This window comes from Natrix helvetica (genome assembly GCF_964273705.1).
Source record: "Natrix helvetica genome assembly, chromosome: 2".
Classification (NCBI taxonomy): Eukaryota; Metazoa; Chordata; class Lepidosauria; order Squamata; family Natricidae; genus Natrix; species Natrix helvetica.
The window spans coordinates 298,765,416-298,878,604 of record NC_138552.1 but is presented as its reverse complement, the minus strand read 5'-3'; the positions used below and the strand labels follow the sequence as shown (position 1 = coordinate 298,878,604).

Sequence of the window (113,189 nt, the reverse complement as noted above, 5' to 3'; positions counted from 1 at the left end):
TTTTGTGCGGTGGTTTTTACTATTAAGGATAAGGTCCCTAATTATCCATTAAACGTAGTTAAATATTTCATTGCGCGTTGTGTGTTCAAATTACCGTTAGTATTCTTTCTTTTGTAACAACCCCCTTGTTTCTTTACATCCATAATTATATACTAGGTAACTGTAACTCTTTATAAAATTATATCACCGTTCTCTAAAACAGTGTTTTTCAACCACTGTTCCGCGGCACATTAGTGTGCCGCGAGATGTTGCCTGGTGTGCCGTGGGAAAAATTGAAAAATTCAAAAGATTAAAAAAAAAAAAAACCAGGAGGACCGGAGCAGGAGGAGACGGAGTAAATATAAAAGTAATAATAAAAGTAAGGGCTTGCCTCTTGCACACGGGCGTTCCGATCAGATCCGCCTGGCGGGAACGAGAAACGAGGAGGCAGAAAAATAAACGGAGGCTAAGGAGCTTCCCCCCCCCCCGCCTCCTCCCAGCAAAAATCTAACCGGGGAGCCGGGCGGGCAGTAGCAAATTAGCCGATCACGCCGCGTGATCAGGTAATTTGCTACTGCCCGCCGACTCCCTGATAAGATTTTTTTTTGGGGGGGGGGAGAAGCTCCTTGCCTCCGTCTCTTTTTCTCCCTCCTCGCTTCTTGGGGCTCCACCAATGGGGGAGCAAGGCCCGCCCAGCGCCAGGCTTTGGGCTAACACACAGGTCTGCAAAGGTGGCTGTTTTAAGACTGGTAGACTTCAACTCTCAAAATTCTGGGAGTTGAAGTCCACCACTCTTAAGAGCCAATTTTGCAGATCCCTGCCTGGGCTAATATGATTGACGCCCTAGACGTCTCAGAATTCTGGGAGTTGAAGTCCACCAGTCTTAAGAGCCAATTTTGCAAATCCCTGCCTGGGCTAACATGATTGATGCCCTTGGTGGACTTCAACTCTCAGAATTCTGGGAGTTGAAGTCCACCAGTCTTAAGAGCCAATTTTGCAGATCCCTGCCTGGGCTAACATGATTGATGCCCTTGGTGGACTTCAACTCTCAGAATTCTGGGAGTTGAAGTCCACCAGTCTTAAGAGCCAATTTTGCAGATCCCTGCCTGGGCTAATATGATTGATGCCCTTGGTGGACTATAAAAACAAAATACAGAGAAAGACTGAGAGCTATTGACGAAGAGCTACGTGTGTGTCTTTCTTCGATTCCAGCCAGAATATCAGCTTTGTGTTCAGCCAAACAGGCCCGGGTTGCGCACTGAATAAAGTATTTTATAATTTTTCATATTTCTCTTTACTTACTATTTCGTAATAAAGTAATTATAAAATACTTTCTTTGTGTTTATTTGATTCCTATTCAAGAGAATTACTTTATATATAGTCAATATAGGCACAGAGTTAAATTTTTTAACATTTTCTAATGGTGGTGTGCCTCGTGATTTTTTTCATGAAACAAGTGTGCCTTTGCCCAAAAAAGGTTGAAAAACACTGCTCTAAAATATAAGAATAAGGATTGAGTCAAAGAAAAAACAACTCATTAATTCATAAAAGACTTTTCTACTTTCCGTTAGCCATACAATTTCCAATCGTCCTCGACTCCGAATATAATTTTCCATTATTATTTGTCAATCCGTGTAGTCGTTAACTATTTCAGTCTATATTTATATCCCTTATTCGTTACGTCGTCCTTATTCCATTTTATATTATAAGATAGTTACCGACTACAATCGTACCGAACGATTTAAATCAACTCGCTCTTATATGTTAAATGCCTTATTATTCTTATATCGTATAAGTAGATAGTCTGTTTCGTAGTTAAAGCTTAACACGTATAAAAAGAGAAGAGAGAAGGTCCGCCGCATGTGGTAGAATGTGCACACCCCTGTCCTTAGGAATAAACCTCTTCCGTTGCGTTGTGCCTGGGTTGCCACAAAGAAGAGGGAGTCAAGCTATTCTCCAAGGCACCTGAGGACAGAACAAGAAGCAATGGGTGGAAACTAATCAAGGAGAGAAGCAACTTAGAACTGAGGAGAAACTTCCTGACAGTTAGAACAATTAATCAGTGGAACGGCTTGCCTCCAGAAGTTGTGAATGCCCCGACGCTGGAAGTCTTTAAGAAGATATTGGATAGCCATTTGTCTGGAACGGTATAGGGTTTCCTGCCTAGGCAGGGGATTGGACTAGAAGACCTCCAAAGTCCCTTCCAACTCTACTATTGTATTGTATTGAATTTTCTTGTTCTGTTAGCAAAAATCGTAGGGATGTGTTGCGTTTTCTAGTTCTTGCTCTTCTTAAAAATCAAGCTTCTGGGGGCTTTAGAGATCGACGTTTTTTGCGCTCAAAATTGAAAAACCCGTGAGAGGAATTCGTTTGCGGTGAAATGGCATGCTTCGAAATGGTATTTCTTAGTGTTTTTTAAAAATCAACCCTTTTGCGCCCGGAGGAGAGGAGGAAAATTCCTGACCCTGCGGTCGGAAAAATGGGTGCTTTGGAGGCAGAACTTTTTCAGGGTCAAATTGAAAAACCTGTGATGGGACGGTAACCGTCCTGCCGCGCCTTAGGAATTATTTCGATCGTGGCGCCTAAATAAGGTGACCGAGTTTTTTACAATGAAAAGGAGGATAAATTGGAAAAAAATATATCGTAAATAAAAGAAATATTTTATTCGTTGCAACGATAATACACTAAAATATGATATATGCGTAATACATTTGTAACGTTTTATATTGTAATTATGCTTACGTGCCTGTTAATTATTATTTAAATGAGTACTTTTCCGTTGAATTAATATTTTTTGTCTATTCTGGTGGGGCAGGGCCGCAGGGGCTCATCAGCATCTTCAGCGGCAGCCCTGCCCCCTGTGAAAAAAACCAAAGATGGAGCAGATCCGTGCAGATGACGTTGCCGAAACATGACTGGAGGAGGAATTCTGGGAGTTGAAGTCCACAAGTCTTCAAGCTGTCAAGTTTGAAGACCCTGGGGTTTTTTTTTCTAAAGGGTTAGTGGTGTCAGGATCTTGCAACTTGACAGCTTTAAGATTTACGTGCTTCAATGCCAGAGTTCCTGAGCCAACAGGACTGGAGGAGGAATTCTAAGAGTTGAAGTCCACAAGTCTTCAAGCTGTCGGGTTTGAAGACCCTGGTTTTTTTTCCTCTAAACGGTTAGTGGTGCCAGGATCTTGCAACTTGACAGCTTTAAGACTTACGTGCTTCAAATGACAGAGTTTCTGACCCAACATTTTGGTTGCTAAGCAGGAGCGTTGTTAAGTGATACTATATAACACTTTTAATTAAGCGGGTACCTTGAATAAACATAACCTTTGAGTTTCAAATAATACAGATTTCGTTGTTTTCTTACATGACACCTGTGAAAAAAATTCAGGTGCTGCTCAGGCATGAAAATGTGCCGCTCAAACACTATACTTTTCTGCTCACACTGAAAAAAAATTAGAGGGAACATTGCTGCCCGTTGGTGCAAAACACCCAGTCCGCTTGTTCTTGCGTTGTCCCGTGTGTCAACGCTCCGATTAATGCACCCGTGGAAAGCGGAATTCCGAGATGGGTAGATCCTTCGAAAGGTTTATTGGATACGTAAAATTGGTACGAGTGGTGAAAACCGGCTCTGAAAGTTCCTGCCGTTTTCAGCTAATGTCGAGTGAAACTTCCCCGCTTTTCCCCCATGGTCCCATCGAAGTGCCGGGTGTCTGCTTGCTTGCTCCGCTCTGCTTTTTTACTCCACTTTTGACTATAAAAACCCAGCTATGTATTTGCCACCCCTCCCCGCCCGTTTTTCTGCCCTGTAGCCACCCTGAAGCCTGCGAGGTGGTCTCCGCCAGAATTGCTTCGGGGTTGACGCCGAGCAAATCCGGGGTAGCCTGCCCCCTGCCTGGCTTCCCGGCCTCCCGGGGACTGCCTGCTGGTCCGATGGATGCGTCCTACCGTACCTGAAGCTGGTGCTTCTAACCCTCGCAAGCAGGGGGGGTGGAATTTGACAGGTTCGAACCGTGACCTGCCCCTCCCCTCCGCCTACCTGTATTTTCTCAGCTGAGTCCCGCGGCACGGTGGATTGCCGTGCGTCAGCTATTTTCCTTCCCAAGCGGCGTTCCGAAAGGTAAGTATTCTCTGAATTGTGCGAGCGGTGAGCTGGTTGTTAAACCGATCCCACCCCTGCTCGGCTATTCTTCCGTGGGAGGCCCTCGGCTCCGGGAAGGTTATGCGCAAATACAATACAATCCTATACCCGTAGAAGGAGTCTCTGGCCGGCCAGGCCTCTGCGCTCTTTCCGCGCCCTTTTTCTCTGTCATGAGTGAGCAAAAGGGTCTCTTGTTTCCCTTGTCCAACTACGTTGCTATGCTTTGGAATAAATTTTATATCTGTGAAAAAAACAGGGGGAGGGGGGAAGCATTTCCAATTGGACAATACGGCTTTCTGGTCAAAAATGGAATAAATCTTTCATATGAATTCTTTTCTCTTTTTCTTGGTCATCCGATCCCGGATGTCGTCTCCGCCGTCCGTTTCTCTCAGGCTTGGTCGGCGTTTGCGGATCAAAATATCCCAGCTATCCTTCCGACGCGGAGCCTGCGACTCGGATTTCGAGAGTGCCGGTTCTCCGTAGGTGAGTGAGCGGAAGGTGTGGTACGTCAGGTAGACGGAAGACGTCCGGGCCGCTACCAAAGCGCTGTGCGTGCTCTTGTAAAGCCTGGATCTGTCCGACAGAGAGACAAGCGTAAAAAAAGGAGGATGAGACTCTACAAATGGCAAGGATGGCATCAACAGAGGATTGAAAGGAACGAGATCTTATTTACCAAGTAAAATCAGGACTGCAGCACCCAGGGCGAAGAAATGGGTGAAATGCAACTCGACCAGGATTTGGTATGCCAAGGGGATGCTTAAGCCACCGGCTGTGGCTGGTAGCAGCCACAAAGCCCAGATTGGCACATTGGAGCTGTATTCTAGGATAGAATCGCGGAAAATCAGTACCAACCGAAAATGCAGGCGTAGCAATAGCACTTAGCCTTATATACCGCTCCACGGTGCTTAACAACCCTCTCTAACCAGTTTACAGAGTCAGAATTTTGCCCCCAACGATCTGGTCCTCGTTTTACCGAGCTCGGAAGGATGGAAGGCAGAGTCAGCCTTGAGCCTGGTGAGATTCGATCTGCCAAATTGCAGGCAGATGACAGCCAGCAGAAGTAGACTGCAGTACCGCGCTCTGACCGTTTCGCCTTTAGCATTATAAAGGTAAAGATTCCCCTCACGTATATGTGCTGGTTGTTCCCACCTCTAGGGGGCGATGCTTATCTCCGTTCCAAAGCCAAAGAGCCGGCGCTGTCCGAAGACGTCTCTGTGGTCATGTGGCGGCATGACTCAACACCAAAGGCGCATGGAACCTTCCCACCAAAGGTGATTCCTATTTTTCAACTTGCATTTCTTCAGGTGCTTTCGAACTGCTAGGTTGGCAGAAGCTGGGAGCAGGGACAAGTCACGGGAGCTCACTCTGTTACGTGGCACTAGGGATTTGAGCCGCCAAACTGCCAACATTTATGATCAACGAGTTCAGCATCTTTGCCGCTGAGCCACCGGGTCCCTAGCGTTATAGTTTCCTTTATTTCCCCCCCCCCTCTAGTTTGAAAACAGTTTAGCTGGAGGGTGAATCATAAACCGCTTTACCTGCTCCTATCCTGTTCCACGGAAAATTTCCATGAAATCCCCCTAAATAACCTGAAAAAGAAAGAGAAAAATAAATTTTCCATGGTCAAAACTTAAATTAAAGATCTGACTGCATCCGTATTTTTTTTCAGCGATACATCGATTCCCGCCCCTCCCCCTTCTCCATTTAGATACTACACACATCTTGTAAACTTTGACAAACGCAGTGATCGGTTAAAATATTTTATTATTTGAATTGACATATAGCCGCGATGTTCCACTGCCGTGGATTTTGGGTGGTGCGCAACAAAAATAAAAATACGTAGAAAATAGATAATACGTAAAACTGCACAAACGCTTCATAATAAAAATGTTTGAACCAAGGGTCCTAAAATATTAGAATACCTTAAATTCCTGCCCGGGAACAAAGCTGGATGCATAAATTATGAAATTCAGGTATTATGACTATCAAAAAAGGGGAAGAGGAAGATATCCCCGAAGGAAACAATGGGAGTTCCATTATATAAAACCCTTAATAAGGGCAGGAATGTCATGGCCTCGGGGCTCAAGTTTTGACTGCCGTATTTTTCGGAGTATAAGACGCACCTTTCTCCCTCAAAAAAGAGGCTGAAAATCTGACGGGACAGTACGCAAGATATGAAGGAGGGATGGGCCGTGGCTCTGCCAGAAGACAGCGGGGAGGAAGTAATATTGAAAAGACTCAGGTCACAAAAATAAGTATATTTCAAACATTATTGCAATTGTTGATATAATGTAATTGTTGGAAGTGACATATGAGATGATTGAATATATGGTTGATACAATGTAAAACAAAATGCTGCCAATGTTGATCTCTTACTTTTTGGTTTTTTCTTCTGTAAAAGTTGTGAGATTTGGGGGGATTTCTACCTTTCGCACGATGTAACTGTCAAAAAGTTTTGTATACCTATTTACCCCTTCCCGTAAATGTTTGTAAGAACTAATAAAATTCTTTTAAAAAAAAGAAAAAAGAGGCTGAAAATACGGGTGTGTCTTATACACACCGAATACAGCGTTTTTGGCCTCCTGAAACCCAGCCCCCTTCGCCAAAATGGCCGGGCGTAGGTTGTAGGTGGCCTAATATTACTCCAATTCCCGACAGTAGAGAGTAGGGAGAAGTGCCTTTATTTGTTATTGCGGGATGAATTATTTGAAAATTCCCATACCTCCGAGAGCGAAAAGCATGTGGCTGAATGGCGGTCCGCTATCATCTATGAAAAATATCCGCTTCGTGTACAAGGAGAGGAACTGGCCGTAGTAAACTTCATCAAAACTGGAATAATGCAATAAAATAAAAATTTTAAAAAGAGATATATATTTCTCATCAAACCCTTCAAACAATTGGATGTGTCACCCCAACAGATAAAACTCACCGGATTTCAATTCCAAAACAAGAAGCGTTGTATTTACAGAGAGTTATTGATGTACGGCCACAATTGAGTATGTTGCCAAGTGAGAAATTTGCTAAGTGAGCTTTGCCCCCTTTTACGACTCTTCTTGCCACGGCCGTTAAGTGAATCGCTGCAGTTTTTAAATTGGGAACTCGGGTTGTTAACTGAATCTGGTTTTCCCAATGGACTTTGCTTGTCGTAATGTCATAAAAGGGGAATATGTGATCACGGGAGCCACTGCGACCGTCATAAATTTGAGTCAGCGACCAATCCTCTGGATTTTGATCACGACCGGGTGGGAGTGCTGCAACGGTCATTTACTGTGAAAAATGGTGGTAATTGAATTACTGCTGTTGTTAAATTAGTAACGTGGTTTATTAAGTGATTTTCAATTAACCTCTGAGATTCCTGCAAAGGAAGTCGCTGGTGTGCTGCGGAACGACGGGGATCGGAAGAATTTGAAAAGTGACAGCCGGCAGGTAATGGTAAAGGAAGAGGTTCTTCTCCATCAAGAAGAAAGGCGGGTAGTTCGTGGCCCATCCGCCCACGCGGATCCCTCCGGCCGGGAGCCGCTGCTGCCGAGTCTCTGCAGAGGAGCGGGATGGGGAAATAGGCAAGTCGGTTTCTCAGCCTGACAAAATGCCAGGACGGGCAGAAAGGAGAACAAGAAATGAACTTAGGGGCGTTTCGCCACCTTTCAGGCAGGATGGGTGCAGTGAATGCGAGAGAGTTCATCGAAGCCTGGCACTCCACAAGAGTCAGTGTGTCCATCGAAAGACGCACTGATCTATCACCAGGCGTGGAATTCTACCGGTTCAGACTGGTTCAGGTGAACCGGTAGCTTCAACTATCAGCTCAGCTGGGAGCAAACCGCTTTGTTCTGACTTTCAGCTGGGCGCACGCAAAGCAAACCGGTTGCTACGCCGATAGGATCACAGCCCTGCCTACAACCGGCCTGCGCACCACCCCGTCTCGGAACCCAAATCAACCACACAGCCAACTGGACACGGCGCCCACCCTCAACCAACTCATGCAATTGTCCATGCGCGCGCACACACACACACACACACACACGCACATACACACACACAGCAGTTCACCTCCCAATGGGCCTGACCTGAGATAATCTGAAATAAATTAGTAGAGCTTCTCCTGCCTGAGCAGGGGGCTGGACTAGAAGACTTCCCGGGTGTCACGATGTTAAAAAGTTTGCTAGGCCTGAACTGAATGAATTGACACTCAAGAGTTAAACTAAGAAAGAGTTATTGCGCAGGTCATAAAAGTTCTTATCTGAAAGTGATTTATTGCGCATGCGTTACACATTCCAAAATTCCTTTCTTCTTTGTCCGGCTGCCAAGCAGAGCTGGCAGACGGAGCTTTCATTATCAAAATGTAACAATTAGTTTATTTTACTTTTATTTACTTTTATTAAAGTTTGTTTATTAATTAGAATACTTCTTAAAGACTTTTATTTTTCTTAATATCTCAAAAGATATGCGGAAGGGAATCAGCCCGGTCCATTGATCTCAGATTTCCACAGGGCGTTTTTTTTTTTCCCTGACACCGGGTCCGTTCCAGGATTAAAGCCAATTTTTTGTCAGCAAAAACAGACCTCAAAGGCTTCAATCCTCTGCAACAGGTCTAGGCCGACCCGATTAAGGGGTCTTGGATAGAAGATCGAGATGGGGTTGGAGGTCCCAGACCTTCAGGGATATCCCGGATATTTCACCGCCGCCGGAGCAGGTACCCCAAGAACAAAACCACATGGACGATGGTGGCTACGTTGGCTGATGTCCAGCTGACGAGGTTTTCCCAGAAGGTGAATTTGAGCCTGGCCGAGAAAGATTGAGAAGATGCTTTGAGTTGTGTTTTGCGACCTTCTGACGAGCCAAATCCATGGTTCGCTTTAACGACTGTGTTACTAACTCAACGACTGCAGTGATTTGCGTAGCGGTCTCAAAATGAGGTAAAGCTCGTTTCGCAAATGCCTCGCTTAGCAGCAGAAATTTTGGGCTCGGTTATGGTTGTTAATCGGGGACTTGCCTGTACGCCTAAAAAGGCGGCAGGATATGGACTGCTAAAATTCTCTCAGGGACAAAGGAGGAGATTGCCCGCATGTATTCCACAAAACGTGATTTCTAAAGTCCGCATAAAAATCCAGTAAAATGACCCCTGAGCTGGAATGGAACCGGTAAGCGATGTTGGTGTCCGGGGTGATCCGATCTAAGGGAGATGAGCTGTATTTATGTTCCGTGTCCTCATTTTTCAGAGTAGGGATCTTCCGCTAGAACAAAACACAAGAATTGGGAATTCCGGATATCGATGCAAGCTACGAGTGATGCCGCCCCTAATACAAAATGTCGCTGGAAGTCTACGACCCACAAGTTGTGAAACCGGCTGGCAGCGTTTACTCGACACGCTTAACGTTCTGGTGTGTTTTAGGGGCTGTAGCTTGGGGGGGGCGCTTTGCCTGGTTCAGCTTGGTGAAGGGCTGGAAGGGAGGGAAAGGATGGAAGGGCGATAAAGCTGTGTGTGTACGTGATGGGAAATTGGAAGTATTTATTTATTTATTTATTTATTTGATTTGATTTCTAGACCGCCCCCTCTCCCCAAAGGGACTCGGGGCGGTGTACAGGTACCAAATTAAAAACCATACAAGTAATCATAAATATAGTTAAAATCGAATTAAACTTTAAACCCCTGTACAAATTTATAAAAATTAAAAACTTAGCCTAAGACCAACCCGTGAAATTTTAAAATACAGACTGAGGTGGGAGAGCTGGAATTAGGCCAAGCCGGCTAGATTAAACAGGTGGGTTTTGAGCTTCTTACGGAAGGAGCGGAGGTCCGTGGTTGTTCTAATATCAGGGGGAAGGTCATTCCAGAGGGTCGGGCCCATCACAGAGAAGGCCCTTCCCCTGGGCGCCGCCCGCTGGCACAGCCTAGTGGACGGCACCCGGAGGAGTCCCTCTCTGTGTGAGCGAATCGGCCGAAGGGATGTGTGGGGCAGGATACGATCCCGCAAATAACTAGGCCCTGTGCCATGGAGCGCTTTGAAGATGATAATCAGCACCTTGAAACGCACGGTAGGTAGCCAGTGCAGCCCGCGCAGGAGAGGTGTTACGTGGGAGTATCTAACGACTCCCGAGACTGCCCGCGCGGCCGCATTCTGAACCAACTGCAGTCTTCGGGTGCATCTCAAGGGGAGCCCCATGTAGAGAGCGTTACAGTAGTCTAGCCGGGATGTCACAAGCGCATGGGTGACTGTGCGGAGGGCGTTCCGGTCCAATAGGGGACGCAATTGGCGCACCAGGCGAACCTGGTGAAACGCCCCCCTTGCCACGGCTGTCACATGGTCGTCCATTGACAGCCGGGCATCTAGGAGGACGCCCAAATTGCCTACCCGATCCACGGGGACCAGATGTTCGCCCCCAATGGCCAGTGATGGAATCAGCTGGTTGAACCGGGGTGCCGGTAGCCACAGCCACTCCGTCTTGGACGGGTTGAGCTTGAGTCTGTTACTTCCCATCCAGATCCGTACGGCTTCCAGACACCGGGACATCACTTTGACGGCATCGTTGGGGTGGTTCGGGGTAGAGATGTACAGCTGGGTGTCGTCCGCGTACAGATGGTAATCTACCCTGAACCCACGAATGATCTCGCCCAGCGGCTTCATATATGCATTGAACAGAAGAGGCGAGAGGACCGACCCCTGTGGCACCCCACAAGTGAGCGGCCTCGAGGTCGACCTCTGCCCCCTGCCAATACAAATTGCGCTCGGCCAGAGAGGTAGGAGCAGAACCACTGCAGAACGGTGCCCCTCACCCCCAGCCCCTCCAGTCGATGCAATAGGATACCGTGGTCGATGGTATCGAAAGCCGCCGAGAGGTCTAGTAGGACCAGGATGGAGGAGCAACCCCCATCTCTGGCCCTCCAGAGATCATCCACCAACGCGACCAATGTCGTCTCCGTGCTGTGGCCGGGCCGGAAACCGGACTGGCGCGGGTCCAGATAATCAGTTTCCTCCAGGTGGCGTGGAAACTGTTGTGCCACCTCACTCTCTACAACCTTCGCCAGAAAGCAAAGGTTGGAGACGGGACGGTAGTTGGCTAACACAGCTGGGTCCAGGGAAGGCTTCTTGAGGAGGGGCCTCACCACCGCCTCGTTCAGGACGGACGGCAAGAACCCCTCACTCAAAGAAGCGTTAACTAACTCCTGGAGCCAGCCTCGTGTGACCTCCCAGGATGCCACTACAAGCCAGGAGGGACACGGGTCCAGTAAACATGTGGTGCCTCGCAGTCGCCTACGCAACCTGTCCATATCGTTGGAAGTAACAGAGTCAAACTCCTCCCATAGTGGAGCCTCAAGACCCGCCTCCGACGTCCCCTCTAGACCACTAGTGGGGACCAACTCGCTTCGAATCTGAGCGATTTTGTCCTGCAGATACTCCCCAAATTCCTCTGCTCTACCCTGCAAAGGGGCTTCCCGCAGCCTCTGTTGAAGGAGGGAGCGGGTTACCCCAAACAGGGCGGCAGGGCAGTTATCTGTGGACGCAATAAGGGTGACACAATACTGACGCTTGGCCACTCTTAACACCACAAGGTAAGTCCGTAAATGGGCTCTCACCTGTGATCGGTCAGATTCAGAGCATGACGATCTCCATCTGCTCTCTAGGCGTCTCTTGTGGTGCTTCATCACCCTCAGCTCCTCGTTAAACCAAGGGGCCTGGGTGGTTCGCTGCTGCGAGAGAGGCCGCAAAGGCGCAACCCGGTCCAAGGCCCCGGTGGCCGCACTGTTCCATGCGGCCACTAGGTCCTCCATCCGGGTGCGGGTCAGGGCTACAGGAAATGGCTCGAGCTCCATCTGGAACTTGGTTCCATCAGGCGTCTGGGGCGGATCCATCTTGGACATTCCGGTTCCACCTCCCCGCGATGGGGAGTAGCGGCTGGGACGTCGAGCCGGAGAAGTGAGTGGTCTGACCATGACAGGGGTGTAATAACTAAATCCCCTACTCCCAGATCACTCCTCCACTGGCCAGAGACAAAGATAAGATCCAGTGTGTGACCTCCCTCGTGTATGGGGACCTGAATTACCTGGGTCAGGTCCATGGCTGTCATGGAAGCCATGACCTCCTGGGCTACCTCGGATGTCTCCCCTACCGATGGCAAGTTAAAGTCCCCCATGACCAACAGCCTGGGGGTCTCAACTGCCATCTCGGCGATCACCTCGAGAAGCTCGGGCAGGGCTGCTGATGCATAGCGAGGACCCAGGTATACAATCAGCAAGCCCTGGGCCCCATTTCACGCATAGGGACTCACAACCGGTTATCTGTGGCACAGTGGTCTCTCTCGGCTCAAGGCCTTCCCTCACAATGACCGCTACCCCACCACCCCTGCCTAGTGCCCATGACTGATGAAATGCGCGGTAACCTGGCGGGCACATTTCCACGAGGGGGAGACCTCCCTCGTGGCCCAGCCAGGTCTCCGTGATTCCTGCCAGGTCCGGCTCCCCCTCCGACACCAAGTCGTTAATGAGGGGGGCTTTGTTGACAACGGACCTGGCATTGGATAGCATCAGTCTCAGGCCCTGGCTCTGTAGGGCCTGACCACTTAGATTGCGGGGGTTGGGACATATGACCGGCCGTACCCAACGACCACGGCCCTGGTCTCCCAACCGGCGATGAGATCTCTGGCTACCCTCGCACCTGCGCCTCCCCACGACCGTTGGAAAGGAAAAGACCCTCTTCTGGAATATCACTACTCCCCCCCCTTAATGGCTCCGCTCACTTCCTTATTAACTCCACCCGCCGGCTTGGCATTGGTCCCTCCCTCAGTCTGACTAGCCCCTCCCCCCACCCTGGAACCCCCTAAAAAACAAATCAGACATTTAACTAAAAAACCCCTAAGGTTGCACCTCGCCCACCTCTCTGGATTAATGTATCCCTCATCGAGGTGGGCCCTCTTAAGGGCGGAGGGCCAAACCTGCGAGAGGGGGGACTCCCGCAGTAAAATCAGGTCTGCCCTAGAATATAAACAGTTCTCAGTCCCTGCAGCAGCCGGTCGTTCTCCAGCTCCATCACGCGCACCCGCTCGATGTAGAGGGCCAGGCAGTCACTGAGGTGCCGCAGCTCTCTCCTCTCCTGTAGGCACGAGAGCCGCGCGAGCTGGAGGGGCGTCGCTGGGGCAGCGGCGGCGGTGGACATGGTGCGAGCGGGGGGCTCCCAGGCGGGCGCCGGGCGGGCGCCAGTCATTCAATCCCACAAAATGGGGCCAGTCATTCAATCCCACAAAATGGGGTACCTCGGGAAACGGCGCATGTCCAGTCAGAGGGGGACTTTTACATGCTGGGTTTTTTTTTATTTTTATGGTTGACTCTCCAAAGAACTTTTATTGGGCCTCCAACACTGCTGTCTTAGCTCATCCCTTCTTCACCCACTGCAAACAGCAGCCAGAGCAGGGTGGGGAGGAAAAAATGATATATCACAATCCTTCCGTTGGAGAGAGAAAAAGGAGAAAGGACTTCACGGGAGAAGCAAAGCAGGAAGGCCCCTCGATTAATTTCTTCTTTTCTAACCCAGCTAGAGGGACCTCAGCAGGATGTTGGCTTGTGGTGCGGATGGCTGGCTGTTTTTTTCTTTCCCTCTCTTCTTCTCTCCCTTATTCTTCCAGCATGCAATAATCCACCGGTCTGTTGTTCGCTGAGCCACCAAGCCGAAGAAGAACCTGGAAAACCGAGGAGCCGTGAGTGGTGGTGGTGATGCTGCTGCCGCCTGCGAGGCCACTCCCATCCACCGGCTCGGGACTTTGCTTGCTGCGTGTGTGGCGAAGTGGCGGTTTCGGCCCCTCCCGCGAGGTGAGGAGCAGCGGCAGCTCCTTTGCTTCCTTGGCCTCTCTTAGTGGGGTAGTGGAGCAAGTCTTGTGAGAAAGCAGGCAAAAACAGCAGATTACAGGAAGCTTGCTAATCGATTATTATACTTTGCTCCACGAGGGTCCGCGGGCTGCTCTCCGTCCTCATCTTGGGGTGCTCCGATCGCAGCGGGGCTACGGCCGCCTCGGGTCGCATAGCTCGCTCGCCCCCCCCCCCTTTTCTTCCCTTTTGTTAGTGGCGAGGGATTGACAAAAATCAATAAATGGAACTTCAATTCCCAGAATCCCCTGGACAAGTACACCTGCTGCTGAGAATTCTGGGAAATGAAGTCCACCTTGTGACTTTATCCTAGGCTGACTTTCTGGACCTTTCTCTCACCTGCAGTTCGGTGAACTTGGCAACAAAGGTGAGATTATGGCTGATGTTGATCTGAGTGGGCAGATGCAATTCCACCTCTCTTTCTTTCTGCTCGTGGCCTGCAAAGGATTAAAACGAGAGAGATCTGAAAAAACAGGTTAGTTGGGGCAAAACCTTTCTCCCACAATCCCTTGGGGGGGGAATCTCTAAACCCACCTGGGGTAGGTAGGGTGGACCATTGCTCTCAGAGGACCATTTGGGTCAAACCCTTGACTTACAAGAGTTCATTTTATGACCATTTGAACTTACAACAGCACTGAAAAAAGCGACTTATGACCGTTTTTCATACTTATGACCGTTGCTGCCTCCCCATGCAAATTCAGACACTTGGCAACTGGCATGTATCTATGACAGTTGTGGTTTCACGGGGGCCACGTGATCCCCTTTTGCAACCTTCTGATGAGCAAAAGCAACAGGGAAATCAGATTCACTCAAGGACCAGGTTACTAACTTATCCGCTGGAGTGATTCACTTAACAACCGTGACAGGAAATGTCGCAAAATGGGGGAAAACTCACTTAACAGTCTCATTTGGCAACGGGAATTTTTTTAGTTAAGTCGAGGTCAATTTGTTTTCTGGTTCTAAGAACCACGCCATGGCCAAGGTTACGCCAGGCAAGAAAACTCTAAAATCTACTCACAGCCAACAGCCTGCCTAGCCTTAAAATGGGCCGTTGAGCTGTTTTCTGGTTCTAAGAACCATGGACAACATTAAACCTAGGATGAAATGTAGAAAGATATATGTGATAAGACCAACTAGCAATCCAAATAACTCATGAAATCTCCCTACTTTCACAAGATATTGACAGACTTAAGCATAGTTTCAATCTGGAAACGCACAGCCTCATATACACCATGCCAAGTTGTTAGGAAAATTCTAAAAGTCCAGCAACTCTTTCAAAGTAGCCATCACGCAACACATAGACATAAACAATGTCCATAGTCTTTCCACAAGACACAATCAACAAGTCCAAAAGCAAAGAAATTGATCCAAAAGTAACATCAGATCAACACGCAATAAATTAATAGCTCAACCAAAGAACCTCCAAGGCTACTTCCACCGACACTGAAACAACAAGCCACTAAAACGTAAGTTGAGAGCAAACTCTTTCCCTCCTAAGACTTTGCTTGTTTTTAATGAAACATCTGCAAGAAAACCAAGCTGAAAGCACCACAGACAACTCATTTCAAACCTGAGCCACAAATCCTGTCCTCTATTGTATACGGTATCGCATTAAAATGCATCGCTAGGTTTACTTTCAGCGCTAAGAAGTCTGGCTGGTATTGGCATTCTTTGTAAGGGAGTGAAGGTGATCCAAAAGGATTCCCTTCCAGTCGGAGTACTGAGCGGGTCCTCAGGGACTGGAGCAGGCTTTGCAGTTGAGCGCTCTTGACTCCGCCAGGCTGATTCGCCCTCACTGCTCGCTCAGTGACTTGGAAGGGTCACCCGGTGGAACCCCAGAAAGGCCATTCGGTGTGAGTCTCCCAGTGTCTGTGTTCAGGGGTTTGAATGAGATAGACAGCGGACGACTACCAGGCTCGTTCATCTGAGCGTCAGACACTGGAATCTCATGGACTGAATGACCTCCACAAGTAGAGAGGTCAGTTAGAAATGTATGTTTTAGATACATATCCAATTTGTGCCTGTTTTTATACATATATGGTTTTTGTCATAATAAACCTCATGTTGCCAATAGTACCCGTCAGGCTTCTTGGCTAAATGTGGTGCTGGATAATTAATGAAACCAATGACTTACCTTTGATGTCTTCAGTTTTGACTGATTTTACTCGGTGAATGCCTCTGAAATAAATAAAAAATTAACATCACCAAATGTCCACCTGGTGTTCAAAGACTAGAAAACTAATTCGACAATTTGACAAAGGAGCTTTTATGTGCTTTATCCTATCGGTGAAAAAAGCAAGATACAATGAATTGGAATGTTGTGCCCTTGAGAATACCTCAGACCACATTTTTCTACTGTTCCCAAAGATATGGCCTCCAGCCCCTGGAGTTTCTCTTACCCTCCAAGAACAGGAAGACATCCTTAACGTTGCCTCAGACCTTGGGAGTTTACCATCCAGCAAGAAACTTAGGTCAGTTCCTGGACCTGAAGCAATCTTAATTAACTTTTGCCTTTAGTTTATTGAAGATGCTAGTCTCCTACATGTTTTGCTTTTTTTAACTCCTAAGCATAGTTTTACTCTTAAGAAAAAAAAATTAAGAATTAAAATTACCACAGATGCTATCCTTACTACCCTAGAATAGGCCATTTATTAGTGCCACATTCCACACAACATCTAAGTCTCCGCTAGAATTACCTTAGGACAGAAGAGGCTACGGCACCGTCCAGGCACAAAGTCTTCGAATGAGGAAGCGCAGATGGGAGAGGTGGGGGTGGGTGGGTTGCGCCCTTGCAGTGGCATCTCTTTCAAATGCTCAGCATCTCCGGAGAGTCTCAGTTACCCAGGTCAGGGTTGTGTCCCATGCCATGGCCAAAGTTAAGCCAGGCAAATAAACTCTAAAATCTACTAAAAGCCAACAGCCACGCCTAGCCTTAAAATGGGCCGTTGAGCTGTTTTCTGGTTCTAAGAACCATGCCATGGCCAAAGTTACGCCAGGCTAGTAAATTCTAAAATCTAATAACAGCGAACAGCCACGCCTAGCCTTAAAATGGGCCGTTGTGATGGGCTGGCTGCTAAAGCAAGGTCATGGCACACACTTGAAAGTAAATTCAGGAAGACTGTAATTGGGGGGGCGGGGTGTCTGTCTGGCAAGAACAAAGAATACTTATCAACAGGAAATATGCATGTGTAAAGCTTGTAGCAATTATGGGTAGTTAGAAAGTTGATAAAAATAACAAGGATTAGACAACTTGCAGACCTCAACCAAAAGTTAGCAATGGAGATGGTCTGCAGCAAATGAAATGTCTATTAGATAACTCCTGGAGCATTCATTAGCCCAGGCTTAGGAATGGGACAGCTATAGACAAATAGAACCTGTTAAGTAATTAAGCTCTCCATTAGAAGAGCGAGTATGCAGAGAAGCGTAATGAATGCAACAGATGCCTGATACCTATCAAGTGGCTGCATTACACAGGTTGACCTTCTGGGTAATTCAGGGCTTATAGGTGGACAATCCTGAACGTTCTCCTGCTTTATCACTTCATCCTGACTTTTCACTTCTTCCTCCTGAGTAGACTCCTTCCCTTCATCATACATTTCTGGTATTCCTGATTCATTCTTTTGGTCTACTCGGGTTTCAATTACTACCTCATCATTATTTATTTCCAGTTTATCCCAACCAACATGCTCTAAAAACTTTGCATTAGCACTGTGATATATCTTAATTGTCCCACATTCCCAGAACCTATAAGATCTATGATTTGAGTCATAACCTACAAATATTAACTGCCTTGCACGAGTTTGTCCCTTTAACCTAATCTGTGCAGGAATATGCTTCCATGCAGGAACTCCAAACGTGTGCAAGTAGCTCAAATCAGGTTTCCTACCATGCCAACAGTAAAAGTGACTTCCGGAAGTGCTCGGAGGGTTGTTTTAAGCACTCCAAATGCGTCAGGGAAGCCTCTGGATGGTCCCTGAAGCTTCCGGGGGGGGGGCGGGGGAAGCTCTTTTCGCCCTCCCCAGGCTCCTATAAAGCCTCTGGAGCCTGGGGAGGGTGAAAAAACATGTAAAAATGGGGGAGTCGCACCTGTTGTGTGCGCATGCGCATTGGGGGTCGCGCATTGCATTATGGGTGCGGCACGCCCACACACAACCCCCCTGCGCTCCCCCCACTTGTGGCACGCGAGCCAAAAAAGGTTCGCCATCGCTGTTCTAGTCATAGTTTGTAACGTTTGCCCTCTTCGTTCTACAAACGAATTATGTTGAGGTCTATAAGGAGCAGGACGTTTATGGTCAATACCAGCCGTTTTAAACATTATTTGGAACTTATAATTTGTAAACTCTGTCCCATTATCAGTAACTACAGTAATAACCTTGGCTTTTATTTTTCTTTCCACAAATCTCAGCCAGTTAAAAAAATTGTTGAAAAGTTTCCGTCTTGTCTTTCATTAAGTAACAAAACCCATACCTGGAATAGTGGTCCACAATACTCAACACATAACGTCCACCCCCGATACTTGGTTTCATGGGACCTATCAAATCTACAAATACTACTTCTAGAGGTTTCTCAGTCTTAAAGCCGTCTAGCCTGTTTGCAGAATTAGCCTTACTCTTTTGTTTACTGCAATTTACTACAATTCAAATACTTAGTACAAAGTTTTAATTTCACTCCCTCTGACAACTTTACAGTTTGTTGCAGCGTCTTGAAATTAATGTGCCCCATACGACTATGTAACAGATGTATACACTCATCATACAAATGGTTAGCATTTGTATACACAGAATTAACTACACTTTCATCAGACATTACATACAAACCATTTTTTAAATTAGCAGTAATAATAATAATAATAATAATAATAATAATAATAATAATAATAATAATAATAATAATAATAATAAAAAATTTGAATTTATTAGCCGCTCCCTTTCCAGGCAGGACTCGGGGCGGCGTACACTAGGACATATATAAACATACCTATATACAAAGACATACATGCACGGAGGAGGTAATAGATTACAACATTTAGACAATTAAAACCATTAACATACCCCGTTTAATAAAAACCCAATATACAATAAAAATTTAAAATTTAAAAAAGACAGTCAGGAGGAATATGAAAAAATTACGGTTGAGCCAGGCCAGATAATTGAAAGAGGTGGGTCTTCAACTGTACACGGAAGGAGCGGAGATCGGAAATAATCCTGATGTCACGGGGGAGGTCGTTCCACAGGGCTGGGCCCATCACAGAGAAGGCTCTGCTCCTGGGTGTTGCCCCCCGACACTGTTTGGCGGACGGCACCCGGAGAAGTCCCTCTCTGTGTGAGCGAATTGGTCGAAGGGATGTGTGGGGCAGGATGCGATCCTGCATGTAACTAGGTCCTATGCCATGAAGCGCTTTAAAGATCATAATCAAAACCTTGAAATGCACTCGGTAGACCACAGGAAGCCAGTGCAGCTCGCGCAGGAGAGGTGTTACAGGGGAGTATCTAGTCCTCCCCATAATCACCCGCGCGGCCGCGTTCTGGACCAACTGTAGTCTCCGAGTGCATCTCAAGGGAAGCCCCATGTAGAGAGCATTGCAGTAGTCCAGGCGAGACGTCACCAGCGCATGAGTGACTGTGCGTAGGGCATCCTGGTCCAATAAGGGGCGCAATTGGCGCATCAGGCGGACCTGATGGAACGCCCCCCTTGCCACGGCTGTTACATGGTCATCCATGGACAGCTGGGCATCTAGGAGGACGCCCAAATTGCGCACCTGTTCCATGGGGGCTAGTTGCACGCCCCCAATGGCCAGAGATGGAAGCACCTGGTTGAACCGGGGGGCCGGAAGCCACAGCCACTCCGTCTTGGAAGGGTTGAGTTTTAGTCGGTTGCCATCCATCCAGACCCGTACGGCCTCCAAACACCGGGACATCATTTCGACGGCCTCATTGGGGTGGTTCGGGGTGGAAATGTATAGCTGAGTATCATCAGCATACAGATGATATCCCACCCCAAAACCACGGATGATCTCGCCCAGCGGTTTCATGTATGTGTTGAACAGGAGAGGCGAGAGCACCGATCCCTGTGGCACTCCACATGTGAGTGACCTCCAGGTCGAACTCTGCTCCCCTGCCAACACACGTTGCGTCCGGTCAGAGAGGTAGGAGCCAAACCACCGTAAGACGGTGCCCCTGACTCCCAGCCCCTCTAGCCGGTGCAACAGGATACCATGGTCGATGGTATCGAACGCCGCCGAGAGATCTAATAGGACCAGGATAGAGGAACAACCCCTATCTCTGGCCCTCCAGAGATCATCAACCAATGCGACCAAGGCCGTCTCCGTGCTGTGCCCGGGTCGGAAGCCGGACTGGCGCGGGTCTAGATAAACATTTTCCTCCAGGTGACGTGGGAACTGCTGTACCACCACACTCTCTACAACCTTCGCTAAAAAAGGAAGGTTGGAGACAGGACGATAATTGACTAGGTCCGTTGGGTCCAGGGAAGGCTTCTTGAGCAGGGGCCTCACCACCGCCTCTTTCAAGGCGGCCGGTAGAGACCCCTCACCCAACGAGGCGTTCACTAGGCCCAGGAGCCAGTCGCGCGTAACCTCCCAGGATGCCAGTAACCATTTTACCTGCTTTCTCTATGAAACATTTATCTCCCCTAAAGGTTACTACATAGCCAATCTTAACTAGAGCTCTTACTGATAATAAATTAAATTTCAGTTTAGGTATATACAACATGGATAAATGCTCATTTACAAATGAACACCTTGCCATACCTTCACCAGATGCTTTCACCCTCCATCCATTTGCCAAAAATACATGTTGCTTGCTGACAGACATTTTTATAAAACAATTCTTATTTCTAGTAATGCACTGTGATGCTCCACTATCAACAACCCATGAATTATGGCTTATTGGTGCATTTCTAGTCAAATTAGTCATACCTAAGTTGACATTATCATGTTTCTTAATCTTTCTAGTATTCTGTTGTTTTGCATGTTTACAGAATCTAGCTATATGCCCCTTAGCCCCACAAGAAAAACATTTTCTAACAGTATAGGCAGTTGAAGGTGACTTTTCATGTTGTGGTGGTTTCTCTCTCAGTTGCTCTCTTTCCAAACTTCTTCTGGACTCTTCCAACAGGCGTGCAGTCAATGTTAGTTCATTTTGGGTTAGGACCTCAAGGGACAATACAAAATCATCATAACTCTCATCCAGTGATGACAGAATGGTGTAAATTTGATGTAACTCTGAGAAAATAAGTTCCTTTTCATGTAGCTCTTGGAAAACTCCTTTCACAAAGTTTAAATGAGCTAACATATCTCCACCCTTCAGAAGACGTGCCCTAAACAGTTTGCGGGTAAGATGTATATGTGCACCTACAGTGTCTCATACATGTATCTTCTTCAAATTCTCCCAACATCTTGCTGCACAATTCTCCCCACGAATATGAACTAACTCAAATCAAAATCAAATCAAATCAAATTTTATTTGATTAGCCGCACCCTCTCCAGAAGGACTCGGGGCGGCGTACAATTAAAACACATAAAAATATACAAATATAAACAATACATAAACATATACATATGCATGTGCATGGAGGAGGTAAACAAATGAATAAAATAGCATTAAAATTTCAATTTAAAATCCCTCAATTACAATACAAAATACACAATTAAAAAACCCGTCAGGAGCGATATGATAAAACTATGGTTGAGCCAGGCCAGCTACTTGGAAGAGGTAGGTCTTGAGCTTTACGCGGAAGGAGCGGAGGTCAGAGGTGGTCCTGATATCAGGGGGGAGGTCATTCCACAGGGCTGGGCCCATCACAGAGAAGGCTCTGCTCCTAGGCGTCGCCCCCCGACACTGTCTGGTGGACGGCACCTAGAGAAGTCCCTCTCTGTGTGAGCGAATTGGTCGCAGGGATGTATGGGGCAGGATACGATCCCGCAAGTAACTAGGTCCTGAGCCATGGAGCGCTTTGAAGATCGTTATCAAAACCTTGAAACGCACCCGATAGACCACAGGAAGCCAGTGCAGCTCGCGCAGGAGAGGTGTCACATGGGAGTACCTTGTACTCCCCATAATCACCCGCGCGGCCGCATTCTGGACCAACTGAAGTCTCCAAGTGCATCTCAAGGGAAGCCCCATGTAGAGAGCATTGCAGTAGTCGAGGCGAGACGTCACCAGCGCATGAGTGACTGTGCGTAAGGCATCCCGGTCCAATAGGGGGCACAATTGGCGCACCAGGCGAACCTGGTGGAACGCCCCCTTTGCCACGGCTGTCACATGGTCATCCATGGAGGACGCCCAAATTGCGCACCTGTTCGGGGTAGAAATGTACAGCTGAGTATCATCAGCGTACAGATGATATCCCACCCCAAAACCACGAATGATCTCACCCAACGGCTTCATATATGTGTTGAACAGGAGCGGCGAGAGGACCGACCCCTGTGGCACCCCACAGATGAGGGGGCTTAGGGTCGACCTCTGCTCCCCTGCCAACACACGTTGCGTCCGGCCGGAAAGGTAGGAGCCGAACCACCGCAAAACGGTGCCCCGAACCTCCAACCCCTCCAGTCGGTGCAACAGGATACCATGGTCGATGGTATCAAAAGAGCGGCCAAATGATCTGGTTGTTACCCTTTCACATCCTTTGAAATCAATTCGCCGATGATCTGATTGTTACCCTTTCACATCCTTTGAAATCAATAATCCAGATGAAAAATATCATAATAGAATTTGCCATGGTGTCTGGGTTTAGACTAAATCAAAACAAAACGAAAATGATGGTTAAAAACATGACAGAGACTCAAAGAAAGAGACTTGTAAGTTTAGCAGGTTTTGAAATAGTTTCTAAAGTTAAATATTTAGGAATACAAATTTCAGAATCAAACACAAAACTTTTCTCAAATAACTATGAAGTGTTGTGGCAAAAGATACAGAAAGATCTTGAAGTGTGGAAAAAGTTACAATTGTCTTTGCTTGGAAGGATCTCAGCAATTAAAATGAACATTCTACCTAGATTTATCTTTCTATTCCAGATGATTCCGGTGCTTAAGTCAGATAAAACCTTGTTAAATTGGCAAACAACATTAAATAAATTTGTTTGGAAGGAGAAAAAACCGAGAGTAAAGATGAAGATTATGCAAGATACACGTGAAAGAGGCGGCCTCAGACTCCCAAACCTTCGATTATATTATGAAGCTGCGGTATTAACGCATGTAGCAGATTGGTTTGGGAAAACAAAAATGGAATTGCTGAATATAGAAGGCCATGATCTTGTTCTGGGATGGCATGCATATCTTTTTTATGAAGACAGGGTGGATAAAGTGTTTAACAACCATGTTCTCCGAAGTGCCTTGATGAGAATATGGAAGAAGCACCGGCCCAATTGGGATTATAAAATACCGCTTTGGTTGGATCTTGCAGACACTATGGGGATTATGAATATTAAGTCACTCGGGGGTTGTTTATATAAAGATGTGCTTATTGCTGATGGGGGCGAATGGAAGTTAAAAACTTTGGAACAGCTGTTGGAAGAAGGAATTACTTTAAATTTACATACAGCTTCGGAAGAGATGGGAAGAAGATCGCAGGGTCGGTTTTATGGATAAAGAAGTGGAACTGATTAAGCAGATAAAAGAGACTGGTCCAAAACAAGTTAAAAGAATATATAATGTATTGTTAGAAAGAGACTCAGAAAGTGAATTGGTTAAGGATTGTATGATTAAATGGGCTCAGAATTTTGGTGAAGTGGTTATGTTGGAAACGTGGGAAAAAATATGGGTTCAGAATGTTAAATTTACACAGTCACAGAATTTAAGGGAGAATTTTTATAAAATGTTTTACAGATGGTATTTAGATCCTAAAAAATTATCATGCATGTACCCAAATGTTCAACCAAAATGTTGGAGATGCGGGTGTCTAGATGCTACCTTTTTTCATGTATGGTGGACTTGTAACAAGGTTAAAGCTTTTTGGATAAAAATATGGTGGGTTATGCAGAATGTATTTAAGAAAAGAATACAATTCACTCCGCAAATGTTTTTATTGGGTATAGCTAAGGATTTTACCAAAGGGGAAACAAAATTGGCCTTGTATATGGTCACAGCAGCTAGGTTGTTGATTGCGCAACATTGGAAAAAAGATTTTTTACCGACAATTGATCAATGGATTCAGAAGGTGGCGGGGTTCGCTGAAATGGCAAAAATTTCAGCTTTCTTAAAAGCTCAGAAACAGGAGGATTACACACAGGAATGGGCAAAATGGATTGATTATATACAGAATAAATACCAGACTAGGAGTTATTATGTAGCCTTTAGGTAAGAATGTTTAGACCGATAGATGATCAGAGTAAATAGTATATGGGATGTTTGGAATTGTTAGAGTGGTATACAGCGGAAGTCAGGGGGGTGGGTTTGTGTGGGAGGTGGGGGAGGGTTAGGGTGGAGGGTGGGGTAATATATATGTATGAATAAATTAGAAGATGGGATTAATGAAACATTGTTATGCTAGGAGAAATTTATATTAAGAGTGATAGATGTTAAATTAGCGTAGAAAATGGGATCAATGTGTTATTATTAATCTAAGAGAAATTTATATTGTGTTTGTTGGGAGGAGAGGGGTTATGAGTAATCTATTTTAAGATGGGGGGAGAGGAGGGGGCAAAGTATTTGGTATAATATTTGAAAGTGAATTTTTGTGGGGGGGTTGGGGGGGTATAGCATTTGTATGAGATTTATATTGTATGGCGGGGGGGGTGAAAAAGGGGAAAATTGTTTGTACAAAACTCTTTTAATAAAAAAAAAAAAAAGCCGCCGAGAGGTCTAATAGGACCAGGATAGAGGAACAACCCCTATCTCTGGCCCTCCAGAGATCATCCACCAACGCGACCAAGGCCGTCTCCGTGCTGTGTCCGGGGCGGAAACCAGACTGGCGCGGGTCTAGATAATAATTTTCCTCCAGATGTCGTGGAAACTGATAAGCTACCACACTCTCTACAACCCCATACATCCCTACGACCAATCCGCTCACACAGGGAGGGTCTCCTCCGGGTACCCTCCGCTAGACAATGCGGGCGGGCAGTGCCCAGGAGTAGGGCCTTCTCTGTGATGGGCCCAACCCTCTGGAACGAACTCCCCCCTGACATTAGAACTACTGTTGATCTCCGCTCCTTCCGTAAGAAACTCAAGACCCACCTGTTCCGGCTAGCAGGCCTAGCCTAATCGGAATCTTAAGTACAATCTATTACTGCCCTTCCTGGATGGCTTTTTAATATTGTAAATTTTGGGGTTTTAATTTGGTTTTAGACTGTTTTTAACTTGAAATGAGTTTGGGTATGTCACAGACTGTATGTTTATGTCGGGTGTCTAATGTATTGTTGTTCTTGCTTTGTGGTTTTATTTGTACTGTCTGTACACCGTCCCGAGTCCCTGCGGGGAGAGGGGGCGGTATATAAATTTAATAAAACTCAAACTCAAACGCAAAGGATCATCCACAACTACATTACATTTTCCACACTCATATTTGTGATTCCTTATAACTTCTTTAAACTAAACATTTTTAGTACAAATCAACGCATTGACATATATGTCACTAATGCAGTTTCCTATCTCTTCTATTGACATAATTAACACCTTATGTATTGAATACAAGTATATCAAGTATAGGTTAAACATGAATTGAATAACATCTAATTCAAATGTATAAGCTGTAAATTTATTATATAATCACAGGCAAACATTGCACTTATGCCTAAGTCCTCTACCCACGCACATTATAGGACAGATAAAACTATCTTAGCTGGCTGTTGTAAATATTACTCTGCTAATTCAACAAGAAATGCTACTGCATGAATTCTTAATGCAGAACACAACTAAAAGTGATTTTAGCAATTTTCTTTCCAAGTTAATTCAAAATGTATATCCAAATGTTCCTCTTATTTTTTCCCCAAGCACTAGGGAGGATTATATTCAAAACCAGACACTTTTGCTGTGTGTGTGTGGGGGGGGGGCTATGCTAGCCCTGCTCTCACTGATTGGCTGGCTCACCAATTGTCCCACCCACCTCTAAGAGCCCTATCTATAGAAAGCCAAGCAGACAAAAAGTTAACTGGATTTAGATAGGGCTCTTAGAGGCGGGCGGGGTGATTGGTGAGCCAGCCAATCAGTGAGTGGGCAGGGCTAGCATAGTGCAGGTGGGCGGGGGAAGCAAGCAATCGAGCAACTTCTGGATGGGCGGGGGTGAGTGAGCAAACTTGTTCTGAATAGCTCGCTAGAGGAGGCCACCTCCAGCACTCCTTTGCCGCCCCCCTGGCCTCTTACCGCCCCCCTAAGCCAGTGGTCGGCAAGCCGCGGCTCGCGAGCCACATGCGGCTCTTTACACACTTTAATGTGGCTCTTCTGTGTGCCGGGCACCCGCTCCCCTCCCTCCTCTCGGGCACTTCAAAACAAGCGCCTCTTTCCCTTTTTTCTTTTCGACCCACAATGATTAGGGAGGATCCTGAAGTCAGGCGGGGATGAGAAGCGAGGAGGCAGAAAAAGAAACGGAGGCTAAGGAGCTTCCCCCCCGCCTCCTCCCAGCAAAAATCTAACCGGGGAGCCGGGCGGGCAGTAGCAAATTAGCCGATCACGCGACGTGATCAGCTAATTTGCTACTGCCCGCCGGCTCCCTGATAAGATTTTTGCGGGGGGGGGGGGAGAAGCTCCTTGGCCTCCGTCTCTTTTTCTCCCTCCTCGCTTCCTGGGGCTCCACCAATGGGGGAGCAAGGCCCGCCCAGCGCCAGGCTTTCGGCTAACACAGAGGTCTGCAAAATTGGCTGTTTTAAGACTGGTGGACTTCAATTCTCAGAATTCTGGGAGTTGAAGTCCACCAGTCTTAAGAGCCAATTTTGCAGATCTCTGGGCTAATATGATTGATGCCTTTGGTGGACTTCAATTCTCAGAATTCTGGGAGTTGAAGTCCACAAGTCTTCAAGCTGTCAGGTTTGAAGACCCCTTGGGGTATTTTTTCTAAAGGGTTAGGGATGCAAGGATCTTGTAACTTGACAGCTTTAAGACTTGCGTGCTTCAAATGCCAGAGTTTATTGAAACTAAAAACAGTGTACCATCCTATGTATTTTCGGTTTTAAAAATGTGGCTCTCAAAATAAATTTCAATCGTGGTTTTGGCGAGATTTGGCTCAGTTGAAAAAAAAGGTTGCCCACCACTGCCCTAAGCCATCTCACCGCCCCCTAGGGGGCGGTAGCGCCCACTTTGGGAACCACTGGTCTAAATGAACGTCAGCCTCAGTAAGATCCTTGGTGACTTCTTAATTCAAAGGCTAAAACCCTGAAGAAAGCAAAGAGCAGGAACCGGTGATGAAACAGAAAGAGGCAAAATGTGGAGGGAAGGTAAGGACTGGACAGGAGACGTCTCAGGGGATAAGGGGTATCCGCTTGAGATCCAGCCCAAGGTAAAAGGCAAACAAAGGCAAGGACTGGACAGGAGACATCCCAGGGGATTTCAGGAATCCATCTGAAATCCGGCTTTGAAATGGGAAACTGGTAGCAAAAAGGCATCCAGTCCAGGAGCGACAGAGTTGCCAAAAGGGAAGCTGCCCCAAAATTTGCCCGTGGGTTGTATATTGCCTCAATCTGAGATATTAGGAGGATTAGATATAAGGGATCAAAGACAGCCTTTTTCTCATTATTGTATGTCTGTCTGGCCTCAACTTCCCTTGGACAATCCAGGTGATTTTTGGCCATTTCAGGGACCTCATAATATGGGACTTATTGAGCAACTAAAAACAATATTGCAGAAACAAGAGTCAGAGAGAGATCGAATATTTGAGTTTATTCATGAAAATTTTTAATAGTCCATTTCTGTTAGAGGAGTATGGAGGTAGTGTATATGTGTTTCTATGTTGTATCATTTCCAAGACTTGGGAGAGGAGTAAGACCTTATTATTATTTATTATTTTACTTTAAAAAAAGGATTTTGGGGGAAATGGAGCTCATTGGCTTGTGAAAGCTCACTAAAATAATGATAATAATGATTGGTTTGCCTGGAGAAAGTATGAAAGGAAATATTTGTATGTGGATTTTTATGCAAGCAATTTGAATGGGGGATAAATCTGTAAGTACGCCGATGTGTAAATGTTTGTGTGTGTTGACTCCCTATCCCCAGACTGTGAAAGGAGTTAATTATTTTGATTCCCTTTCTTACAAAGAAACCCAGTGCTCCTCCAGTTAAACTGGAGGACTCTGAGACTGGTCTACCACCCACTACTTACTAATGGAATGGGACAGCCCAGACACGGAGATCCCAGAGAAGGGGGAAGGCTGAGGAACAATGTAATCAAACAGCGAGTGACACTTGTGACATCCAATCGCATTGAAAACTAAAACCAGAGATGCAGGGTCACTCAGAGAAAATATAGTGGTAGGAGAAGGAAATAGATTCTGCCGAGGGCTAGTTTACACACCATTTTCTACTTCTGACCTTTATAACTAGAAGCAACAAAATCCCAGTTATAGGGATGACCCAGGGAAAATGCATTCTGTTCTTATCTATTATAAGGACGCATAGCCCCACTTGGGTAGTCATTCAGGCATTGACGGATGTCCTTTTAATACCAGAGAAACAGAGACTGGTGGGGGAGAGGGGGAGGCAGTGGAGCGACAGTTAAAAAAAAAAGGAGGAGAATGAGAATGTCAGCCGCTGGGAATGCCCCCCTCACAGAGCCAGAATGGGATCTGGTTGATGATGGGGACAATATGAGGCTACAGAATTCTCAATATTATATGGAATCCAAAAATGGAGTTCCCTAAATTAAGACACTTGTAAAAGTATATGAAATAAGGCAAAAGAAAATGAGAGTCCTGAGGACTTTTCTTGAAAGGATATACCAGGATTTTAGGTAATACACTGATTTAGATCATGAAGCCTCAGTTAATCAGGAAATGATAAACATGATTTTTATAGGGAAGTCAGCAGAGGACATTAGAAGAAAGTTACAGAAAGTAGAAGGAGGTCTGTGGAAAGATATTTCAGACTTGGTTGAGATAGCTTACTGGAGGGTAAGAAGAAATGAGATAGAAATTCAGAAGGCTCGCTGAAATGCTATCTTCCTAGCAGATGCCCTTAGGCAAGAAAAGGTGGGAGGAAGGGGGACAAAGCGGAAGAGGTGGCAAGGAGTGGGAGTTTAGGGAATCTGAAAGTAGTATGGGCATGGAAGAGGAAAGGTCCCCTTGGGACCTTACCACTGTGCTAGATGCAGAAAAGAAGGATATTGGAAGAGTGGATACCTGGTGGCTATAGCCATGTGAGCAGAAAAAGAAGGGTGAAGAGGTCTGGGGCAGAGAACTGTTGCTCCCCCAACCCACCTCTGTGGAAGTCCCAATTGGGGGATCTAAACATAAGATGTTAACCGATACAGGAGCCAGTATGTCTGTTTTTAACAGACTTATTGCTCCTTTAGGAGATAGCTTTTGTTGGTAAGGCTATACCAACAAAAGGCTATAATGAGCCTGAAACAACAAAAGCCCAAATTGCACAGCAGGAGGTGAAAACTTAGGGCATGGCTTCTGTACAGGACAGCAGAGACTGTTAGCCTAAAGCGGGAAGCAATCTATTAAAGCCCTCTGTTAATTGAAAACAATTGGAATTCTTGGGGATGGCTGGTTTTTGTAGAATTTGGATTCTTAATTTTTTATTTATTGTCAAACCCCTTTATGAAGCAGTTAAAGGGGCGTGGGAAAATATTTGAATGGACTAGAGAATGCCAACAAGCATTCACACAAAGAGTGAGCTTATGAGAACACTGGCACTTGGGCTTCCGGACCCCACTAGACCTTTTACCCTCTTTGTACATGAGTGGAAAAGCATTGCAGCAGGAGTTCTCACCCAGAAACTAGGCTCATGGCAAAGGCATATTTTACTAAGCAAATGGATGGGATGGCATTGGGATGGCCTGGATGTCTGAGAGCTGTGGCAGCAACTGCCCTGCTAGTTGAGGAAGCCCAAAAGTTAACACTGGGACAACATCTAATAGTCAAAGTCCCACACGGGGTTCAGGAGATTATTGAAGTGAAGGGAGCATTTTGGATGACTGGGGGCCGCCAAGCCAAGTATCAGACTATCCTGCTTGACTCCTCAACCACACAATTAGAGGTATACGATACTCTTAATCCAGCTACACTCTTGCCCCAGGTGGATACTGAATTGCATCATGATTGCGTAGGGGTGGTGGATTCTGTATATGCCAGTTGACTCGATCTTAGTGATCAGCCTCTCCCAAATGCTGACTGTGAATGGTTTACAGATGGTAGTACCTTTATGGTGGAAGGTCTGAGAAAGGCAGGGCATGCAGTGGTCACACCGTGGGAAGTTATAGAAGCCAAATCACTACCAGTAAACACTTCTGCTTAACTGCCTGAGCTGGTAGGTCTAACTAGAGCCTTACAGCTGGCTGTAGGACTAACAGTAAATAGTTACACAGATAGCAAATATGCCTTTGGAATCTTGCACACCCATGGAGCTTTTTGGAAGGAAAGAGGATTATTAAATGCAAAGGGGTCAACTATTAAGTATGGTCCACAAATTTTAGAATTATTGGAAGCAGTCTGGCAGCCAAAATAAGTAACAGTCATACATGTCAAGGGGCATTCTAAGGAAGACACCCTTTACACGAAAGGGAACCGGGCTGCAGATAGGGCTGCTAAGGAAGCTGCCCTATGACACTCAGAATGAGCAGTTTGCCTAATTCCGATGTCTCCATCCATACCCACTTCCCCACCCTCTTATACACCCGGGGATAGGGCATGGGCCAAGTTTATCGGAGGCATGGAGGGGAATGATGGGTGGTTGAGGGTAGAGAACAAATTTATTCTACCAGATACACCTCTAAGGATTCTTTTATAACAAATACATGCTGGTACACATTGGGGGTCAAAAGCACTGGTAGATTTTATGACATGCTGTATAGTAGGCAAGGGTCTCTATGTAATCCAAAAGTAGACAGGCACCTACCCCTGTGAGCCCAACTTAACGGCAACTACCCAGGGACAATTTGAGAAATAGACTTCACCGAATTACCTAGTGTGGAAAGTTATCACCCAGCATTCTCCCAGAAAAATGAAATATCCTAGGAAATATTGAAAAGGCAGAATATTACATTTCCCTGGATGTGAAAAGGAAGAAACATGTTTAAAGGGAGAATAGCTCCTTGTAGCTTCCTGCCTCCACCCACTTTGTCAATGGGCCATTAAGGTGGCCAAGCCAGTCCCTTTAAATAATAAAGAGTTCTCCCTTTGATGACTTTTGGTATAAAATAAAGGCAGAGAGCAAGGAGCTTGAACTAGAGGCTAGTCTTTATTCAGCGGCAGCCATCTTAAAACTGACTTCTGCCCTAGATGTCATCATTAAAAAGGTTAACTGTCTCCTAGCCTCCTTAAAGAGCTAGGCACACCAATTGCACTTAAAATATAACATATAACATACACATCATTACATCTCCCTTCTTAAGTATAAAACATCTAATATGATACAAAATCTTTCCATATTTTGTGTTTAATAGCTCGACCATAGTGAGAAAAGTTACCGCTGTCTGATCATCAGTAAAATTACTGTCAGGTTGTGAGTCGGTCCCAGCATTGTCACATGCTGATATGCTTACATTGTCCTTAGCGTTCTCGGTAGGCTGTATATTCATGTTCAGGAGTTTTGTGCCATCATGTGCTTGCGCTTCACTTTCCTTGTTGTTTTCTTCTTCCAACGCAGTATCGGCAGCCGTGTCTGGATGCAGATGACACCTGTTTCTTCTCAATTGCTGTCCACACTTGGTTTCAACTACATATGATTTTGGTGAATTGCCCTCTCTGACAATTCGAGCAGGTTCCCATGTTTTCCCAGTGATTCTCTGTCTCACGGCTTGCCCGGCACACAGTGGACGAAGAAGCTTGGTAGATTTATCAAAATACAGTTTTGGCTTTCTCATGTTTGTGTTCCTCTGAGCTATTACCCACTCATGTGCGATGGAAAGAGGCTGCAATTTATGCGGAGCAGTAGGCACTGTAGTCCTCCTTGTTCTTCCCATTAACAGCTGAGCTGGTGAGCATAAATCTTCAATGGGTGTTGCACGATAGTTTAGTAGGCCCAAATACACATCCTGCCCTGATGTTTGTGCTTTCTGTATAATGGATTTGGCTATGCCAACATACTTCTCTGCTAGGCCATTGGCCTGTGGGTGATAAGGGCTTGTAGGTTTGTGCTTGATTCCCCATTCACGCAGGAAGCACTGGAATTCAGCACATGAGAATTGTGGCTCATTTTCAGACACTAGTTCTTTACACACTCCATGTCTTGAGAGTATTGTCTTGAAGGCCCATATGACTGTTGCCGCTTTTAGACTTCCCAGCTGCACTAGTTCAAAGTATTTTCTGTAGTAGTAGTCTACTATTATCAGATAGTGGATGTCTCCAAAAACATCCGTAGCCAATCTCTGCCATGTCCTTGAAGGAGCATTCCATGGTGTAAGAAGTTCTTTCGCATTGTTTTTTTGACATGTCTGGCAGGTATCACACTTCTTTACAAGAGTTTCAATGTCAGAGTCCAACTGAGGCCAGTAGACCACCTCCCGTGCTCTGCGCTTACACAGAGTAATGCCCAAATGTCCCTGATGAATTTGTTCCATTACTTCTGCCCGCTGTGACTTAGGTATAAGAATACGGTCACCCATTAGTATGATATCCTCATGAATGGATAGTTCATCTTTCACAGGCCCGAATTCCTGCAGCTCGGGACACAGCTTCTTGCGTTTTTCTGGCCAGCCATTGCACATGACACAAACACAAACTTGTGCACATGACACAAACTAGAGAAATTAGTTTCTCTAGTACTCTATCCTGTTTGGTGTCTTGTCTTATTTTCTCCAGCCGTACATCTGATATTGGCATATTCACTAGTATTGTATGTACCTGCTCTTCTAATTCAGGTTCATCCCTGGCTTCATGTCCTTCTGGAAACACTCTTGACAGGCAATCTGCCATTGGAATTTCCTTCCCAGGCTTATACTTCACTGTGAGATCATACTGCTATAATTTCATAACCATTCGTTGCAAGCGTGGAGGTGTAGAAGCTAGTGGTTTTTGTAGTATGTACTCCAACGGCTTGTGATCGGTTTCTACAACTACTGGACGGCCATATATGTACTGGTGAAACTTCTCACATCTATTCACAATGGCCAACATCTCTTTCTCAATTTGAGCATAATTAGCTTGTGTAGTGGTCAGTGCACTTGAAGCATAAGCCACCGGATGTCCTTGTTGAGTCAGTACAGCACCTAACCCAAACTGGGGTGCATCCACTTGAAGCACAGTGTCAGCATTTACGTCAAAGTATTTCAGTATTGGCCCTGGATATTTAGTGATCAGTTTCTTCACTTTGTCAAAAGTCCTTTCCATGTTTGCATCCCAACACCAAATGGCATCCTTCTGCAGCAAGGCACGTGTCTGTTGTGCGAGGCCCTTAGAGAATTTCAATAGATAATTGAAAATGCCCAGTGATGTCTCCAGATCCTTTCTGGAGGCCGGGACCTTCATGTTAAGAACTGCTGTGATCTTCTTTGGATCAGGCTTCAAGCCCTCTTTGGTTAGTAGATGTCCCAAATATGTCACTTCTCCTACCCCAATTTGCATTTTATTTGGGTTGAGTTTAAGATTTCTTTCACGACATCAATTTAGCAAAGCAGTAAGGTTTCTGTCATGCTCTACTTGATCCTTTCCATAGACCAACAAATCATCAACTATTACTTCAACACCCTGTAGATCAGCAATTAGTTCATGTGATTTCTTTTGAAATATCTCCTGTGCCGATGCTATGTTGAAAGGCACCCTTGTGAAGCGCCATCGACCCGCAGGGGAGTTGAAAGTAGTGACGTAGCTGCTAGCTTCGTCAAGATGCAATTGCCAGTAACCAGACTGGGCATATAATACACTGAACACTGTTGCTCCTACTAGCTTGTGTGCTATGTCCTCTATGGTAGGGAGTTTGTAGTGTTCTCTCATTATTACTTTGTTCAAGTCATGTGGGTCAATGCATATGCGAATGGCACCTGTGTTCTTCTTCTCCACCACAACCATAGAACTGACCCATTCCGATGGTTCAGTGACCTTCTTTACTACTCCCAACTTCTCCATCCTAGTGAGTTCCTGTCTAACTTTATTCACAAGAGTTAGAGGTATTTTCCTTGGCACATGGATGACAGGCTGTGCACCCTTCTTTATACGTATGTGGCTTATGCCTGGGATGTGGCCCTTGAATAGATAACAGTACTCATGTTTAATGTCAACTTCCGTCAGACCTCTATGCCCACCATCCACAGTCATTATGATCTTCACAAGTCCAATCTCTTTACTTGTTTTGAGACCTAGCACAGCTGGGGCTTGCGTTTCTATCACAAACAATTGTAAAGCCCTTTCCGATCCCTTATAGGCACATTGTACCTGACAGCGACCCATTACTTTCAGCTTTTCACCACCATATCCCATTAAATTTGGTAAATTCAGAGTCTCTAAAGGGGATTCATTCCTGAGGTGTTCCAGATATATGTGGCTGGGCACATAATTTACTTGTGCTCCAGTATCTATTTTGAATGTGACTGGAGTTTTATTGAACCCTATCTGTAATGTTACATTGGCTTCATCTGCAGACTGATGTGCTTTCTGTATCGCTGCAAGATATATCGGGGAGCAGTCCGAGTTTGACCCTGCATCGTCATCATTGTCCTCTATGGCATATACAGCCCGTGTTTGTGGCCTTCCGGTTTGCAAAGACAGTCTACACACCCTGGCAAAGTGTCCTCTTTTCCTGCATTTGTTGCATGTTTGCCCCCTTGCAGGACAGACACTGTTTTTATGGTGCATATTTCCACAATATCCACAAGCTGCTTCTCTGTTACTTGTTCCAGTGCCATAGGTGCCTTTTGTTCCTTTGTGTGCCCTTTCTTGACCATATCTACTGCTTTGAGTTTCTATAGCATTAATCTGGTGCTGTGTTCCTTCCAGTATCTGCATGTCTTTTCTTGATATTTCATATGCTCTAGAAATCCTTATGGCTTTCTCAAGATTTAAGTCTTCTTCCTGCAGCAGTTTTTCCTCAACTTCCTTAGACTTACTACCCATCAAAATACGGTCATTAATCATATCTCCAGCATCATAAAAAGCACAGTCTTTGGCAAGGAAGCACAGCTGGGTCACCCAATCATCCACAGATTCACCTCCACACTGGTTTCTCTCATAAAACAGTTTTCTCTGCACTGTGGAGTTTTTTCTCGGGTTACAGTATGCTTCAAATTTTGCAAACAGTACCTCTGTTTTCTTTTTGTCCTCTGCAGTAATCTCTCCACTTGCTTGCCAGGCTCTGCACACATCACGTCCTTTCTGTGCCACACATATTAGAAAGTGTGCTGCTTTCTGCTGATTAGTCCATTTGTCTGCATCAGGTCCTGCAAACACGAGCTCTATCTGTTCCCTCCACCTTAACCAGTTTTCAGATAATAATAATAATAATAATAATAATAATAATAATAATAATAATAATAATAATTTAATTTGTTAGCCGCTCCCTCTCCGCAAGGGACTCGGGGCGGCGTACAATAAAAACATACATACATACATATAAACATACAGATACACACATATACATACATATACATACACGGAGGAGGTAATAATTAAATATACAACACATTAATAATAATAAAAAATTAGCCATTAAAAATACCCCATAGTAATAATACAATTTAAAAAGGACTGTCAGGAGGAATAGGATAAACTACGGTTGAGCCAGGCCAGATAATTGAAAAAGGTGGGTATTGAGCTTTACACGGAAGGAGCGGAGATCGGAAGTAATCCTGATGTCAAGGGGGAGGTCATTCCACAGGGCTGGGCCCATCACAGAGAAGGCCCTGCTCCTGGGCGTCGCCCCCCGACACTGTTTAGTGGATGGCACCCGGAGAAGTCCCTCTCTGTGTGAGCGGATTGGTCGTAGGGATGTATGGGGCAGGATGCGATCCCGCAAGTAACTAGGTCCTATGCCAGATATGTTCCCTGATTCCAAATCCAGGGAAGGAGTATTCTTTGTGTTGCTATTTGCTGCCATAACTTTTCTCACCCCACTTCTGGTACCATGTGATGACTTTTGGCATAAAATAAAGGCAGAGAGCAAGGAGCTTGAACTAGAGGCTAGTCTTTATTCAGCGGCAGCCATCTTAAAACTGACTTCTGCCCTAGATGTCATCATTAAAAAGGTTAACTGTTTCCTAGCCTCCTTAAAGAGATAGGCACACCAATTGCACTTAAAATATAACATAAAACATACAATCATTACACTCCACTTCAGCTCCAGGAGGATGGGATTAAGGCATGATAATATTGGCCCTTTACCCAACTCGTCATATGGCATCTGAGAACTCAACCAAACCTGGATTCAAAACACAGCCTAGAGTGGCCCCTGCATGGCTCCATGGAGTCTGACAACCAATCAGAAGACAAGATCAAGATCAAAGGCCAGAGAGGGCATAAAACCAGGGACTCAGCATCTCAGTACTTCCTTCTCTTCTTCTCCCCAACATTGAAGCATGTGATCACCTTTTCTGTTCAGGACTCAAGCCATGTGGTCCTGCCCACCATTAAAACCATCTTTCCAAGCAGCCTCCATGTCTCCAGTGTCTTTTTCCCCACTTGGAGCCGAACCCAGAAGGACATTTCTTCCAACACTAGAAAGCAAGATTTTAAGTATGTTTTGGGACTAGAATGTATCTTCACAGGATGGCCTGAGGCTTTTGCTTGCAGGACTAATAAAGATCATGAAGTAGTAAACATCCTACTGGAAGAAATTATTTCTAGGTTTGGGCTGCCAAATAGTATGTAATTTGATTGTGACCCATATTTCATAGCTAAGTTTGTGTGAACAGTTAAACCTCACTTGGAAGCTTTACTCAACCTACCACTTGGCAATTAGTTCTATGGAAAAATTGTAATGATTTACAAAAACAACAGCTAGCTAAGCTAAGTCAGGAGGCTCACCTGTCCTCGCCACAAACTTTGCCACTCACGTTGTTGGGGCTTCACATTGCTCTTCGAAACTAATAGGCTTGAGCCTCTTTGAGGCCCTTTTTAGATGACCACATCCTTCCCTAAAGGCAGAGGAGAGGTCCATCCCATTGGTGGGCGAACTGACCTTGTACCAATATGTAAGACAACTCGCTGGGGTTATGAATATATTTGGATGAGGGGATAGACAGGGAACTCATCAAATTTGCAGATGACACCAAGCTGGCAGGAATAGCCAACACTCCAGAAGATAGTCTTAAGATACAGAAGGATCTTGACAGACTTGAACATTGGGCACTATCTAACAAAATGAAATTCAATGGTGAAAAAAGTAACATTCTACATTTAGGCAAGAAAAACAAAATGCACAGGTATAATATATGTGGTACCTTGCCAATACCCTGTTTCCCTGAAAATAAGCCCTCCCCGAAAATATTGAAACAAAACCACAGCCATGAGGTGACCACGCTCGTCGCCTCCTGCACCTCAAAAATAATATCTTCCTGGAGGAGCTACACGTCGCAGCGATACCCGGCTTTTTCTGGTCACTCCGGATTAGCCGCAGAATCTGGATCGTTTGGACGGTCCAATGGGACCCAAGCCGACCCGAAGAGATGGTGGGAGGTAGGGGAAAACCCGGAGGATCCAGAGACACCCACAAAGTCTCTGAAGACCCAGGGGAAAACCCCTTTTGCCGGCGATCAAGAGCCAGCCTCAAGGCTGCCGAAGCTGCTGACAGCTCCGCAAAGCAAGAGCAGGAGAGAAAGAAGCATGCCGTTTTTGGTGAGACTACTTAAAGTTTTTTCTTTATTATAAAGAGGACATCCTAAAACTGGAGATTCAAGGAAAATCGAGTATAACCAGAGAACCTGATACTTAATGACTATATGGATTGATAATTAACAATGGAAAATTATATTTGGAGTTGTGGATGATTGATGACATTATTGTTAACTGAAAGTATAAATATGCAATATGAATTAATGGGAATCTTTTGTTTTAATCTTTGTTTTTACTCTCTAGAGATAGGCGATATTATAATTCTATATAGACTTATTGTTACCTAATAGATAATTATGGATTCAAGGAAATAAGGGCTGCCACAAATGAAAGAATATTAATGGTAATTTGAACACATAATACTCAATGTAATATTTAGTTATGTTTAATGGATAACCAGTGACTTTATTTTTAATTGTAAAAACTGTTGCACAAAAACTTGTAACCAAACGACATGTCTGGTGAAATTGAGGAAAGTTGTTTCTTCTCCTTGCTTTTGTTCTGTATGTGTTGTCTTGTTTTTTTTAAAAGAAAAATAAATAAATAAAAAATTTATTTAAAATAATAATAATAATAATAATAATAATAATAATAATAATAATAATAATAATACCACCTCCCTGAAAATAAGCCCAAGCGCTTATTTCAGGGGTCAAAAGAAAATAAGACCCTGTCTTATTTTCAGGGAAACACAGTAGTAGTAACTGTGAGAGGGATCTTGGAGTCCTAGTGGACAACCATTTAAATATGAGCCAGCAGTGTGCAGCAGCTGCCAAAAAAGCCAACACAGTTCTAGGCTCCATAAACAGAGGGATAGAATCAAGATCACATGAAGGGTTAATACCACTGTATAATGCTTTGGTAAGGCCACACTTGGAATACTGCATTCAGTTTTGGTCATTATGATGTAAGAGAGATGTTGAGACTCTAGAAAGAGTGCAGAGAAAAGCAACCAAGAGAATTAGGGGACTGAAGCTTAAGACATATGAAGAATGGTTGCAGGAACTGGGTATGTCTAGTTTAATGAAAAGCACTAGGGGAAACATGATAGCAATGTTCCAGTATCTCAGGGGCTGCCACAAAGAAGAGGTAGTCAAGCTATTCCCCAAAATACCTGAGGGCAGGACAAGAAGCAATGGGTGGAAACTAATCAAGGAGAGAAGCAACTTAGAACTGAGGAGAAATTTCCTGGCAGTTGGAACAATTAAACAGTGGAACAGCTTGCCTCCAGAAGTTGTGAATGCCCCAACACTGGACATTCTTAAGATGAGGTTGGATAACCATTTGTATGAAGTGGTGCAGGGTTTCCTGCAGAGGTGGGCTCAAAATTTTTAGCAAGGGGTTCTCTTCCTGATTGCTGGGTGAGCGTGGCCTAGTCAGCCTATTGCACTATGGCGGGGGGGGGGGGGAGGGAGTTTTTGCCCTCCCTGGGCTCCGTAGGCTTTCCTCGAGCCTCCAAAGGGTGAAAGCGGCCTCCCCAAGCTTCAGAGGCCGGAAACAGGCTCGTTTCCAGCCTTCCAGGAGATGATGTGTAAATCTTTAAGAGACGGGGCTGTTCCTCTGCCACTTGAGGTGCTGACTCATCCCCTTCTCAAGTAACAGGTAAGAAGATGTTGGATAGCCATTTGTCTGAAATGGTATAGGGTTTCATGCCTAGGCAGGGGGTTGGACTAGAAGACCTCCAAGGTCCCTTCCAATTGCCATTGTATTGTATTGTATTGTAACTGTCTCTAGACCAAACCATACTAGATCATTTCCGCACTGTATCCAACCTTCTCTTTTCAGAGCAGGATCTTGTGGGTGCACAACAGCCTGGAAGGATCCTGAAGATGATTATCTGGACCCGTTTCGGGAAGCTTCGGGCCTGGAATTGAAACAGGGCCAGTTGTGCATGGGAACCCTCATCCTTCTTGGCCCTTCAGTCTTCAGCACCTTCCCCACCAGGGTATCCTTTGGTCGGGGCTCTGGAGGGGGCAGCGCTGCCTTTTGCTGACCCTTCTCCTGCATCCACGTTGTGATGCCGGCCAGGGGTCCTCGGCCCTTCTTCCGAAGGGTCCAACGCGGGTCTCTCCCCGCCCCTGCTTCGCGGAAAACCATCGCTTGCCGCCCCCGGCCTGCTGGTCCCGGGGATTCACTGCCCTCGTTCCGGGTGGGGCTGGGCCGTTCCACACGGGGCCTCAGAGGGGGAGAATCGCGTTTACACATACGTAATAAGAGCGGCCGTCAAGCGCCAAACTATCATTTTTAGCGGAAGCCCCCGCTGTCCCAACTGCCAACAGGCAGGGCCGAGGCAAGAAAAACCTTCCGCTGCCCACCGGGAGAAGCTGCGAGACAGATCTCGAGCGCAGCGCAGAGCACAGGCGCGGCAGCCTCCGGCCCCGCCTCCAGGCCCGGCCACCTTCCCCAGGCGCACTCCGATGACACCACCGCGGAGGCCGCAACAGCGGCTTCCGGCGGAGCGCCGTCACTTCCGGAGAGTGAGGCGCGGCGGCCGCCATCTTGGGCGGCTGCGGGAGGCGGCGGCCGGGTGGGCGCGCGCGATCGGCGGCGACGCTGCCGCTCTCCCCCGCCGGCCATGGCCGGGCAGTTCGACGCGGAGGACCAGGCGAGCTGGTACTGGGGACGGTTGAGCCGGGCGGAGGCGGTGGACCTCCTGCAGGGGCAGCGCCACGGCACCTTCCTGGTGCGGGACTCGGGCAGCATCCTGGGCGACTTCGTCCTCTCCGTCTCCGAGAGCTCGCGCGTCTCGCACTACATCGTCAACAGCCAGGGCGGGGGCGGTGCGGGGGCGGCCCCCACGGCGCCCGGTAGGTTCCCCCCCCCCTTTCCGGCCTCTGCCCCGCCGCCCGAGCCCAGGCGAGGAAGCGGCTGGGAGGTCTCTCCTTCGCTCGGGTGTCCTCGGGATGCGGCCGCGCGGGCGTCCTGGCTGCAACTCTGGTGGAATCGCTTTTGGACTTACCCATCCCTAAAATCCCCTCGTGGCCTCCCATCCACGCACTCAGCAGGGCCGGATGCTTGTGTTGTTTGAAATGAGCCGGTGTCGCCTGTTGCTGCCGCCACTTCCGTGTAGTTGAATAAAATGCTTTGGGATTCCTCAAGGCAGGCCCCTTCTTTCTTAAAAAAGGCAGGTCAAGTCATGTGTAATTTACATTTAGGTTTGCAGTTGTTCCCTTTAGTTCAAGGGGCTGATATCTTCTTTTGAGTTTGTGTATTGCCTCTGAAGAGCTTCTGCTTAATTTTGCTGCTTACAAAGTGAATTTGTGCATAAGTTACGTACAGATTCAATAATGGTACTGTAAAGTAATGGATATTATTTATTTAGTTTTTCGTTTTTAAGAAACAAAATGGGTTATTGGTTGAATGCTACTTTTGGTATTTCCTATTTTGTTTAATTATCTCCTTTTTGTTTCCCCGCTTGCAGGGTTGTCTCCTAAGTTTCGGATAGGTGATCAAGAGTTTGATTCTTTACCAGCTTTGTTGGAGTTCTACAAAATACACTACTTGGACACTACAACATTGATAGAACCTGTTTCAAAATCAAAGCATAACAATGATGCGCAGCTCAGGCAGGAAGAAGTTGAATATGTACGTGCTCTTTTTGACTTTAGTGGCAATGATGAGGAAGACCTCCCATTTAAGAAAGGAGACATACTGAGGATCTGGGAAAAACCCGAAGAGCAGTGGTGGAATGCAGAGGACGGTGGCGGCAGGCGAGGCATGATACCGGTTCCTTACGTCGAGAAGTATAAGCCTGCCTCTGCTGCAGTCTCCGCTCCGATTGGAAGTAACCAGGATAGTACGGTCCCACAAGCATTGGGTGGGCCAGAACCAGGTCCCTATGCCCAGCCTAGCATCAATACGCCACTTCCCAATCTTCAGAATGGGCCAATACTTGCCCGGGTCATCCAGAAGCGAGTCCCTAATGCTTATGACAAGACAGCCTTGGCCTTGGAGGTAGGTAGTGGCGCAATGCAGAGAGAATTCTCACTCAGATTCTTCTGTTTCAAAAAGAACGGGAACCCAGCGAGCAGCAAGGCTTCCAAGCCACTGATGCTGATGTTCCCCACAAATGTAGCATGCAGAAAGACTAGCATGATCTTCTTGAAATGGATAGTATTTCTGTGTTGTGAGTGCTGTCTGTTTGTATTTGCCTCTCCTGTGAGAAGCACACTGATTACTTAAGTTCTGTCTGAAGCATTTTCCAGAGGAAAAGTTGTTATAGTAAAAAAATCTAATTTGGCCTTTGATGCCGAAGGTCCTGGGTTATACTGCTTAGAGGTTTGGTACACATTAACTTTTCTCTGGTGTCAGCTAAATGTATCCCAGCTTGATTTCTTCTAAAGCAGCAGAATAAGGCAAGAAATGGCACGGGAAAGGGGTTGGGGTGTTACTTCACTTGGGAACTGAAATTTGTGGAGTTTTGCCCCATTTTACAACTCTTCTTGCCACATTTGTTAAGTGAATCGCTACAGTTGTTAAATTAGTATCACAGTTGTTAAGTGAATCTGGTTTCCCCATTGACTTTGCTTGTCAGAAAGTTGCAAAAGGGGATCACATAGCTCGGGGACACTGCAACCGGCATAAATGTGCCTGAGTTGTCAAGCATCCAAATGTAAATCACGTGACATGTGGATGCTACAACTCATAAATGTGAAAAATGGTCATAGGTCACTTTTTTCAGTGCCGTTGTAACTTCAAACGGTAACTAAACAATCTGTTGTAAGTGAAGGACTACCTCTAGTTAGCTAGATTGTGATGCTTGAACTGCTTCCATACTTACATGGAACACCGTGACTGCCTATTATCGGTAGTAGCTCTGCCTTGCCTTGGGAGGAATCCCACAATGGGCTATTGAGGAACACTAATTGTGACAATCTTGGCTTTTATATTTAAAGGATAACACACCCTTGTTCCCAAAATATTACTCTGTTCTCAAGCTGGGATTGTTCTGTAATTGCTTCCGAAGTCACTACCGTTAAGCAGAACTGCCAGAATGATGAGGCATGACAACAGAGCTCTGACTTTTCAACATGGCAGGCTTGGAGATGTGGCTCCAGAGATAAATAAAATAATATAAACAATAGTGCTGATTGTGCAGAATTATAGTTATTCTTAACCTTTGGTGCAGGGTGGATTTGATTTTAATCAAGTTGATTTAAATTGTGATTTAAATCAAAAATTTTAAAGAGCAACTGTTATCTCCGTCCCCCAGCGGCTCCTCCTCTGACCTGCTGTTGACTCACTGACAGATAGATTTTTACTCCAAAAGCATTTTATTAAAATAAATTTGATTTAAAAAAAAATCAATTTACATTTTTTTAAAATCTGATTTTTAAATTTATTTTTAATCTATTTTATCCACCCTGCTTTGGTGTTTGAGTTTTTTCTATAGGCGTTTGGATGAGTTAGATCACAATTTGTGTTGAAAGTTCATTGAGTAACGAAGGCAAATTCATTGCTTTCTGGAATAAAAGGAACTTCACTGCACAGCCCTGCCTCCCTTTGGAACAAAACCTGAGATTCAGAAAGCATGCCGTATTTCCCCCTTGGTGGAAAAGGAGGAAAGCTGCAGTTCTTGCTGTCAAAGGACCAGGCTAGGAGCAGCTGCTACCACCGCTTCCTTCTTTAACCATATTGCTTTCCATTGAACATGTTACTGTTAGCCAGGGGGCTTTCCCAGAAACAGAATATGCCTGTTTGGATACCTGCCCAAGGAATTGTGGAGTCATTCACAGAGTTGACGGTGATGTGTTTCTTGGTTTGCAGGTTGGTGAACTAGTCAAGGTCACCAAGATTAACATGAGTGGCCAGTGGGAAGGAGAGTGCAATGGCAGGCGCGGCCATTTCCCATTCACACATGTCCGGATGCTGGATCAACAGAATCCTGAAGAGGACTTCAGCTGAAAAGGACCCCACTGTTCTGCTTACGGATGGGAGCAAGCACACGGCGTTTCATTGCTGCAGCAATGGAGACTGTTTCTTGAGAAGTCAAAAGTAGGGTGGTTTCTGCCAGCATTCTGGTATTGAAGATGAACTGTCCCTGGGACACAACACTCATAAGGTGCTTGTGTTTTCAGGGTACGGCTTCTGTGCCAAGAGGTAGGTCAAAGACATTACATTCCCCCCCCCCCCCCCCGAGTAGGACGAGAATGCTACCCAGGGCTGTGGAGCTCAGGCTTTGTCAGTTGCATGGCTTATAACCCGAGTGGCTTGGTAAACTCACGGCTTGCTAGCCTAAATATTCCTCTCTTTGGATCTGATATATATATTGTAATTTCTGTCTCATAACTGCTTGTTGCAAAATGAGTACACTATGCATCGCCCTGGTCTATTTTCTAAGTGTATTTTGATACTGGGATAGCTGGAGCTTAATGATTATATTTTGGATGCGTTAGGGCGAAGTCTGCTCATTATTGTGAGTTCTAAAAATTTGTCTTTAGTACAGACATAGCAAGTAGCTGACTTAATTTCAGAGGTAGGTGTTAATGGAAATTAAATATTGGTGGAATGTTAAGCTTCCCTTAAAGGGCAGAGAACTGTGTTCATTGTACTTTTTAAATTGCTGACTTATCTGAGCACTACACTCCAAAGCATTAGCCAATTATAGAAAGAGATGAGTGCCTGAAAATTTCCTTTTAGTACTTCCTATTTACTCCATATAGCAAGGCAAATATTGCCATGATAAATGAAAATGCCAAATACTTTCTTCTATAAATGGTTCCTTTCAAACTATGGTTCCATCTGCAAAGCATTCCGATGGTGGTTTCATGAAGAACTTATTTTTTAATAAACTAATAAAAATACTAAAATGCTTTTGGATTGATTCTAAAACAAAAATAGTTTGCACACACAATGTCTTTCCACTATTCAAGACTTGAAGAAACCATTTTTTCTACTAACGTTTCCCAGACTGCTTGTTGCCAAGTTTCCTTTTGACTTAATATTGCTAGAAAAAGAATAACCTTGAACAAAAAAAAATTCCTTTACTTATCAAAATGTGCCTGCCTTGATACTCTTCCCAAGAATTAACTGCAGGTGTGTAATACGCCATCTCATATCCCATTAACAAAGGAGGAAAATGCCCTTTAGCGCTTACGCAATAGTGCCATTCTGTTCTTGCTTTAAGAATATTGAAATGACTGGATCCCGCTTGTCTCTCATGGAAGTCCCATGCACACACACAGCCCAACAATCAATTAGAATATGAACAGAGCAGTGCACAGGTCAATCCTTATATTTACACATAGTTGCATTACCCATAAAGGGCTGGGCTGAAGTGTATTTTGCAGGGGAGTTGGCTGTGGATTATGGAATGTACTACCCAATCATCCTTAGTGGTTAAGTCAGATTTTCAACATGATGAGAGTTTGTTGATCCCAATTTCTATGGATCCAGAGATGGGAATGGTCCATTCCCTAGTAAAATGGTTACCCATTGGTGTCACTATGCAAAGGACTGCTGCCCACTGGGTCATTGAGGCTGGGAGGTTAGATTTTTTCTGAAACCAAGTGCTTGGCACGCCTCAACTATACTTCTCAAGGTTTTAGGAAAGGCAGCAGTGCCACCAGTTGCCTTTTATGGCTTGCTGTGGGAATTTGTTTTATGGGAAATTCAGTTGAGATTGTAAGATTTGTTTCCCTGAAAATGATTTTTCCGAAACAGATCCTAAAGTATTCTTGGACACCGCAGAAACTCTCCAATTGAGGTTGGATGATTTTCTGTACTCTCGCAGGAAGTACCTCTTAAAGAGATATACAGAAGTTTTATTTAACAGAATACGCTGCATTTAAGTAGAAACATAGTTTATTATAATACATTTCTGCTTAGGCTCTGCCAAGTTGGCAGCATTAGAAACATGAGGGCAATGTTTTTATTGTAAGTAATGTTGGAAATTCCCTGTGACCAATTCTGCAATGTTGATCTTTCAGAATTTCTGAAATGATAGACCCTGTGGTTTGTTGAATTTTGACCAGCTATTGTGATTTATAAACCATATTGCCTGTATATTATAAAACTAATCAACTTTGTTTCATTCACTAAACCATGACAGTATAGTATGTAAAACTATTCAATATGTTCATGTATTATGCTTTGCTTTTGGATTAATGTGTGAATTATCCCACTGGAGTTCAGCAAATTCAGCAAATCAACTACAGAATAGCAAATGTATTATTGCAATATTCATATTTCAACCACTTTATTTCAATTTTAAAAGTATGGTTGCAATATTATCACACTTCATCTGGTATCAGAGGCATTTCATGATTTACTTCTTGAGTGAAGCAACTGCTTTGCTTGAAGGCCTCCTAGCCAGTCCATTTTGGGTAGTTAACTTTCCCCTGAATTAGAGTGACCTGCTAAAAAAGCACCACTGGTTACTATTTTTATTTTGAGATGCATTTTTGCATAGTATTACACTACTCAGGTTAAATGGGTTTTTTTCCTAGCTAGTATTTTAGTCAAGCCCAGCATTTCATAATAAAACCTGATGTGATCAAAGCTTGTTAATCTATTATAACTGCAAGTATTTTAATCATTTTAATAACATGCTGTCAGAGTGAAAAATTCTGTACACAAACTAAAGCAAAAGCATATATAAAATGTGCCCTGTATTATATAACACTACACACTTTCTTGACAGTTATTTTTTGTAGCCTGTAATCAACATGTGTATAATATGTGGCGTAAATAAAAATAGCAAAAGTGGAATTTGTGTTTCATTGCCTTAACAATGTAAGTGCATGGATGGGCAGTGGGTGGGCTGATTCTAAAAATGCACTATATTGTTCACAGAAACATTTTAAAAATTCTTTTGTTTTTAGAATAGTGACAAAAAGAAATGAAAGAACAAAACACAAAGACAAATACATTATCAAAGAAGAAATGCTTTTTTAAAAAGTGAAATACAATAAAAATATTTTAATAGTAAATAGTGACAATTCTATATAGCTATCTAATGCAACTATAAATTTGAGTGATAGTGAATGACAAGATCAGTTGCTGCAGAATGACAGAGTTGGAAGGGACCTTGGAGGTCTAGTCCAACCCGTGCTCAGGCAGGAAACTATACCATTTCAGACAAATGATTGTCCAATCTCGAAAACATGCATTGTTGGAGTATTCACCTGGAGGGAAGTCATTTCACTGGCTAATTGTTCTCACTCTGGAAATTTCTCCTTAATTCCAGCTTGCTTCTCCCCTTCATTAGTTTCCATCTGTTGTTTCTTGTGCTGCCTTCGGGGGCTTTGGAAAATCGGTTGACCCCCCCTCATCTCTGATAGTCCCTCAAATATTGGAAGATGCATTCATGTCACCCCGAGTCCTTCTTTTCATCAAAACAGACACCCAATTCCAGCAACTATTCTTTATGTTTTAGCCTCCAGTCCCCTAATTATCTTTGTTTCCCTTTTCTGCACTCTTTCTAGTGTCTCAACACCTTTTTTACAACATGGCGATCAAAACTGGATGCAGTATTCCAAGTATGGCCTTACCAAGTGGTAAAGTGGTATTAACACTCTCTCAGTTGAATACCAAGTTGAATATCAAGAGAAAAAGCGACCAAGTTCCCAGGTCTGGCGTTAACGCAGGTCTTAATGAGCCCGTTGTATGGCTTTTTGTACTGTTTGTGGTTTTAGTCCTGGCTGACTAAATTTATTACATGGAGAAAAATCACAGACCTAAAAGTAAAACAATTAAGGGAGGATTTTGAAGCTTTAAAATGAAGAGACTGGACTGGGACTGTTAGCAGTGTAAAAAGGGATTTAATTTGTGGATAATATTGTTTTGATTATTGGAAGAATTCATTTTTAAAAAGAGGAATTTTGTGTTTCATTTTTTCTACCTTTCCCCCTGAGTTTTACGGTGTTTAAAGCTGGATTTTAGAGTGGGGAGATGTGAACACAGGCCTCAAAGCTCAGTTAAGTTTTGGTAATATATACCAGATTGGCCCTCTCATGATTAGATCAAGGACGAGGACAGCTTTATCACAGACCAGGCAACAGCCATCAAAACCAGAGTGCCCAAGGGCTGCTAAGCAGGACGGAGAGTTGAGAGCAAAGGGCTGGAACATGTCGGAAGCACGTGTAGCCCATCCCATCTCCCTAACCATCCTCCTCCATCCCACAGAATCTGCAGCCAACCCCAGGTCATGTCAATGGGGAAGCTGGCAGGAGGTTGCAAATGGTGACCACATGAAGCCCTTGCTAATTTCTATTGCAAAGCATCTCAACTGCCGTTGTTAAGTTAGGACTACTTGTAGCAAAGATGATAGTAGTAGTAGTCTCCGAGAACTCCAGGAGGAATGAAGAGGTTCCAGAAGATTGGTGGAAGAGCCAGATTCTTCCAAAAGGGGAAGGAGGAAGACCTGCATTGCCCGTGTAATGTCCGTCCTGGACAAAGTCCTCGGAAAGACAGGCATTTAGGAGCATCGGGCTAGCCTGCTCCAGTTAACAGGATTGGGCCAGGCTTAGCCTTATCATTCCTCATTAATTGGCCAAATGCTACCTGAAAGTCCCCTCCTCCTCTTCCTAAAGGGAAAAGGGGCCACCAGGGGCTCCCCTGCAGCTGCCGGAGAAGCGCCGCCTGGCTGTGCCAGGTCCCCGTCAGAGAAAGGGGCCCAAAGCGGCTTAGAAAGTTGGCCGGAGAAGAGAACAGAGGGGAGAAGCCTGGCCGAGGCTGAAGCGGAGCAGCAGCGTCTGGCTCTGCCGCGGACGGGCGGCCTGGAGGGCACCGAGTTGTGCCGTCCACGCGGGACCCCGCCGGGTGGGGGTCGAGGGCCCGGCCCGCTCAGCGCAGGAGTCGCCCCGCCAGGAGACGCCGCTCCCTCGGGGAAGGCGCCCCGGAGAAGGGGAGGCCACCGACGCTTCTTCGGACAGCCCGGCTCCGCCCCCCACCCCCGTTTCTCTAAGGGCATGCAGAGCGCCGGTCTCGGCGTGAAGTAGCGACGCCGCCCGCGTCCGCCCGGCGGTTGCCAAGGGCCGGCCGTTGCTAGGGAGGGCAAGGGGGCGTGGCGGCGCCTGCGCGCGGCGCTCGCACTGCCCGGATGTAGCGGGAGGAGGCGCCGCCGCCATCTTTGCCCGGAGAGCAGCGAGAGCTGATCGTGGCTGAGCCCCCCCGCCGCCGGACCATCGGTCTCCATCCGCCCCGCGTCGCCGCCCTCGCCCTCGCCCCACGGACATGGACGACCGGGAGGACCTCGTCTACCAGGCTAAGCTGGCCGAGCAGGCCGAGCGCTACGATGGTGCGCGGAGCGGCGGCGGGAGACGAGCAGGGAGGGGCGGGCAGGGCAGGGCGTCAGGTGCGGGCGAGGCTGCGGCCGCCGGGCCGGGGCAAAGAGAGGCGGCCGGCGGCGGACCGGAGCCGGGCGGTGGGGCAGCGGCGACAAAATGGCGGCGCGGGCGGTGAGGGAGGCGGAGGGAGCAGGGCGGGAGCGCCGGGCGGGGGGCGCAGACAAAATGGCGGCCGCGCGCTCAGGCGGCGGGGGGGGAGGAGGCGGAAGAAGGGTGCCCTAGGCAGGGCGGGGGAGGGAATTAGAGGAGCCCCCATCACTCGCTCGGGGCCCCTCTGACCGTCGGGGCCCCTTCGGGGGAAGGGAGGGGGGCGGAGGAGGGCCGCCGAGGCTGGGGCGCGGCCCCCTCTTCGGGACGGGGGGGGTATCGAAGGGCCAAGCCCGGAAGCGCCGAGTACATGCAGGAGCCCGACGGCCCTGCTCGGCTCGCATGCCGGGCTGCTCCAGGCAGAGCCCAGCGCCTCGGCCGATCCCCGCCTGCCTTCTCCCGCGGCCGCCGCTTGCCTTCTTTCCCTTCTCCGACTCCAGCGTTGAAACTGCACCTTTTCTCCCAAATAGGAAACGCACGCGCGCGCAATCGCTATTAATATGCTGTTCCCCATCATCTCCCTGTCCGGGGTGGCTCCCTGCCTAGCAGGTCAGGATCTGGGAAAGCAGGAAAAAGCCAAGCCACGTTGTAGGGTGGAACAAGAGACAAACCCATTTGATAGACTGAACCCTGGTTGTTTGTTTTTATTGTGTCTATCAGCAAAAGCCTGTGGGTGAGCAGGCCAGGAAGCTGCCTGGCAGGAGGTTGATGGCCTTCTCATAAGGGAACAACACTCCTGCTCCTGGCCGCTCCCTTCAAGTTCCCCAAGGGTATGACGGGTCCACATGGTGCACATATTTTCTGGGCATAGACCTTAAAAAGAATATAATAAAATCAACAGTACTAATAGTAAACACAGCAATAAAGTTTGAAATTGGAAACAGTCATTCCGATATGTTGGACCTAAGCCAGGAAAGGGTCAGAATCCTTTATGGATTTTGGAACCCCAAAATACTAAATACCGAACACTGTTATGGTTTGCATGTGCTTCCCATCTAAAATATTGATAAATTGTAAAGTGTTGGCAGTGTTGTAAAATGGGATTAAAGACATATTTTGAAAACACGTTTTAATGGACAAATCAGAATCCTTTATATACACCTAAACCTGGGTATTTTGCATCACTCAGATGCTAAAGTGACTGTAGATATCAGAAGAGCTTACCTTATGATTTAAATTCTGCAATACATGGGAGATGTGGAATGGCTTTACCTGGTGCAGAACACTTTCTGTGTTGGGTTAGGTTCCTAGAAGAGGGCATGTCATGAATGGATTCTCACAACGTAAAATATCAAAATATTGGCAGAGATGGTCATGGTCATGGACTTGTTGAGGGATCTTAGACGCATCAAATCCAGCCCCTTGCTCAGCATGAGACCCACCAAGGCAGATGGTGACCAGTCATCCTCTCAAAGACATCAACTGAATGAGAACTCGTCGCTTCATGTGGCAGTCTGTTCCACTGACTGACATAGTTCATGCAGCCCAGAAGTTTCTGCTAACATCTAGCCTGAACCTATTTCCTTTAAATTGAATCCATTGCTTCTGTTCCTGCTTTCTGGGGCAACAAAGAATCACTCCACGGCATCTGTGTGGCAGTCCCTCAGATGTTGCGCAACTGCTATTATGTCTCCCTTCAGTTTTCGCTTCTATGGGCTAAACAACCAGAATTTGTAACTGTTCTTCATGGGGTTTGGTCTTCCACCATTCACTTACCTTGATTGTCATCCTCCAAACTCTTTATTTTCTTGCTATCCTTTTTGAACCATGGTTCATAGAACTAGACCCAGGACCCCAGGTGGGGTCTGTCCAGGGCAGAGTAGAGGGGAAAGGTTACTGTCCATAATCTGGAACCTGCTCAGCTAATGCATCCCATTGCTGGCTTGTAGGTAACTTGTGATGAATAAAGATACCCAAATCCCTTTCAGTTGTCCTACTTCCAAGCCAGATCTCCACACCATGTTGTTATGTATTAGGTATTTTCACTGCTTTGAATTAAATATGGAAAAGGCAGGATAATAAACTAATAATGATTTTAAAATATTGACTTGATTTGTGCCCATGAAGTATGGGATGTAGAATTGCTAGAGAGCACAGCTGTGGGTGATCATCTGGACTGGTCCTCTTAGAATAGAAGCTTTGAAGGCTTGCTCTCTCCCAGAGGGCCACATTCCTCTAGTGGAAGGGACAAGTGAAAGGCTCATGGCTGAGGGTGTCTGAATTTCATTTGCTAAGCAGTCCTCCTCTTGTGATGGGAGGTTCCCTTCCGTGTCCTCCATACTTTCCCATAGCATACCGGTATTTTAACCCCATTTCTTCATGCTACTGTACAGGGGAGACGGTCTTCAGGTGATTGCAAGAAGCAATCGGTGGAGCTGGCTGTATTTGGAATCTCAGCCATTTGGGGCTCCAGTTGCCACGGCTGCAGCTTTGCTTTCAGGGCTGCTCGGCATTGCTGCGGCACTGATGCTTCGGAAAGCTTGTGTCATAAACAGTTTTGCTGTGTGCATTTACATTTGCTCCCACGGGGGCCTGGTGCTTTTGGTGTTGCAGCCTGGTTTGTCTGACAGTCATAGACACACCCCACCCCAGTTGCTCAGGATAAATTTCTGGGTCTGAACTGTCAGCGTTGGTTTCATTTTTGATGAAGGACTATATAAAGTTTATTCCCATATTTGGCATGAGACGCCTGACATGTAAGTTGGTGTGTTGTGTATATGTATTTTAGAAATGGTTGAATCAATGAAGAAAGTGGCTGGAATGGATGTGGAGCTGACAGTCGAGGAAAGAAACTTGCTCTCTGTTGCATATAAAAATGTGATTGGTGCCAGAAGAGCCTCCTGGAGAATAATCAGTAGCATTGAGCAGAAGGAAGAGAACAAAGGTGGGGAAGACAAATTGAAGATGATCCGGGAGTATCGGCAAATGGTGAGTGCTACGGTTGTACCTCCTCAGTCCCCCGAATTGTGCTTGGAAGTGGCTGTGTTAAGTTTTGCAAGGTTTGTGTAGCAGTGACATCTGGGCAGAGTGGAGCTACCTTTTTATCCCTTTTCCTTCCACTGTCCTGGGTGTGTGCATCACAGCATTTGTAGTTCTTGTGGCATTCTGGCCCAGCTCTTCTTTTCTCTTCCTCTCCCCAATGGGTTGAACAGCTCTATTTCTGAAGACAGGCATGGATTGGTATGGAAAGGAGGTGCGAGTCTGTGTGGAGGCTTTGGAGTGTGTCCTCCAACATGTATCCTCTTTTCAGTGGCCTAGTAAACTGCACTGAGTTGCCAAAAGACAGATTACTTACTAGAGGCTTGAGTCCTTCGAGCATGGCTCTGTGAGTGGATAAAACTGAATTATTCACTTTACTTGAACACATTTACTGACTACCGAATAGCTGTTGAGGAAGGTTCAGAGGTGGAAGGGAATAAGAGCATTTCACATTGTAACATTATTTCATAGGTTTTGCTTGTTTATAAATTGAATTTAAATTCAATTTCAGATACTGGGTTGGCTTAGCAGAGGCAACCATTAAACCTTGGGGAAGAAGGCACTCCCAGATTCTTAAAATAGATTCAGGAAATAGGATGTCTTCGTTATTGTAAGACAAGATTCTCAATAAATTTGAAGTTTTGAGAGCCTTAAATAGAAATCTGAGATACTTAGAACTATATAGTTTCTCAGACTATTGATAGATTCTTTGTACCTTTCCTCTGTGTGAACTATACTTAAGTTCTCCTAATGCTAAAAAAAATTATATGGCACTGAAGGCAAGATTCCAAACAATTGTACCCCATTTGCGGGGTCAAATCAAATTGATCCATTAGTATCAGTTCTTGCTTTGGAGCAGAGAGTAGATAAATGATTCCAGCAAACTCAAAACTGAAATGCACATTATAGCTCTTGTTCTCTGCTTCCTTGCCGGTCCTTGGTCTTTTTCACAAGAATGCCTCTAAGCATGCTATTGAGAAACTATTAAACTTCACAAATATATCTGCATTTTTAGTCATATAATTTAACCCTCAGTTTGGACACTAACAACATTGGGAGTATTTTCCTTAGTTGTTCTTTAATTGTCCTAAATAATGCAGCTTTCCGTATTGAGGCGGTTCAGCCTAGGGAAACTGGTCTGCACTGGAGGCTGCCACGATCACTTAGGCTTTGCAGAGTCCATTCAAGCTTGTGTGCCTGTATGTACACACCTTTGTGGGGTTACAGTCAAGGCCTCTTGGGTTTGGAATCCAGTGGACTTGATTTTTTAAAGGCAAAATCTGAGGTGTCTTTCTCTGAAAGGAATGCAGAGGTCTATGTTAGGGCTACCTGCTCTTCTGCTCAGGGTATAGGGAAGATTAGCTGGGAAGACTTTACCAGAGTTTGTGGCACCGTTACATGTTGGGATCAATATGCCATCTGATGAAATTGGTGCACAGGAATAAATCCAACCATTGATTTCTCAGAGCCCTGGCTTTGGTACAAGAAGAACCAGTTGGTCATGAAGTACCCCTATTTTCCATTGTAGAGAATGGGGTGTCACGGCAGCAGGGCCAAAATGGAAAGATTAAGACAACCCGTGACCCGTTGGCTCATCCTTTCAGAGATATTTCCTTACCAGATTCCGCAACGCTTACCACAATGACACAATGTACTGCCTTCGCTTGAAAAGATAGGACACGCTCAGAGATGGATCTGCCATGAAAATAGCTATGTTGAACTGAATAATACAGGAAATTTTTATGACATTTTGTATTATATCATAAATTGTTTTACGATCATTTTATGTCATAATATTTTGTAAAGTTTGCCAAATTTCAGTTCCACAGAAGTCATGGGTCCCAGGTTTTGAATGCATTCTGTAAATTGGCCCATTTGAGATATTTTGGTTCAAAAATTGCTGCCCTACGATATGCCATTTCACGCAGTTAAAGTTACAGAACTGGGAGTTTTAATAGCGTATAGAGGAAAGATGTCGCCATCTAGTTTCGCCACCCTCTCCTGTAGGTGCTGCTGGAGTGGGGGGGAAGCACTGTTGTTCGGGTCAGCTACCTAATGCTGGAGCCACCAGCTGGCAGCAGGGGGGGGGGAGTGGAGGGAGCATCCTTTTCCAAACACACCAGTCACTGGTGTAATGGGACTGGGTGTTGTTATTATTATTGCAAAGCTACCCCTCTGAGAGGCAGGGCAGCATTGGGCATAATTTGACTGGCGGTTCTTTTTCTCTTTCTCATACATTGTTTGAATTCAGGTTCAAATGCTTTGATTAAACGCTAGACCCTCTGAAAACCTTTTTTTTTTTCCCCTTCCAAGGTTGAGACTGAATTGAAACTAATCTGTTGTGATATTCTGGATGTACTGGACAAACACCTCATTCCAGCAGCCAACACTGGTGAATCGAAGGTTTTCTATTATAAAATGTAGGTACCAGATTGCAGGCATAGTGTGTGGAAAAGAGTGTGTGCGCCTTAACTAAACTACTTATTTGTGGAAATCCTTTCTATCCTAAGAAACAAATCTGAATGATGGAAAGTAATTTTTTTCTACCATGATGGAGACCTTGAACACCCGTGGAGCTAAGAAAATGGGCAGAGCTTGCATCTGGCTGGGCAGGAAAACAAGCAGGATGGAGAAGCAAAAGACAAAGAATAAAGGAACTGTTCTTGCATTATTTACATCATGTATCTGTTTTTCAACCCATATAAGCCACTCAGGTTTTAAATGCACCCTGTTGAGGAGGGGGGGTGTTGCTGTATCTTTGTGGTGTTCATGCTCTTTTTTTAGCCCTCAGGGTGTCCTGGGTCTGCTCCCAACTTATCTTTTAGGAACTTTGCAATCATGGCACTATACCAATTAGATGGCTTATAATGTAAAGGGAAGCAGTAATTAAGGGAAGCAGTAATTAAGATAGTTTTGTATAAGTACTCTGTATTAGATTATATTGTAGTCTTAAACTAAAAAGGTGGTCTTGTAATCAAATATTTGAGTATGGAACTTAAGTTTTAGTAACTCTTGCAAATATGACCACACATTATTTTAAAATTAGAAACAGTACTTCCATATATAGGGTCCTTTCAGCCACAGTTGGAAGAATTTGTGCCTTGGATAAGTTTGTCATTTTCCTCCTTTCCAGTATTAAATCTTTATTCTAGCCTGGCCATCTGTACCAGAAAGAAAGAAAGAAAGAAAGAAAGAAACAGGAAACAGCCATGATGAGTGGCTTGAAGCAGAATCTGGTAGTTGCTGGACAGGTTCGAGCCATTCATTTTCATCTGGTGAAGATGAAGCGTGTACTAGGAGTACCCTGTTTCCCTGAAAATAAGACCTCCCCGGATAATAAGCCCAATTGGGCTTTTGAGTGCATGTACTAAAATAAGCCCCCCCCCCCTGAAAATATTGCAACACAGTAGCAGCCATGAGGTGACCACGCTCGCTGCCTCCTGCACCTCAGAAATAATAAGACCTCCCTGAAAATAAGGCCAAATACTTATTTTTGGGGGGGGGGGTCAAAAGAAAATAAGACCCTGTCTTATTTTCAGGGAAACACGGTAATATAACTATTCTTATTTTGAGAACTGATTAGATTGGTTCTTTTTATGCAGAAAGACCATTTTAAACTCGGCAATAGGTTTTACACAGAAAAATCGAGAGTGCAGTAGTCATATGAGGGGGACTGATTTCATTCTTCGGAAATCACAATTCATAAGAATCTCACATTGTGCCATGCAAATATAACTGGTTAACATAATCATAACAATTCATTAAATTAATGTGCCTCCTGACTCCCAGTGAATCACGTTTGCCAAAGGCTTCAGCGAAGATCTTGGGGGCTTTTGAAACACCACTAGGCCGGGGGGGGGGGGGGTTGCATAAATCTTGGGGAGCAAGTGGGCATATTTAAAACATTAAAATTCAACTTTTATCCCATTAGTTAGAAATAACAGCAGTCCAAAGAGATTGAAACCCACTTCAGCAATAAATCTTCTTGCGCATCCAAGGCCTGGCCTTGCTCTTGATTGCTTTTTATTCCCTTATCCAGGAAAGGGGACTACCACAGGTATCTCGCCGAGTTTGCTACAGGAAATGACCGAAAGGAAGCTGCCGAGAACAGCTTGGTAGCTTATAAAGCTGCTAGTGATATTGCAATGACAGAACTTCCTCCAACACATCCCATCCGCTTAGGACTTGCCCTCAACTTCTCTGTTTTCTACTATGAAATTCTTAATTCTCCTGATCGTGCCTGCAGGTAAGTGAGTTACTAGGAAGTATCATCCCTTAGAGCCCTCCGTGAATGAGCGCCTCAGGGAACTCCAGACTGTTGCTGCCCTTGGATCAGTCTGGAATACCAACAGAGGAGGAGGAAGGAAATGTCAGTTCCCCCAAAGGTGTTCCCCCCCCCCCATAGGGATTGTTAGGGGACCAAGCTGGCTCTGAAAAGGGAGGTTGCTGTAAAACTAAGAGTCCCCGGGAGGAGGGGGGGTGTTATCGCCAAGCTTGATGTTTTCACCAGCAGGAGCAGTTGGTTCCCTTGACATGCTTTGCTACCGTAGTCATCCTCTGCTTATAGGTTGGCGAAAGCCGCTTTCGATGACGCAATTGCAGAACTGGATACGCTGAGCGAAGAAAGTTATAAGGATTCTACACTTATCATGCAGTTGTTACGTGATAACCTGACACTATGGACTTCAGACATGCAGGGTGATGGTGAGTAGCCCCGGCAGGTCCGGCCTCCCCTATGACCTCAGGGCATACAGCATAGCGGAATAGGAACATATCCCTGTGCGTAACTCTAGGCAGCTCGGGCTGGGTAGGGAGTGGAATACAAGACACTTCTTTCCCCGCTGGGGTTTTCTGGCAGAAGAAGCAGCCGCAGCCCCAGAGAGTCCTTTTGGGCGTGCAGTTCACAGATGAGGAAAAGAGCTCCCTCTTCAGCAGGCATGCAAAGGAACTGTCGGGGCTTAAGCACACCAAGCACCCCCCCCCACACACCTCCCCACCCCAAATGGGCTTATTATTAAGATCTGCACAGTCTGAATTTGGCCAAGTATTTAAAAGCCAATAAATTGTTTTTGGGAGGATTCTGCAAACTGCTTCATTTTTTATGAAAGGGATGGGGAAAGTGGGAAGAAACCCAACTCTGTACTCTGCAGAAAACACAGGCCAGTTTTGGGGTTTTTAGTCAGCATAAATCTTACTGAGCTGCTTTTACGTTAGGCTTTGAATTCTGTGTTCCAAGCAGCCGGTTCCCTCTGATGTGCCAATCAATACCTTTACTTTGATTGAATGACCCCCGTACTAAGGATGTAGTGCTAGGCCCTTATAAGCATATCACCTCTCCGAAGTTCTTCCAGCTGCATATGGAGACTGGTATTCTCTGGAGAGCCCCTCATTTTTGTTTTTTAGAGTTGCAATTGATTCTCGGTTTGGCCATTGGTTCTAAAATGTATAGAAAACCTTTCTTACAGTGTAATTTCAAAATGTGAGAAATGGGTACGGGGGGGGGGGTCTTGAGCCATTGCACAAAAATGTTAGTGCAGACTTTTGTCTAGTTTCTGATCTTATTTTCAAACTTCATTCTGTTACAGAGAATTGTGTCTATGTTGTTACCTGAGAAAAACAATAATTGGAATGGATTAATGTAAATAATTGTCTTCAGCCACTGAATTAGTATCTAAAAGAAAAAACTATTTTAAATCCTTCAAGCCTAATTTCTCTTTTGGAATTCATTCATCTCCTGAGCATTGCTGAAATTTTGGCTAATTAAAGCATCGTTTGGCAGTTGAATAGTAATGCTTAAACGTTTGTGAACCTTCTGGATTTCCAATATTTCTGCACAAAGATGACCGAAAATGTGATTTCCCATAAGTCCTAAAACTAGATAAGATCATTCAGTTAAAACAAGTGAACAAAAAACATAATATTTGGTCATTTCTTCATTGAGAAAAGCAATCTAAAGCTACTTATTTCAAATGTGAACCTTTCTTTTTAGGAACTGGTGTGCAGGTCGTCCACCCCACCCTCTCTTCCCAGCAGCAGTAACTGCAACTAACTTTCCAGGGACCATTAGTCCCTGCCCTTTAGCTCGGAGGGATTTTGGTGTTCTCCCCCCCCCCCCCCCCAATCCTTACAGAAGAGATTGAACTGGGGAGCTGCCAGTGAGGTGCCTGGCATGAACCGCCTGAGTTAGGCCCTCTCACATTTCTATGGGGTGTTTGGCTTGGCCACTCCCAAACATTAACTTTAAACATTCTTCGGACTGGTGTGTTCCGGTCATTGTCTTGCTGCATCCACAGGAGTCTCCCTTCATAGCCTTCTGGCTCACTCACATGGCCCTTCGCAAACTGTAGACGGGCAGCAGTGTCCTTTTGGAGCTAAGGGGCTCTCCCCTTGCAACCCTGCCCCACACACCCCATTGTTTTCAGTGTTTCAATGGTGGCCTCACCCACATGGACTTTCATCAATGCAAAAGAGGCCTGGCATCCCTTGAAGGTTGCATCTGGGCTCTTGGAGACTCCTGAGTAGGGCCTTGCTCTGGGTGTGATCCCAGTTAGTCAGCCACTCCTGGGGTTGGGTTGCCTTCATTTGTACACGGTTTGCCTGACAGCAGACTGTCCAAACTCTTTGGAAGTAGAGCTCTTGCTTGCCTGCTCAGCATCAACAACTGTTTTTCGGAAATCCTCCGAAATCTTTGTTCAAGCCATGACACACTTCAACGTAGCTTGCTTGTGAAGATCAGGCTTAGAGAGTGAATACCCAGTGGAGATTCTCCACCACCCAGGTCATGGTTGTCCCAAAGGTGCTTTTTCAGGAGGCAAGTGGAGTCCCTTGTTTTTCTTTGAAGACGATTCGCTTCTCATCCAGGAAGCTTCTTCAGCTCTGACTGGATGGTCTCCCATTCCCTCCCTCCAGTCAGAGCTGAAGAAGCTTTTTGGATGAGAAGTGAAATGTCTTCAAAAAAAAAAAAAAAAAACCCTAGGAAGTCCAGTTGCCTCTTGGAAAAAAGCACCTTTGGGATAATACCCAAAATATCTTGCTTTGGGTAAGGCAGGACTTCCCACACTTATACCTGATCATCATCCCATTGATTGAAACCTCCGGCTCTTAATTTTCCCTTCAAATGAACTGGTAGCCCTAGAGATACAGATACTTTTCCCCCCACACATAAATATGTAGTTTCAGATAATTTCCTTCAGTGAATAAATTAACCAAGTATGTTTTGAGACATTTGTTTGGGTTCTCTTGTCTAGTTCCAGGGCATGTGTGGAGAATAGATCATGTTTTAGGTCATATTCAGGCAGAAATATTGAACATTCTAAAAGGTTCACAAAACGTGTGTGTGTGTGTGTGTATTCCTGGATTGCGCGTGTTCTCATGTAGTATCTGCACTGCAGGAGTATATCTATTTCAGAGTTTCTTTGTTTGGTGTTCTATACTGTTTTAAAAGTAACAGGCAAGCTGTCTATCATGAGGTCAAGGTTAAACTTAAACCTACTTACTTCCAAGAAGGTCCCATTGAATAGCTGGGGACAGAATTATAAATAAATAAGCATAGGACTCAGCGTGTTTGAGACCAAAAGCTGTTTGGTGAATAAGCAAGTTTTGTAATTTCAAAATTGAAGCTGACTTGAGACAAAGTATTTGGAAGGTGTAACATAAAGTTTCACCAAACCGCTCTCGTGAGAAACCGGATTGGTATCCCACTTATGTAGCGGTGAGGATCATATTTTTGATTTGATACGAAGCTGACAGTATAAAGTCATTTCACCTCTTTTCCCTTGGGTCCCACATTTGTCCATAATGAGCAGGGTTTATTGCTCTGGTGGTTCTTACATTTAGCTGACATTCATTCCGATAACTCTTAAGGCAGTTCACAAGACCACCTATATTGCATATAAAGACGTAAAAGAATTTATCACTTTGGAAACTTTGAAACAAAGCATTACAATGTCTGAAATTCTTTTTTTTTTTTTTTAAAGTAGATTTTAAGCTCTCCGTGGGCGGTTGATTCCAATGCATGGGACCCACCATGTCAAAGAGAAAGCAGCTTGCTGAATACGCCCCTGGCGAAAGCCACAATGGGTTCCCACTGAGGACCCAGGGGTGCATAGAGTCTTGTAGTTCCTTTGGGTCTAAAGCGTGTAAGACGAGCGCCTGGAATTGGGCTTGGAAAGCAAGTGGCAACCAGTGCCTCTCGCTCGACACACAGGGCCCTGATGCAGCATATCCCCTGCGGTGTTCCACTAATCATTGATGCAGCCTTGATTCTGGCCCCACCATCTGGAAGACCTGTCACACAGTGAGAGACTGCATTGCCATCTAACTTCGAGGCTGCCAAGCACAAGGTTTCTGTCCTAGTAGGAGTAGTATGAACTCTGCAGATTTAATGTTGCCAGCCACCACGGAGGAACATTTTCCCCTTTCTACTGAACCGCAGAGGGGATAGGCTGCTCCCTGCCTTTACTAATGCTCTTTGGCCTCTCCCATCTCTTTCCCAGTTAGTTTCATCAAAATTGATTTTTCTCTCTATATATTCACCTGGTGAAATGAGAGCTGGGGGAGGCTGGGGAGCTTGTCCTTTGCCTGCCAGTCTGGTTCCCCAACACCATCTCCATCAACAGGAGACTGAGGTGTACCTGGTCTTGTCCTCCTCGTGGAATGGGAGAGCTTGAAGGGATAACGGGGGTTCGACAGCACAGAGAAAGGAAGTGCACATCCAGCTTCTGGAAGGAAATTCTCACAGCTTTTACCTAAAGAGAACACGCTGTTGCTTGGCAGCAGAATGTATTTATACAGCCTCTGCAGTTCTTCTGCACATGTTTTCTCCAGCTGCCTCCCCTGGTTTCAAACCTAGAAGGTTGCCAGCTGCTGAATTCAGTGAACAGTTCCCAGTCAGATGCCGAATCGTGGCTAGTCCTTAGAACCAACAATGATAACACCTAAATGCTTACCTCTTCTAAGCTGCATGACAATCATTTCGATGCTGCCCAACAGAAGCCCTATGCTATGGGAAGTGCAAGAATTTGTATCTTGCTGGCTGTTGAATACAGGATGAGAAAATAACCTTCGCTTTCTTGGTTTTTGTCCTGTTTGCAGGATTCCTGTCCTAAAGGGTTGGGGCTTAGGGTTCTAGGATGGAGGGGGGTTGGGGGAAGAACTCAGGGGCCCTTGTTCAAGTCTGTCTGTCTGTCTGTCGCTTTCCTGTTTTCTGATGCCTTGCAATTTCAGTGCTCAAGTAAATTTGGGCTGAGCTTTCTCCCCTTCTCATGCTTTTTTCTAATCATAGTCAAAGTCAATAGATTTCCTTTTCTTAACTCCTATTTTTCTCCCTTCCTTTTCCATTATGTAGATTCTTAAAAGGAACTCCACCTGTTCATTTTCTAATGCTCTACTTTGTAAGTCTTCATGATGACCCTGGAGAATACCTGTTTTTTTTCCCCTCCTTGTCACTCACTAATCATGCTTGCATTATGCTTGCATCTCTGACTCATGCCAGGGCTATGCACCAACTGTCATCTCTCTCCCCCTCCCCCCCAGCGAAGGTCCACAAATACAATTCGATCTGGCATCTCTCTCCCCCCCCCCCCAAAAAAAAGCAGGATGCTTGACTATACACCCTCAGAGATATCCTTTCATTGCATCCCATAAGGGTAGTCACAACTTAGCCTGTTTTCCTCTGAATTTAGCCTTCCTTGAACCAGCACGTTGGCAGGTTGTATGCGTCCCTTTTCCTGGCACAAGAACGATTCCTGACATGTCCAAAAGGACTGGCATTGCAAAAGCCGAGCTTTTCTGCTGGTTGATGTGACCGTTGCATGTCAAGCCATATTAGACGTGTGGTCTCCTGATCTTAGGGGGACTTGTGCTTGTGTGCAGAGAGCCAGGGCAGCTCGCCGGTGGCAGAATGCACTGGAGCAGCCCATCTCTGTTGCATGCTTCAGTTGGATCGGGTCGTGGCTCCAGATTAACGAGAAGCATGGAAACATCTGTGGTCCAAAGGATCCTGAGTCTTTTTTGACCATAGCTGCTTGTATTTGGGGTTGTGAAGGAACAAGAATTTGCTCTTAGTGGGATAGGCTTGCAAGATGAACTAACTAGTCTTGCTGATGAGATGTTGACCTTGGAACGGCTTCCTTTGTCCTCACTTGGTTTCCGTGTAGAAGGAAGTGAGAGGATGCTTCTTGGGGGTCGTTCCCTTGATTGGGCCTTCTGGTCACTGCCCCTCTGCTGGGTCTTAGGCTCTATGGACTGCCCTGCCCGTGGGGGTGGGGGTCGTTAAAGGTAGGGTGGTGGCACCTGCTTCCCTCGGGCAGAGTCTAACTGTGTTGATTTTTCTTCCCAGGTGAAGAACAGAGTAAAGAAGCACTGCAGGATGTGGAAGATGAAACCCAGTGAGACATCAAGGCCAATAAAAGACCCCATCTTTGTCCCCCTTCTGCCCTATCCTCCCTCAAAGTCCCTCAGTCTCCCTGGGAGCCATCTTATCTGACGTTGTGATGGGCCCCAGAATTTAGGTTCCTACCCTGTTGGTTTTTTTTTTTTTTTTACACAGTTGAAAAGTTCTTTAAAAGGCAAGAGTGAATGTCTGTGGATTTTACTGGTGCCAGCTTTCAGTTTCTTTAAGACACTAACCGGACTGGCTGCATGGAGGCTTTTTCTGAATTATTGTGTGTCTTCTGTCAGTTGGAGGTAACATCTGGAAGCCATTAGAATTCTAGGGAAAGTATTTTGCACTGAAGTGCAGATGGTGGCATTTTTCATTTTTTATAATTGTTTAAACAATTTTATACCAGTGTTTAAAATTGGGCGTTTAGCTTGAAGTTACAGGTTTCATTGGAACAGTTCTTGTAATGGTTTTGCTGTAAAACAAAGCGAAAACCCAAAACTGCTGAGGTGACGGGTGCTGGTAACGGTTCACAATCCGTGGCTGCTCATTCTTGCCTTCTCTTTACTTCCCCTCCAAGCAGGTGAGCATTGAAGGTGGCGTTGAAAAGCCTGCATGTGTGTTGAATATTTTTCTCTCCCTTTCCCTGCCCTCTTTGCTAGCTCAACCTCTTTTGTTCCGTATGTGTAACTTGAAGCTAATTTGTACTACTGGATATCTGACTGGAGCCACAGATACAGGATCTGTATTGTTCTTACTGAAACACAGCATGGAATTAACATTAAACTTAAATAAAACAACCCTAAATTAAAATGATGCCAAATACTACTGCTACTTTATCCTGGTCCCTATTCAGCAAGAGGTGCAGGCAGAACAAGTAGCAGGAAAAGCAGAGTTTATGGACAGTCGGTGGCTGTAATTTCCATTAGATGGCCTCAGCCAGGATTTGTGAATCTAAATTTGTGGCTGGATACAGAGCACCCTCTTCCACCCTGAAGATTGTATCTACTTAACGATGGCAACTTGAGGCGATGCTTCCACCCTCTAAGCAGATAAACAGTGGGTCAGGTTGAGCTAGAGCACCTCTTTGAAAATCAAGCCGTGTCTCCCCTCCCGTCTCCCCCTCCCCCTTCTTTTCTCTTGCCCCTCTGACTTTCTCAGCAGCTGCTTCCTTTCAGTGTTCAACTTATACCTTGTTCATTTCTTTAGGCCACAGGCTAGTAAGTATTGGAGGGGTTGTGTGGTAATATTACATACACAAACATTTTCCTTCAGTGCTTTCGCTCTCTTTTTTTGTCTGTGAATGCCTTATCACATGCCTCTGGTCTGACCTGTATCCTTGCCTTTTAGTTTCATTTGGGATTCCCCTTTGGAGTGAGCAGCAAGTCTGTTGGATAAATAAAATACTGTGTAAAGATTCTGCACCTCGGCGCCCTCTCTGCACAAGCCTTTCAAAAGTGGGAAATCTCTCAGCTGTCACCCAGCATCAAGCGAGCGTTTCGCCTCTTGAGATGAGAGCAGCACTGCTTTGGGGGGGGCGGGGGGCGGGCAGAGCCTGCGTGTATCTGAGAGCAGATACAAAAAATGTGTGAGAAGGCAGCTTCCCTGATCTCACGAAAGCCCTTCTTCCCCCGCCTCGCCCCCCAGAGAGAGAGAGAGAGAGATTTGGGCTTGATGAAATAGCTTGACACTTTTCTTAGGCTAGTTATTTCCTGAAAAAAACCTCCTCATTGAAGAGCCTTCCGGCTTCTGGGATACTGTTTCTTAATCCCTGGTTTTACTAATCATGCTGAGACCCCGCTGGGCAGGGCAAGGGGATGTGCCAGCGGAGCAGTTTTGCTGTATCTGTGGGCCACCTTGGGGATTCGTTTCAAAGCCTCTTTTGCTTGGAGCATGAGAAGCCTTCCTGTCCACCGCCTTCCTCCTTTCAACCATGGGCCATGTGCAGAGTCCATGTGATAAGGCCTAGGGCTTCTGCGTCCAAGGGGGACTCCAAGCCCATCCTGGGTAATGGGAGGAGGGTGTCGCCCAGGGGCCAGCTGACGGCCCTGCATAGGTCTTCCAAGGGTGAATGGGCCAAGATGACAGGTTTTCCAGAACTTTTACCCAGCAGCTTGAATACCTACAGGATTTCTTGCCCTTCCTGATGGGCAGGCAGAGCAGGGTGACCAGTTGAGACTTATGGGCGCAGCTCTCCTTTCAAGTGGTGAAATAGGTGATCGATTCTCACGCTGTGTGTCTGCCAGGGGTCATGCAGGCTTCTAGAGCTAGAGAACAGCAGGCTGAAGCCACTGCTCTGTCTTCAGAGGCTTAACTCAAGGCAGGCAGGTGTCAACTGAGCTTTTGTTGGCCCCTCTAATCATTTCCAGTTGTAAACAGCTGTGGACATAAAATGTATCCTCAGAGCTATCCTTACTCAGATGCCTTGCCAAGACCCAGTGGGCAGAGAGGAAGTGGCAGACTAAAAGGAGGGAGCGTGTCCTCTGTTCATGCAAAATGGCTTCCAGAGAGCCCTATCTTTAAAAATATATATATCCCATCACTAAAGGTGCCACTGACCAGAATGCTGATGTTTGCTTTATTCAGCACCACTACTGGTCCTTCCCCTGGCACCCTTAACAGGGGAAGCACTCCATGACTTGGGGCAAACCTGGGTGGTCATAGCTGCTGATCAGAGGTGGAGTGGATGGTTTTTTTGGCCTTTTATTTCTTCACGCTCAAGTCCAAAAGCTGCATGGAGCCTCAGATTCAAAACCACGGTGTGATTGAGAACATACAGGAGTGCAAGTAAATTAGGGAGCTGCAGATAGGAGCTACTTTTGCACCTGTGTGCTCCAAAGGTTGCCCAGCTTCATTAAGGGCACAATATATTGTATTTGCATCCTGTGAATTTTTTTGTAATTTTATTACATGCGGCTTTTGAGGGCATATGGTATAGTCCAGCTACTGCGTTAGTTCAAGATCTGTAGTATAGTGCGGGCCTAAAACTGATTAATGTGTGATGTGATGACAAGGACACCTGTTTGCATCCTGAACTCAAAAAAATGGAAAGAAAAAAGGAACAACCAGCAGCAAGGTGGTTGGGCTGGGCTCTAGCTATAGTGGTAATGGGGGCACCATTGGAAAGCCAGCTTGGGAGCAGATGGTCCCATCATTCAGAGATCCTGTTTGCACAACTAAGGATCTCACTCAATTGCTAGTGCCCTAAATCTACTCTAATTAACAAATGCAAGTTTCATCCAACCATGGCCTGTTAGTTGTCCGCCCAGAATGTCCTGAAAATACCAGGCACCTCCCATGATTCCCATCTTTTCACTGTCCCCAAGCACTTGGGGGGGGGGGTGGCTATCCCCATCTCCCAGCACTGGGCTGTGGGGCATCAGGTTGAGCACTTACCTTGCAATCCTGTGAACCGAGGAGGAGGAGCAAGTTTAAATGGGCCCAAATAAGGCTGTGGATCAATTACGAAGTAATTTGCCAAATTTCAGTACCGTCAACAAACCAAAGAAACTAAGGATTTTTAGTAAAAATTTATTTGGCATATATATCTTGATTCATATCGCACACTGCAGAGAGCCTTAAATCTTATGTACACTATAGCATAGTCCCCATTTTAGAAATGACATAAAACATTTGTCATCATGTAGAGAAGGAAAATTCCACCTTTGAACATGGGCCTGTAAATAAAGCACATACAAACAAAATGATACTGGTTCTATGTAAGTAACGCAAAAGGCTTATTTCAGATCAACAGGCATAAGCACTGAAGCAGTTTGTTCCCAAGTCTGCTATAAATTTTCCTTTGCAATTCAGAAATGTGAGTTCAATCAGTGTAGTTTTCAGAGGACAATAAACAAACTTGCTCCTTGAACAGCTGATTTCTCAAGCTAAAAGAAAAGCAAGCTCAGTAAGATGATTAAAAAATCTGAATGGGGCAAAAAAGCCCAGTGCTTAAAAGGAAACTTGCACATGAAGCAATAATCATTTAAACAGCTTTCATGAAAGATAATCAGAATGTAGATACTGTCCATTTTTATGACAGCAAACAACAAACTGCTTGGCATATGCAAACTCTAGTTTTGAAGCTATGTCAGTGTTGAAGCCATAGTCAAAAGTTAAAAGGCAGGCTTAGTGTCTTACTAGATACTTAAAAAAAAAACCCCAAATATTTAGAACTTCAAGCATTTTTGAAAATGCATTTCAGTAATTTTTTTGCTTTTATAGTTTTGTTTTTTGCATGATATTTCATAGCAATGTCCCTGCAAAGATTAGAGACCATGAATGTTGGGTTGAAGACTAATGGAAAGCCCGTTTTTTATAAGGGTTTGTTTGTGGAGAGATATTGCTGAACTCCCTTTGGCAAAGTCAAAGTGCAGATATAAGTAATCCATCTAAACCAGCAATTGCCAAGTCTTGGGAAATTTCCAGGAAAGGAAAGGGGAATATAGAAATGCCAAAAAATGTTGATATTTCTTGGATCATCATCATTTCTCCAATTAGGAATAAGAAAATAATTTCCATAGTGCAAACATCCCATATAGGGAGGAAATATTTACAAAATTTCATCTGTACATTATGGCTTTTTATATTTTCATACAAAGCACCCAAAAACAGAAGATTGCTTTATAAAATATTTTCATATAAAATTTGGCATTTTACTGGGATTTATTGGCAACTCTGCATGTTACCTCACTCCTTATGGGCACCATGGCCGCCAGTCTGTTTAGGGCCGATCAGCAGATTGGGTATGGATAGAATAAAAACCAAGGGCAGAACTAAAGGAGGGTCATTGGTGGCCAGAGAGAAAAGAGGCAAAGAGGGGCCCCTCACTAATGAAGAGGCCAAGGAAAACCTCTGGCCATGTTCAATGAATTAGTTTACGGCCCCTTATAGAGAAGTATCCATCGCCATCATCGAGAATTCAAACGAGGAGCCACCTGAAATACAAAGGCAGTAAGAGACGCTGGGGGTCTTTTCCTCAGAAAGAGGCCCGGGGAAAGGGTGCCCAGTCCAGGGAAGAAGGGGGCTGCTTTCAGCTTTGGCAAGCAAAGGGCTACTTACGACTGCCAGGTGACCATTCTTGGCTTTGGCTATCAGCAACTCGGATCCTGAGGTGAAGTCAATGATGCCTTCCTTGCCCTGTCCAACTGTGAATTTGATGCTGGGGAAGTAGGGCCGGGGGGGGGGGGGGAGAGAGAGAGAGAGAGAGAGTCAGGATTAGGGTATTTCAACAGCCAGGGAGGAAAAAGTTTCAGATGCCACACCCCAGGATAGCCTAATTCATGCTATCTTCAACAGAATGATCAACGGCAAAATGAACAAGTAAAGATTTCTATCTGTTCTCAGCAATGTGTGCAACTATATAAATTAGGTCATTGTACTCTTCTACTGCAAACTGGCCTTTTGACATTTGAGTAGGCAATTTATGATTGTAAAATATTGTATTGTAATTGTATTGTAAATTGATACTTTGCAACAGGGAAAGTATTGAATTGTTAGAAAATTTCAATTTCTAAACAAAACAAAAACAAACACAGTCATGGAAATAGAGACTGATAGTATAATGCCTTGCAAAGTGTACCATATGTTTCAGCTTATGCCCACAGAAGACCCAAACTATATGTATCAAATGTGTAAACTACCTGAATTACTAAAAGAAAAAAATGGTCTACAAGCAAGTCTAGCCACTCTGAAACTCAATGAACAAAGCGAGAAATCCCTGCCTAAACAAAAGACTACATCAAAATAAAACAATAGAGAACAAACAGCTTCTTAAAAAATGACCCCATATATGAATATAAAGAAGAAAACCGATACACCCAAACTGAACATAATAGGGAACAAACAACTTCTGTAAAAAACAACCCTTCATATATACCTAAAGAGCAAGGCCAAGGGAAACATGTCACTTTTAGAAGAAAACTACAACCAAGAGCAAATCCCCTACTATCTGTCCTAGCGCACTCCAATGAAACCGCTCTGGAACTGAACAGTCGCTTTCATAGCCTCTCTCTTGAAGAAAATAGGCAGACACCCACAAAAGAACATCAATAGTTCCCCCCCCCCCAAAAAAAAGAGGCACAACTCAGCATTTCTGGGACAGGAAGAAAAGCATCCCAGACTTCCCTAAGAAAAAAAAAGGTGAATATTCAATTAAGTATTGGGGATTCAATTCTTAGGGAATAGAAACTATTGTCTGCAGACCAGATAGTCAATCTAGAGAGGTATATTGCCTCCCTGTAGCAAAAATTAAAAATGTAAATACTTTACTGAAATTATAAGTCCCACAGATTACTACCCCTTTTTTCTCTACACATGGGGACCAATGACAACAATGAATCTGAAAACGATCATGTGATTTTGAACAGCAAGGGAAGAAAGGTAAAGAATTGGGAGCACAAGTGGAATTAGGAACAGAAGAACTATAAAAAATATATTTGGAAAACAACTGGCTCATCTTATCAAAAGGGTTTTAAACTAAAATTGAAGGGGGGCAATCTTCACAAACCTTTAGAACCTAATTCCAAGCTAAAGTCACTAGATAACCAATCACATGAGGGGGTAGGGAGTAAAGAGAAAGAAGAAATAAAAAAGAAAAACAATGAAATAGAGAGTGATGGGAAGGATGGAAATCCCAGTAACAAAGTAGGACATATAAGAAACATCCAAGATCCATAAAGAGCTCATGCCTATACACGAATGCTCAAAGTTTAGGGAACAAAAAAGGTAAACCTGAAGTATTAGTACATGAAGGCAGATATGATATAGTTGCCATTACTGAAACTGTGGGATGAAACTCATTACTGGAATGTACTGATGGAAGGATACAAACTATTCAGAACAGACCTAACCCTAAAAAGAGGAGGTGGACTTGCATTATATATAAAAGATCACTACATCTCTACAGAAATACACAAAACCATGGGTGAAAACCTAGAATCCATAGGGGTCAATATAAAAGGAGAAAAAATGACATTGCTACAGGCGTATATTACAGGCCACCCAACCAAGCAGAAGAAATAGATGAACTCTTTGTTAATCAATTAACAAATGTATATAGGAACATACCACTCCAGTAATGGGGGACTTTAACCTGATATCAACTGGGAGACAAACTGCAGCAAGTGGGAGATCGAACAGAGTCCTAACCAATTTAGCTGATAACTTTGTCATTCAAAAGGTAGAAGAGGGAACTAGAGGAAATGCTATACTGGACCTAATTCTTACTAATAGAGAAGAGAAGAAGGAGTTGAAGTTGCCAAACCTTAGGCAAGTGTGACCATGTCATATTGGAATTCAATACAATGCAAACACAAGCAATACAATATAATCCAACCAGTGTTTTAAACTTTAAAAGAGTTGATTTTAACAAACTCAGAGACAGCCTAAGAAAAATCCCATGGATAAAAATCCTAACGGGGAAAAAAACTCAAGAAGCATGGGAAACTCTTGAAAAATATGATCATAAAAAGCCCAATACAACACAATACCACTGAAAAAGAAAAACAAGACATCCAAGAAGAAACCAGCATGGTTTCACAAAAATCTCTGATAAACTCTGATAGACCAAAAGGGTAAGTACAAACATAACTAAGGTAGGATGTTGGCAGATGAACAAAGACTTGCAACAAAAGTCAAAGATAATATAAAAAGTTTCTTTCAGCATATAAATAACAAGAAAAAAGTCAAGGAAACTTGATTCACTAAAGAGAAAGATGGCAAGGAAGTAACACGCAGTAGAGAGAAAGCAGAGCTGTTTAGCTCACTCTTTGCATCAGTATTCATGCAAAAAGAAACTATAGCCCAACCTACAAAAAGATAACTATAAAAGACTGACTAGAAATAAAAATTTAAATAAGCAAGAAAATGGTAAGAGAACACCTGTCTGATCTTGATGAATATAAATTATGGGGATCTGATGGGTTACATCCAAGAATTCTGAAGGAGCTGGCAGACGTTATCTCAGAATCATTGTACCATATCTTTAAAAAATCCTGGAGCACTGGGGAACTACCAGAGGTTTGGAAAAGAGCTAATGTGGTTCCGAACTTCAAAAAAGGAAGAAGAAAAAAACAGACCCAGGAAACTACAGACCAATCAGCTTAACATGAATATCTGAGAAGATAATAAATAATAATCAAAAAGCAGATCTGTGAACATCTAGAAACAAATAAAGGTATAACTGGTAGCCAGCACGGCTATTGTAGGTTTTTGGTAAGCTAGAAAAAAATGGGACAGCCAGCATCACCACCAGATGGATTTGTGATTGACTGACAAACCACACTCAACGAGTAGTCCTTAATGGTATTACATCTAAATGGAAGGAAAGAAGAAAGCAGTGGGGTACCACAAGGTTCTGTCTTAGGCCCAGGACTCTTCAACATGTTCATAAATGACTTAGATGAGGGAATAGAAGTAGAAATCATCAAATTTGCATATGCTGCCAGGAATAACCAACACCCCAGAAGACAAACTTAGGATCCAAAAAAATCTTAATAGACTTGAACACTGGGCCCTATCCAACAACATTAAATTTAATGTGGAGAAAAGCAAGGTTTTACGCCTGGGCAGGAAAAACCAGAGGTACAAGTACAGATTAGGTGAAACCTGGCTGAAAAACAGTAACTGTGAGAGGGACCATGGAGTCCTAGTGGACATTCTCTTAAACATGAGCCAGGCGTGTGGCAGCATCCTAAAAAGCTAATACAATTCTTGGTGTATAAACAGAGGCATAGAATCAAAATCACGTGAAGTATTAGCACTGCTTTATAAGGCCTTAGTAAGGCCATACCTGGAATACTACATCTCGTTTTGGTCACCACATTACAAAAAAGCTGTTGAGACTTTGGAAAAAGTGCAAAGAAGCACAACTAAGACGATTAATGGCCTGTAGACAAAAACATTTGAAGAATGGTTGCAGGAATTGGATATGGCCAGTCTAGAGAAAAGGACGAGTGCCATGATCGCATTTGAGTATTTGAGGGGCTGCCCCAAAGAGGGGCAGGGGTCTCCAAAGCACCAGAAGGCAAGACAAGAAACAATGGATGGAAACTAATCAAGGAGAGAAGCAACCTGGAATTAAGGAGAAACTTCCTAACAGCGAGAACAATTAACCAGTGGAACAGCTTGCCTTCAAAAGTAGTAGGTGCTTCATCACTGGAGGTTTTTAAGACAAGACTAGACAGTCACTTATCTGAAATAGTATAGGTTCTCTTGCTTGAGCAGAGAGATGGACTAGAAGACCTCCAAGGTCCATTCCAGCTCTATTCTATTCTAAGGGCTCTAATCTCACTGGCATAAAACCATTTCTGAGCCAAATGAAATAAAAACCAGATCCCTAGCTGCTTTATTACAGGCATGAGAGCTTCCATTTGCTGCCCCTTCTGTCTTCCTTGGAACCGAAAGGCAGCTGATCCAGACAGCCCAGGAGGAGGAGGCCTGGCAATCCCAGTGCAAGAGCAATCCAGGCCAGGCTTCAGCTCCCAGCCTGCTGGAAGGAGGACCTTGAGCTGAACTGGGTTCCTCCCTGTTCAACTAAAACGCTTCCCTGGGTCTTGTTTGCGCCAGAAGCCATGAGCCGCGTTGAGAGCAGGGCTGGGTGCCGATCCCTGCTGGGAGCACTGGGGAAGGGGCAGCAGCATCTAACCCAAATACAGCAGCAGCAGCAGCTGCAGAACCATATTCATTCATGAAGGACAGGTGTATATTGCTTAAACTCACCTGCCCTGGTTGATATTAACACTGTTGACTTTGTTGGCACTTACGGCAATTTTAGTCAAAGTTTCAATCACAAAATCACTCTGCAGCACAACATCTCCCTGCAGGGAAAAAAGGACCAAGAAAGAGGTTTTACAATGCTGCTGGTACGCCTAGTTAGGAGTCGGGGAGGGGAGGTGCTCCAAGGCAGGCAGGGGCTCATGTCAAATGGGTGATGCCCCACCCTCCTCTTCCTCCTCATCAAAGGGAATTGCCGTTGTTTAAGTGCCACTCGAGCCCCCACCCACCCCTCAGTCTCTCTGGCACACCGAGCAGCTACCTTCTGCTTGTTGTCCTGACGAAGCACATGGAGCACAAAAAGATTGTCGCTCAGGCTGCTGACTGAGATGCCTGCAAGAGACAAAGGGGTGCATGTGTGGAAAGCTGGGTGACACATCCTCTGGCTCTCGGCTGCCTGCCTACACCCACCCACAAGTCACGCGGCCTAGACAGGTGAGGACAGTCTGGGCACCTCTGCCTTGGCTTTCTCCCTTTCTGGACGTGCTGGGGAGCCAATGCCCCTTGACTCCAGCAAAGCCTTGCGCTGAGAAGTTCACGGGACATCAGTCACCAGCTCCTCCAGCAGGTCAGACGAACTCTCATCCAGAAGTTGACCCAGCCAATCTGACAGCAGGGGCTGGCACCCATGGGCGCAAAGTCTCCATCCTAGAGCAGGGCTTGGTCAAACCCACATGTGCGCTAGCAGCCTTGCTGGCTTCACAGCTTCCCTCTCCCCTTCTCCATTGGCTGAGGTGACCTTTGAGGAGCGTGGCCTGGCACCTGCACCCAATCGGCATTGGGGAGGTCTGTTGGCAACTGATCGGGCTCACAAGGGAAATGCTCCTTTTTCAGCTCTTTTGCTAAGAGGACTAGGAATTCCAGACTGAGGGTTCCCACCTTATGACAGACTGGGTGAATTTAATCCTGCACAGCCAAATATAAAATGCGGGATCAATGTAAGGGATCACTGAAGCCCTCCTCTCCCAGTTAAGCCGGTGGAGTGGATGGGGAGGGGAGAATAGGGCCAAAGCCAACTGGAAGAAGTTGCAGCCCCTTTCCCAGGCTGTGCTTTGCCCCTGGCTGAGCAGAGGCTTGGTGCCAGGCTCTGGGACTACCCCCGCCCCCCCCAGTCCGATCCTACGGAGAGACAGAAGCCTTTGCACCCATCCCTGCTTCCTCCTCCTCCTCCTCCTCCCCTCTGACCTCAACTCAGGCCACCTGTCCCTGCTTCCTCCTCCCCTCTGACTCCAGCTCAGGCCGGACCATCAGTTGTCTCGGAGGAGTCATGGCCCAAAAGGGTCGCTTCCCCTCCCTACCTGTGAGGTTGCCGTATTCAATCTGCTGCTTGACTTTGGATTCTTCGACCAGCACAGCAGCGTTCTGGGTGAGCAGCAGCTGCCGGGCGCGGGCTTTGTAGCCTTTGCGGTCATACTTAATCACAGGAACGGCGTACTAAAAGGGCGGCAGAGCACAAAATGGCGTTTTTTCAAGGGAGCCTTAAACTGCCAACAGTATATAGTTTGTACCCTGAGATAATCAAGAATCTTGGCCACCTGGAAATGTGTTTAGGAAGATGAAGAGCTATAACTAGATCCTCTGGGCTCAGGAAGCTAAAGCCTCTCTCTAAAGTGCTTCCATTTTTATAAAGCAAGGGTCCCCAACCCCCAGTCTGTGAATCGTCACAGGTCTGCGGCATGTCAGCAACCGGTCTGTGTAAACAAGCGAAGCCGCATCTGTGGGATACAGGCAGCATGAAAAAATGCACACGCATTTCACGGAAAACTCTTTCTCTATGGAACCAGTGCCAGTGGCCCAGTGGTGGGTTCCGGATCCCATTGCAACTGGTACGATGGAATGGGGCCCGGCATCTCCCACATGCACGCACACAGCACGCGCATGAGTCCCTACCTCTGTGACGCCTTCGTGACGCTCCAGCTGCTTGGCGGAGCGTCGCGCAGGTGCCGTATGCTTCATGCGCGCTGAAGAGCTCAAATACAGGTAAGGAGTTCAGGCGAGCAGGTGGGCCCTCCGGAGCACCGTACCAAAATGATACCTGGTGCTCCCGGCAGGCACCGGTATGCCCGCATCGGGGCGTACCGCCTGCAACCCATTACTGCAGGGGCCCAAAAGATTAGGAGCCACTGGTATAAAGGATCAAGAGAACTTAGGACAAGCAATAAACATTCAAACAAAACAAAAAGTGGCAGGTACAATTCTACTTCACAGGAGATCTTCAAGGAGATCACAAGAATGATCCCATCATAAACAACTACCTTTGAAAGTCCAATTTCACTTTTTTTCTGGATTTAACAGGTTTATACTGCATAGGGCAATCAGTTCACCAATGCCAGAATGTTTAGGTGATCAGTAACCATCATTTTGAGAATAGCCACTGTCTCTTAAATCCATAGTCTGCACCTTCTGCATTTAATCTCCAATGCATTTCGCTGTTTAATATCATTTCATTCTTTCTCTACCTACAAATACAGAGCCAGTTTGGTTTAGTGGTCAAAGCACCGAGCTAGAAACCAGGAGAAGCTGAGTTCTAGTCCTGCTTTCGGCACTGAAGCTGGGTAGATGACTTTGGGCCGCCCACTCTTAGGCTAACCCACCTCACTAGGCTATTGTGAGGAAAATAGGAAGAAGAAGGCTTAAGTATGTTTGACGTCTCCAGTTATTTAGGTAAAATAATAAAGAATTAGTATTATTCCCAACTCAACCACACGTGTAAACATTTTCCTGATATCAAAATAATGCAAAGTGGATTATATTTTACAGAAAAGCATGCCTTGCAAATCTTTAAGGTGATACAAACTTAATAGGATTATTTTTTCTGGACCTTTAGTCTCTCGCTTGTCTAAGAAAGTCATGCTAGATACACACTGAACCCCAGCAGAAACTGTGCTGGCAAAGGCTTTGCAGCGTCCTGTCCCCCTCCCCACTGATGAGAGGGAAGGAAAGAGTGGACACTCACCTTAAGTGCATCATTCCCCAGCACCTGAAGGATTTTGGCATTTATCTCTTCATTACCTGTCATCCCCCACCCGGAAAAAAGTGAAAGAAAGAAAAAAGAAGTTAGGAGTGACTTACTAGAAGAGTGACATTTGGCCAGATTAAACAGTACTTACCAAGACGAGTATTGAGGAAAAGCCTAGGAACACTTTGGGGATAATTGTCCTTTTTTCCCTTAAATATCTCACTGGCCACCACTTTCTGCTCGAGCTGCAGGGGGATTAGATAAAGACAAAAGTACCAGGGTTAGGAAAAACTTGGGTAATTCTCAAAAAAGAGATTATAAAAGCCTAGTCCAGCACAATACCACTGAAAAAGAAAAACAAGAGCTCCTAGAAGAAACCAGCATGGCTACACAAAGAATTACCTGATAAACATAAAGACCAAAAGGATAAGTATAAAAAATGGAAAGGGAGCACATAACTAAGGCAGAATACCAGCATATAGTCTGAATCTGGAAATATGAAGTCAGGAAATCTAAGGCTCAGAATGAACTTGCAACAAATGTAAAAAATAATTTTAAAACGGTTTCTTTCAACATGTGAAAAACAAGAAAAACTTTACGGAAACAATCGGTCCCCCAATGGTCCCCCAGAGCTGTTTAATTCGTTCTTTGCATCTGTCTTTACACAAAAGGCAAAAATAGTCCAACTTTCCAAAAGCAATAGCGTGATAGCCAGACTAGGAATACAAATCAGAATAGGCAAGAAAAAATGGTAAGAAAACATCTATCCACTCTAGACAAGTTCAAATCACCAGGACCAGATAGGTTATATCCCAGAGCTCTGAAGGATGTGATCTTGGAACCACTAAACAATATCTTTCAAAGATCCTGGAGTACTGGGAAACTACCAGAGGACTGGAAAGGAGCTGATGTGGTTCCCATTTCAAAAAAAGGGGGGAAATGAATACAGGTAACTACAGCCTGACATCAATACCTAGAAAGATCCTGGAAAAGATCATCAAAAAACAAACCTGCAAGCAAACCTTATTGCATTTTTTGACAAAGTGACTAAATTAGTGGACTAGTGAGATACTATGGATATAATTGACTTGGACTTCAGTAAGGCATTTCACGAAGTAGACCACAATTTATTCCTTGGTAAGATAGAAGAAGGTGAGTAAGCAGCATCACCATCAGATGGATTCGTAACCGTCTGATCAATCAGACTCAACAGAACTACCTCTACAAGGAGAGAAGTAGGCAGTGGGATAGGCCAGAGCTCTGTCTTGGGCCCAGTACTCCAACATCTTAAATGTTTTAGATGAGGGTATGCAAGAGGAACTCATCAAATTTGCAGATGACACCAAGCTAGGAGGAATACTCAATACTTTAGAACAGGGGTCCCCAATCCCCAGTCTGTGGACCGGCACCGGGCTGTGGTATACCAGAAACTGGGCTGCGCAAACAAGCAAAGCCCTATCCATGGGATGCAGGCAGCACAGGAAACCATGCCCCTTCCGGTCTAAGGAAAACCTTCTCACCATGGAACCAGTCCCTGGTGCCCAAAAGGTTGTCAAACACAAGGCCCACAGACAGTAATCCTGCCTGTGATGTGCTCGGATCTGGCCTGTGGGCCGGCCCATGTCACTTCGGCCTGGTCTACCTGCGTTGCTTCGGCCCAGTCTACCCAATGTAAAGAGGAAAAATGCTAGCAGTTTGGGGAGTGGTGTCAAGCTGACCACGCCCACCCAGTCAGCCACACCCAGTGAGTGGAGTCAAACTGGCCACACCCACCCAGTTGGCCACACTCAACCACAGCCCTGATGCCTCCCTCAATAAAATTCAGTTGGACACCCATGATCTAGGCAGACTTAAACATTGGGTCCTATCCAACAAAATGCAATTCAGTGATGAGAAAAGTAAGGTTTTACACTTAGACAAGGAAATCCAAATGCACAGGCATAGTACAGGTGGTACCCGACTCAAAAGCAGAAACTGTGAGAAGGATCTAGATCTCCTAGTGGACAACCATGTAAGTGTGAGCCAGCAGTATGCTGCAACTGCAAAAAAGCCAATGCAGGCCTAGGTTGCATCAACAGAGGGATATTATCAAGCTCAGATGAAGTATTAGTACTGCTATATACTGCTTTAGTAAGACCAAACTTGGAATCCCGCATTTGATTTTGGTCACCATGATACAAAAAAGATATTGAGAAACTCTAGGAAGAGAGAAGAGCAATAAAGACGGTTAAGGAGGTTAAAACAATATAAAGAATGGTGGCAGGATGTCTAGTCTAAAGAAGAGAAGGATTAGGGATGACATGATAGCATCTTCCAGTATTTGAGAGGCTGCCACAAAGAAGAAGGGGCCAAGCTATTCTCCAAGGCACCTGAGGGCAAGACGAGATAGAAGCTAATCAAGGAGAGATCCAACCTAGATTTCCTGACAGGGAGAAGAATCAATCAGTGGAAGGACTTCCCTCCAGAAGTTGTGGGTGCTCCATCGCTGGAGGGTCTTAAGAAAAGACTGGATAAACTCCTTTTATTGGGAATAATACCAGAAACAGACAACAAGAACTTGAAATATCTGATTATAAATGTTTTAACAGCTGCTAGAATTGTATTTGCCAAAAATTGGAAAAATGAGAAATTACCAACACAGGAGGAAATTAGTTGGAAAATAATGGATTGTGCTGAAATGAGTAAGCTTACATTTGAAATTAGAGAACTAGAGGATGAGCAATTTTGTAGAGTATGGGATTTGTTTTACCAATGGTTAGATAAAAAAACTGGAAATGAAATTGTTTTATTATGCAATAATAGAAAGTTATATTTACTGCTATGAAAGTTTTTTTTTACTTCATTTTTTATTATGAAATAGAGTACTTATTTACACGATATATGAAGAACAATAATGAACCTAATGTATAAGAGTGGGATGATTTGAACTTCTAGGTATAATTGTAGGTAGTGATCATTCTATACTATAAAGATTTCTGCTATACTAGATGGACCAATGATGATGTAATGAACAATGGATACACATTTGAATTTAAATACTTAATGACTATATGGATTGATAATTAACAATGGAAAATTATATTTGAAGTTGTGGATGATTGATGACATTATGGTTAACTGAAAGTATAAATATGCAATATGAATTAATGGGAATCTTTTGTTTTAATCTTTGTTTTTACTCTCTAGAGATAGGCGATATTATAATTCTATATAGACTTATTGTTACCTAATAGATAATTATGGATTCAAGGAAATAAGGGCTGTCAAAAATGAAAGAATATTAATGGTAATTTGAACACATAATACTCAATGAAATATTTTGTTATGTTTAATGGATAACCAGTGACTTTATTTTTAATTGTAAAAACTGTTGCACAAAAACTTGTAACCAAACGACATGCCTGGTGAAATTGAGGAAAGTTGTTTTTTCTCCTTGCTTTTGTTCTGTATGTGTTGTCTTGGTTTTTTTTTAAAGAGAATAAAAAAAATATTTTAAGAAAAGAAGAAAAGACTAGACAGCCATTTGTCCAGAATGGTCTCAAGTCTCCTGCTTGGGCAGGGTGTTGGCATAGAGGACTTCCAAGGTTCCCTTCCAACTCTGTCGTTTTCTATTATTCTCTTTGGAGATTCCTGACTGGCCACAGCCACTGGGTGCCTTCAGAGGATACCCTTGGCTGCCATCAAGAGTTCAAGAATCCCAGTAACCATCCATAAAACTCAGTGCACAGCTGAGGACCCTCTACCCACAAAACTGCTAGTCAGAATCATCCCCCCGCCCAACCTGGTCCTGAGGGAAAGCCTCACGGCCACCCACCTGCATTTTCCATTCGGGGCTGATTCTTTTGCAGTAGCTCCAAACCAGATTCTGCATGCAGAGCTCCCTCAATAGCTGGGACGCCTGAAGAAGAAGAAGTAGTGAGGGGGGCAGTTGAGGCAGGACCACTAAGGGACCATGGCTGAGGAGAGGACAGGGAGGGGCTCGCTTTGCCAGAAAAGCTCCACCTGGGTGAGCACACGCATACCGGAGCGGTAGGCTTCGTGTGCGAAAGACACCAGCTGGCATGGACTGGCATTTTTTACTCTGCCAAAGATACCCCAGTGCCGTCACTGCTGCAGTCCATGCCTTAAATGCAGTTTATCATGGTTTGCTTGTCCACTCACAGAAAAAAGCTCCTAAAGCCACCATCATTCTGACCCAAGAGGACTTTTGGGATAACACTCCATCAGGCTGCGAGGCCTCCTTTCCCTCTCGTCCCTTCACGCAGCTGGGCACCTACCTCTCGCAGGGAAGGCGGCGGCACTGGCCAGGACTTGTCTAGGACAGTCTTTGGCAGGTTGCGCTTCAGCTGCATCATGAAAGAGTAACGGATGTAGTCCAGGAAGTATTCGTTCTCAGAGCAGCGGGAGCAATTTCGGTAAATGAAACCTTTGATGAACCTGTTGGTGGTGGGAGCCTTGCTCAAGAAGGCTGCTGCCCCCCCTCCCCCCCCCACACACTCCAGGAACCCCGGGTTCGCATGCCAGGGGACCAGCCCGGGGGGGGGGGGGGGGGGGGGGGCGGTCTCAGGCAGAGAGAACAGCGAATGCAGCAAAGGCGTGGTCTCTGGGGAAAAGGCAGCAGCCCAGGCAGGTGCATAAACAGCCCTACTGCCACCTGCTCCTCCTCCTCCCCCACCAACTGTGCCCAGCAATAAGCCCCAATGGGTCACGAATGGGAAGGATTCCCTCTCGCCACCCAGAGTTCCTCTTGGAGAGAGATGGGCGGTTCAGAATGAGAAAATAATTAAAACTCGCTCAAGGTCCCCACTCCAGGGTTCTGCATCGCCCAACCCTTCCCTCAAGTGGGCAGGGTCTCTGGGACCTGAAAGAGAGCCCACTCCTGCAGCAAAACCACAGCTTTCACATACCGCCGGATTATCTCCACTGCCCACTTCTTCTTGGCAGCCTTCCGGCGTCCCAGAGTACCACGCCACCAGGCCTGGATAGTGACCGCTGCATGAAAGAAGAGACCTCAAGGGCTCAGCGCCCAGAGCCCCCCTGCACCCGCTTCTGGTTCCCCCCGTGGTCTCAAAGCAGCTCCCCGTGGCCCATCCGTGGGGAGAACTCACGAGGCCCAGTCTGGCTGCCCCTTCCAAGGCAAAACTGGGCATGACATCCAGTTACACTGGGCCCCAAAATTTATTTGAAGGGCCGCCTTCCTACCTGAATGCTTCATTTGAAGGTATTTCTTTCGCCGATAGAAGCCTCGCCAAGCAGCTTGGATTTTTGTGGCTTAAATTGGGAGGGGGAAAGATGGGGGTTAAGCCAAGCAAAAAGGCAGGTTGGGTCAGCCTGACTTACTTAAAAATGTCCAACAGACCTACCAAGGCTTTGCTTGCGAACTTCCAGGGCTTCTTCTGTCGCAAACAGAGTCTTAGGAAAACGAATAAATATTTTTGTCCTGGAAATAAAGACATCTATGAAAGAGAGATTTTGCTTCCGCAGATTGAGAGCAACTCCCCTTGTCAAACTGTTACCTGCCCAGCTTGTACTCCTCCTGCTTGAAGCCCAGGTGTTTCAGGAGGGCTGCCACTCCGTCCTGAGGCCTCCCGTTCCAGGTGGGCCACGTCTCAGGACACAAAGATTTGTACCTGGCCAGAGAGGGAGGGAGAGGGAAAGGATGCCCTCAAAAGGCCTGCTGCTAAGACGGCCACTGGACGTGGCTGGGCAGCCTTAGAGGAGGCCTGGGTTGGTACCTTGGGCGCAAGAGTGGGAGAGATGCCAGGACAAAGACTGGGCAGCCAACGGAGCTCTTTATTCCTCACTAGACTGTACCCACCCACTAAATACCCTGGGAGCACAGCCCGGGCACTTGTCTTAGCGCGGTACCTTTGCAGAAAAACCTCGTATTTCCGTCGATATGCAAAACCAGCCCTGCGCACTCTCAGGTTCTCCATCAAGCCCAAGTATTTCACTTGGTGCCGAATCAAAACTTCATCAAAATTGCCTGGGAAAATATGGAATCGTCCTTGGGGTCCAGAGCCAGTTCCAGACAGACAGCAGTCCTTTCCCCCCCCCCCCCACCAGCTGAGAGCGGAGGGCTAGGCAGCCAAGCCCCAACTTCAGCCATGCTTCAGGGCCCTGGTGGGCCAAGAGCCCTTGAGGGAGCGGCCACTGTCGTGCCTGACGGAGAGGAGAACCAGGCAGGGATGCCAGCGGCAGTCCTTCTCCCCACGAGTGTGGCCGTCCTCAGCCTGGGCTCCGACCCAGAGCAGTGGGTGTGGGGAGGGAGGGTTGGGGACCCTTGCTGACACCCCAACCCCCACCTACCGGCCTGCTTGGCATGATTTGGCTTGATGCAACGGACGTAGGAGGGCTCCTTGGACATGAGGATCTCCATCAGCTTCAAGAGGCTGTTCTTAAACTGGGTGACGGCCTGAAAGGCGAGACAGTCGAAGAAGTTGGTTGAGTGCCCCCCACAGAGGAAAGGCAGGGGGACGTGGAGCCCCTCTGCCAGGCCTTACCGTCTCGGGTCTCTTCTTGTCGGTCAGCTCCGTCCTGTCAAAGCACTGGGTGATGATGGGGTTCTCTGAGTCACACATCGCCTGCAAGGGCAGCAAAGAAGATCATGGGAAATTGCATCTTTCTGGGGGGTTGTGGGGAGGGGGTCCCCCTCGGCCAGAGCGCCTCCCCAGGCTCACCTCCTTGAGGTTCCGGAAGAGCAGGTCATTGTTCTTATCCAAGAAACCTGGGGAAGAAGGTTAGAAACCCACAAGGTGAGCAGCAGGAAGACCCCTTGGGCAGGGGCCAGGCGAGGAGGAGACCGGACCCTGCGCTGCTGCAGGAAGGCTGACCTGCCACGCTGTAGGTGACTTCCCCGGCATAGTGCAGCAGGCGGAACTCTTCCCGTCCCAACGACTTCCGGGTCTTGGCATCGGCCAGCTTGTGGCTATGGAGAAAGCACGGCAGAGGGTCAGGATCGCGCCCACAGCTTGGCCAGACCTGTTCAGCCAAGGACTTAGGGAGGATGAAGGAAACCCCGTGGCAAAAGGGTGGGTTCAACAATAGAGTAACAGAATAATAGCAGTTGGAAGGGACCTTGGAGGTCTTCTAGTCCAACCCCCTGCTAAGGCAGGAAACCCTATACCATTTCAGACAAACCGTTGTCCAATCTTGCCTTAAAAACTTCCTGTATTGGAACACTCACAACTTCTGGCTGCAAGTTGTTCCACTGGTTAACTATTCTAATCGTCTCAGGGTCATCTTAATGCCAAAAACTTTGGGTTTTCCTACTTCTTTGGGGAGTGCCTTCTGCGGGACACACCATAGCAAGCCCCCCCCCCCCTCTGGGGTGCCTACGCTTACAAGAAGAAAGACCTGAGGAGCTGGCCCGGGGGCAGGGTGTGTGTGTGTGTGTCAGACGGTGTGTGTGTGTGTGTGTGAGTGTGTGTGTGTGTGTGTGTTGCGGAGCCTATAAAACTCTTCCTGAATGGACTGTGTTCTCCCACAGAGTGGGTCGCATGGTTTTGAACTTAATCTTTTCAAGCTCCTGTGGCTATTTTTTTTTTTTATTGTGTGTGTTGTTCATGTTTGAATTTGTAAGCTGTCAATATAATATGTGAGACGGGCAGCTATAATAATGAAATCAATCAAAGCCCAACCGCCAAAGAGCCATCCTTGGTTTGAAACTGCGCCACCCCCTCCTCTTCCTGCCGGGGGGTGGGGAATCTCTTCTGAACTCACGTGAGGAAATGGGGGTGGCTCTTAATGGTCTCTTCCAGCTTCTCCAGAAAGGTCATATCTGTGGCATCCCCAGGCCGCAGGCACTCCTCATCCTGCAGACGAAATAAAGGGGAGGGGGGAGGGGGGGGAGGTCAGGGTGCCTCCCCTCGGCTGTTTTCCATGTGAGCAGCCCATGTTGGCAGAAGGGCAGAAGAGGATCAGCTGCCCACAAGGGTGCCCCACAGCTCCAAATGGCCATCAGCACAGACACAGAGGTGGACCTGGTGCTTGATGGGTCAACTCTCCCTTTGTGGGGGCAGGTGAAAAGGCCCAGGGAGCAGAAAGTATACAGATTAACAGAGTTGGAAGGGACCTTGTAGCCACGGGAAAGCCACGTTCCCCCCACCACACCGGGCTGCCTGGGGCTCTCCGGCTGCCCTGGGGTTCTTTGGAGGAGGACTTACCAAAATGGAAATTATGCCTTTAAACTTTTCTTCCACCAAGTCACAGATGATCTTGTTGTTGAAATACTGAACTGGCTCCCACTGCCATTTCACAAAGACAGATCCAATTCAGCACAGAAGCCCCAGAGCCCACCTGAGCTCTTCCATCCATCCCTTTCCAAGCACCGGAAAAGCTGCCAACCACCCCTGGCCTCCAAAGTGAGGGGAGCTGGGCTCTCCTGCCAGGCTCTCCCACCTGGGGGTCACCGTGGGAGGGGAGGGGGCTCTTACCGCGATGCCCTCAGCTTCGTACTCCTCTTGCTCAGATTTCAGGGTGAGCTCTATGAACAGCTGCTGCAGCTTCTCATTACAGTAATTGATGCAGAATTGCTCAAAGCTGCAAGGAAGCAGAGGGCGTTTGGGGAGGGCTGATCCAGAGGGCTCCCAGTCACCCACACCCTCTTACCCACACACCCCCCCACACACACACACGGATACCAAAGCGGCAGAGTGGCTGACACCCATCAGGCCAGCTCTGCAAACCCCTCGTGCAGCACAAGATTCTTGGAAAGGCTTCCCCCAAAGCACAGGGGGGGCTGTGGGCTCGGCAAAGCTGCTAGGGAGCCCGGACGGAGGGCAAGAGCAACCCTGGCATGTCAGGCAGAGCCTTGGATGGGCTGCCAATCCAGCTGCCAAAGGGTTCCCGGCTAAAAGGGGTGCCCAAGGTGCCCAGAAACGCACCAGTTGTGCTGGAAAACCTCGAATCCGTAAATATCCAGCAGTCCCAGCACAGTTGAGCTTTTCCTCCAGCCCAGGCTCTCCGTCTCCTAGGAAAGAAGAGAGAGAACTAAGGATGGGAACCCCTCACCTCTTCCCTTCTGGAGATCTAAGAGAGGAAAAGCAGCCCCCTCCTCCCTTTTCAAGCCTGGTCTGCGAAAGGGGTCCTCCTCTAGTAGCAGCAGCCCAGTTCAATCACGCCAGCAGGCAACACACACACACACACACACACACGACCAAGACCCTGAGCTCAGCGCTTCCCCCTCCCCTCCAGGGGGACAGGAGCAGTGCCTTGCTTGATGGACCCCGAGGTAGTTGCAACGGCTGGTTTCCTCGGCTTTTAAGTGCCAGGCATGCCGGTGATGCCCGCAGTCGGAACCCCAAGCCCACCGATCCTCAGGCAAGCCGGGCAAGTCTCCGATTCCTCTGAACGGGCCTTCCTGACAAGCAGAGGCAGCCCAAGTGCCTTTTTCAAAGGGAGGCTGCCCAGGCCAGCATGGAGGACCCTGCCCGAGCCCCAGGGTGACCCTCGCTCACCCCACGCTTTCCCCAGATATGACTGCAGCTGTCCAGGGGATGCTGCTTCTCCCATTAGCGCCCAAGAGTGTCTCTGGAGATTCTCCGTCCTCCAGGCCACGGTTGTCCCAAAGGTACTTTTTTTTTTCCAGGAGGCAACTGGACTTCCTTGTTTTTCTTTGAAGACGTTTCGCTTCCCATCCAAGAAGCTTCTTCAGCTCTGACTAGGTGGTCCTTCCCTTCCCCTCCATCCAGTGAGAGTTGAAGAAGCTTCTTGGATGAGAAGCAAAATGTCTTCAAAGAAAAACAAGGAAGTCCAGTTGCCTCTTGGGAAAAAAAGCACCTTTGCAAGGAAGCCACTGGTCCTGCACTTAATCCGACTGAGTCAGACAGGAAACGGCATTTCTGAAGAGATTTGTCCCACCAATTGACAATAGTTTAGACTTGCAGTCAGCAAGACAGAAAGGATGATCAAACCATCAAATGGCTGTAATCAAGCAACACTGTTAATGCAAGACCAAAACAAAAAAGTCAAAACCATATATAAAACCCGGAGAAAGGCCATCCGTGAGAGAAAAGCCCAGGTGGAAAACAATGTTCCTTTAGGCAGCAGGTGCCTAGCAGCCCCTCACCCACCCACCCACAGCTTGGGGTCCTCCTGGGCTGCCAGAGATCCGTGAGAAGCCACCTCCCCTCCCCTGAACTGGGCCCAGAGCGCTCCTGGCCAGGAGAGGGGGAAGTCTTTGCTACGTCCGTCCTAGGCCGTCACCCGGAGAGCCGGTCACAGCCAAAGGCTGGGAGGGGAGATAAGGCTGGGGGGGGGGCCTTGCCGAGCGGCGGAAGGCTGGATCTGAGGCCAGCTGGCAGTGGCAAGGCTGCAGAAACACAGCAGAGGCCTGGCATTTCACTTTTCATGCCGGATTTTGTGCCAAAATGACTGGGAGCACATACAGCCTCAGCAGGGTAGAATCCAATACCAATCGTGTCTTGCCTGGTGCAGCCCCAGAATGGCAGCCCACTAACAGTTTGCAGCGCTCTGATGAAAAGAAGGAAAACACAGGCTCCCCCCCCCCCTCCCCAGAGGCAAAAGAGCAGCAACAGGGGAGAGCAGCCTCCGGAGAGAGAGAGAGAGAGAGAGAGAGAGAGAGAGCAGCCGGCGGCTTTGCCGAGAACCTGCGTTTCCGGAACTGGTAAAAGCCTCTGGCATGCCACCCCAAAGGCTCAAACAATGGGAGAAGCCTCTGCGCTCCGTTTTATTTCCCTCTGCGTGCGCGTGTGCGTGCGCCCTTGAGTCAATGTTCCCTCCTCGAGGCTGCTTGGAGAAGTCTGGGCGGTTACTTGGCAAAGTTCTCCAGAAGGAGCTTGCCACCGCCTTCTATCTTGGAGGACTGAGACAAAATGACTGGCCTACGGTCACCCAGCTGACTTCTGAAAGCAATTTCACTGTATACCTGACGTACAATTACAATAAAGGCTTTGAACATTTCAACCTAAGGCGGGACTAGATCTCACGGTCTCCTGGTCTGTAGCCTAGCACCTTAAATGACATGTTTTTTACCCAACCCTCTGGGGGTTCTTTGGTTTGGATGTCTGTGACTTGTTTCTTTGTTGTTCTTGCTACTTAAATAAATACATCTTCCCATTGAAATCTGTCAAAGCAGCATATGAAGAAAACTAAGAGGAAACTAGCCACAGCAAACGATGCAGCAAAGGAGGCCTATCGAAGACTCGCTAATCACCACTCACCTCCCAGGCAGAGCCAGTCGCCGGGCAGCCAGAGCAACGCTGGAGCCTTCCCAGCTGCTCTCTGAAGCTCCTTCTGGTACAGCTGCGGCCGTGCAAAACACACCCGGCAGGCGTTTTTATTTTGTCGCAGGCAGGCGGGCAGGCGGGCAGGCCTGCTCCCCAGAGGGACAGAGTAACCGAGGGAGTGCCCAGGAGAGGGAGTCTCCTCCAGAGTGTGAGCTGCCTAAGAAACCCCTTTGCAGGCTCACCTGGAAATCACTGAAAAGCGCCTCCCCACCCCAAGAAAGGGGATCTGCATTTCAGAAAAATTCCCAGCGTGCCGGACAAAGACGTTTCTCAAATTCCCATTGGGTTTCTGCACCCCAGGGCCCTTCCTGACCAGCCCACGGCTCCCTGGGGAGGGGGCTTCATCAGGGCGGCCTTCCACTGGCTGCCCGCCATCAATCTCCCCCTTCTGGAAAAAGGGTCTCTTGCCAAATAAGGGTCTCCATCTAAGCTCTTCCTCCTCAGGGGGTGTCTGGCTCAGCCCTCCCACTCTACTAACCAACTGTGGTGGGCGCTCTTCCTCACAGGTGGGTCCTTGACCTTTTGGCTTGGTGGCAGTGGCAGCCCCAGCTTCTCCTGCACCAGGAAGAGACAACGGGCACCCCTCCCAAGCAGCCCTAGGCTGCCTGCCCTACCCGATGGAGGCAGTGCAGCTCCTCTGGAGGCACCCTCTGGGCTGGCCCTCTGCCGCTGGTGGGGTATCCCATTTCCTTCCCAGGACATTTGGCTGCTTCGTGGGTATGTTAAAACACAACCCCAGTTTCACATCTCCTCTCCGAGTTCAGAACCAATGACGGGAGAGCCTTGGCTATGGGGAAGAAGTCCCAAGATAAGAGCTCCCTTGTGGAACCTGCAGGCGCTGCTTGGGCCCAAACGGGTTTCCTGCAAAGGCTGGCCATTTGGGCGCCTGAGACCAACTCACCTTGTAAGCCAAGGACTTGTTAATCTTGCCCACCAGCCAGGAGAAGGTGCGCCCATACACGGCCTTGGCCAGAGCGTCACGAGCATAGGAGGCCTGTTCCAGGCTGAGAGGGCTGATCAGCTGCAGGGGAGAAGAGAGGTCTCCAGCTGAGCTCTCCCTACGAGGACTAAGCCCCTCAGGACCTGCAGACGGCTGTCAGGGGGTCCCCAGGCTACCCCCTCTCTCCCCCCCCCATCGTTCTGCCGGCAACTCTCCTCTCACCTGTTCTCCCTTCGCAATGATCTTCTTGTGGGTCAGAGCTTCCTGCAGCACCGAGTTCTCCAGGCCCAGAAGCTTCAAGCCAAGGAAAAGAGAACGTGTGAGAGTCCCGGTCGGTCCCTCCTACGCCCGGGCAGCAGGGCTGAGTTTTGGGCAGAGAAGGGAACAAGAGGGGGGGGGGCTGCTCCCGGGGCAACCTGGGCACCCACCCACCCTTTCTTCTGCACCTGCCTCGCCTCCCTTCGGGTCCACCTTCCTAGCAGGAGAGCACAGCTGGCCCTCTGCAGGGGATGGGCAGACGAAGGGCAGCGCCGGCTGATCACGGACAACCAGCACTTGCCTCCTAAGCCAACCTCAACTGAACCACAGATAGCCTCAGTAAACATTTCTGAGGAATTTCAAAATATATTTGAAAGCGCTTCCGAAGGCGGTTGGTCCATTTCGCTTCCCCTGTATCATGGATAAAATGGAGGTCTAGAACAGATCCCGTCACTCACCCTGGCCAAGTATTTGATCTGGTTTTCCGTGGTCACTTGAGCACTGCCGTGTTCGTCAGTTGTAAACTGCACATTCCCCAAGTGCAACACGCTTGCAATGATACTCAGCAGGTCCTGGAAAAGGAAGGAGAAGTCTTGTGAACCCAGCCCTGTGGCAAGGGTGTCCCTAGGAAAGGCTTCCCTCCCCGGAGGGAGGGGGAGAGGGAGGCAAGGCCAGGCCTCTCACCTCGACTTCACTGTCACTGAAGTTGATGACGGATAGCGCCTTGCGCACCACCTTCCAGTCGCTCTTGTCGTTGATGGAGGCGACCTTGGCACACTGGCCCTGTGTGCAAAGGGGACAGAACGGGCTCCCTGAAGAACAGATTCCCGCTTCCCCATCCCCGATACATGGGTGGCCGCAGGTTGGACAAGCAAGGCGAGACCAGGAGACACGCTAGGCACATTCCCACGGGAGCCTCTGAACCTCACGTGGTTTGAGGCAGCTGAGGTGACACCAACCAATCAGGGCTGCCTTTACCTTCACTAGAAACTGGTATTGGTGGGGGCTCTTCTCCAGCCCCAGCCTTCGCAGCAGGTCTTCCTCACCCCCCTCCAACAGCTGGTAGAAGATGTGGAAGTTCCTCTCGCCGTGATTCTGGTGCACCACGCGCGACTTCTCCAAGAGGTAGTTCAGGATGTGGCCCCCAATGGGAGCCCCCTAGGCAACACAAGAGAAGGCATGGGTGCTGCTGGCGAGAGGCCCCAAGGATGGAGCTGCCGGCATCCCACAGTCAGCCAAATCAGCGGCAGCAGGAGGGGAGCTCTTCAGGGATGGGAACTGGAATCGGTGGGCCCCCAGAGCAAAGGCCGGATTTCCCTCCCTCCCTGCCCGGCTGTCAGCCCAGCGCCCCCATCCACTTGTGTACCTTGTAATCAAACTGGACGTCCATGTATTTCCCAAAGCGGCTGGAGTTGTCATTGCGCAGAGTCTTGGCGTTTCCAAAGGCCTGGTCACAGCAGAAAGCAGAAAAACCCAGAGGGGGATCTTGCAGCTCCCCTGTCCCCCTCAGACCCAGGCTCTCCTCCCGGCCAGAAGCCCCTGCACTCCATGCTGCCTGACTCCCTAGAAGGGGAAAGGAGCTGCAGGCGGGGGAGGTGAGTACAAAGCCCTTATTCACACTGGAGTCCCCCAGCCTCAAGGCCAGAAGAAGGGTCACTGTTCCCCCCAAACAAGCAGGGGGAGTCCTCTGAAGAAGACCCCTCCTCCGTGCCAGGAAGTGCTTCCTTGAGTTGTCAGGGGCTGCGAGCTCCTACCCTGCACATGCCCCCGAAGAGATCAAGATTTAGGCTGGCCATGACATCCTTGGGGGCCCCAAAGCAAGACCAACACCCCCATTCTTCAGTGAGCCGCGAGAGGTACCTCAAGGACCGGGTTGGACTGCAGCAGCCTGTCCTTCACCGTCTCCACCTGCTCGCTCGCAGGGCAGGTGACCGCATAGTACTGCAGGATCTTCTTGGTGGCCTCCGTCTTGCCCGCCCCGCTCTCCCCTGAGATGAGGATGCACTGGTCCTTCCTCTCCGTGCGCAGCGAGCGGTAGGCGTTGTCAGCGATGGCATAGCTGAAGAGGCAGGGAGGACAAGAGGCTGCCTGCTCTGCTCTGCTCTCCCCCAGGAGCACAGAGGCTCCGGCTGCAGTTTCAGGGCTACTTGCTCAAATGCCCTCCCCCCCGGGACTTAGCATTCTCACCAAAGGGCAGGAGCAACACCTCCAGGTCTCTCCTGCCACAAAGCGGGGCAGAACTGGCAGGATAGCCTGGCAGGGTTTGGCTCCCACAAAGCCCAGCAAAATCAGTGCTGAAGCAGCAAGAATGAGAGCCCTGCCGGGACTCCCCCCCCCCCCGTTTCCCCCCTCCCCCTCCCCCGCCTTTTTGACCTGCCAGGCACTGCCCACCCTCCTTTCTGCACGAGGAACCTTCTCCCCATCACTCTGGCTCAGCTGTTAGGCCGAGGGGTGCAAATGCCCTTCCGCACCATTAGCTGGCCTTGGCAGTGCAGTGGAGGGGGAGGGGGGAGGGGGAGAGCATTACGCCTGTTCAGGTACCCACAGGTGAGGAGAGACTTCGTAGAAACTGACGCCACGGTAACGGTTCATGTGCTGCTTACTGTAGATCTCCAGGTCCTTGTACGGGTTCACCGAGACCAGAACCGAGCCAATGTATGTCTGAAGAGGAAGCCAGCCCAGGGGCGCGTCAGGAGGGGGCAGCGGGTGCCCTGACTCAGTGAGGCTCCTTTCAAGAGGGCCCTCAGCACCCAAATTTAGCCAGAAGACCAAAATCCTGTCTCCTTTCCTTACATGATCTGGGCGCCACAAGGATATTTTGGTTCGCCTGCAGCATCAGCAGCTTCCATTGTAATCCAGCACCTGCAGTGGACCCCCCCCCCGCCCGAGCCCAGGAAGATTCCCCCTGGGCCCCTGACCCCCAGGGCTGATCAGCCCCAGCAGCCCTCGGGCCACCCAGAGCAAGGGGGCTCCCTGGAGCCGGGCATCCCTTACCTTGATCCCAAATGCGAAGAGACCACGCGAGACACCCAAGGGAGAGTTTTGATTTGGGGGCTGCCAAGGCTCCAGGAAGGAGCCCCCAACCCACTAGGCCAGTCAAGCCGCTCTGTGGAACCACCTCCCTTCAGAGATTAAAATGGCCCCAGCCCAGTTAGCCTTCTGTAAGGCCCTGAAGAGCCGGCGGTCTTCCAATGGGGCCCCCAATGTCTTTGCTGACTGTGCTGCTCACCTTGCCCCTATGTATATTTCATCTACATGTTTTTAGTCTTTTAAATTGTTTGTAATATTTTTAATTGCAGTGTATTTTTTTAATTTTAAGCTGCCCAGAGTCATTGACTGAGATGGGCAGCTATAGAATTGAATAAACAAATCAATAAAAAATGAATAATGTTTTTTTAATAAATAAACCAGACACCGCACTCACGTAGACGAGGTTTTCCTTGAACCGCCTGCGCAGATTCTCGATGAAGGCTGCTTCGCTGGTGAAGTTTTCCAGCAGGACAAAGTCCTGCACTCCCACCCGATCCCGGGCCGTCAGGGCGTTCTCCATCTCTGCCAAGCGGGCACCGTCACCTGCCTGCCAAGGGCACAGAAGAACCCGGCTAAGACATGGGAGCCTAGCCCAGCACTCGAATGGACGGGATGGTCAGGCAGAGCTCCCCTTTCACAGGCTGCCCAGCCCCCAAATGGGTCTGCTTCCCACCCACCCCCGGGCCTCCCTGTTTGCCCCCCACTGGCCTAGCCGGCCACTTTCCCCTCCTGGCTCCCCATAAGCCACTCCTGTCTCTGAGCACCCATTCCACACACAGCCACCTATCTTACCAGGAGTGACCGAGTGGCAAAATTATACACAATATAAACACTATAGCCGTGTTGGCACAATAGTTAGAATGCAGTAATGCAGGCTGCTTCTGCTGCCTGCCAGCAGTTTGACAGTTCGATTCTGACCAGCTCAAGGTTGACTCAGCCATCCATCCTTCCGAGATAAGTAAAATGAGGACCCAAATTGTTGGGGGCAACATGCTGACTCTTTAAAGCGCTTAGAGAGGGCTGTAAAGCACTGTGATGGGGTATATATATATATACCGTAAGTCTAAGTGCTATTGCTATTAACAGGAGCAGAGCAACCCAACTACAGGGTGAGGCTTCCATGGGGTTGGTGCCAGAGCAGAGGTGGCCTGCCTCCTGGCACCCATCAGCTGTCAGCCCTTGGCAGATGAGATCTGCAGCATGCCCTCCCTGCCAGATCGAATAATGTACATGCGGTCCCCAACATCGTTCTCTTTTCTGTATCCCCAAGCAGGAAAGGCCACGAAGATATCCAGCCTCCCCCCCAACAAGGGGGAAGCAAGGGGGAACTCCTTAAAGGGAAGGCACATCTTGTAATGCGAGAGTGAGGGGAGTGTCCCAAGCTGTAAGGAATCAGGCCCCCACCTGGCCCACTCTCCCCAGTGAACCGGCACTAATGCCAGAGGGGGCCGTTCCCAAGACAGGTGGAGCAAGGCCCGAGACACCCGGCAGGTCCAACTGCGCATCCCCTCCTCCCTGGCTTACCGACTCCAACCAATCACCCTCCTGCCCCCTCCCCCCCCCCGAGCTCACCTCATGGTGGAACAAGTGGTACCCAGAAGGAATTAGAGAGCGCTTTTGCTGGATCTGCGACCACAAGCCCCCCACATCCATGGCCAAGGGCCGTGCCAGAAGCCGCCCAGAGAGCGCCTGTTCCTCCTCCTGCGCTGTTCCAGCAGCAATGAAGGCACCTCGGGAAAGCAGCCAGCACAGAGCACCAGCCCTGGAGGGAAGCCTCCTCTGGGCGGAGCAGCGCATCACCTGCCCTCGCCGAATCCCAGAAGCCGCTTCGGGGGAAAGAGGTGCACCTGCGGTCCTCACAGAGGCCACCATCTGCCAGCTGCTTTCCCCGCTGAGGGCTGGCAGCCCAGTTGCTCCTCTCACCCAGGTGTGCAGGGGCATCTTCTGCCAAGGCGGGCGGGACTCCTTGCTGTCTCCTCCCCATTGGGAGAAGCAACATCTGAACCCCTTTCCAGCCCAAAGTCTGGCACAGCCGCCTGGCTCTCAATGGCCACCAAGACGGCCTTTGGGAGGGGGGGGGTGAGCTCCATTTGGGCTTCTCAGCCCCCCTCATGGGGACCTCTCAGGGAACACTTGACTCAAGCTGGCACCTCAACCCCCAAGCCCAGAAGGCAACAATGCGCTGCAGACAAGGGAAGCAGGGGTGTCTCTGGCAGCCCCGAGGGGACCCGGGGAGGGGAAGCTGCACTTCATCAAGCAGGGAGCCCAGGGCAGCTTAGGTATCAGAGCAGTCTGAAATAAAGCATCAATAGCCAAACCCACATCCTGACAACCAGGAGCCCTGTTTTTCCAAAGGGGCCCTGGAGGCCTTCAACTAAAGAGAAGGATGGAGGCCCAAGAGGGGGACTCCCAGCCGGTGTGGCCTTCTGGAGAAGGGAGAAGATGCCCAAAAGGGCTGCTGCAGACAGACCCCTCAGCCCAAAGGAGGGAGGGGAGGAACCAGGAGGGTTGGACTGGGGTCGAACTCCCAAACCACTGAGAGAAGCCAAGAGGATGGCGACCAGCTTCATGGGGGGGGGGAAGGGGGGGGAGGCAGAGGGCTGCCAGGCCATTGGTCAGCTCCCTCCATGGAGCTTGCTTTGCCAGGACTCAGGAGCCCTAGGTGTGGGCCAGAAAACCTTGACTGCTGCTCAGAGGGGGCCCTCTGAGGTCTCAACCACTGCTTTGCAATTTAAACCTTCTCTTTTTCAATCTAATCTAAACAACTCTGTCCCACCTTCTATAAAACATGCCACAGACACAATATTCTGCGTATAGCGGGATCAAAACAGGCTACAGCTGCAGTCCAAAGGGTCAACATGTGCTTGAACCCTATGCTCCCCACTAAATACCTGCTAATGGTCCGTCCCTGCAGGGAGGTGGAGCAGGGCCGGGGGGACACACAACACACACACACACACACACACACACAGGCTACACCCTCACCGGGCCAGTCAGCTTCTTTACAAAGGATCCAGAGGCCGAATCAAAGGGCTGCCTGGGAGTTGCAGAAAACAGCTTAGAGGACAAAATGGCCTCCAAAGACTTCAAGGTCGGGGCAAATCAAATAGGTTGGCGCTGATCAGGCACAAGCTCCTCATTCGGAGGCAATGGGGCCCGGGGAACCTGCCCTGGGAGAAGGGAGCCTCCCACTGCACAGGAGCAGACCCTGCGAGGCAGCAACTAGCAAGGCAAAAACGATTCGGGGGGGGGGGATCCAAATTGTGGAAAGTGCCTATTTCGGTCTCCTGGAGGCTGGTTAGATGAAACTGCTGAAGCTGGTGTGGGTCCAGAGGACAACTCCCAGGAGGAGCGTTAGAAGGGGCAGCCGGTCTGGCCTGCAGAAGAGAAGGCCAGGGGTCAAGAGTGGGGACCAGAGAGCAGCAGGACTACCGGCCGGGGGACCTTTGGCCACCAGGAGGTGAGACGAACTCTGCCGGCGATGGGGTCGGATGACTGGGAAGCATGCGTTCACTTGGGCGATAGGCACCCTTGTTTCCAACAGTTGGCTTTAATCGTAATGTAGATGGGCAGCCAGAGAAATTATTTCAATAAATAAATAAAATTAAAAGAGAGGAATCAGTCTGATTCAAGCTACTCCTCAGAGGAACAGTCTGCCTAAAACTGCAGTGATGTTCCCCTCTGGATTGCCAGCTCCATATTCTGTGGATTCCTTCCTGTACTGGGCAGGGGTTGGACTAGATGACCTCCTGGACCCTGCTCACTCATGCGGCCTAGGATTCTGTAAGACAGCCGCTCCTCTGAGGCTCCCTGGCCAGGCACGGAGGCCGCTGCCACCACCGTCTTCAGCAATGTCATCTGTGGCATGCCAGATGTGGCCCAGCTAGAGCCGCCTCCTTCCCCTCCTGGCCGGCCAACCCTTCCCTTTTAAGGAGAAAAAATGCCTTTGCAGGAAAAGTCTGCCTGGCTGCAACCCTTCCCCACGGAAGCGGTCCTCCAATGACCCACTCCAGGGAGAGGCGGAAGAAGCAGCAGCCCACAAGGCAGGATCCTCAGCTGCCCGGCTCTCCAGCAATCGGATGAAAAGACTTCTAGTCCTCAGGATCTCAAAGACAAGTTGGGGGGGGGGGATGCAAAGAGATTACCCAAGGGGAATAACTGGCCCAAACACGCCTGAGGTCTCTGGGGCTGCGCTGAGGGGCATACCAATCTGAGCTGTTAGGAGGAGCTTTCTCCAAACCCCCTCCCCTCCCCGGACAGCCTCCATTCCTTTCCAGGGAGGGGTGCAAGAAATCCCCAGAGAGACTCTGAGCTGCATTTTCCACAGGAGGAAACAGGATTTCCTCACTCAGCACAGTCCCAGGGAAGGTGCCAAGAGCAGCCATGGCTGTATAAGGGCAGGTCGGCCGAGGGAGGCAAGGGGCTCCTCATGGCAGGAACCATTGGTCAGCACGGAGTGGGGGGGGGGAGCAGATCAAGGTGGTCCAGCCCACGGGAAGAAGCGGCCCAGGGCTGCTCATCCGGCACCTAGTCCGGAGGGTGGCAGCCCAGATGGGAGCTCTTACAAGGGGCACCATGCGTGCGGCAGACGTACCAGCTTTCACCCAGGCAGGACGAGAGAGGCCTCCCCACTCCAAGGACCAGAATCCTCCTCCTCCTCCTCCTCCCCAAGCCCCCCCCCCCCCGTAAGCAGCCCCACTCAAAAGCTGCCACATTGTCCCTGTGTAGACTGGCAATCAGCCGCCGCCTCCGGGCACCCAAGGGTTTGTTTGTTCAGCGCCAGCAGCCTTTTCCCAGCAGGAGAAAAAAGGTGCCCACACCCACACAAACACACCAAATCTCCAGGGAGGAGATGCCCCCAGACACACACACACAGACCGGCCAAAAGACTCCCCAGGCAGAGGCAGCAGGTGGCAAAGACCTGGGTGGGGTGGTGGTGGGGCGCCCTTGTGGCAGCGACAGGGGAAGCAGGTCCTCGGCTACAACAGTTGGGAAGCAGTTGGCTGAGGTTTCCCAAAGGGACCCCGATTTCCCCTCCCCAGTTTAGTCCTGCCCCCCCCCCAGCCGCTGCCTCCCCCCCAGGAAAGACCACCTTATCTTGGTCTTCAGGCAGGTCTCATCGATGGAGTCCCTTGCAACCTGTCCATTACATAGCGGCTTCTGAGTATTTGTGCCATGCCACGTTGTGCGTTCATACAAATAAATGGGAACATCTTGCCCACCCTCACCCCCACCCCAAGATCAGATCAAGTCCCACCTGCCTGACTGGAGACCTGGATCTATTGCTTGGCTTGGGGGGTGTTGATCGACTAACGGCGGTTTCCATCTCCCCCCAGTCGGCTCCCTTCCGCCCATCTTTTAGTTATACCTGTATTTTTATTGCAATTGTTATTTGCTATTTTACACAACACATACACACACAGTTTTATTTTTATCTTGTAAGCCCCCCAGAGTCTCCTCACAGAGAGATGGGCGGCAAACAATAATAAAATAAAATAAAATAATAATAAAATAAAATAAATAAAATAAAATATAAAATAACCCTAACCCTACCCCCTTTTCCTTTTGCAGGGAGTGACGCTGAGAGAGACCTGCACCTTCATGATGGTAAAGCTGTCAAAGAAGGTCTCTCAGGAGGGCAAAATGTGCTACTATTAAATGGATCCTGAGCTTTGTTGAAGCTGCAGATGATGTTTGTTGGCATGCAGATCTCCATCAATGACTTGGAAGAGGATTTAGAAATACGACTTACTACATTTGCAGAAGACACAGAATTGCAAACTCCTTAGAATAAAGTATCCAGATTCAGTTGCCTCTTGAAAAAGCACCTTTGAGTCAACTATGACCCGGGTGACCGAGAATCTCCATTGATAACCAGGAAGAGCTGGAACAATTGATCAAGCCCAACAAGATGAATTTCAAGAAGGACAAATGCAAAGTCTTGTATCTGTGCATGAAAATCAAAGCCTGGAGCATAGAAGGCATAGAAGGTGAAGAGGGGAGGGATCAATGCAGCGAATCGAACTGTCTTAGTGGATCACAAATTGAATGTGAGCCAAAATCGTGTTGCAGCTGCAAAAAAAACCAAGCACAATTCCAGACAGGGAAAACCTCTGAACCACAGGTGGAGGCTCTGATTATGATGAAGGCGGGACAGAGAAGAAGACCGCAGGGAGACGTTGCGGGTGCCTTGGCATCTCTGAAGGAACTGCTACATAGAAGGCAAGTAGAATGGTTCAAAATTACTTCAGGGAGCAGGAGAAGAAATATTTCTTGCCTTGAGCTTAGGCTTAAACAGCGAGGAAGCAGACTCTGCTTGGAGAACATGAAAGGTTTCAGCTGCCTAAGGAGGAGGAGGAGCTCTTTAAAGAACAGCCGCCAGAGATGCGGAAGGCAGTCCCAGGCAACTCCTAGGCTCCCTTCTGGCTTAGGTCCCACTTGGCAAGCAGCCCCCAGTCAACCAGAGGGCCAAGGGGTCAGGCCAGAGCTCCGAAGCCCCCCCCCCAGCCTGCAGCCCGAGGCAGACCAACCTGAGTGCGCAAAATCCATCTCCATGAAACACACATGTACACAAACGCCATGAGCCATAGGAACATCCAAGCTCTCTGACCAGAGGCTCATCAATTGGCTGCACCCAATTTGGAAGACCTTCACGCAGACACCCCCCCCCCCCAGGATAGATGGCACTATCACCTTCAGTCACCATTACTGCTGGCCAAGCCTTCTTCAGCAAGATCTAAGACTGCAGGTGGTCCTCAAGTTACGACAGTTTTTGTTAATGACAAACAAAAAATACAACAGCCCCAGAAAAAAATCACTTATTGTCCATCTTTGAAGTAACCACCAATCCCGTGGGCGTGTGATCACGATTCGGATGCTCTGCAATTGTCTCACATTTACGATGGTTGCAGAGGTTTGCAGCTGGATGGACAACTGCGGGTTGCAGCTTTCCTGGATGGCTTGATGACAAGCCAAGTCAATGGGGGCAGCTAGTTTCACTTAAAAGTGGCAGTAAATGGTCATAAGATCAAGACTGGCCACACGAAGATTCACTTAACCGCCCCATCCCAATTGCAATCGTAATTTGAGGGCTTACATATACCTGCTGGAAGATCAGGTGTGGCCTCCCCCCAGTCATCCAGACCGCTATCCTCCTCTTTTGACCACTTCCCTTCAGCCATTGTCCCTGGTTCTTCTGTGGCCGGGCCCAAACCTTCTGAGCCACATAAAGCTGGTCAGGCAGTAGCCCCGAGGATCGAGCTCTGCCTTAGGAACAGCCCCCTTTCCCTCACTTCCCAATGGGGAGCAGCAGAAAGGGGCAGCACGTGGCAGGAGACGAAAGGGCCCCAACCCCAACCCTTCAGCCCGCCATCCATCAGGGTTGGCGTCCAGCAGGTCCCTTCATGGCTCTAAGTGGCTCAGGCTGGCTCTCTGCAGACAGGAGCCACAGGCCCAAGCCCGGGGTAGGTGGGTGGGTGGGTAGGGGGACACTGAGAATCCCACAAATACATACCCAACTGAAGGCAGCACAAGTGGAAGGAACCTGGTGTGAGCCAGGACTGTGATGCAGCTGCTCAAATGGGCAATGCGATCATGGGAACGGAAAGCAACTGTCCCTCCATGCTCTGCCCTGCTTAGACCCCACTTGGGAGTTCATGTTAGGCTCTTGGCACCCCAGTTCAGACAAATCATGGTAGGGGGAATTGAGGATCTGGAAACCTGGCTTGTGAAGGACCGGTTAAAGGATCTAGCTAAGTTTAGCTCAGGAAGGGACGCTGGGTAGCAAACGCCTAAAGGCATCTAAAGGCAGGAGAGGAAGCGGATGTCACCCGAGAGGGCAGGACCAGGCGCAATCGTTGAAGCTAGAAGGAAAGAAGGTCCGAAGAGGTCAGGAAGGAGGTTCTCCTTCCCTGCAAGTCTTCCAACAGACCAGGAACACCCTTGGATGGACAGAGAGATTCCAGGGTTGGTTTTTTTTTGGGGGGGGGGGGGAGATTATCTAAAGTCCCTTCTCATTCACACACAGGGGTGGATTGCAGGGGTGCCTCTGTGTCTTTCTGACTTGGAAGTCTGGGCAGGGCCTGGCGCCTGAGGGCAGGACGGCCATGGGGACCAATTCCCACCCCCCACGGGACCCACAGAGCTTCCTGTCATCTCCGGGTAAGGCAGCCCACTTTTGAGCCACTGCTGCCCCCTGCTGCCAAAGCACTTCAGAGGCAGAACAGATTGGATGCCCTGCTCCCCCCCCCCAAACGGTCCTGTCACTCATCAGGGCCACATCCACTGTATGTATCACCAGCCTGAAGGGTTTGCCAAACCATTACCTGCCCTGCCCACAAAGATGATTCACAGCCTGGATGAAAGTGCTAATCAGGGGTGGCCTCGTCTGGCCTAAGCACAGGCATGGAGGATGGGGGCTTCTTCCTTTCTGAGGGGCCTCAGGTCCTCCCTCCCCACCCCCACTGAGCTAGACCAAGAACCTGCCAAACTCCCAACCAGCCACTTGCGACCCCCACCACACACACACACACACACAGAGCCATGGTGTGGACAGCTCATGCAGTGCAGTGGCCGGTGCTCCTCCCTGGCATAGCAAAGTCCTGGGCCGGTCGCAGGCAGAGAAAGCAGCTGCTGGGTGCCTCAGTAAGTGGTGAGATACAAAAACCTTCTTGCTGCCAGAGCAAATCCCGGCAAGCCAAGCCCCTGGAACGTATGGAATGCAGCCGCCTCCTCCCTCCCTGGTGTGTGTGGGGGGGTGGCAGAGTGTCAGCTGACATTAATCCCACTCTCCAACCAGATGGGGAGGGGTCCCGGGACCACTTGACAGGCAGCGGGGAGCAGAACCCAGGTGCACAAGTCCTTGGAGGCAGGCTGAGGGCAGAGAAGAGGGGCTGTCAGAGACCCTTGCAACCCCCCTTGGGGGAAAACCCTCACACAGGTGCTTTCTGCATCCATCACCAAGGAGCAAGTGCTGGAGCACCCTGTCCGAGGGAGAAGGGCTGCCACGCTCACTGCCAGGCTGCGCCAGAGCACAGAGCCAATGGGGGGGACAGGACCTGAAGGACCAGCAGGGAAGGGGAGGGGGACTTCCCAGGGCCAACGGTTCAGGAGAGCCGCTTGGTGGTTGCCTTTACACTAAAATCAGAGGGTCGCAGCTGTGGAATGCTGAACCTGCCTGAGCACACATGCGGCAACAGCCCAACCCAGCAATCAACAGCTCCTCCCCCTGCCCCGCCCCGCCCCACCCCAGAACCCTGGGCAGGGTCAAATTCCAGGCAAGGTCCACCAGAGGGGGGCAGTCTTTCGCTCACCCTACATTCTCAACCTACACGTCCAAGGTTTCCTCATAGGGACAGGATACCTTTCTCTCCAATCACCCCACCCTGGAGGGCCAGGAGCTCCACCAAAGCCACCATTGCTCCTTTCAGCCAGAGATCCCATTCACAGCTGCCGGAATCCAACAGGGTGGGGGTCAGCCACAGCAGATGAGACTACAAGTTCTGAAACTTGACTGGATTTCCTCCCCTCCGTGACCCTCCCTGGCTCCCTTCCCTTTACCTGAACTACTCAACCGGTGCTCAGAAAACAGGACAAGTAATTCTACCCCACAAATGAACTCGGCACTTGCAAGCAAAACACCAACAATCCCCACACTGACCCTGGGATGGGAGACCACCAGGGAACCCCAAGCACTTGGGCTAGACTGGGAAGTTAGACACACACCCCAGGAGGTGGCGAAGGCTTCTTTTGCATGGCCACCCAAAATAGGGAGGGAGGCATTTGGTGGCCTGAGTCTTTCATACTAGAACTTCACAGAATGCCTCCACCCAGACATTCAGTCGGCACCGGGAGGTCGGGCAGGTGCTGTCTCTACGTAGTTAACCTCTTTCTAACATTCAGGGAGAAATTCAGCTTAGCCTTAGAGCCCTCCTCCCCAAAGAGTTCAGCCGGGGTCATCCTAATAGTCTGTGCCGAACTTCCTGTTGAGACCACAGTCGCCAGCCAAGGGGAGCCCCGATGCCTCTTCCTCCTCCGCAGGGTTTCACAGGCGCCCTTCGCTTCTCCAGGGCCACTTTCCCACCTTCTCACTCGAGCCCACCACCCACGGGTTCCCAGCGCTCTCGCATCCACTGCCAGCCGAAGCCGATCAGACTTGCCCGCAGCCCTCCGCCAGGAGACTCCGGGAAGTTTCCTGGGGCAGTTGGCGGGCCGCCGAGAGAGAGAGAGGCCGCTGGCGAAGATGGGCCGGAGTTTTGGTCCGGCAGGGCCCGGCTTCTGCTCCCTCCCAGGCTGAACCAAAGCGTCGGAACGGCCAAATGCCCCAGTAGGGCAGCCGGCGAAGCGCCCGCGGCCAAAACGGGCACCCTTCAGCCCTGCCTTTGCGAGAAAAAGGTCGGAATCGCCGCCATCGGTCCACCGGGCCTCTCGAGGCAGGGAAGGCAAGAGAGGCCGCCGCCGCCTTGCTCCACCGGGGAGAGCAAGGGAGGGAGCGGTCCGCGACGCGCCACCCGGCCTCTTCTGGCTCGCTCTCCCGGATGCCCCGGAGGGCTGATGGGGCCGCGCCACAGTTGCCAGCCCCTCCTCCTCGCTGCGGCCACCGGCAAGGCTCCCGGCTGGTCGGGCTCGCCCCCGACCCCGCTGCAGGCTCCCCTCCGCCGCCGGGCTCGGAGAGCGGCGCTCCCTGCAGGCCCAACGGGAGGAGCAGCCCCGCCAGGCGCGGCAGCAGAAGGAGGCGCCGGGCGGGAGGGCTCGCCGTTAATACCCTGGGCGGCGGGGCCGCGGCCACGCGAGCAACCCAGCGGCCAAGGCGGGACCTGGCGGGAGCGGCCGAGGGAGGGATGGGCACCGCTCGGGCAGGGCGGCGGCCGAACTTCCCCCGCCGATAGCGGGCTAGCGGCTGCGGCGGGGCCGGCCTCCCTGGACGGCCCTTGAAGACCGCTGTGGGCCGGCTGCTGCCCAGCCGCTCCGCAGAGGCTCCGAGGGCGAGGTCGCGGCGAGCGCCCGGCCTGACCGCCACGGCGGCGGCTGCACGTGGAGGGGCGGGGCTGCTGCCCTGCTCGGGGATGGCGCTTGGCCCGTCGGCGCGGCCTACCTGCTCCGGGGAGGCGAGACGCGCGAGGTCCAGCTGCGCTCTGCCCGCCGCGCCCTTCTCTCTCGCCGGCCAGAGGCGTCCGGCGGGGAGGTGGGCGCGCGGGGAGGTGGGCGGGCGACGACAGCTCGGAGGCCGTCCCAACCGGGCGGAGCGACGGGCGGAGCGCGCAGGCGCGGCGGCGTCTGGGCAGGGAGCTCTCCGAGGCCGCGGCTTCTCCGGCAGGGCGAGCGTCCAGACGGGGCCCCGTAGGCCGCGGGACTTCCCCCCCCCCGGGCTCCCGGGGACTCCGCATTTTGGCGGCGGGTTGCGTGCCTTTCTGAGCCCCGCTGCCAAGGGAGAATGCCTGCCCCCCTGCGGTTGGGCACTTGGAACCCGGGGCATTTCCTGCAAGCAGAAAAGCTGCCCTTGTGGACGCTGGCCTGGCTAGCACAGCGTTGCCCGCGCGCTGAAGGAGCGCTGCGTCTGTAGGCAAGAAAAAGGCATTTCGCTTCTTCCAGAGGGAAAAGCCGCCACTGCACAGCCAAACACCCGGCGCGCCGCAGGTTGCGCCTTGCCTTCTTTGCTTCTGAGCACCAGGCCCCTGGCAGGGGGAGGCTGAGCCTGCTTCCCGTTGAGCCCAGGAGGAGCCCCAGAGCCTGGCCCAGAGTCTATCGGCAAGGAGAAACGCGGTTGCCCGCGATTGGCCTGGGACACGCAGCTTCCCCAGTGACCTTGGTCGGTAGAAGCTGAAGAAAGTTGCTTCACGTAATGACCGTGGGATTCATTTAACTATGGCAACAGGCCTGTGGGGACTGTCATTGTTAAGCAATGGACTCACACTTTACAACCACATCACCTAGTGGTGGAAATTCCATTCCTAATTCAAGGACTCCCTGTAGAAAGAGGTGGAAGTTGGAAGGTGGAAGTCCCCCAAGTGAATCAGCTGTTCTTTCCTGTGCTTCAAAAGGCTATGTGAACAGAGCCACCCAGGTGCACAGCAGAGCCATGTTTCGCTGCCTACTGCTCCGGTTAGACCAGCCTCAGACCACTCCATGGAGCTTTGAAGGGGAACCGGAGAACCCAGAGTGGTTGCTCAGAAGAGCTGCCAGGCTGATCCAAGACTTGGAGACCGACTCTTAACTCTCTGGGCCACTGTACAGCCTCCACTTGACCACATTCAATGAAGAGTGGTCCACCTCTGGTCTGGGCCGCTGGGTCCAGAGTCCCACCGTTCTTCTTGTCAGAAATTTGTTCCAATACTCAGCTGAAATCTGTTTTTGTAACTTCCGTTCCTTAACCTGCATCCTGCCTTCTGGAAACAGAGAGAGCAGCTGCTCCTGGCTATAGAGCCAGCCAACATGTGGAGTTCCGGTGGGGAAGGTTCCTTGGGGATCCTCCTGTCCAGCTCCTGGCTAGTGCAGGAACCCACTGAAGGCCTTCCAGTCTTTCCTGAAACCTCTTCAGTGAAGGCGGTCAGTTGCAGCGCTGAGGAGCTCTTACTCGTAGAGAAGGCAAAGAAATCTGCTTCGTCTCTGGGTATCTGACTGACCTTACATTGATGTTAGCTTGGCATCTAACAGAATGACAGAGTTGGAAGGGACCTTGGAGGTCTTCTTGTCCAGCTCCCTGCTCAAGCAGGAGACCCTATACCATTTCAGACAGTCTCTTCTTAAAAGCCTTTAGTGATGGAGCACCCACAACTTCTGAAGGCAAGCCATTCCATTGGTTGATTGTTCTCACTGTCAGGAATCCCTTCGTTCTAGGTTGCTTCTCTCTTTGATTAGTTTCCATCTGTTGCTTCTTGACCTGCATTCAGGTGTTTTGCAGAATAGCTTGACTCCCTCTTCTTTGTGGCAGCCCCTCAAATATTGAAGGACTGCTATCATGTCACTCCTAGTCCTTCTTTTCATTAAACTAGACAAACCCAATTCTGCAACCGTTCTTCATATGTTTTAGCCTTCAGGCACTAATCACTTTTGTTGCTCTTCTCTGCACACAGAGTCTCAACATATTTTTTATATTGTGGCGACCAAAAGTGGATGCAGGATTCCAAGTGTGATCTTACCAAGGCATTATAAAGCAGTAGTAACACTTGATTTTGATTATATCCCTCAATTAATGCAGCCTAGGACTGTGTTGGCTTTTTTGGCGGCTGCAGCACAAGGCTGGCTCACACTTAAGCGATTGTCCACTAGGACTCCTAGATCCCTCTTGCAGTTACTGCTGTTGAGCCTGGTCCCACCTGTTCCATAGTTGTGTGTTGGTTTTTCTTGCGTAGGTAGATTACAATACTTAGTGTATATGCAAGCACCCAGAGGTCCTTTTCTTATGTCTCTTAGCTGTTTGCACCACTCATTTTCTGCTTATTGTTCGAGCTCAGGAAGGTCACACGGAAGCTTGATGCTGCCTCGAAAGCTGTTTTCTATCCTTATGGCCTCTGCCAATTTTACAGCACTAACTTCTGAGCCTTTTACAAATATATTGAATAACACTTGCTTAGAAATGCAGTTTATGGTGCAACACTCTTGTGTTTTCATGCCCAGCCTTTGACAAACACTCCCTGGATGCTCTTGCCCAACCAGTCCTGTATTGGAAGCATCTGATGGTAACTTAAGCCCAGCAGACATTTTGCCACCTTCTCCATTAGGATCGCACTCATAAGATCTCCTTGTATAGGTGGCTCTAAGTCCAGGCAGGCAGCAGCAACATCCCCTGCATTTCTCTGGTCTTCTCAGGGAGTTTGCATTAGCTTGGCATAACTTGTTCCTGATTAAGGCCTCCCGGCTCCTGCCAAGAAATTAATTATTTTCTAGATGTTCACGAAAGTCTCCCTGATAATACGTTCCATTGTTTTGCTTGGTAACAACAGGGCACTATTCCTGGTGGAGTCTGGCCAGCAGCGCAGGAGAGAAAGAAACAATTACTTTCTGAATTTTGGAGAGTAGGCTTCTGTTTTAGAGCCATATTCTTGTTGCAGCTACATCCTGACTGAATTCCTGTATTGACTAGATCATAGGATCTTGGGGAAGGGGGCACACTCAGTAATGCTATGGGAGGCAAGGGGCTGTCCTGGGCTGGGGGGAGGCTGTTTTCCTCAGCCTCAAATTGCCCCCTGCTCATTCTCTGCTTGGGAAGCTACATGGAGCAAATGTGCCGCTCGCCTCCCGGGCTGCTCCTGAAGATCCCGAAACCGGCTTGACGGGTCCGACCCACAGGCTGCAGGGTTGATTGGCTTTCCTGTGTCTGATCCTTCCCATCCAGGCGGAGAAGGCCAGCCTGGCGGCTGGTTGACTGGCTGCCACCCGTGGGCGGGTCTCTTCCTCTCCCCTTGTGTATTGGTCCCTCAGATCTTTGGATACGCTGGGGGTGGGGGTGGCAGTCCTAACACTTCCTGGGTATTCTCCTCTGATGCAAACGCACCCCCCCCTCCCCTCCCCCTACTTGCCAATGTTGTTTGATTCAAGAAAAGGGGACTCTTTGTTCCCTCTTTCCACGTTGGGTCTGGTCGTAGAAACTTTGTGGCAATGAAGAACTGACAGTTGCCACTGGTAAAATTTGTTGCCATGTGTGTGCTCTCGACGTAAAGATTTCTTTCTAGGAAGGGAAAGAGATGCCTGGCCGGACCGCAGGAAGCGAAGGAGAGCACCGGAGGATGGCCGGGAGATATGGGGGAAACACGGTGCTGACTTTCCGGGTCTTTATGCCCCTGGATCAAAGCTGAGCAGCAGCCCAAGCCTGGAGGTTAACAATCAGCTCATGTGGGGGGAAGGGGCTGTGTGGCTAAGTTGCAAGGAAGTGCGGCAAGGCAGAGCTGAAAAACCTGGATGGGGAGGTGGGCAAGAAGGGAGGGAGACGGACAGTCGTGCATTGCAGCCACGGGCTCCACTGACCAGGAGCCTTGAGCCGGCAGAAATCACAGATCCAGTGTTGGGCGAGACCCAAGGTGGCCCTTTGGGTGCTTCTTCGTTTGTATTCTTGGGAACATTTCTGGTGGTCATCTGACTTCCCTGGGTCATCTGGCAGGTCCTGCAGTTGGCACTGCCACATGGAAAATTGTGGCTTGGCTCATTTGGGCACACTATCCTTTTCAATCCAGCCTCATTAGCTGGTGGCTCCGGGAAAAGGACACAGAGGTGCATTCTGCCGTGTAAATGCTGCAGAAATGAAAGTGTTGTGTGCCCCCCCTCCTTCTCCTGACCAAGAAAGGGCCTTTTGGCAGCGTTTTGGGCCTGGGCCGGATTGCAGCATTTCTAGGTCGATGCACCACCATTCACACAACTCGGGCCACTGACTTCCACCTCCCGATAGCGCTTTTCCTTCAACAACAGCCTCCATGGCTTTCTGTGTGACATCCACAGCTCACAGAAGAAAATATAAGAGATCTGGGTGTAAAATTGGAGTGGACATTGAATCAGAATATTCAAAAGATATTTATGTAGTGAGCTTGATTTTTTCAAAACAGCTTAAGAAACTTTCTATTCTTGGAGTGCTGGAGCCTGTGAAGACAAGCTCATCTTTTAATATCTCTATAAATTTGTTACCTGCCCACAAACGGCTAGTAAAGAATGTAGCTTCTTGAAGTCAAGATCAATAAAAACATGCAAGTGTTCAACAATGGGACAAGAAAATCTCACTGGACTTTTCATCACATCATTAAAGCATGAAATACTCCTAAACAAAAAGAAATGGGATTTAATTTTTAAAACTTTAATCAAGGAAAGTGATGGCTTAAGACCACAGAGATGGTTTGGAGCATTTTGTAATTACAAGTTGAGGGACTGAAGCTCGAGCAGGTGAGCCTCTTCCATTCCGGACAAGTGGTTGTCCAGCCTCTTCTTAAAAACCTCCAGGAATGGAGCCCCCGCACCTTTGGGAGGCAAGGTTGGACTGTGGGGCTGTTTCTTTTACCTGAAGACAAAAGCAAAGAATGAATTAAGCAGCCATTCTTCCTTCCCCATGCCTGTCACCTCCTTGCCACCTTCTCCCATTAGCAGAATAGCAAAAAAAAAGCTTGAAAGCATGAAAACTCTGTAACATTTCAGGGCAGAACAGAGAGAAAATGAGAAGAGCTGCCTTGTGTGCTGCAGCTGTCCAAATATTTACCCCAGAGATAAGCATTCCATAAATACCAGTAGCTTATTTTTGCTTGTAGAAGAAGTGTTGGAGCTTTTTACATTTGGTGACAGAGCTGATGAATGTGACCAGGAATTTCCCCCACAAACAAAATGCAAAGCTCTCGAAATGGGTGACCTCCACTGCCGCTCACTAGATGTACCCTTCGCTGGCACTTTGCTCTTAGATGTCCATGTAAGAATGGATGCAGGGAATCCGTATCTAATCATGACTTGTTTCAGAAAATAACATAAGCTGCAGTATTTAAAAGACCTCTGCAGCGTCTTATATATTATGAATGATCCACAGCTTAAATTCTTTTATATTATTACTAACAAATCAACAAATAAGCATATAGGATCTGAAGGCCGTAGAAACAGTAAAAAGCCTACTGGGCTATTGACTGGAATCTTTTCCTAGTTTTAAAATCAGTGTCATGTAAGCTTTATAAAATTAATTTGGTAATTTCCCCATTTTAAACACTGTCTTATAAAGATTCAATACAAAGCAGCTCAGGACCCTTGTTTTACCTTGAAAGCAGGGTGGTCTTAAAAATTAAGCGTTAACTCTGAATGGAACCTGGATGAAGCTATCTTGTGCTGCTTCATAGTTGCCACACAATATGGGGGGAGGGTGAGGGGGAAATAGCTAGACTGTATCGTAGACAAAATAAAGAGCCCTCATGTGGAAACCAAGGTCATCTCAACAGGTGACAGTTGGAGGAGGAGCAGATGTGATGGAGGGAGCCTGCCACCTGCTTTGATTGGACAATGTGACCTGTGACACCTGGAGAGGAAAACTTTTGCTCTTTTAATTACATTGCCGTATCCAATAAACATCTTCTCTGAGGAATGTTCCTGCCTTGGGGTTCTGATTTCTTTGGATGAGTTACTCTGTACGCTGACATTAAATCAACTCTGCTAACTTTCCGCTCCATCCAGAGCCTGTCTCCAAGGTCTTGAGCCCTGGCTGTCCACCAGATATGGTATTCGAGGGGGCAGAGGAGACGCAGCGAAGACTGAGAAGATGGAGAAGCAGCAAGAGGAGGGCGTCAGCACCAGCGCTGTCCCTACAGAGAGCCCACAAACTGCGGCACTGCTGCATTCTCAGCAGGGGGCTGGCCAAAGGTCCAGAAGGAGGCCCCGGGCACCGGAGACGACCTGTATTGAGCTGAGGAGGACCTCAGACACCAGGGCTCATGCCAGCGATTTGGAATGGCATCCCTGTTGACATCCACGTAAGACTTGGCTGCTCTCAGTCCACAGTGGAGAGCGGGGAGACCCATTGAGTTGGAAGAGTCAGGGGACCCATCCCTGATAACCACCCTATCATTTCCACCCTATGCGTTCTTTCAAAATCAGGTGTGGGCTCACCTGGATGATGATGCGCCAGACTACACAAATGACCAGGCGATGGGTCAGGTGGTGACCGTAAATCTGGAGGAGGGAGGTGGCTGAGTGGGTGACCCAACTCTATGACAAGGGTGCACCAGAGCTGCGAGACATTGATACCTTCATTCAAGAACTAAGGGTTAGATTTGAAGATGACTCCCAGACCCTGCAGGCCGAAATAGAAATCTGAGAGCTCAAGCAGAGGAGTACACCAAGGAGTACATCTGGGAATTTCGGGCGGTGGCTGACAAGCTGGACAGTGGCCTGAGAGACTACCAGTCTGCTTCTTTAAGGAGGGCCTGGATCAATCTAGCTTCCAGTGGCATCATCGGCGTTGGAAGACGCTCCCTAGGGAACGCCAGCCCTGTGACTGAGTAAGCTGCTAGAACAGGGTAAATCAGCTGTCTAGCGGCTTGAAAACTCCCCCCTTGGGAAAAGAGGGGGGCGAGCAGACTGGAGAGGGTAGAGCTCCCCGGGATCCCCAGGAGCAATTCTGGGGTATGAAGGGTGAGAGCTCCCCAGAAGCCCGACATAGCTCCTCTTCCAGGACGCTTCTGTTTTTGCAGAAATGAAACGTCACGACCACCCCTGCTGTCAATGTTTAAATCTATATTTGATTGATACACAGGCAGAGCAAAACAGGAGTGAATATAATTGTAAGTACAACTCTTAATTCCGATGTAATATACTTCCCTCTGTGAAGACAAAGGGACTTAAGATGGCAATTGAATAACAAAGGGTGTGTCGAAAGTGAAACCTAAAAGGGACAGCACTTGTTAACTGCCTGCTAACAATGTTAAAAGACTGAAGAGTTTAAGATCAAAGAAAACAGTATTAGTTAACAAATCTGGGGGAATAGGTGGACTTTTTGGACTCAATAAACTGGCTGTTGAAAAGTTTGTTTGAATATCTGGAAATGGCTTCAAAACAAACAAAACTGTTTCCAAGAGCGCTGGAAGTTCCCTAGCCCAGACACAGAAATTACAATCTTTATTACCCCCAGTAGAAACACAAACTCTGACACTTGAGTCTCTCCAAAATGCATTAAAGGACCAAGCCATTGTTTTGGAGGAAAGGATTTCAAATGCTTTTAAAGACGTGTCTGAGGAAATGTCTGGAATTAAGGATTTAATCCAAACCCTTAATCAACAGATTAGGGAGGACATTGTAGATGCATTTAAAGGTTTACTTGGCTATGTAACATCTCTGGATGAGAAGGTGGAAGAAATTAATCAGTCTAATATCAAGTTGGAGAATAAAGTTGAGGAGTCACAAAGCAAAATCGATAAATCAGAGGCAGAAGTTACAATGATACAATACAGAACGATGGAATTTGCTCTGAGAATAAGAGGTCTGAAAGAACATAACGAAGAAGATCTGAGAGATTTTTTTGCTGAAGCTTTCGCTCAATTAACTGGTGAACTGGAGTGTGCCTAGCAGATCGATAAAATTTACCGTGTCAATTCATTGATTGCCAGACAGAGACAACTACCAAGAGATATTGTAATTTATTTTGTCACCAGGAAAACTAGGAATGAAATACTGCAAGCAGCTTACAAAAATAAGTTACAAGTGGCAGGACAAGACGTGGTAGTATTGAAGGAAATCCCTCCAAAAATGTTGAGATCCAGAAAGGATTACGCATTTTTAGTGGACAAACTTAGAAATTGCCAGATACAATATAGATGGGAGGCCCAGCCGGATTGGTGGTGAATTATCAAAGTGAAAGATATCGTCTTAGTTTGGAAAGCAAGAGATTTCTATAGCAATGTATTAAAGGCTGGATACCCTCCATCCCCAGGATCTAGAGGAAGAAAAGAAACAGGCGAGACCAGACAGCAAGATATTCAGGAACAAGCGGGAGCTGCTCAAGCTCTGGACTTACCTGAGGAGACAGAAGAAATTATGGAACAAAGACAAACTCGAGAGGCCACTAAACGCAAAGAGCAAGAATTAAAGATGCAGCAAGCCCAGACAATAATCCAAGAAATTACAAATACAAACACAGAAGCTGTGGGGGGAGCAAGACCAAAGGTGAAATCCCAGCAAGATTTCCAGGCAGCTCTTAGAAAGCTTCAGGGAGCTGAAGATGACAATTAAATTTCTAAGCTGGAACGTTAATGGTTTAAATTCACCACAAAAAAGGGAAAAAAAATTCGCTATCTGAAACAATTTAAAAATGATGTAATTTGTCTGCAAGACACACATATTAGAACACAGGATCAGAAATACTTGATGAACGCAAGATTGGGACTATACTTTGTGGCATCTGCTCCAGAGAAGAAAAATGGTATAGTTATATACTTAAGAAAAGATTTAAAGGCTGAATTAATCGAAGCAGATCCTCAAGGAAGATATATTGCAATCAAACTACTAATAGAAGGAAAGAAAACACTCTTAACAGGAGTATATGCTCCCAATCAACAAGAAAAATTTTACAAGTTGCTTCATACTAAATTAACACAATGGGATTATAGATCATGTATACTATTGGGTGACTGGAACGGAGTACTGGACACCATCAAAGACAAGAAGAGACTACTGCAAAATAGTCAAACACAAACAAGACTCCCTAAATCCTTTTTTGAGTTGATGGATGATATGGAACTGAGAGATATTTCAAGAGAACGGAATGTTAAAGAACGGGACTTTATATTTTTTTCCGATAGGCATCAATCCTTTTCCAGAATTGACTTCATACTAATTACAAATGATTTACTTTCTAGGGTGAAGAAGACGAAGATATGCCCGAGAACTCTAACAGATCATAATCCGGTTTGGATGGAATTGGAATATAGAGAGGGATCTAGGAGGTCTTGGAGGTTAAATGAAAATTTATTTAGATATGAGAGAAATGTTATAGAATGTAAAAAACTATTGAAAGAATATTTTGCTTTTAACATGCATAAGGGGACATCGATGGAAATGGTTTGGGATGCAAGCAAAGCTTACATGAGACGTGTCTTAATAAATTTGAACAATCTATATAGGCGCAGATAGGGGGAAAATGAAGGGAATTAGAATAAAAAGAGATAAAAAAGAAAGAGCAGGCATTAATATCTAACCCAGATGATAAGAAGACAAGAGAAGCAATTACTTTATTGCGAGGCAGTTCAATATGTTGATGTCAGATCAAGCAGCCACTAACCTGATATATGCTAAACATAATACTTTTTGTAATGCAAATAAACCAGGTAGATGGCTAGCATACATGTTAAGGAAAAAGCAAAAGTCTCGTACTATAGAGAAAGTAGAATAAAAAGGCAAAGAAGTTTATCAACAGGATATGATTAAAAAGTCTTTCTCGGAATATTATACTAGATTGTACGGTGGTGATAAAATACAAGGTTTAGATATAGATAGATATCTGGAGAAAGAGAAAATACCTATAGTTACAGATGAACAAAGGGAAAGACTGAATCAACTTGTAACCACGGAGGAAATTCTCCTGGCAATTAAGCAATTAAAAATTGGGAAGGCCCCAGGTACAGATGGATTGACAGCGGTTTATTATAAAAAGTTACAATTAGAAATGGTAGATCCTCTTAAGGAATTATTTAATAAAATTCAAATGGAAGGAAGGGTACCGCCATCTTGGAGAACAGCCTTTATTTCCCTGATTCCAAAAGAAGATCAGGACCACACTCAGCCAAAAAACTATAGACCTATTTCATTACTTAATACAGATTATAAAATCTTTGCTAAAATATTAGCAAATAGGTTGATGTCAATTATACAACAAATGATTCATAATGATTAATCCGGTTTTATACAGGGGAGACAAATGAAAAGTAATGTAAGACAAATTGTTAATATATTGGAATATTTGGGGAAGAACAACCAAGTCCCCACAGCGCTTTTATTCTTAGACGTGGAGAAAGCATTTGATAGAGTGAATTGGCAATTTCTAATAAAAATAATACAAAAGATGCATTTTGGAGAGTATTTTACACAATCTATCAAGGCAATATACCAGAAACAAACAGCACAAATTATAGTTAACGGTAGTTTAACAGAATCCTTCAAAATTGAAAAAGGAACAAGACAGGGGTGTCCCCTGTCTCCATTATTGTTTATCTTAACCTTGGAGTTATTGTTGAATAGAATACGTGGGTCAGATGACCTACAGGGAATTAAGATTAAGCATTATGAATATAGAGTACGAGTATTTGCAGATGACTTGGTTGTAACTTTAACCCAACCGGGGAAATCAGCTATAGGTTTAATGAACATAATTAATCAATATGGTCAAGTATCCGGGTTCAAAATAAATCTAGGAAAAACAAAGATGATAGTTAAAAATATGACTACAAATTAAAAAGAAGAACTAGAAAGAATAACAGGATGCGAGATAGTAGAAAAGGTTAAATATTTAGGAGTTTACATTACAACCTCAAATGGGAAATTATATAAGTGTAATTATTAACCATTATGGCATAAACTATAGTTATGGCATAAACACCTTCATTGTTTTATTCACTGTTCCTCAGATACCCGGGTGTGAGTCCCTTGGTGTGAACTGGGGCCCAGGGAGGCAGTGGGGCTTGCTGATTGTATACTTGGCTCCTCGCTATGCATCAGCAGCCCTGCCCGAGCTCCTCGAGCTAATCTCTGCGACGGCAGTTGAGACTCCCAGACTCTTGGTCATGGGGGACTTCAACTTGCCGTCAATGGGAGCGGCTTCCGAGGCGGCTCGGGAGTTCATGGCTTCCATGACGGCCATGGACCTGACCCAATTAGTGCAGGGCCCCACTCACGAAGGGGGCCACACACTGGACCTCATTTTTGTATCTGAACAGTGGACGAGTGATCTGGGAATAGGGGATTTAGTCATCACGCCCC

At 47.5% G+C, this 113,189-nt stretch overlaps 3 protein-coding genes across 4 annotated transcripts; 2 read left to right on the top strand and 1 right to left on the bottom strand.

Moving 5' to 3' along the window:
• The first annotated feature begins 40,285 nt into the window (after positions 1–40,285).
• Positions 40,286–46,537, top strand: CRK (CRK proto-oncogene, adaptor protein). Its single transcript, XM_081940400.1, has 3 exons — positions 40,286–40,635; positions 41,250–41,782; positions 43,595–46,537. The coding sequence occupies exons 1-3, from the start codon at positions 40,404–40,406 to the stop codon at positions 43,730–43,732; spliced, it is 903 nt and encodes a 300-aa protein (XP_081796526.1). The 5' UTR covers positions 40,286–40,403; the 3' UTR covers positions 43,733–46,537.
• A 2,312-nt stretch (positions 46,538–48,849) lies between these two features.
• Positions 48,850–63,985, top strand: YWHAE (tyrosine 3-monooxygenase/tryptophan 5-monooxygenase activation protein epsilon). Of its 2 annotated transcripts, none has more exons than XM_081944805.1 (6): positions 48,850–49,067; positions 51,932–52,131; positions 54,496–54,602; positions 56,222–56,428; positions 56,750–56,886; positions 61,529–61,551. In XM_081944805.1, the coding sequence occupies exons 1-6, from the start codon at positions 49,004–49,006 to the stop codon at positions 61,534–61,536; spliced, it is 723 nt and encodes a 240-aa protein (XP_081800931.1). In that variant the 5' UTR covers positions 48,850–49,003; the 3' UTR covers positions 61,537–61,551. The 2 variants fall into 2 exon arrangements, with proteins under 2 accessions (XP_081800931.1, XP_081800930.1); XM_081944804.1 differs by lacking the exon at positions 61,529–61,551 and adding an exon at positions 62,522–63,985 and having other exon boundaries at positions 48,852–49,067.
• Positions 63,986–66,080: 2,095 nt separating this feature from the next.
• Positions 66,081–102,261, bottom strand: MYO1C (myosin IC). Its single transcript, XM_081944803.1, has 32 exons — positions 101,866–102,261; positions 91,168–91,320; positions 90,289–90,404; positions 89,604–89,802; positions 89,110–89,190; positions 88,722–88,901; positions 88,428–88,526; positions 88,202–88,315; positions 87,708–87,779; positions 87,447–87,566; positions 84,182–84,267; positions 83,732–83,837; positions 83,462–83,542; positions 83,019–83,110; positions 82,130–82,224; positions 81,977–82,023; positions 81,800–81,880; positions 81,606–81,711; positions 81,165–81,282; positions 80,813–80,926; positions 80,660–80,736; positions 80,499–80,567; positions 80,204–80,288; positions 79,574–79,733; positions 79,111–79,194; positions 75,448–75,541; positions 75,294–75,349; positions 73,636–73,771; positions 72,600–72,670; positions 72,284–72,381; positions 67,625–67,724; positions 66,081–67,500 (listed from the first exon to the last, which is right to left on the bottom strand). Exons 1-32 carry the CDS (start codon positions 102,244–102,246, stop codon positions 67,474–67,476), a joined length of 3,498 nt encoding a protein of 1,165 aa, XP_081800929.1. The 5' UTR covers positions 102,247–102,261; the 3' UTR covers positions 66,081–67,473.
• Between the last annotated feature and the right edge of the window lie 10,928 nt (positions 102,262–113,189).

Excerpts from the sequence above, each read along its gene's own strand:
- CRK (XM_081940400.1), top strand. The coding sequence starts at position 40,404 with ATGGCCGGGCAGTTCGACGCGGAGGACCAGGCGAGCTGGTACTGGGGA. Across the intron at positions 40,636-41,249 it reads GGCGGCCCCCACGGCGCCCG|GGTTGTCTCCTAAGTTTCGG; the intron begins GTAGGTTCCCCC and ends CCCCGCTTGCAG. Across the intron at positions 41,783-43,594 it reads AGACAGCCTTGGCCTTGGAG|GTTGGTGAACTAGTCAAGGT; the intron begins GTAGGTAGTGGC and ends CTTGGTTTGCAG.
- YWHAE (XM_081944804.1), top strand. The coding sequence starts at position 49,004 with ATGGACGACCGGGAGGACCTCGTCTACCAGGCTAAGCTGGCCGAGCAG. Across the intron at positions 52,132-54,495 it reads TCCGGGAGTATCGGCAAATG|GTTGAGACTGAATTGAAACT; the intron begins GTGAGTGCTACG and ends TCCCCTTCCAAG. Across the intron at positions 56,429-56,749 it reads TCTCCTGATCGTGCCTGCAG|GTTGGCGAAAGCCGCTTTCG; the intron begins GTAAGTGAGTTA and ends CTCTGCTTATAG.
- MYO1C (XM_081944803.1), bottom strand. The coding sequence starts at position 102,246 with ATGCCCCGGGTTCCAAGTGCCCAACCGCAGGGGGGCAGGCATTCTCCC. Across the intron at positions 88,527-88,721 it reads AATACCAGTTTCTAGTGAAG|GGCCAGTGTGCCAAGGTCGC; the intron begins GTAAAGGCAGCC and ends CTTTGCACACAG. Across the intron at positions 67,725-72,283 it reads GTTAATATCAACCAGGGCAG|CATCAAATTCACAGTTGGAC; the intron begins GTGAGTTTAAGC and ends CTACTTCCCCAG.